Consider the following 123844-nt stretch of genomic DNA (forward strand, 5'->3'; position numbering starts at 1 on the left):
CTCCTGCGAGCTGTGAGGATGCTGTGAGCAACTGCGTTGAGAGTTCGGAGAGAACGGACTCAGTTTTGGGGCAGTTTCGCAGGAAAACGGGGCGAGCGCGCGGCGACGCCTTCCCCCTCCCCACCGCACCGCCAGCTCGGGGTAATAACCACACGAAGGCAGGGCTCGAGAGGAGGATATCGCATGTTTTATTATATGACGTGTATCTGAGAACAGCTGCTTTTTCCTGCAGGGCGCATCGGCGGGCACGGGGAGGCCGCGAGCACCCCGGCCCCGCGCCGGCGCTGCCGGAGCCGCGGCCCCGCGCCCAGCCCGAGGCGGCTGGCGGCAGCCCCCGAATCCGCGCGCCTGCCAGGTTGTCGAAACATTAATCAACGGATACAGCAATCTGGAAATGGTTGGGACAACATGTATTTGCGGAAAATATGTGTTCACACAACAAGCACACAAGATGGGAACAATTATATGAAGATGTTTTAATAATTAACCAGTATCAAACAGTTTGCTCTCCTTACAGTTCTAGACAATAAAAGTGTTTGCAGTCGTATTTTTCTTTTGTACAAAATTCCAGTCGATTGTTCCACAATATTTACATTGTAATTCCCTTTTCACAAAATATCTCCTTTTTCCCCCTTTTTTTTTTCATTTTTTTTCTTTTTTTTTTTCTTTTTAAATCCAGCTTTGCTACATAAATGCTTTAGATCTCATGGATATCCCTTGATTTATTTTTAAAAAGTCTAATAAAAAAAAAAAAAACCACCAACAAAGACATTAAATATCATTTTATATATAAAAATGCTTAGTAAAAATATAGTTTTGTTGCCCAATTAAAATATATTGCTGAGAATACAGTAAAAACTGTCCTAAAGACCACCACTACTGGGCACCGAGTCTTCCACGGCCCCTGCAAAGGCTTCCTAAAGTCTTCCCCCCCCCCCCCGCGCGGGTTCGCCTGCCCTGGGGTTAGATACTGGGGCAGGCGTCTCTGGTCGTCCTGTTAGTAGTTGTTTCAGGCAGGATTCACTGTAGTTCGCCTAAAAACGCCCCCGAGCTGGTCGGGAGCTGCAGCTGAGCCCCGCCGAGAGGGCAGGGAGTGCGGCAGGCAGGCTAGTGCGTGCGTTAACCTTGCTTTGGAAAGGCGTCTATCTGTGTTATATAGGCATACGGTATATCAGTGAGTTCAGCATGATCGGTTTTTCTTAAAAAAAAAAAAAAAAAGCGATGCATTTAATGAGATACTCTAAATATTATGGAGCTCGTGGTTAAAGGAGGATGGCTTTTTGGTTTTGAAGGAGAGCGGGCGCTGCCGGGGCTCTCGCGGTGAGCACATTGCACGGTGGGGCGAACCTAACCGGTGATGCAGGGGCTGTAGTAAACGGCGCTGCTGGCGTCGGACAGGGCGGATATCAAGCTGCTCTCCTCGCAGGAGATGCTTCTAGGAGTCACTTTGGACAGGGAGACATGGTAAGGGAGTCCCGAGGCGTCGGGACGAGTCCTGCTCATGTTCAAATACTGGTCAAACTCGTTGCGGTCAACGTCCGTCCACAGCTCGCTTTGGTTCAAGTGATCCACGCTCTCCATGTGGTGGGCTTCGGGCGGGGGCGAGAGCTGGCCCAGGTGGGCGGAAAGCCCGTTCTGAGTCCCCGAGCACATCTGGTTGTAGTATATGCTGGAGGGATGGGGAGTCCTCATGGCGTCGGCCAAGTGCGCCGGGGTCTGCGCATAGGGCACGGCCACGTCCCGCCCGATGCACTTCTCCTGGGGAAACTCCATCTGGTGATGGTGGTGGTAGCCGCGAAAGGGCATCATGTTGCAGTCATCCTGCATGTGCGGAGGGAAAAACGCCGGCTCGGTCTGTTCCAAGACATCCAAGGGAGACATCTCAGGAGTTGGCAAGCCATAGTTTTCAATATCCGACCCCATGGAGTGGAGTTCTCTGAAGTGGTTAAGTGGGGGAGGCTGGGGGTGGCCCGGCTGGCTGCCGCCGTGGTGACTCATGCTGAAGTTGTCACTGCAAGGCTGGGAAAGGTTATGGAGGAGGATATTGGGTTCCATCCTCTTGATTTTCTTGGCTTGCTTCTTTCTCCTCGGGCGGTACTTGTAGTTGGGGTGATCCTGGAGGTGCTGGATTCGCAGCCGCTCGGCCTCTTCCACGAAGGGACGCTTGTCGCTGGCGCTCAGCGCCTTCCACGACTGGCCTGGAAGGGGAAACGAAGCTCTGTGACGGCGGCCGGAGGGGGCACACGGGGAGGGGGCACACGGGGTGTGGGGGGGTCCCTTGACCAACTCCGTGCCTGAGCTGGGTCCCAATGCTGGCATGACAAGGGGACGGGGAGCGGGACCCCGAGCAGGGCTGTCCCTGCTTGCCCAGCGCTTTGGTGCAGGGGGGAACAGGGGTGCAAAGCCCCGGGGAGGTGGGGGACCAGGTTCTGCCTCCTGCTGCCCCTGGGGTGTCCAATTCCCCACAGCCCTGCACCTCTGCAGCCCAAATTCCTGTCCCCAAACCCGCACCCTGCAGCCCCGTATCCTGAACCCCTCATCCCTGCATCCCGCAGCCCCGTGTCCCTGCATCCTGCTGCCCCATCTGGCCATATCCTGCTTCCCGTAGCCCCGCATCCTGCGACTCCATCTACCCATATCCTGCTTCCCGTGTTCCCACATCCCGCATCCTATGCTTGTGTATCCCGCATCCTGCAGCCCTGTATTCCCGTATCCTGCATCTCCCCAGCTGCGTATTCCCACATCCCACAGCCTTCCCTGCATCCTCGCATCCCACAGCCCCGTTTCCCTGCCTCTGGTGTACACGCAGCTTTGTATCCCCACATCCCACATCCCACAGCCTCGTTTTCCCACATCCTATAACGCCATATCCCACAGACTTGTAGCGCTGCACCTTTGGTCCCACAGCCCGACATCCCTGCAGCCAGCATCCTTTGGTCCCATACCCTTAGGGTCTGCGTGTCACAAACCTCACAGCCCACATCCCGCAGCCCTGCATCCAGCAGCACCCTGTCCCTGCAGCCCTATACCCTCAGCCGGCATCCCGCAGTCCTGTCCCCTTCCAGCCTCTCCGCCACAGCCCCCTGTCCTTCCCCCTCATCCCACTGCCTCGTCTCCTCGCAGCCTGCATTCCACAGCCCCGTACTCTTGCAGCCTACACCCCAACACCCCGTACCCTACAGCCTGCGTCCCCAGCCCCGTATTCCTGCATCCCGCTGCCCCATACCCCTGCCTCACACAGTCAGCTCCGTGTCCCTGTATCCTGCAGCCCCGCACTCTTGCAGCTCATGTCCCCAGCCCTATAGCTGCGTACCCCGCATCCCCAAACCCATATCCCTGCATCCTGCAGCCCTATACATTTGCAGCTCGGGTTCTTAGCCCTTTACCTCGGCAAACTACATCCCCAGTCCCGTATCTGTGCAACCCACTGCCCCATACCCCTGTAGCCTGTCCTCAGCCCTGTATCTGCGCATCCCAGCCCCATACCCTTGTAATGCACATTCCCAGCCCTGTATCCCTGCATCCTGCAGCCCTATACCCTTTCAGCCCATATCCTCAGTCCCATACCCCAGCAACCTCCATCCCCAGCCCTGTATCTGTGCATCCCACTGCCCCACACCTCTGGAGCCTGTGTCCCCAGCCCTGCACCCCTTCATTCCCAGCCCCATACCCATGTAGTCCACACACCCAGCCCTATATGTGCGTGTCCCGCACCCCTGCATCCTACATCCCCATACCCCATACCTCCGCAGCCCACATCCTCAGCCCCGTACCCTGGTGTCCTACGACCCCAGCCCTGTACCTGAGCATCCCGCAGCCCCACATCCTACATCCCCATACCCCGTACCTCTGCAGCCTACATCCTCAGCCCCACACCCTGGCATCCTACAGCCCCAGCCCTGTATCTGAGCATCCTGCAGCCCCACACCCTACATCTCCATACCTTTGCAGCCCACATCCCCAGCCCCGTACCCTGGCATCCCACACCCCCAGCCCTGTATCCGTGAGTCCCACAGCCTCAAATTCTACATCCCCGTACCCCGTACCTCCGCAGCCCACACCCCCAGCCCCGTACCCTGGCATCCCACACCCCCAGCCCTGTACCCGCGCATCCCGCTGCCCCGTACCACAGCGACCCACACCCCCGACCCCATCCCCCTCCAACCCCATCCCCGTCGTCTCACATCCCCCATCCCCGTACCCCCGCTCCCGACGCCCCAGCCCGCTCACCCAGCATCTTGCTGAGCACGGCGTTGTGCAGGTCGGGGTTCTGCTGCGCCAGCCGCTTGCGCTCATCCTTCGCCCAGACCATGAAGGCGTTCATGGGCCGGCGGATGCGGGAATCCTCGCCGGCCTTGCCCTCGGTGCGGCCCGCCGGGGGGCTGTATCCATAGCCCGGCTCGGGACTGGGCGTCCGGCTGGGGGCCGCGCCGGGGGCCGCACCGGGAGCCGTAGCACCGGGGCCGGGGCCGAAGGCGAAGCCTGGCTCGGGGCTGGGCGTGCGGCTGGAGGGTGAGGCAGCTCCCGGGGGGCGCGCGAAGGCGAGCCCGGGCTCAGCGGCCGGCACGGCGGCGGTGACCCATGAACAGTCGCCCCGGGGTTGCGATATCTCCTCTCGGCAGTAGTTTGACTCAGATATATTCATTCCAGCTGGACAGCACTTTGTGTCCGACCCGACCGGGTGCCGGAGAGAGAATCGAGTCCCGCCGCGTCCCACCGGGTCCAGCAGCCGCCGAGCGAGGAGCGCCGCCGCTCGCTTCCCTCGCCTGCGCTCGGGCGCCTTCGGGGGGGATTTGGGGTCGGCTTGTTTTGTTTTGGTTTCTTTGCTTTGCTTTTTTTTTTTCTTTCTTTCTTTCTTTTTTTTTTTTTTTTCCCCCTTTCCCCCCCAAAAAAACTTTTGGGATGATGCTGGGCTGGAAGGGGCAAAATATAGCCGGGCTGGACCAATCAGCGGGGCGGAGGGGAGGAGGAGGAGGAGGAGGAGGAGGAGGAGAGGGAGAGGGAGAAGAGGAGGAGGAGGCGATGAGGGGGAGGAGGAGGAGGAGAAGGAGGAGGAGGAGGAGGAGGAAGGGGGGCGTCCCCAGACACAGGCAGGAAGAAGCCGCCTGGGGAGGGCTGGGTTGGGACCGGTGTGGATGCCACTACCCGGTTCCCTTCCTTCCAAGGAGGAGAGTTATTCATTTTTTGTCTCCCTCCTTTTCCTCCTTTTTCTTTCTTTTCTTTTTTTTTTTTTCCTTCTCTTTTTTCCTTTTTTTTCGAGCCCCTTTTCTGGCTACTTGAAGTCTGCCAGAGCCTCCCGCAGCCCCGGGGCAGTGTTTAGATTTGCTGCGTGTTTGCAGGGGGACAGGGATGCCTGGGGCTTCGCGTTTATTTTTCTTATGACTTCTTTCGCGTGTGTGTTTTGGCCAGCCTTCGCCACTCGGGGTCAGGAGCAGCCCTGGGCTGGAGGCAGGGGCGAGCCCTCTTCCCCCGGCAATACCCTGGTGGGGCTTTCTGGGCGGCTGGAGAAATTTCTCCTCGCCTTTCAGTGCCCTTCACGTGAAAAGAAAGGCGCCTCTGTCATCCTAGGCACTTTTGAGGAACGGTGGTTCACCGGCAGGATGACGGCAGCCGGGCGAGCAGCCGAAACCTGCCCCGGGCTGCGCTGCCGGAGGCTGGCACGGCCACGCTGCGGCCGCACGCGCCGTGCCCGTGGCACGCTGCCTCCCGGCTGCTTGTCCCCCCCCCCGCCGGCCCACGGATATTTGCCGGAGATGTGCCAAGAGCCAGGCTAGGTGGTCCGAAGGTTCCTCCTGCCCTTGGCACGGGGGAGTTATGAGCTCTGCGGGAGCAGCTTGCGAGCACGGGGATCTCTCCGTGCTCCCCGACACCCCCAGGCTCCGTGTGAAAAGTGCCCACGGCCACGGGTACCCGGCTCCAAGCCCCCTCCGAGGGGACGTGGCCGAGCCCCCCAGCCCCAAATGTGCACTGTGGGGTTAGGGAGACGTGGGGCACCGGCTTGCGCAAGAGCCCAGCTGCCAGGCTCCCAGCAGCGGCGGGGTGTTGCATGCCATGGTTTCTGTGCGTCTGGAAGTGATTTGAAAAAGCCAATCTGCCGTTAACCCTAAACAAAACAAAGGCCTTAAAAGAAAAAAAAATGTAAAAAAAAAAAAAAAAATCTTGTCTCACTTATTCTTCAGTCGCTAGCCAGGAGTGACAGAGGTTTCAGGCTAGATTTCCTTCACATTCCTGGAAGCTCTTATTAATATTTTGCAAGAGCAGATCAGCACCAGCGCGCAGGAGAGCCGGGCGGCCGCACGGAGCCTCCTCTCTGCTCTTCCCCGTCCTGCTCCGGAGCAGCGCCGTGCTGGAGGAGCAGCCAGGTACTGCCAAACCCCCGAGGCTTTTGCCCTTTGCCCCTGCCCTAGGAGCAGCAAAGGGGGTGCTGGGGGAGCCAGGGACCCCCAGTTCATACCCCATGGATGCCAGTGGGGTGAAGGGCAGGGTGTGTGCTGGGGTGTGCCAGGACCCCCCGCTTCGGGCCCTTCTCCTGGGTTTGGCTGAGCACGTGGAGCTTCCCCACTGCAACCATGCTGGGGACCCAGCGGCGCCCCGGAGTTGCCCCGGTGCTGGGGCTGGACCTGGTGCCACCGATGGCATTTGGGACCTGGTGCCACCCATGGAATTTGGGACCTTGCGGGTGGTAGCAGGAGCAGCTCGGCTGTCCCCTGCCTCCTGAATTGATGCTGAGCCCCCCGGGGGGAGATGGACGCAGAGCCTGGCACCGGCACAGCTGCAAAGCGTGGGCACCTCCGTGTATGAAAGCGGTGGGCTCGCGATGCAAGCGAAGACCCCCCCCGTCCCACCCTCTTGGACCTCTGCTGCCATGAAGGGCAAAACCTCCCCAGTGTCCTCGGGAAGCAGCTGGAGCCAGGGGCAGTGCCCGGAGGGGAACGGTGGGGACCCCAAGGCTCTCTGAGCATCACCCGTGAAGGGCTGGGAACAGGGCAGTGCTGAGCAGGGTGCCGGGGTGCTGCCCCAGCTGCGTTTTGGGACCCCGGTGCAGGAAAGCCACCCTGTGCCCACGGAGCAGAGCCTGTGAGCCCGGAGGCAGGCTGGTGGTTGCGAGCCCACTGCCGTGCTCAGGGCTCGGTGCTCCTGGAAACGGTGGCACCAAGGAAACGTGGCTCAGAGATGTTCTGAAATCCCTCCCCCGCTGTTCCTCCGCGCTGATGGCACGGCGAGCGCCACGCGTGGCTGATGGAGGAGGAGGAGCGCGAGCTGCGAAGCGGGAGAGAAGGGACAGAGAGCTGCGAGGGGGGATACAGCAGTGGGCAGAGCACCCAAAATCACCTGAACTGGCCCAAAAAGGGGACAGAGGAGCTTGGGGCTGTCCATGAGGGTCTGACGGCACCCGCTGGCCTGGCAATGGGGGCAGTGTCACTGCTCCAAACCAGTGCCCACGGCCAGCATCTGCCCAGTGGAACCCGGTACGGGGGCAAAGCTCCCATCCCCAGCCCAGGAGCCCCACAGGGAGTTTTGGGGGGCACAGGGCCCTGCCATCCCTCCAGGCCCAGCCCCTCACCATCGTGGCAGCACGGGGAGGCAGCATTGGATGTCCCCGGGCAGCGATAAGATCGATAAGATCGGCGCACCCAGCTGGGTGACCTCTCCCCGCGCCCCCCTCACCACCCCTGGCGTCGGACGAGCCGGACCCCAGCCTGGCGCCCAGGCTGGGGGTTGCTTTTTTTTTTTTTTTTCCTTTTTTTTCCCCCACTTTTATTGGGCTGGCGGCTCACGGCCCCCACCCCGGCCCCCGGTTTCCCTTCCTAGCGTCCCGCGCCGTGCAGCCCCAGCACCACACCTCGCAGAGGAAGCGTGGCGGGGCCGGCAGCCTCCGCTCCCCCCCCGGCACAAAGGCATTTTCCCTCCCCGCCCCCCAGCCTGCGCCTCCTGCTGCTGCTTATTCCTCCTCGCCAGGTCTGCCGCCGAGCTCCCACCCGCCTAAAAATAGACGTGGCACCACCGGGTCCATGCACAGGGGTCTCGGGGGGCTTTGGGAGGGTGTAAGCAGGTAGAAATGAGCATTGCTGGATGAGCCCAGCGTTATTTCTGCTCCTTATGGCCACGGGTGCGTGCAGGAGTCCGGCACACCGGTGCTGTGCAAGCAAATGCAAAGGATTGGTCCCCAAAACTTGCACCCAGGTTATGGAGGAGGCAGGTGGATGCTGGCAGGGCCTCCCCCAGCGCAGCCAGAGCAAGGCACTGAACCGTGACCGGCAAATTGATTTTTGTTCTCATTTTGTGGACGGGGCTCAGAGCAAAAGGGCAGGATCGGGGCTGTCCCTGCCTGGGCACCGTGGGCAGGCAGCAGTCCCTTATGAGGATGAATTAATTACTGGTGTGCAATTAGCAGCGTGGGGTTGGTGACGTGCGGTGTCCCCGTGAGTTTAGCTGCATGACTTGGATATTTCACGGGAAGATATTGGTTATCAATTATAGCTCTTAATTAGCGTCAGGCCACACCTCGGTGCCGTGGGAGCCGAGGCGCGCCGTGCACGGAGCTGTGCCACCAGGCAGGGATGAAGATGCCCAAGGGCTACGGGGACACCACGGGAGCAGGGCCGCTCCGTGCCACCCCCGGCATCCCCAGAGCTGCCCCCCGGTGCCGGCGGGTCCCGCGGGCTCCCCCGGGGCCGTGGATGTTGCAGCCGGTCTGGAACAAAGGCGCTTCCTGCGGGGCAAAGGACGCGCGGCCGGGGCTGCGTGAGAGCCCTGGCGGGACGCTGGAGTCGGCTGCTGGGAAACGCTTCGGGTTTCGGCGGAGACTCCCTTTCTCGAGGGCCCAGCTCAGCGCCCCGTTTCCTCACAGATGAACGCTCCCCTGGGTCATGCAGCGCCCGGCCGAGCCCCCAGCCCTGCACTGGGGCTGCAAGCACCAAGTCCCCGCAGCCGCTTGGCCCCGTGAGCACCGTCGTGCGTCCTGACCCCGCCGTGTCCGTGCAGGGGGGATGTCTCCCCGTGCCGAGAAACCCCAGAGAAGTCCCCAAGGTGAAGGGCCGGACCCTTTCCCACCCCCAAAGGGGAGATGGATGGGGACACGACGGCCCCAGGAAGGTCTCCCCATGGGGAAAGCTGCCGTTTTGGCCTGCTGTTTTCGGCTCATTTGCTCTTTTTCTTCGCTTCCAGGTCAATCCGACCAGAGAAGAGCACGGATGGTGCTGGGGAGATGCGCCCTGGGCCACAGCGGGTTTCTGCCCCAGGACTGGGTGCTTGCTGCCACCCCGCGTTGTCTCTGCTGCCACCCACGTGTGCGGGTCCCCAAACCCTCGGCAGGAGCTTTCCCACTCGGCCGAGGCACCGACAACGGAGCTCAGTTGGAAAAATGGAGTAGGCTCAGCCGGGCTGGGACTTTCCTTCTGCTCCCTCGCTCCCTGCCACCAGGGCAGTCTGTCCCCACCGCCGCAGCCCTGACGGGGGTCCAGGCTTTGCAGGGGGGGCCACCAGCTCCCCGTCGGGCAGGACCCCATATCCTGGCCCCGTTGGCATGAGGGAACGGAGCCGGGAGCGAGCACGGGCTGTGCCGGCCGAGCCGGCATCCGGGCACCGCGTCCAAGGAAGCAGAGAAAGTCGTCTTTCTCCTTCAGCTCTTTCCAATAAACAGAGGTCAGCCTTGTTTACACAGGGTTACGGCTGGAACGACAGCAGCAATGCCCATTGTCTGGGGAGCAAAACCCGTGGCTAACCCAAAAAAGCTGTCGCTCTGCACGGGCGCGGTCACGGCAGCATCCCGGCCGGCGGCCTTTGGTCCTGCATCCCTGGCTCCTGGTCTTCGCTCCGGCACAGCCCCTTCTTGCTCGTAGGGATGTCCCCGAGGGGATGAGAGAGCCACCGGGTCCTGTGTGCACCTCTCGGTGTGCACACCTGAGGGATGTGCCCGTGCAGCGTGCACCTGGGGGTGTGCGGGGTGGGAGATGGTCCTGGGGGGGGGCAGCAGAGCAGAGGAGACCCCATCAGGGCACCCCTACCAGGGCAGACCCGCTCCCGGGGGCAGCAACGGATGCAGCAGGCACACGGGGTGGCTGGGGGCGTCCCTGTCCGGGGACCACCTCCTGGAGGGGCTCCCTCCCGTCACGCCGAGCCACAGCCACGTCTGTACTCCCAGACCCGCTCCCCAGGACATCAAAATGCGGCTCCCATGCTCCGAGACGAGGGAAAAGGCTGCAAAAAATCCCCCCCTGCGTGTTCAGGGCCGGGCGAGGAGCGCTGGGCACACGTGGGCTTCCCCGGCAGCCGACCGTGACGGCGGCCTCGGTGCTGGGTTCCCATCCCGGAGAGCGAGCAGGCTTTTAGGAAGGAAAGTCTTACACTCCTACCAACTATTCCAAGACTCCCATAAACACATTTTTGGTTCAGCATTAATGAATTACCTCAATGCGGAGCTGCTCATGCCAAATACATGAACGCAGAGTGTGGAAAAGCCGCCGAGAAGCAGATTTGGCTGCCATTCAGCTGCTCCGATCGGCACAATTTATTTTCTTGATTATAGCGAGCAAAAAGCGTTCTGCCTGTGGCACCGCGTCCTCCCAGGAACGGGCAGCTGGCCGACAGTTGGGCTTTGCGAAGCCCGGGCGTGTGGGGGTTATTCTCTGCTTCCATCACCCAAGTTGGCAGAAAGCACAGCGCACGGGCGGCTCGGCAGGAGGCGCGTCCAAGAACCTGGATCCCGCTCTCTCAGAGAGCCTGGGCTCGCTGCTCTGGGCCGGCCGGCCTGTTCTTGGGTGCCGGAGGAAAGGAAAAGAGGGGAAAATTGTAATCAGGAGGACTTCTGAGCCTGCTTTTTGGGGGAGTGGGTCAGGTCTGGGCTAGAAGCGCAGCCCCCCCCGTAGCAGGAACCCTCTGGGGCTCTGTGGTGCCTGATCTCCTCTCCAGGTGTTTGCTCATTCCTTGCTCCTCGAGCATCACCTGAGCGAAAGCATCACGGATAAATGGGCTTGTGCCACATTGTGGCTCAGGGTGCCACATTCAATCAGGGGAAAGGAGGGGAATTAAGCAAGAAAACAGCGGTCACACCTTCAGTTCTTTGCCCTCAGGAGCTGGTTAGCGAGGGCTAAGCCCATCACTGCCCCTCTGCACCCTAAAACCAGGCTCCAGCAGCAGGTGAGCAGCTGGGGGGGGAGCAGGGCGCACCCTGATCCCACAGCTCCACCGGGACCAGCTGCCGGGGGCTCCCACCGAGCCCCCCCCCAGCCGACAGCCCCGTCCCCCCGAGCCAGCAGAGCCCGCATCTGGGAAAGGTTTGCCGCTGTGCAGGGCTGCGGCGGCTCCCGACATGGTTTAACTTAGCGCAGGCATTACCTCACCCGCCCGGCGCAGATGGCTGCTGGCTGCGCCGCGCTCCTCTCCCCTCTCCCCGCTCCGTCTGCAGCCCCTGGACCCAGCACTTTCCGCTCGGATTTTTCCATCCCCTGCCCGATTTGCTCGCGGGAGGCCGGGGCAGCGTGCGCCTGGGTTCTGAGCAACCGCACCAGCCGGGCTGGGGACGGGGCAGCGCTTCGCAGCAGCTTTGCAGCCAGCCCTGCCGGCGCTCGTAGCCACCTCCTTGCCCACCACGGCCTCGTGGCCACCTCTCCGCTTTGCCAAGGCTTTCGGTGCCCAGCAGGAGGAATGAGGATGCTGCTGAGGGCACCCTCGCCTTCACGCAGCGCTAAAGCCGAGAGTGAGCTGCAGGCTGGTGGGGAAGGGGCCGTGGTTCGGGGGGGGTGGCTGCGGCTGCAGCTCCGTGCCTCGGTTTCCCCCAGGTGCTTGCCTCTCCCCTCCTGGGGTGGCACGGTCATCCCGGTAAAGGGGAGGGTGTGTCATGGCAATTTTGACAGAATGCTTCTGTCCTGAGAAATAATAATAATATATTTTTTTAAAAAAGGGACTGAGAGCTTTCTCTCCCTGCACGCTCTGAGCAGAGGAGCAACTTTTCCTTTTTGGTGCTGCACCAGGGACGCAAAAGGAAGGGAAATAAGCACATGAACGCACCGCGCCGGCAGCTCAAAATCCCAAGAACCTCCTTTACACCCCATAAATTGGCCTAAAAATGAGATTTCAAAGCTTGCCACAGAGAGGGCCTTTTTCTTCCTTGTCTGATTTGAGAGCCTCGTGCTGCAGCTCGGGGGAAAGTGGCAGCGGGGATGGCCGTGGTGGTGGAACCGGGGCTCGGTGATGCTGTGAACTGCCGTGGCCACGGGGTTTTGGGTGCAGGGCTGCGGGGTGGGAGGAGGAGGACGGCGCGGCCCCCGGGATCAGCAGGATGAAGGCTGTACGGGCGATGGTGGCTGGACGAAGCGGGGCTCCCCGCGGGGCACGGGGCCGGAGCGAGGCGCGGGGGAGCGCACGGCTTTGTTCCCGCGCCAGCCGGCAGCGCGCCCGAGGGCCGCCGGGTCCGAGCGCTTCTCCTCTGCTCGCCCCTGCTGTGTCGGGAGCTGGGCCAGCGCGGGGAGGTGGGGCAGGTCCCTGAGGACAGCACGGCGGGGGACAGCCACGCATCGAGCCCTCCGCTTGCCTGGGAAAGTCGCTCTATCTTGGCATCTCCCTCCAGGGCTCCTCCGTCGCCCTGCCCGACGCCCTTTCCCAGGCCACCCGACCCCGGCGCCTGTGTCCCTGCCCCGCTCGTCCCCAAACCCTCGTCCCCTGCCCGGCCACCTCGCCCCTGCCTGCAAGCACCGGGGACGGATCAGCAAGCGTCCGAGCCAGGGCAGCCTTCGAGGCGTGCTCGGGCTGGAGAAATAAGGGTAAAGGCTCTTATCTGATGGAGCCTCAGCCTTGCCAAAGCCTGTTGCTATCAGCTCAGGACACATGTGCTATTGGCAAAGCTTCGGGGACACAATAATACAAACAGTTTTCATTGTCGAGTCAACAATGATGGGAGAAGGAGCCTGGTGCTATTACCGGTATAAAAGGCACGCCGTATGAAAGCTCAGGACGAGAGGATGCAGTCGGGATCAACAGCAGGGCTGAGCAGATTATATTTTTATTCAGGGAGGAGAAACCTTCCATCCCACGTGGGCTGGAGCCAGGAGGATGGAGCCGGGGGGCGGGGGGGTCAGGCTGCAAGGAAAACCCCTCCGAGCAGCCCTGGCAGCAGCCGCAGCGAAGTGCTGACCGCAGCGGGTTTGGACAAGGGCAGGAGGTGGCTCCGCGCAGCACGTCAGCTCTGCTGGATCGGGAGAAATTACCCAGGAAAAAGTCCGGCTGGGGCTGGGGGGGACATGGGGGACGTGGGGGAGAGACCCCCACAGTGACAGGCAGCAGCCGGAGGCTGCGCTCTGTGTCCTGGGCTCTGCGTCCCGCTCCTCCGCCCCACGGCCTGTGCCAGCTGCCGTTGCCTTTGCAGCGCCGCGCAGAAAGGCACAAAATAAAAGTAGGCTTGGCTGGGGATCCAAGGCAGCGTGAAATTCAAGCCCCGTGTCTCCCGGGTGCCTCCACCCCATGGCACCCCGTCCCCAGGGCAGGGGGCTGCCCCCTCCTGCTATATGGCCCCCATGGGGTCAGGAGCCCATCCTGTGCTCCTGCTGACGTCGGGGGTCCCCTTCGGGGTGCAGCGTGCTGGTGGTGACGGGGCCAGCCCCACCCCGCACCCGCTGTCCTCAGGGATGTTGCAGCCCACACGGATGCTTTGGGGTCTGGCTTTGGTAGGTTTTGCCTGCCACTGGTTTGGAAATGCTCTCTCCGTGTGCCCCTCCTGTTTGGGGACGAGGAGGAGAAGGGTTTTACCCTCATAAACTCAGCGTGAGGACAGGCAGCCCTTCAGGCGGCCCTCTCTGGGCGCTAGCAGAGGTGCCAAACGGGTCACGGTCCCCGCCAGGACAAAAAAAATCTCACCCCAGGTTGCAGACTGGGGCAGGGGGACGGGGAACCTTGCTGTCCCATCAGCTCGGTCACCACCTTGGCATCTAAAAAGCGTCACGGTGCCACCCCGCACCCTCGGAGGCGGACGGCGCGGTGTCGGGGCGCACCGCCTCGGCCGTGCCCATGCCGCCGAGGAGGATCAGGCAGCTCTGCCACCCGCCACGCCACGGAGACAGGGGGACGGCGGGCGTGAAACCCCCCCTTCCACGGGGCTGCGGGGGGCTGGAAAGCGGGGCAGGAGGTCAGGAGCTTATCGCTGCCATCAGGGGCCAAGCAGCGGGGCCGGGGCCGCCGTTCCCACCGGGAGCAATGATGTCAGGCGGCGGCCGCGCCGCGAGGCAGGAAGCTCCCCGCAGCCAGCGAGTCTGTCCTCCTCGGCCTCCCCATGTGGTTTAGCGAACAATGCTCCCGGCCGGCCTGGCCCTCCCGCGCCAGCCGGGTGCCGGAGCCCATCGGGGTGGGATGGGGCTGGCGCTGGGCCTTCCGCACGGGGTCTGCTGCGAGGTCGGGGGGAGGTGGGGAGGAGCCCCCCAGGGGGGCTGCAGATGGCACCGCTGCGGTGCTGCGCCCATGGGGCTGCTGCGATGCAGTGGGGCAGAGGGCACGTGTGTGGGGAAGAAAGGCTGGAGAGCCCCAAAGCGGCTGGCGAGCACCAAACAGGCTGGCGAGCCCCCCCAAAAAAGCCCTTGGAGAAAGGAGAGCCGTGCCGGCTGCTGGCCTGGTCCTCTTGCCTTCCCAGCGCAAACACCCGCCCTGAGCACCCAGCCTCGCCTGCCGCCTGCCTTTCGCATCGGGGCGAGGCAGCAGCGATTACCCAAACGTGTGGAGGAAAAGCTCCGGCAGTCCGAGACGCTTCGGGATGCCACGAGGCACAGCCGGAGGCAGAACTGCTGGTGCTGCCGGGGGTCTGCTGGGGTATGGGGGGGCGAGAGCCCCGTCTCTGCCCCCCCAGCTGGGGCTGGGCTTTGCCTCCCGGCCCCTCGCAGCCCCCCCAGCACCCTGCAGATGCTCGGGGCTGGCAGGGTGAGGGCGACCGCTGCGCTCTCCTGGAGGGCTGGCGGTGCCGGGGCACGGCGCCCGTCGGGAGAGGGACTTCCTGAGCACGGCGGCTGAAGGATGGCCCCGAGGGCTCGGCCTCTCCCTCCGCTCCTCTGCCCTGCCCTGCACGCCCTTGTTTTCGCAGCGGGCGGCGCGAGGTGCCCCCCGCGCCAGGGAGGGAACGGGCTGCGCTTGCCAGCGGCTGGCAGCGACGCTCGTGCTGGTGCCGACAGGCCGGCTGGCATGCTTTCCCCCCAGGGAGGCTCTAGCAGGAGGCTGTGCATTTCTGGGAATTGTGTCGGGCGGGGAAGGAGGTTATTGTTCGAGCTGCAAGTGTGCGGCGCGCTGATGAGATCAGGGCTCGCTGCTTGCTCGGCGGCGGGGCAGCTGAGCCGTCTGCCGCGCCGCCGACGGGGCGATAAGCAGGAGATGGGCTTATCTGCGGTGCCATCGCTGCGGGGAGAGCTGGAGAGCAGGGGACGTGGAGAAATCCTGGTGACCCGGCTCTGCTCGGCCTCGTGGTGCGGTTAAAATGAGGCAGGAGGGGAGCTGGGGTGGTGTCAGAGAGAGGGAGAAAGTGGCGAGGCGTTGAGGATGCTGCCTTCGCCCCAGGGCTCTGCTGCGCCCTGGCCACGGTCTTCCCATGGGGCCACAAAGGTTTTTCTTCCCGCTAACCCCCAGTTCACCCACCAGCCCCATAAATGCAGCCCCAGCCCAGCCCTGCTGAATTTCAGATCACCGTTGGGGGGGAACCTGCCGCGCCAAAAGGGGCTTTTGCTCCTGCTGTGGCTGGAGGAGGCCAAACGCTGCCGGGGTTGCATCTTTGCCTCCCGGCCGTGCTCTTCGCTGCTGGGAGGTTTGTGGCCGTGCAGCCCTGCACAGGCACCGTCCCTGTGTCCCCATGGTGGTGGTCCCCAGCCCATGGTTGAAACCCTGAGGACGTTATGCTTTGGCAGGGCAGCTCAGGAGAAGACATTTCTGAGCTATTTCTGCTATTTCCCTCTGTGTTGCCGTGGACCTCTTTGCTGAGCCTCTCCTCCACCGAGCTGTCCTCCCTCTCTGCCAGCCCATCCCTGTCTCCAGCCCCTCGGTGGTCCCAGTCCCAGCCCTGGCTGCCCTGCTATGTGCTTGCAGGTCCCGTCCACCCCAAATTCTGTGGAGGCAACACCGGAGCCCCGTTTGCAAACCACAGTGACCAAGGGGCTGTGGGGTCAAAGCCCTCTGTGCTGTGGGTGAGCTGAGGGATGCCACCGTTAACCATCAGCTTGGTGAACTTCTCTGCTACTAAGCCAACCATCCTCCTCCTCCTCCTCCTCCTCCTCGGGAGAAGGCCTTCCTCCACGCACCACGGCTTTTGGTGCAGAGCAAGCCACGAGAGCCCGAGGAGGGCAGACCTGCTGCCGTGGAGGGGCACCGCCATCCGGAGAGCTTCCCCACCGCCCTGGTCTGGAGATCACGCTGGCGAGCAGGGACAATATAGGAAATGCTACATGGGAAAGCCCTGTGTGAGAGCCCAGGAGCCCCTGCCTTCCCACAGCAGACTTATCAAGGCACCAGTTCAGAGTGGTGCTTTCCATGGGCCAAAAGGGAAGTGCATACACACCAGACTCCTCGGGGTCAAGGATGCTGGGCAAGCAGCGAGCCGAGAGGCTGCAGGGGGCAGGGGAGGGAGCCGGGGCGTGGGGAGCGAGCCACAAATAGCGAAATGAATGGCTTCGACTTCCTATGTTTTATGGAGGCGACTACAAGCAGACAGAGAGACGGGGAGAGAAGGGAGCCCCGAGCGCTTGCACACGCTCGCACGCACACACGCAGCCGGCCCGGACCCCCGGTGCCATTGGTGGCAGCCTGCACCCACCTGGTGGGCACGGCTCTGGGCCTGCTGCTTGTCCCCTGGGAACACCTCCCGTAGCATGAGAGGCTGCTGCTCAGCACTTCTTCCTTCCCCCCCCGTCATTATTCTTTTGAGCAGCAGCCAGGATAATGAAAATGGCTAGAAGGAGGAGATTTAGGGAACATCCAAAGTGTCTCTCGGAAGAGCATCTGCAAAGCTGGAGGTCCCAGCTCCACCCTGGCAACGAGCAGGGCCCGGGGGAGCCGTCAGCTCCTCCGTGTCTTCCCTTCCACGCTCCCCGTTTCGCAGCGGGGCAGAGGCTGGGCTGCCACGCGGGGTGGTCCTGGCCACGCATCCCCTCCTCGGCTGCTGCCCGACACAGCCAAATCCTGCAGCCCTCCCTTGTGCACACCGGGAGGTGCCGATGGCAGGGCCGCCGGGCACCGGCTGCTCACCGGCAGCCCTGGGACAGAGGCGGGTGGAAGAGGAGGGCACGGAGCCCCTGGTGGGGCTGCTCTGCTGGAGAGGCACGGACGGAGCCTCCGATTTCTGGTGCATTAGGGGGACCTGTGCCACCAGCCGAGGTGTGGAGAAGTCCCTTGGCTCCCCAGAGGAGAAATCAGAAGATTCTGCATGTCAGAAATGCAAGTTACCATTTGGGCCAGTTTCTCCAGTTTTCTTAAGTGTTTGGATGGAGAATTTTGGTCTCAAGGTCAAACGTCCCTAATGTCAGAGCTAGAAGCTACACATTTGCAGCAAGGAGGGGGACAAAAGGCAGGATCCCTGCCTCTAGTTTGGGGCTGGCACAATCTCACGTCTAAGGGACTGGTTCCTCCATCTCTCTCCTCTTCCTCTCCCAAACGTGAGCTGCCCTGGGCTCGGGGAGGAATCACAGAGCCACTCTCTGCAGGGCACATTCCCAAAATCAGTGCTGTGTTGGTAAAGCCTCTAGCAGCTGTTCCCGTCTCCCCGCTGGTGCTCGCAGTGCTGGGTGAGGGATTGGGATCTAACAGCTCCTTGCTGGGTGGTCGTGACCCCAAGGCTGAGATCCCGCAGAGCCGGGCACACCTGAAGGAAGGGGTGTTTGGGGACAGGGCTTCCCTGCGGGTTTTGTAGGGGTAGGTGGGCAAGGCTGGGCCCAGGAGGGGCTCGTCTCCACCTTCTCCAAAAACGCATCAGACTGAGCCTCTGTGGGCTCTAACCAGATGGGGACACCGTGGTCAGGAGCAATAGAAAAGGTGATTTTTGGCAGCTGATCTCCAAATGAGCGACGGTGACTTGAATCTAGAAGCAAGGAAAGCTCATCTGCCTTCAGCTGACCCACCCGCCAGGTCCGAAATCTGCTGAGAGTCACTCGGGAAATGCTGTAACCCGGTGGCAAAACCAGGTGAGGTATTGCAGGGTTTGCTTTTTGCAACAAATTCTTCCTCCGGGAGCCTGCAAGCGAGGCTCCACATGCGGAGACTCTCGGGGGACTCCCAGGCGTGCAGGGGTCAGCTCGAGCCCCCTCCCAGCCTCTCCCCCGAGCCCGGCTCCAGCGACAGGCTCGCCCCTGCTCTGTTTTTAGCGCATTGAAGTAGCTGCTTTCACAAGAGGTAAAGGAAAGTTCACGGATCCGTTGACAGATCAGCCCAAGCGGGAATTTCTCTGGGAATTCCTGCAATAGCAGGTCGGCTCCCGCGGAGGTGGAGTTTCCTCTGGATCTACCTCCACCCAGGCTCGGGGAGCGCTCCGGCCACCGGCTCGCGCTCGGAGGGCTGGGCTGAGCGACGCCACGCTGCTTCCCAGCCAAGGTCAGCCAGAAACCCTCCCCGCACCGCTAACGCCTGTCCTGTTAACCCTTGGGGAGAGCAGAGAGGAGGGTGGAAGGGTCAGGGCTCGGCTGCGGAGCCGGTCCGTGCCCTCCACGCGTGCGTTTTGCTCTCCCGCTCGGCGGGCGGCAGACGGGGCCGCCCGCGTGTGAGCATTTCGTGCAGGCGCATCCCTCCGGGCCCCGCCGCCATCAGGCAGCCGTGGAGGCTGGGTGAGGACGGCCACCGCGGTGGGAGGCCGGTGGGAGGCCGGTGTTTGCAGGCAGCGGGCTCCAGCGGGGTGACGGGCTTCTCGCTCCGAGGCGGGGAGCGACGGGGTGATGGCGCTCGGCGTGACTGAGCGCTCTGGAATCCGAGACACGTCCCGGGCCATACTTGTGGTCGGGAACCATGTTCGCCTTGCAGTGATACAAACCACATTTACAGTGGCAGCAGTGCCTCTCGAGCGCTCCGCTGACGCCAAGGACCGGCGTGACCCGACCTCACACAGGGGACAGGCAGCCGCCCGCTCCCAGGGACCTCCAGAGGGTCCCCTCGCCTCCTCCTCCCTAGCAGAGTTGGGCCTCTCCAAAATGGCACCCCCTCGCTCCCTGGCCAGACCCTGCCAAGGGATGGAGGCTTTCCAGATGCTGCAAAGGCTCCAGACTGTGGGTTGGAGCGCGTCTGCAAACATGGGGCCAAGCCAAGAAGTTTCAAGGTAGCGCCAAGCGTCACGCCAGGGAGAGGGCCTGTAGCTCAGGTTTGGTCCGGGGCCACCGCTGCTGGTTTGCGGACGAATCTAAACGTTCGTCTCGCACATCTGGGGAGCAGCTCTTGCTCGAGGGGCTCCCAGACGTTTTTCCAACTCAGTGGGAACTGCCACAAAGAACAGCAAAGCCAGTGGCTTTGGGTACCGAAAAGGCAGTTTTGGGGCACAGCCACCCAGCAGTTTTAGCACCAGCCTGTTCAGTGCTCCCCACCTTTGTGTGCTGACCTAAACTCCGTGACTTGCAGGGCTCAGGGAAGTGGTTGAGTCACCATCCCTGGAGCTTCTTTAAAAGACGTTTAGATGTAGAGCTTAGTGATATGGTTTAGCGGAGGACTTGTTAGGTCAGAGGTTGGACTCGGTGATCTTGGAGGTCTCTTCCGACCTAGATGATTCTGTGGCTCTGTGGCTGGGGCTGAGCTCAGGGAGCCCTGGTTCCCAGCAGCTAATCCTGCAGTTTATGACCCTGTGGAACAAATATCTGTTCCTTCAGTCGATCCCAGCCAGCAGCTATTTACCAGCACAGGCAGCGGCAGGCAGGAACCGGCACCCAGCGCTCGCTGGGGCTCTTTGCATTGCTTCTCCTTTTTCCTTTCCCCTTGACCCCTCTCCAAACCCCCCTGCCCAGCTGTGCAGGAGGCAGGGAACTTCTCCTCCTGCCGGGAGCCGGCTGGGGACAGGGACAATGTTCTGCCGGTCCCAGGAGCCGGCTCCGCGCCGCTCCCCCCGGGGCCACCCGGGCGCTGCGCAGCGTGCGAGTGCCACCTACAGGGGGGCTCCGGAGCCCGGCCTCGTCCCCCCCCGGGCCGTGCTGTGCCCTGAAGCCCCGAAATGTCTGTTTTTAAACGTGGGATGGTGTTTACGCGGCCCTGAGGGAGGGCAGCAGCGGGGTTTCAGCTGCGGGCGTTACTGGCGTGGTGATGGAGGGGGCGATGGAGGTGTAGGAGGTGTAGGACGTGGTGGCGGTGGAGGAGCTGTTGCCCACAGCCCCAAGGGACGCCTGAGGGCCGGGCCCACACCCGAGCCAGGCCAAGCGGCCGGCCCAGCCTGCGGCGCCCCCGAGCCAAACGCGCTCGGTCCCCGCCCGCTCGCTCAGCCCCGAAATGGCGGCGGGGGAGACACCGCGAGGCTCCCTCAGCTCCGGGACCTGCCACAGCCCGCGGAGCGGGCGGACTACAACTCCCAGCGCGCCCCGCGCCCACCGCCCTGCGGGGGCATGCTGGGAGCTGTAGTCCCTTCGCACGGCCGCAAGCAGGGAAGAGGCGGGCGGGAGCCGCGAGGACTACAAGTCCCGGCGTACCCCGCGCGCCGCCCGCCCGCTCCGGACTGCGGTACCGGGGCTGAGGTGGGCACCGGGGCGCCGCCGCCGGCTTCCTCCCCCCCTCCCCCGGTCCCCCCGTCCCCGGTCCCGGCCGCCGCGGGGAGCGGAGCGATGGGCGGGGAGGAGGAGATCGTGCGCATCGCCCGGCGGCTGGACAAGATGGTGGCCAAGAAGAGCGCGGTGAGTGGCGGCGGCTGGCCCCAACCCTCAGCCTCGGGGAGGGGGGCGCCTCCTTCCCCCCCCACCCGCCGCCGCCGCGGGTTTTGGGGCGGGGGGCGGCTGTCCTGAGGGGACCCCCCCTCCACCCCGGCCCCGTTGTCTGAGGGCATCCCCCGTCCCCAACGGCCACGCCCCCGCTCGGTTTTGGGGGGGCCCTCCCTTCGCTGCGGGGCCCACGGTGATGATGGTGGGGGCACAGCGACCCCCCCCCCGTTACCCCATTACCCCATTACCGTTGGGGCGCAGACCCCCCCTTACCCCATTGCCATGGGGGCGCAGCCCCCCCCCCCCATTTCCCTGGGGGCACAGACCCGCCCCCACATTACCGTGGGGGTGCAGGACCCCCCCCTGTTACCCCATCACCCTGGGGACGCAGACCCCCCCCCATCACCCTGGGGACGCAGGACCCCCCCTGTTATCCCATTACCATGGGGGCACAAGACCCCTTCCCCCCCCCATTACCATGGGGGCACAAGACCCCTTCCCCCCCATTACCATGGGGGTGCAGGACCCCCCCCCCATTACCATGGGGGTGCAGGACCCCCCCCCAGTTACCCCATTACCATGGGGGTGCAGATCCCCCCATTACCATAGGGGCACAGACACCACCCCCCCCAATTACCCCATTACCCTGGGGGATCAGACCCCCCCATTACCACAGGGGTGCAGACCCCCCCCCGGTTACCCCATTACCATGGGGGTGCAGGACCCCCCCCATTCCCATGGAGTTCCCCCTCCCCAAACTGGCTGCGGGGGGTGCCCCCCTCACCCCCACCTCTGCCACCGTGCTGTTCGCTGCCCGCTGCTGAGGGGGGGCTCCCTGCTCCCCCGTGCGGGGCTGTGGGAGCCCTTCAACCCCACGTTGCACCCCCACGTCTCGCCCACCCCCAGCTCAGCACCCTGGCGAGCATCCCCAGCCCTCCCTCCCCATCGCCTCGAGTAGGGGGGGGACCCTTGCGCATCCCCCCCCTCCCGGGGCTCTTTGAGTCGTTCCCTGCAGGAAATCCCGAGATTTGGGATTAGGGAACGTGGTGTTTGGGTTACAGGGCGCCGGGTGCGGCTGCGCTCAGGTGAGTTTCTGGGTGCAGGGCTGCAGAGCAGGTGAGCGGTGGCACTCGTGTAGCTGTTGTAAGGTCCCAGGGACGCGTGCCGGGGCTCAGACACAGCCCGTGATGTCTGCTCCTGTCGATGGCTTCGCCGAGAAAGAGGCAGCTTCTTAAAACGAGCGGTGTGCGACCTTTCCTCCTGGTTGGCGTTTCGTCTGGTGCTGAGCCACCGCGTGTTCACTGTCCGCCGGCTAATTTGCAAACTCTTCCTGCAGGGCGGTTGCCTGGAGAACCCGTTTGTCGCTCTAGTTTTTGTGCGGACCCCCGTTTGCTGCCGTCGGCCCAAGCGGCTCCATTTCCGATAAGGGGATCGGGAATTGCCAGGTCGTTTTGGGCGTGAAGGGCTGGATTTAATGCAGTCTGCCTCCTTCCTCTCTGGGTACTGTGCGGAGTGAGTTGCTGGCGTGCACACCGACAGCTTTCCCTTTGCTTTGGTGTTCTCAGCTCTGCTCTGTAGGGTGGCTGGCTGGCTTCCTGCAGTGGATTGGGAGCAGCCCTCCTGCACGGGGAAGACAGTCTGGCTGTCAGTGGGGCTCCTTCGTGGCGCTACAATCCCGGGCCCTGTAGGTCTTGTGCTGCAAACGGGCTTGGAGTGGTTGGTGTTTGAAACGAGCTGTTAAACGTGAACGCTGGAAAGCCTTGTTTGATAGAAAGGGAACGAGGGGAAGGAGCCAGCTGGATGGAGACAGGCGTATTCCAGGCTGAACTGCCGCCGAGGGGAGTTTTGGCTGGTGGTTCTCTGCCGTTTGTCTCTGACTACCAATTTTAGGGATCCACAGATCGCCCGGTTGGGTACGTTCTGCATCTGGGTTCCTGGATGCAGAGCTGCTGCGAGGAAGCCTCGTGCGATGAGTTTCGAGTGAGCGGCTCCTTCGCTTTGCTGCTCGAGGGGCTTTGCTCCCGGTATCACCCCTAGTGCTGGGCAGTGATCTATCAATATAACTACTAGGACGTGGTTACGCTGAGTTTCGTGTGGTAGAAAGAAGATTCCTGCAGCTCTGTCGTGACTTTGAGGTTTAGGTGGGTTCTTGCAATTCTGCCCAACTGTTTTTGCAGACTAATATCGTTAATCTAGGCCCGCAAAATAGTTTGTTAGTAGAATTGCTCGTGCAAACCAAGTGTGTGCTGAGGGGACGGCTCTGATTCAGAATGTATTTTTCAGGTGTTAAAGAAAACAAACTCGTCACGTAGAGGTAATGGCCTGATGCTCAGTAGTCTTGAAGGTGTTTTAAGGAAGGTTTTCTGGTTTCGCTTTGATTTCACCTTTCTGAATTTATTCCCATCGTGTTAAATTTCTTAATTAAAACCTGAGGCACTCATTCTCAGTATCTCTCTTCCTCTCCAGGATGGTGCAATGGATTTACTGAAAGAACTGAAAAGTATGCCCATGACTTTGGACTTGCTGCAGGTGAGTTGCACACTTAGGGTACAAAGCTGAAGTCTGCCTCTGGACAAGCACAGCACGCTGTTTACGTGGGCTTCCTAGATTTCCTCTGACTCTTTGCCTCTCTCAAAGCATCAAAATAAGCATTACATCTAGAAAATAGTACTGAACCTGCGCTTTGGACTGGCAATGGGATAGCTTTGGGCCACAACGTGCTGCCTGAGTTTTGTGTGTAGTTGGTCAGACATGCGGGTAGCTGCTCAAATCCTTTCAGGGATCTCCAAAAGGGAAGATGAGATTAAAGTAGCAAACACAAAGGGCAGTCGGGGAAGTTCTTTAAGTCTTTGTGATGGTGATATTCAGGACACTGGGGAGGCGTGAAGAGAATAACAATTCAGAGATTAAGATATGCATCTGGGATTTTTTCACTCTAAACTAGAATGCTACTTCCAGGTGTGTAGAGGAGGCATTTGTGAGTGATGCCTAGCTTGGATGCTTAGCTTGGGATCAATTTTAGCAAGCCAGGGTCAGTCATCTTGTTCTTCCAGAGCTGTAAGTATCTAATCACTCTGGAAGTGCTCGGATGCTACATATCTCAGTCGTTGCTTTGACTATGTTATGGTTATTTCTGATTTCAGTTAGTAACAAATAACGAATCTGTTCTTGAATGATTCATCTGAATGTTCACTTGCAGTCCACCCGCATCGGCATGTCAGTAAATGCACTGAGAAAGCAGAGCACAGATGAAGAAGTGATAGCGCTTGCCAAATCGCTCATCAAGTCTTGGAAAAAACTTCTCGGTAAGAAAATCATCGTGTTCCTGTCAGATTCAACTTGCAGAGGCGCTGTGTTTCTCAGGAGAACTTATGGATCGATTTACATGGAACATTCTAGCAATTCAGCCTTTAAAATTGCACTGTCTTTTCAGTTTCACCTACAGCCATGCATAGCTCTAGATTGCATTCCTGTTGTCAACCCAACGGCTAGCTTTTCCTGGAAAGAGCATTGAAAGCTTAGGGCTACTCTTACCGTGTACCTGATCATACAATAATTAGTAGCATTGGTTGTAGAAACAATATCCGTACTCTGAACCCTCCACCCCCATTTATGTGCTACGTGGTATTAGTGCAGCGTGCACTGTCAACTTCTGCATCAGCTTAGGAAGAGAAAAGCTGGAATGCGTTTTGGGTGATGAGTTGGGGAAGGATTTTAATTTTACAGCTTGCAGACAAATTCACGTTGACTGTTCTCTGCTGAGGAGGCTTTCGTGGTGATTGATAAAACAGAAGCTTGTAATTCTCTCTGAGTAATCCTGTGCTCATATAGCGCCAAATGTCGAAATTAGTGGTAGAGGGCTTACAGTTATTGTCTTAGTGATTACATTTGTGATAAAAGACTGAGGCATCGGCAGCGCTGAGTTTGGAAGGACAGCCATACATGTGTCCTGCTAGCAAAGCAATATTTTCCAGTCTATGCCAGTGGCAAAGTAGCCCCATGTGAAATTCAGACGCTCTTTACGCTGACTTCTTGGGCAGCAGTGCGTAACAGGCACGTGACGAAGTGTTTGAGGCTAAGTGAAGTGTATCTGCACCAGACAAAATGCTCCCCGTTTTAACAGACCAAATGAGTTAGCAGCAGTTTTCCTCTCCCGTCTGGGACTGTCCTTTCCACGCTGGGGCTGACGCGTACTGCCTGGGCTGAGGCAGTTTACCTCTGGGTCGATCTTGTTCTGCGGTGTAGTGAAAGTCCTCTCCGGGGCTGTGCTATCGGCAGCGCCTGAGACATGCAAGAAATTGTATTCCCAGAAGGACTAGCCCTTACTGGCCCTTCAGATGTCGTTGGCTTGAAACGCTGCATTTAGTGATGCTTTACAGAACTCGATCCAATACGTGCTCAGCAGCCAGGGTCTCTGAAAGGAACTTTTGTGATGAGGCACGTCTTGTGAGGAAGCTTATCTCTTAAGGAGGGAAGGTGATTGCTCGCTGCTCTCTGGTTTGATGGGGAACGCTTTTATTTGATTTAGTCTCTACTTAGAGGCAAGTAAAAGGTCTGTCGGAAAGCACGGGAGGCCCTGAAGGCCTGCTCCTGATTCTTTTTGTAGATTAATAATTTACGTCAGGCCAAATCTGTGGTCTTAAGACACCGTTTAGTGCATGCAGGGTTGTGGGATAAAAAACGGTTCTGAACCCTTCAGCATCCGAGCTTGCTTTTTCTTTCTTTTGAATACAGATGCTTCTGAGGAGAAAAGTGAGGAGAAAAAGAAAAGCCTGTCCTTGCCAACTTCTTCCTCAAAGGACACCGGTAATTCAAAAGACCAAAGGTAAAGCTTCCCTTTAGCCAAAGATGATACCGTTACCTAACCTGAATTTTCTGCTGCCATCTTACATTAATTTTTACTTCTAAGTGTCTGAGCTGGGGATTTTGTGTGTTCAAATTCCTGGTGAGAAGCACCAGGAGTCTAGGCTGCTTCAGGGGTGAGCTGCATGGTGTTTTTAATAAACTGAACTGTAATGCAGAAATAAACATCAGAAAAGATGGTGGCTTTGGTGATTTTTTTGCTTTTATTCATGACTTTTTGGTTTTCTATTGTTTTATGTTTATTTTTTATTAATAAAACATTTTTGTTGCATTTTTACATTTTTTTTGCCTGTTTCTAACTTGGAGCTCTTTAGCATGAAGGCTGTTTTTGGCCTTTGCAATATCAAGTGATGGATGGGACTGACTCATACATCGCTATTGTAAAACTTCCATTTCTTTGTCCTCTTCTCAGCAAGTCCCAGCAGAAGTCCTCTTTTCACTCGGGACTGGTGTCCACCCCTCTTGCAGGTCTGCTGCATGCTCGTTCCTTGCCACGCGCTGAGTGTTGCATCCCCTTCCCACTGTCCTGTACATGCTAAGCTCTTGAGTGGAGGCAGTGTGATCAAAGGGGAGAGGGCGAATGCGATTTAAACCTTTGTCCTGGACCTCTTCCAGAGGCAAGAGGCTTCCCTCAGCCTCAGATCCCAGGAGGGTGGGTCCTTCGTAGGTTTGGCACTTAAAGATTTAGCTAGCTTCCTAAGTTTGCCAGAAGATTTAGAGTATTAAGGCTGTAGTTTCTGGTTTGCAGACTTCCATGTCTGCAGCCTGTCCCCTGCTGGTCGCTTTCTTGTCACTCTGTGCTTCGATCCTCCTCTGCTTTTTTGCTCACACCTCCCAAGGCTTGTTGTTTCGGTGTGAGCCTTCTCACCCTTCACAGCTCTGCACGGGGCAGGTGACGGAGAAAGCTACTGATGCTGAGCTATGAAAATTTAATTTACGTGCCTCTTTGGCTACCTCACCTCTGTAAAATGTGGAAAGGGATTTGCGAGGTGTTGCAACGAGCGTTTTAATAAAGGAGACTTCACAGCTGGAAGAACCGAGCCTTGTAATGACGCAGCGCAACGTGAGAGCAGGAGCTGTTCAGTTCTGTGTGCGTAATGCGTCCAGTGGCAGTACTGATATAAGAGCAGCAGGATGGGATTTCTTAGATGCTGTTTCCTCTCCTCCTGTTGAGAGGACGCAAGGCTTGGAGGCCACAAAGCAGCCAGTGATAGCTGAGAAGGGGTTGCTTTGTAAGCTAATTAGCCTGAGCAGTGCCACCAGCTTTGTGATGCAAATCCCTTCTCTTTATGATCCTTACATCCCATAAAATTGCAGACTAGCGCTCCCTTCCCCAGGGTGCAGGCAGGAAAGATCTGTTGTGTGAGTAACCAGGGTGAAAACCGAGTCAGTTGCTGGGGTGAGAGCAGTTGAGCCTGTCCTTACTGGGAAGGGGAGGCAGCTTTCCCTCCAGCTAAGGCCAGAAGCTGGAGTGGAAGCACTTGTGAGCTGCTCCTGCTGGGGAAAGGAAAGGGCAAGCGTTACAAACTTGGCTGGTAGTGCTCGAGCCAGGAAGCAGTAGTGCGCTTCAAAGAGAAAGGGAAGCTCCCGATTTAACCTTCGCAAGATTGACCCCGGGGAGTGCGGAGCTGGGAGGGAAGGAAGGAAGCGTGGTGCATCCCCCGGGTGCAGTGGCAGCAGACGCATCACAGGCAAAATGAGGTGGGTCTGCTGGGAGGCCTGAAGTAATTTTACTCAACGGGATCCTGGCTGTAGGCAGAGAGGCAAAAGCCCCACTCTTTTCTTAGGCAGACAGCCTGGGGGCTGCGGGGTGGAAGCAACAAGCTTTATGGCTTGCGCTGCTACCCTTCCGCTGTGCCTCGAGGGTGTGCTGCAGCTGCTGCAGTTTTTCCCGTGGTGCTTTCTACATATTCATCCTCCAGCATCTTCTGAGTGGCAGAGCATCCCCTTGGTCATGAAGGATAAACAGCAGCAAAGGGAGTAACTTAGTACGGATCCAGCGGAAGGGGCCAGTCCTGGTGCTAGGCTGAGCCAGGCTCTCTTCACAGCCCAAAGTGGTTATTCTCCAGTGCTGCAAAATGAACTGCTAATCTGCCTTGGAAAAAAAATATATATATATTAGCAGCAAAGCTTTTTGGCTTTGCTTTAAAGTGCAGGCTATGATGGGGAGGGGTCTGACCGGCTGCTCGGGGGATGCTTGCTGGTTCAGCTGAGGCTGCCGTCGAGACAGCAACGAAATCAGTTTGCATTCAGATCCTACAGCCGCTGAGTCTGATAGATTTTGGCTGGGCCTTCCCCTTCTGTCGGGGAGGAGAAACTCGAATAGCTCTTGGCCTGAAATTTGTCTTTGCTTTCTGGAGCACAGATGCAGAAATCCCTCTGTAGGGGCTGGCGCTGCTAGACCTGGAGGCTCCGAACCCACCAGTGCGGAGCTGGCACCTGTAAAATTATCTGCTGCACTAGTGTAATGCAAAGCGTAACCCGTGGGGCTCTAGTAGTTTAGACCATTAGCGTAGCCCGTTTTAATGGGCTGTGTCTAATGTCTCTGTGCCTGACAGCAGGAACTTTTCCTTTTCCAACGTTCTCTGAAGGTTTTATTAGGCGGTTTTGGATCCGTGGCCTGAATTCAGCTCTTCGGTGAGATTTTCTTCTAGTGCAGCGCTGAGTTCTGTTTGTATCCATGGCTCTCGCTCTGCCACCATTTTGTTCCAGCATTTTTATTTTTTATTTTTTTTGGTGTGTGTGTAATCTTTTGTTGTCTGGATAGATTTACAAGCTCCCTCTCTTGTCGAACAGGAACAGTGTGAACCACAAGGATTTCCTGAAATAAGTCTTCTAGGTGTGTTTGAGGTCTATTTCCCAGCGATTCTAATAATAAACTAACTTCTGAAACTTAATAAATAACTTTCAGTACAGTTGTTGGCATGTCTCAGGAGTCTTTCATCTAATTCATGAGTGATCGCTTGTCATCTCGGGGCATGTATGGGCATGGAGGCAAATTCCTTTACTCATCAGCTAACAGAAGTGGAATAACCATGCAACTGGTCTAGCTTTTTTTTCCTCCTTCAGGGAATAAACATTTAATATTTAAATCAATATGGAATATTTAAGTCAGTAGCAGTTGCAGATGGAACCTTCCTGAAAGTCAAGTTGTACCTGTGTAAAGAGTGGTTAAAAAACCTGACTTTTAAGTGTCGAAACTTAGTATCCTGGCTTTATTTTCCTGCATGTCAGAGTGCTGGCTGGTTATCGCTGCTTTTTTTTAAGCATTCATTGACCTTCACCCCGTATTACTTCTGACAGTTACAAGAGTTCACACCAGTATTTTACTCTGGGAGACCTTCGTGTCACTGCCTGGAAAATGGGACAAACTTAAAGCTGGAAGAGCTCTCGGGAAAGTTTCTTCTGCCACCCCTTCCTAGGACAACGCGATCTCTGCCCAAGCTGCTCCCAGCAGCACTTTTTCTAAGCTGTTTTTTTGTGGTTTTTTTTTTTTTGACAGTCCCAAAAAATCATCCGGGTAAGGTATTTCCAGAGTTGCCTTTGGCAGGCTCTTCTCATTCATAACTCACCTTTACAGTTTGAAACTTACTCTTGATCAAAACCCATCTTGCTTAAGACCTTTGCTTCTTGTTAAATTTTTACGGATGCAGAGGGTTTTTCCTGCGCTCCTCCTTTGGAACAAGCCTTCAAGCATTTCAGCACTTGTCTCCTCAGAGTCTTCCCTGCTGTAAACCACTCTAATCCTTTCAGCGTTTCCTTTTGTTGGAGGTGTTTTCTAGGCTTTTTGCCTCTTCCCTCGGGAAGTTTCATTTTTCCCAGCTATTTTGTACGAGATCAGCCATCGTTTTCGGATGAGTCTTCCCGAGCTGTGTAGGATTTGCTGCGTTCACCCCCGTGTGCACACCGCCAGCCGTGAGCTGTGCGTAGTTCCCTAGGCACAAAAGTACCTGGCAGCAATTTGTACGATCCAGACGAGATCAGCATCTAATTGATTATTTGCAAGCTAAGTTTACTTTTTTTTTTTTGTAATACGTGCGATGTAAATCCTGTCGAATGTTTTTAGCTTTTTGGACACCCCAGGAAATCTGTTCAATAGCCTCATGCAGTGCTGACCAGTAAAACTGGATGATCAACAAGCCTTCTTCAGCTGCTGGGCAAAGAGAAATGCAGTAAGCCCACAATGTAATCTCCCTTGGAGTCCTTCTATTTCATCTGAGCAAGAAATCAATCTTCCAGCTGTGCCCTGACCTGAGCAATTGGCTGAGGGTGCACTGCTGAATGCTCCTGCAAAGGGCCCGAGGAGGTTTTGAGCTGTGACAATCCGGTAGTGCTAACGATGATCTGAGGGCTTTGAGGCACCCCGGAGCCAGCCTGGATTTGAACTTGGCAGCAGCCGGGGCTCCTGGGCCGAGTCCCTGAAGTTGTCTGGCTCGCTTCGTACACCTGCGGATTCAGAAGGCTTCCAGCTTAGCACTGCTCTGCTGCGGGCTAGCTAATCCCTTCTGGGACAGTGCAGTGGAAGTCCCTGCTCATGAGAGATTTATTTTTGATGGCAAAAACTTGGAGGCGGTGCCCCAGCTTCACAGCAGCTGTAAAGCCACTTGTCTCTCGAGATGCTGCCACTATGGCATGGGTGAAAGAAATACCAGGGCTTCTTTCTTTTTCTCCCTGTTTGTCTCTTGCTGCATTGATGTTACCCAGACGTTGGCAATAAATAATGTGCATTTTATGGCCCGAACACCAAAGTCAGAGTAATCTCAGCTGAAAAATTGGCTGTTCTACTGCCTAGATTTAGGGGTGGGGGGGGAAGGAAAGCTCCATAAAATCATCTGGGAATCATAACAGCCCAGATTTTTTTTTTTATCTGCAGCAATTGCAGGGCTAACTAACCCGATGTGCAGATGTTAGGCTTTTACGGGCAGGATGTTTCAGCATCGTGGGTATTCACCAGGCTGAACTGCTCGGTGAAATTACTCCTCTGGCATGCCAACCTGGGCCTGTGCTGCACCAACCTGCGGCATCACGCGGTGGCTGTGTGCCCTCTGTCTCTCCTGGCAGGTGACCCGAGCGATGCAGTCACAGCAGGCAAGGTTTGCGTTCCCCTGCCTGTGCCTACAAGTGCTTGCAGGCAGAAAATGAAGTTCTTTTTGCAGGGGAAGTAATATTTGTTAGTCCCGTGTTAGCCTGGCACCTGCGTGAGCTGCTTGTGGTTGTGTAGGGGTGCTCCTCTGTGAGATGAGCAGTCAGAGTCTTGCCAGATCACAGGAGAAAGGAAGATCCCCTTATGTGTTTTGCTGCGTTTCTTTCGGTGTATCAGAGCTGAAGAAGCCGTTAGCTTTGTTTCCCTTTGCACAGAAGCCCCTTGTTCTGGAGAGGCTGGGGTAGGCTTCTCCGATTTCTGCCCCGAAGGCAGCGTGCTGCCCTTCTTGGTGCTTAGAGAGAGCCGGGGTGTTTGTTCTCTTCTTCCTGCTGCTGACATTAAAAGCGAAGGATGCGAGATGAGGAACCAATTCTGGTACCTGCTGAGATTAACCTTAGGGTGGCGTCTGCTTGCTTTCTGCTGAAAGCATTTAAGAACGGGGTCCTGCAAAGCAAGAGAGGAATTCGGCACCGTGATCTGGGAGCTGCGGTCCGACTGAGGGCGTGCTGATGCTCTCAGGAGTCCCGAGCCCGTTTGATTTACCGATGGTGTCCGATGGCTTCATAATGTTTTCACTTGATGCCCAGTGGTCTGGCAGACGTGGTCCGCGTTCAATAACAGGAATTGGTCAGCAGGCCTGCTTCGTGGATTAAACCCCCAGTCACAGCCAGCAGATTCCACAGGAGAGCTCGTGTCTGGTTTGATGGCACTGGCTGCTGTCTTGCGCTACGTGCTGGTTTGGGGCACGCATCTGCACTGTTTTTCTCAGACTGGTTTTGGGTTGTAATTAACAGGATGCTTGGCCACATGCCTGCTGGTCCCTTCTCTGCCCTCGGTGACCCGAGCTGAGGCATTCTGACAGGTGAAGTTTCTCTTTCAGCTCCAACAAAAGGCAGGAGCCTCCGAAGACCCCGACCACTCCCAAAATCACCACCTTCCCTCCGGCGCCCGTCACCTGCGATGCTGTCCGCAACAAATGCAGAGAGATGCTGACGACAGCTCTACAGGCTGATGGTGAGTGCTGGGGGGAAACCCCGCGTTGCTTAAAATACTTAAAATATTTCACAGCTCCCGGTGCGTTCTGCCAGAGACCTCTGCATGTAGGTCAGTGCCAAGTTCGGCACTGTTTGGTTTAGCCCCCCGTCACCCTTTTGTTAGGCCGGCTGGCACCACAGCATCTGTAGATACGTGGATACGGACCTGGCTCGTGCCAGAGGCATGGTAATTAAGAACATGGGGTCATGTATGGTCTTCTGTTCCGCAGCCTGCGGTGGGCGGGTCTGGCCAGAAGTTTGATCTCCAGGTGTGCAGGTGTTTGCTTCCCTTTCCAGGTCTCAGTCTTGCCTGATTGCTGTAGAGTGAAGCTGTCATCTCTGCTTACCCCTGGGGCACAAAGCGAAGCCGTAACTCACTGTACGGAATTTGTCGGTAATGGTGCTCGTGCCAGTCGCCTCCTGCACTTAGATTCCCCCTGCCCGCGCAGACTGGAGCTGCTTAAATACTGGGGTCCTCTGTGGATCTGGGATGGAATAGGTTCTGCTTGCACTCGTGCTGTGCCATCTAAAACAGGCAGCTGCAGGTGCTCAGCATCTCTGACGGTCAGATTTTGAACACCTCGAGCTGAACACGTGCTCGAGTCCGAGCTGCAGATCCTTTTGGAAAAGGGGGATCTGCCTGAGCACTGCAGAGTTTTGTTAATTTGAAGCCAGGGAACGTAGACAGCAGATGGAGAAGTTCACAGAGTCGTTCTTCCTAGCCTTCCTCTGCGTGCGTGTTTGTATATGCTGCATTAAGTGCTCTGTGTAACTCCTAGAAAAACCCTTTCCGTAGGAAGCCTGGGAAGTAGTGCCCTCAAGTCTGCTGCTAAGCTCAGCCCGGTTCTGCACTGCTTTCCTGTGCTCGGTGGTGGTTGTTACCATACCCAGTGTCCCAGCTCATAACAGTTTTTGCACTCTGGTGCTGTTTAATTGGCAAGAAGCAGCATGTGAAAGAAAAGGGCAGATGGAACCCTGAGCTGAGAAGAAAAACGAAGGCTTGGTTTCGATGCTGCCTGTCAGGCTCTGTCAGATTTGGTCTGAGCGGAGCTACTTCTCGTTGACACCAATATCTGAGGAGAATCAATTCCTTCCCGGTTGGTTGCAACTATGGCAAAAATACATTGGATATGGGAAAACTCTTTCTGTGGGGCAGGTTCCTGTTAGCTTTGTGTAGTCCTGGTAGAGAGGCGGAGGGCACAAACTGGCTGGATTTGCTTCTTTTCATCACTGCTCTTTTCAAAAGGGTCGGAGGGTACCTAGAGCAAAGGCCACGATGCCATTTGATGGAAAGAGCACGTAAATCAAATTAGCGAGCTATCTAGATTTTTGTCTCAGAAATGCTGAGCCCAGGGGCCCCATGCCTGGTTGGAAAACCTTGACCTTCTGTTCCTCTTGTCTTACAGATGACTACGTTGCCATTGGCGCTGACTGCGAGCACATAGCAGCCCAGATTGAAGAATATATCCTTGCCGTACTGGGCTTCCTCAAGGGCCTGCACGTCTCCAGGCCATGAATTGAACGAGCCGAGAGGAGAAACGGGGCAGGCTGGCTTTGTGTAAAGGTTCTGATGCAGCTCTGCTCGTCGGGGCTGTCAGGTTCCGGCTCTGCTTGGCTGTGTCCTGGGGCACGCAGGAGCCACCAGCAGTGCTGGGAGCTCCGGGCAGAGCCCTTGCTGGTGTGACTGAGACAGAGATTTCCTTCCTGTTCACACCATCGTGGGCTTGTACGTCCCAAGTTCCCCTTCCTGTCAAAATACTATTTCCTGCTCCCAGCTCTGCTTCCAAAGCTGTCCTGAGCCTCGCTCTTGGGAGCAGTGTGCTCATAGGGCGTAAAAGAAAGGGGGAAGACAGAGCAGCAAGTGTGGAGCTGGGTGTAGGTTGTGATAATTGTGGAGCTTGCCTTGGCGTGGTGGCTGTGGGGTGCAGCTTGGCTCTCTCTGGAGCATTTTGTGCCTGCCTTGCTGCGAGGAAGAGCAGGTTGAAGAACCGGAGCCTAACTAAAAATAAAGATTATTTCTAGCACAGTGTAAAAGCCCCTGGTCTCCGGGATCACGTAAGTCTGTTCTCAAATACAGTGTTAATTTCCCAGAGCAGAGACTGTCTTTTGCTTCCAGCACCATCGTCTGTGTCCTGGCAGCAGTAACGCTCCCTGTAGGTGTAGGGTGTGGTTGGAGGCTTCTGGGTTGGCTGGAAAGTCCTTGACTGCCGCGTACGCATATACCAAGACATCAAGAACACCGACATGAAGTACAAAAACCGCGTGAGGAGCCGCATCTCCAATCTGAAGGACTCCAAAAATCCTGAGCTGAAAAAGAACGTGCTGTGCGGGGCGATTACCCCTGAGCAGATTGCAGTGATGACCTCGGAGGTGAGGAAGCCCGAGCAGGGTTGGTTTCGGACGGGGAACGTGTCGTATGAATGAGCTTGAAGCAAGTGGCTGGTCTGCGCGCCAGGACTGCAGATTTCTCAGCAGCTGCTGCCCGAGTGCACGGGGAGGAAACTAGCCGCGGGGATTGCAACGTGGAGAGCAGTCTGTTGGGGTGTCAGCTCGTCACAGGGGTGGGCCAGTAACCAAAACCGAAAGGCTTTCTGTCTTAACACCCATCTGTTAGGCCCTTCTGTCCCCTTGGTTCTTTCCACTGCGGCGGGTGTGGTGGTAAAACTGGACGGATGTGATTTTATTCCTTTTTTGAAAGGAAATGGCCAGTAACGAGCTGAAAGAGATCAGGAAAGCCATGACGAAAGAAGCAATTCGGGAGCATCAGATGGCCAAGACAGGAGGGACGCAGACTGACCTCTTCACCTGTGGGAAGTGCAAGAAGAAGAACTGCACCTACACCCAGGTTAGTCTTCCTGCTCCTACAGCCTCCACAGCACTGATGTCTGCACGGGACAAGATCTGTCACAGTCCTGAGCTCTTACTGCTCCTGGACAGGCCATGCAGCATGGCAGAAATTTTGCTGCTGATAGAGAGAAGCTTTTTGCATGCTTGGGGCCCTCTAAAATACAGTGCTGATGCTTTTGCATACATCTTTCGTTGGAGCTTGTGTAACTTTCTTTGGTCATTCGTGCAAATGCTGCTTTGCATCTGGAAGAGCAGGGATTTGTGCAGCACCAAGGAAGGTTTCAAGAGCATGTCGTGCTGCTTGCTGAGCAGCCTGGGAGAGCTGCACGTTGAAAGCAGGTGCTGGGAATGTGAGGGTTCAGAGAAGGAAGGAGTGGGTAGCGTAGAGGAGAGAGACTGCAGAAACTGAGGCAGGCACGTTGAGGGTATTAAAAGTGCAAATCAGGAACGTAGATAAGCTGCGGCTGGACAGATCCCAACTTATTTAAAATAAAACACGAAACAGGTGAAATATCAATAAGGAACAAATGAATCTGGTGTGAGCAGGCAGCGGCGATTCCTTCCCCTTGCGGGACAGCTGCTGGAAGCCTTGCACACTGCCAGTGCGTTTTAGTTCCCGTGTTCGTGCCAGGCATCTGGAGATAAATGTGCCTTTGCTGTGAGTCAGTGTTGCAGAATGTGCAGATCCCCAAAAATGCACCAGCAACCACGCGATTGCTACTGCATTTGCCGAGTGGGTGCGCCCAAAATGCGCGTGCAAGCGCCGAGTGAAACCCCTTGGTGTGCTTGGATGCGATGTGCAAACACAGAGGAGAGCCAGGCGGCTGACCGGGGGTTTTCCTTCGTCTTGCATCCCGGAACGCGTCCCAGTAAGTCCCTGCCTGAGCTGTGCTGCTCGCCTCGGCAGCACGTGGGCCCCGAGCTTTGCTTGTAGTGGGCTGGAGTCCGACTGCTCAGAGCCGGGGCAGGTCCCGACAGCATCTTCTCAGCAGAAATATCGGAAGAAAAAAATGCCTTTTTTGTATTAGTTTTCCCGAGAAGAAACAATCACCGGTACTGACATGTTCTACATTTCAAGTAGGTGAACTGGCATTTGTGAAAGCGTTCAGAGCCAGGCAGTAACATCGGGTGAGAATTACAGAATTTAGCTATCCAGCGTGCTTGCAAAACATGTTTAGTTTGCATCATGCAAATGCTATGGCTCTTGCACACTGGGTAATTACACATGTAGATCACCATAATTACACTCGGCATAGTTCTGCTGTCTGATTCGCGCAGGGAGTGCCAGTATTTTGAGTCCAGACCTGGTGTCTTGTGGTACTCAAATGCCATGAAAATCTGATTTTTAGCAAACCATGTGTTTCTGGCGAGAGCCAGCCAGAGGCAGCCGTCACATCTGGGTTAAATATCGGAGTTCCTTAATGGCTCAAACACAAACCAGACGAGAAATGTGCAGAACCTGGTAACCCAGAGTACGTTTCTGGGAGGCCAGGACAGAGGACTGGGTCTGTAAACGGGAATGGCTTGAGTGCTTTTTTATGTGTTCCTGTGGAGCGTGTGCTTGATGGGCTGAGGGCTTTGCAGTCTCCCAGCCAGCTGCGTCCATCCCCGCTCGGGGCGCAGCACGGGGAGGGTCCGGCTGTGGGGACGTGCACCGCCAGAGCCACCCACAAAGAGCGGGCAGCACAGGGCTCAGGAGGGAAGTTGCTGCCCCAGACGAGTTGCTCAGATAGCGTAGGGCTAGAGATCAGAGCCCGAGCTGCCCCGTTGTGCGATTCTTTGAGGAGATGTCGGGCTCTGGCAGCAGTGAGGTCCTTGAGGATGCTCCAGGCCAGGGCAGCAGTTTCTCTGCTGTAGGTGTGTGTGCCGGTGCCCTTCACGGGCGCGTTTTTGTGCCTGGTGGGGCAGCCCTCCGGTTCCTACCAGTGGCCTTTCAGCACCAGATGTTCAAACGGCTCTGGTCTGTACCCGCTGTACCCTGGGCACGCTGGCAGGCAGCTGTCGATGACACTGGCTTAATAGGTTGTAATTTATACAGGCATTTCCAATAGAATGGGAAGCTTGGCTTAGCTGCAGGATTGGGAATTCTCCGAAGAGTCGGAGACCATGTGTGTATATGTGTAAATTTGTGTGTGAAACAATAACCAGATTCATTTTGCAGGGAGGCTCCTCGTGCTCTCCCAGGCCTTGGTGTCCAGATGATTTCTGACAATGTGACCAGATGGCCAGCATAAATCCTCGGTGGCTAGAGGGACGAGGAGCCGCTTTGTGAGCCCCGCACTGAGGCCACATGCGGTGCTCAGCTCTCGTTTCCCTTGTGTCCTCCCCAGGTGCAGACCCGCAGCTCCGACGAGCCCATGACCACCTTCGTCGTGTGCAACGAGTGTGGGAATCGCTGGAAGGTAGCACACCAAGGATATTACTGGCACTGAGGGGTGTTAGGGTAGCTGTACCCACGATGCTGCAGATGCTTAGCTGCTGTCCTCAGAGGTGCTTGCCAAACGCTGACTGGCTCTAGCGAGTGATCTTTCCTCCCAGCACAGAGGCAAGAGCTCCTGGGTTCATCCCATCTCTGCAGACCAGCTGGGGCCATGTCTCACTTCCACATTCCCCATCTCCTTCCTCACATCCCCGCTGCTGCCATGACCAACTTCACAGTGCTTTTCTCGCTCCCTCTGCCACCCAAGAGATGGTGGTGATGACATCGTGTAGGATTTAAAAAAAAAAAAAAAATGCTCTTTTATACTGTGTGCAGAGCTTGGATGTGAGCAGAAATCTCCCCGTTGATGGTGAGCGGAGTTGGCACCACTACAAAGTGCCAGAGCCACAGCTGAGAGATTCGAATGGGAGCTCTGTTTAGCCCCTGCTGCAGGGGCTGAGCCCTGCCTCCGCACAATCCCCAAGCCCTTGCCAGCTTCCGAAACAAGAACTGTCAGCCGGATTCCTATCTTCTAGGCAGCAAGCGCATGACCTGCAACTCCCCTTGGTAGTGAGGCTTTCTAATCAGGGTTTAAACTCCCTTCTCTTGCAGTTCTGCTGATATGTGCCATGGCCCGAGAGCGGCAGCCAAACGCAGATCAGAGTGCAACCTCCATACGCCAGCTCCCACGGCAATTGTGTATTGTGTCCCGAGTGAGTTTGCATTGTCACGCGCTGAGAGCAGCTGCGGGGAGGCCTGCCTCTCCGCTCGGGCCTTGCTGGAAAGCCGCTGTTGTGGGCTGACGGCGTGGCAGGAGAGCTCACTAAACACACTTAGCTGTTATTTTCTCATCTTAAGCGAGTATGGTCACTTTTTCTTCAAAACTAATATTAAACATTTGTCAGTTTCTGACTTTTTATTTCAACCGTGTGTGTGCAGCGCTTTGCATTCGCGACGCGGGGCCGCGTGGAAGCTTGGCAGGGAGTCAGCGTCCGGACGGCTGGGAACTGCTCGTTGCCTGGAGCACCAGAAAGCAAGAAGCTGCTCGTGGGTGTACCCTCGCTGCACCAAAGGTAGCTTTTGGTCAGCCCATAAAACCCTTGAGCCAAATCCTGGGGCACTGGGTGGCAGTACTGGCCTTCCTCACCTGGCTGAGGAGATCGTTGATGGAACAGAGCTTTTGGGGCAGCGATGAGGTGCAGCTCTCCAGCTCCGCTGGACATCTGTAGCACTCGTGTGATTATGCACGGCGATGCAGACCTTGTGATCTCGTGCCTTTAAACGCCAACGGCATGGGATTGCTGCACAGAGGAGCTCGAGAACACCGCTCTCCGCATCGCAGCAGCCTGAAAGCATGGACACCAGCCACCAGGAGGAACACGTTGTTGGTTTGGAGGAGCAGGAAAGGGAGGAAGGTGTGTCCGGCCCAGCAAAGGTTCGCATTTCCTAGAGCTCCATCCCTCTGTGGAAGGGAGACTCTCGTAGCCAAGAGCTCCCTTGGCACCCAGCTGGGCAGGAGGGGCCCAGCAGCTCGTTGCTGTTCCTGCTGACTGAGCTGCACCCCTGCTCCCGATCGCTGTCATGCGGGGAACCTGGGAGCAATCAGTTTTACACAGGGAGAAGCCTTCGGTAAAGGAGGTGGAGGGAATCCACAGGCCAGGGGGAGCGTTGTGACCTGGCAGGGACCTGCAGGATCGGGCTGTTGGTGGGGGGCAACCACAACCTGCTGGGGAAACTCTTCCCTCACAACAGCTTTTGGACTGAGACTTAATTCCTCTTCCCTTCTCTTCTTTCCTGGGTTTCCTCGCCTTTGGCTGGGGTGGTGCAGCATTCAGGGGACCCCCACAAGATCTCTGAGCACGAGGCTGCTGCGGAGCTCTCCTCTGCGCTTCAGCTCTTTGTGCTCATGAGCAGTACAGGAGCATTTGCAGTAACATCTCCTACAGCATCGCTCCCCCGTTCCGGAGTGAAAAACAAGTATTTCCACTGGCTTTTCAGCATGCCAGACAGCAGACATTCACCAGAGACCTTGGAGATGCTTAGAGGGGAGTAAGCAGCCACATGAAAGCAATGGAAAACGTGCTCGCAGGCCCTTTGAGGGCTGTGTTCCTCTCGAGGCAGTGATCCCAACAGGATCCTTTGCTCAGGGCTTTCACTTTACGGGGTGCAGCCAAGTCTCCCAAGAAGGAAAAGATTCAAAGACGCTGACAACTTGTTAAGCCTCACGAGTCTTGCGGCGGATGGGATTATTCGAGCCAGGCTTGTGAGGGAACAGTGTCCTCCCAGTAATGCTTAAAAAAAGCTTCAGGATCTAAACCCAAAGCTGGCCAAGGCACTCTGGCTCGTGCACTGTGAACAGGAGCCAGCTAATTACCAGTTGCTGTTGCTTTTCTTCTTGTATTACTGTAAGGAGGGGAGTTAAGCTCGGGTGCAGTTTGCTGACAGTCCCGAATTGCACGTGGAGATGCAGAAACAGGAGCTCCTCAAAAGCTGGGGAACAGAACCTGGTCCCGTGGCATCTTCCTGTGCCTTTTGCTCTACCTTCTGGGACAGGAACAGCTACGCACCGATGGCAGTCCGGGAGGGGGAAGACGTTGGGTAAAGAGGTGTCTCAGCGGGAAAGATTCCCTTACAGGAAACTGGAAAGCAGCAGGATTGTGAGCAGGAGACGAATTGGGGTCTGCTGGGCTGAGGCCTGCGGTGAGCGGAGAGGGTCCGACCCCCTGCCGTGCTCTTGAACGGCTTCAGGGATGCTCAGCCTCCAAACCCTGCACCGAGCAGATTCTGAGAACGTTCTGCAAGTAAGGAAATGAGGCAAACCCAGACTCAGAGGTAAAATCTCTCCAGTGCAGGGTCCGAGCTCTGCCCTGCTCCACTCGCTTGGCCGAGCCCCTCGTTTGGCATCGCTCGTTGGCGCTGCCCCGCTTGCACGAGCAGGGAGAGCGCCCCAGGCAGCGAGGCTGTCGCTTTGCTGCTTTTGTACCCACCACAAACATTACCTTGGGTTTTAAACGGCCGCTGGGAGCAGGATTTGAGCTGCCGCCCGCTGCGGGAGCCCGGCTGCTGGGGCTCGCAGCCTGCCATCGCCTCACATGTTGGGAAGGACCGAATTAATAAAAAGACCGACATTCCTGAGCAAACGAACTATCCCTGGTCTCTCTCAAAAATCCGTTTGCTTGAACTGCGTTTCCAGCTTGGCAAACAGAACCGAGTTTACTGACATGAATTTCCACACAGTCGCACCACTAGGAAGGAAGGAAACAAACAAAAAGAAAAGCTGGGAATTTTTTTTGTTTGCTTAAAAAATATCTTCAATAAAAAGAACCAGTGCCTTTTTTTTTTTTTTTTTTTTTTGAAAGGGGTGAAGAGAGAAAAGTGAGGGGATGAACGTGGAGGAGCCCCGGGGCTCTTCTTGGCCAGGAGGAGCCAGGGCTGTCGCGGTGTGACTCCCCGAGGGGCGCGCGGGTCCGTGGCCTGCCGGGGCTGCGGTGCTGGCTTCGGTTCAGCGTGGAGGGCAGAAACGTCGCGGTGCCGGGAGCCGGGGCTCCAGTAAACAACTCCTCAAGCCGTACAGAAATACACGGATCTTATATATCTCCCCCGTGACATTTCCCGTCGCACGTGGAGCCCTGCCTGGCCGCTGCTGCGTGCCCGGCGCCAAGCTCCCCCCGCGGGACGAGGGCAGACCCCCGTTTGTTGTGCTGGGGGAGGCGCAGGATGGGCAGAGCCTTCGTTTTTGGGGTCCTGGTGCCTGCGGGTTTCTGCAGGAGGGCAAATTCACCCGCAGCCCGCACGGATCTTGGCCCTGGGCTCGCCGAAGCGAGGACGCGGGGGTGCTCAGGGCTCGGGGTGATGTGGGTGAGCCCCGGTGCTGGGGTGTTGGGTGGGGACGGGCTGGCAGAGGGGGCAGCTCCGGGACACCCCCTCCTCGCGCTTCGAGTGCATCCTTGGGGCCAAATCCCTACTGCTGGGGCCCTTCTGGAGGCTGAGCCCCTCGGGCTGCCTCCCTCTGCCCCCCTGGAGTTGCTGTCCCCCAGCAGGACGTGGGACGTGGTCCTCTCCTGTCCCCATTCCAGCCCTGGGATGTCCCCCAGACCTTTTGGGGACACAAACGGGCTGCAGGACTGCCCCCCCCCACGTCGGCCACTTCAAACAGACGGAGCGACGTAAACCTGACAAGTTTTTATATGTACACAGACGTTTGTCAAACCCCCCTCCCGCCCCTCGAGACGACCCCCCCCCCCCCCCGTAAAAGCCAACGAAAAAAGCATTTAAAATAAAAAGATTTAAAAAAAAAACAAAAACAACCAACGATTGACCTTCCCCCCCCCCCAACCCCCCCCCCCCACACCCCCCCAAGAAAAAAACCAAAAACAGTCCCCAAATGAGTCTCAGGTGGGAAACGGGGATGTGCTGTGTCCCCAGGTGCGGTGGAGAGGGGATAAAGTGACCTCTTCAAAACGGGGTGCGGGGGGGGGAGCTGGGGAGGGGGGGGGCAGCGGCGAGCCCCGGACGCTCCCCAGCTCGCTCCGGCCGGCGGCGGGGACGGCGCAGGGTTCAGTAGTACGGAGCCACCCCGGGCTGCGGTGCCACCAGCCCCGGGGACAATCCTGGAGGGTGGCCCTTGTTGGGGGGGGGGCCAGCGCTGCCCCCGGCGGCCCAGAAACCGGCCTGAGGGTTCGTAGGTAAAAAGCTAAAAACTCGGGGGGCTGGGGAGGGGGCTGGCGGGGGGGAGAGGACGGGCCGTGTGTCCCCCTCCCCGGGTGCCGCGTCCCCGCTGGGCGTCCCCGTGGCCGGCGGGTGCCCTTAGGACTCCGAGGAGGAGCGGGAGACGCTCTGGAGCAGCGATTTGTATATGGCAGAGTTCAGGAAGCGAGGGTAGGAGTCTCTGTGCATGAGCGTGTAGATCTGGAGCTGCGCGTCGTCGAAGGTGTGCGAGGACGGCTCCTGCATCTTGCGGTTGATGACCTCCCGCACCCGCGAGTCCAGGCTCACCTGGGCGGCACGGAGAGAAATCGGGGTTGGGGTGGGGGGAGCCCAGCGCCGAGCCCCCCGGCCCCGACACCCACCCCCGGGCCAAAAGCCTGGCGGGACAGCGCCAAATGCTGGCCCCGTGGCTCCGAGGGAGGAATTGGGGACCACCCCGGTGCCACGCACCAAAGGGGCACCGCGGCGCGCCGGCAGGGCTGCTCCATCCCCGGCAAGGTGCTGGGGAAAGGGGGGAAAGGGTTTCAAATGGGCTCGCACGGGGCTGGTTTTTTTTTGGGGGGGGTGCTGGCTGTCGCCCTGTCCCCTCGCTGGGCGCGGGGCTGCGGCTCGGGGTGTCCCCACCCGGGGATGCTGCAGCATCTCCTCGGCCCGCTGGTGCCCTCGTGAGGTTTCGGCCCCGCAGCACAGCCCTGCTGAGCCACGGTCCAGCGCTGCGAGGAGCTTGGGGATGGGGATGGGGATTGGGGATGGGGATGGGGACACTGCTGTGCACCAGCAAGGGGCAAAGCCCTTACCCTGTGCTGTCCCGGGGGGGGTTGGCACGATCCCTCCGCACCCCCCGCCCTCCTCCAGCTGAGCCAGGGTCCCCAGCGTGTCCCCGACGCCCCAAACAGCCGCGTGGGTGCCCTTTCCCTAACGAACCACCCCAAAAGCCTCGCTTTTAAGCCCGCGCGACCCCCTGCCCGAGCTCAGGAGGGGCCGGGCCCCCTACCTCCTTGGGCGAGAGGATGGAGATGTAGTCCTCGTAGATCATCCTGGCCTTCTCGTCGATGGTGTGTTTGTTGCACTCGGTTTTGAGCTCCTCGCACGCCAGCCAGAAGAGCATGTTCTCCTCGCTGTACTCAGTCCGCAAGAACTCCCGGAAGACGTTGCGGCCCGCCGGGCTCTTCATCAGCTTGTCGAAGGACTGTGCCCAGCCCCGCACCTCCTCGGGCGTGGGTTTGGCGCTGCGGGGTCGCCGGGGGGTGGGAAAGGCAAGGGGAAAGGGTTACCGCAGGACCGGGACACGGGATGGGACAGGAGGGCTGTGGATTCCCCACTGCATCCCCACCCGCGACTCCGTGCACATCCCCTAGAACAGGGATGGTCCCAGGACCCCCCCCGAGCCATCCCAAACACACCCCCTGAGCTCCTGCTCGTTGCGGAGCTCCCGGAGGTCCCCAGAAGCACTCACGGGGTTTGTCCTGCCCCTGTTCGGCCAGGCCGGGCCCTGGGCTTGGTTGAAGCCGAATTTCCCCAAATGAGACCCGTTTTGCTGCCGGCCTTGCGCAAAGACAGGAGGGAGCACAGCCCCTGCCCGTGCCGAGCTGCGCCGCAGGCAGGGCGATGCGGCAGGGCTGCTCCCCGTAAACACTCCTCGCTACAGCAAGGCAGGGGCAATAATTGCTGCCGGCTAATTAATACACCCGACCCCTGGCAACGCCGCGCCTGGCGCTGCACAGGGCACCCATGGGTGGGCTGTGTGCGGGGGGGTCCGTCCCGTGCCCGAGGGAGCAGACGCTCGGTGCTGGCACCCCGGTCCCGCTCCCCGTGGGTGCCGCAGGAGGCTCGGCGCGTGGTTCCCCGTGCCGTGTCATGCCAAACTGTGCGGTGCCGTGCCAAGCCGTGCCGTGCCGTGCCCCCGGCGCTGCCCCTGCACTCACCACGCTTCACAGTTTGGGATGGTCTCCAGTTTGGTCTCCCGAGACGCCCTCCATGCTCGCTCCCGGTCCTCGTTCCTAACGGGGAGACGGAAAGGTAGAAACGGGCGGCAGGGGCCGGGGCTGCTGCCCCCACCCCGTCCCCGATAACTCCTGGCTGACAAATTTCCTCCGTGGGCACCCACATCCCGCACCCGCGGCTCTCCCCCGGGTGCAGTAGCACCCTGCCCGCGCCCAGCACCCCGTCTCCCTTCTTGTGCAACTTCGCCCCGGTCGTGCAATGGTGTTTCCTGCGCTCGGGGCGCCGCTGAACCGGGGCCAGCACCGGGGCCGGGCAGCAGCACCCGCAGAGGTCGGCAGCCAGGCGCAGCCGGCGAGCACCACGCCACCCGTCGCCAATAAATGGCTGCAGGATGCTGCGGGCCGGGCGCTGGGCCGGGTTATCACCCTCTCCAGCTGCCAGCGGGTCCCGGCTCGTGCAGGAAGCGTGCGGCTGGGATAAATTTGGGAAGGCAAAGGGCTGAACCCTGCGCCCTTGGTGCACCGGGGATGCCCCAACCCGGAGCCGGAGCGCACGACGGAGACACCGGGGCACCGGCGTCCCCAGCTCCCCCCCCGATCCTCGCCCCCACGGTGCAAGAGGAAAGCGGCCTCCAGCCAACTTCCCCCCGGGGCCCGCGAATTTCGGAGCCCGGCGCCAACCACAGCGCTTCCTGCTTGCGACACTGCCCCTCGGCGCTCGCACACCATCAGCCCTGCAAACTTCTTCCCCCCGGCAGCGGGCGGGTGGGCGAAGCCGCCGCGCGGTGGCTGCGGCTGCGGCCACCTCCCTGCCCACGCTGTCCCCAAAGGGTTTGTCACCCGGCCCTGCCGAGCCCGGGGATGGCTCGCGCCGGTCCTCGCTCGCTTTCTGCGAGGCTTTTCTGTCCCGCCTCTGCTCGTGAGCTCTTGCAGGCACCGAGGAGGGAGGCAGGGAGGTGGCACGCTGCCCGTGCCCGAGTGTCACCGAGCCTGGGGCTGGCTGCGAGGGGAGCTGCTCTGGGGCCTCGCTGCGTTTTGGAGCGAAAATCGGAGGAAACGAAGCCGGTGAGGAGACGGGGCCCCAAGGACACAGCAGAGGCTTGCGGGGCCACGGTGTGGCGGTGCTGCGGAGGCGCCGGGGGTTTGCAGAGGACTGCCGCACCGGCGCTGGGGTGTGCCGTGGGGCTGCACGGCGCTCAGCTCCGGATCGGGATGCTCTCGGTGGCCGCAAAGCCTGAAGCTGCTGCGAAATCACCAGGGATCTCAGTGGGCTGACGCGGAGGACGGAGAAGAGCAGACGGGCTCCCCAAAATCCGGTCATCCGGCGACAAAAGGGAGCCGGGAATCCTCGGAGAGTTGGGGAGGCGCAGCCAAAGGCGAGCAGCTGGCGGTGGCCTGGCTTCGGGCAGCACCGGGGCCCGGCTCTGCACAGCACCACGCACTGAGGTCCCTCTGCCCGCCCGTGAGACCTGCCCAGAGCGGCCGGGTGCCCTGGGGGGGGGGGGGCCAGGTTTGGGATGAAGCAGGAGGGCAGCGGGGGCCCAGCTCCTCGCTCTGCTGCCGCCCGCTTCCCATGCGCAGCCCGGCTGGGGCCTTCCAGCCCCAGCGGCGCCCTTAACGCAGCGCGGGACGAGGGTTCCCGATGCTGCTTTCTGCTCTAGATATTTTAAAAGCCTTGGCTGAAGGGAACGAGCCGTGGTGCGCCGAGGCTTGGCTCCGCAGCGCGAGCTCCCCGGGCTCTGCACAGAGGCGAGCAACGTGTGCTCCCCGCAACAGCCCCGCTGATTTCCCGGTCCCCTCCGGGTACAAACACCGCCTCCAAACCCCGTGCACACCCTTTCTGGTCGCAGCACCCGCTCGGCTTTCAGCTGCCGGCCGAACACGAGCACATAAACATCCCGGAGGTGAGAGGGGCTGGCTCCATCCCGGCCGCGCTCCCGCACCCGCTGCCCACGGGGCTGCGACCAAAAGGCTGCTGAACACCCCGGGGTGGGGGCTGCTACGGGAACCTGTCCCCCCTGGGGTCCTGTCCCCCATATCCCGCGCACCTCCTCGGGCAGGGGCCGCATCCAAGCCCTTGGTGCTGCGCAAACCACGGAGGACCGGGAGCGACCCCCTCGCGCCTCCCGTGCGCGCGGCCAGGACGCCGCCGGCGCGTTTCGGACCACGCGGGGACTGGGGGTGGCACGGCGGGCGGGGGGGGGACACACACGTACCACGAGCAACTGCAGCAGCAGCACCAGCAGAAGCAGCAGGCGTTGGGGCGGTGGTTGCTGGCGGGTTGCACCGTTGTCGGAGAAGTCTCATGCCGGGACATCGGAAGGGGTGTCTCTGCGGACGCGGGTCCTGCGTACTGGAAGGCAGAGGAGGGCACGGGGCGGGTGAGCGAGCTGCGGGCAGGACACCGGCACCAGCATCCCCCACCCCAAAAAGCAGTTTTTGGGTCCGCGCTGGGGGCAACGACACCTCGGAGCTCAAACGCACCCGAGGGGCAGCCCCAGGGCAGCTCCCCGCTGCAGGCAGGAGGCCCCAAAACCCTCTGCGCGTGGGCAAACCGCTGTCCCCATCGCTCCGGCCGAGCACTGCGATGCCTCGGGCTCTTCCCCCCGCTACGAACATGGAGGTGAACGCAGGACCCCAGCACCGTGACTTATTTTGGGCTCCCCCGTTGCCATCCCAGCTGTCAGCCAGCCCCGAGCCTTCGCCCCCGCCGCCGCCCCGGTCTCCGTCTCACCTGCGTCCCAGCCTCATACACGGTGGACGTGGGGGGGTCGTGCTGCGGGGGCCCTTCTGCTGCTCGCCGCTCCTCCCAGGCTGCGGGTCCTGACCCGTGGCGCCGACGCGGCCCCGCTAGCGTCCCTGCAGCCTCCTGGATGGAGCCTGCGGGAAGCGAGAGGGGGGGCACCGCGTTACCCCCGCGGCGAGCGCCGATCCCGCCGGGGAGCAGCTCGGGCAGGGCCGCTCCATGCCGGGAAGGGCCCGCCGCAGGCTGCGGGCTGGGGCACGGCAGGCAGGCAGGCAGAAACGGTGCGAGAAAAGGAAGTGAAAAGGAAAGGAGGAGGGGAAAGCAAGGCAGCGGGCGCTCCGGCTGCCCCACGCCGCGCTGCGACCCCTCCCGTGCGCTGCTGGCAGGGTGACGGCTGCGCCCTGCCGGGCACCCACGGGTGTGGGGCTCCTGGGGGGCTGCTCTGGGCTGGCCCCGGGTTTGATGCCCCCGAATCTTGGCTCTGCCCTGCTGCGTTTGGCTACACAAAGGGGGTCGGGGGTGCCGAGCCCTGCACGCAGCAGCGGGGCCAGGCGGGGAGCGGGGCTGAGCCTCGCGTGCCCCTGGCCGTGCCCCATGCCATGGCTGTGCCACGGCCGGAGCCCGGCGGCGCATTTTGGGGATGGGGAAGTCGGAGCCGCTCCGCGGCATCATGTGAGTGGAAGGAACCGGGGGGGGGGGAAGTTCTCCGAGCTCCCGGCACTAAACCAGACCCGACGGGTGCCAAGCGGTGGCCGAGCCCCGAGCTCTCCATTGCGGCTCACCCCGCTCGCCTGCCCCATGACCCCCGGCAGCCCTGGCCTGAAGCAGCCCCGACCCCACCGCCCCTTGTCCCATCACCCAGGGTCAACATCCTGCCTCAGCCCCAGGTCCGGGGTGCAGGACAGGGCCGTCCCCAGGTTTTGGGGACAGGCCGAGCGGGGGGATGCTGGTGGCGGGCGCTCGGAGCCGTGCACCGAGGCTGCAAGGGCCGGGGGCTGCGGTCGCCCCCTCCCCGGGCACGGCCACCCCATGGCAGAGCCTTCAGCGAGCTCCTGGCCCCGGCCCTTGAAACCCTCCCGCTGGCTCCCCTCGCTCCCACAGGAACTAAAAAGGAGCGAGGCTGTGTTTCTCTCCCAATTGTCCCTATTTATAGACCCGAGTGCTGGCAGGACGGCTGTGACCTTGTCACCCGGCTCGGCAGCGGGCTCTGCGCCCTCAGACAGCCGCTGCTGTCAGGTGCATTTAAAAATCCTCGTTTGTTTTTTTTTTTTCTTTTTTCCCCTTTGCTTTGCTTCTCCCAGACCGACGCCCCCTTCGCTCCCACCAGCCGCTCTCCCCCCTGCCCGCAGGCAGCAAAAATCCCACAGCAAGCCGGCAGGGACTGGGGCGCGAATTACAGCAACGGGGCGAAGGTGGGGGAAAGCTGGGTGCTAGGAACACCCTGCCGCAGGCGGCCCCGGGGGCGAAGAGCAGGAGGCCGTGGGGTGGCCGAGGGTTGGGGACAGGGGGACGGGGCCGCAGGGATGGGGCCACCGGGGCCGGCGGATCAGGAAGCGGGGCCGCGCGGTGCGAGAGCCTACGGGCGCCGGAGGGGAGGCGCGGGTGCGCACGAGGCTGCGAAAAGAGGAAGGCGGACGAAAAAGGGGACGTTTCCCAAGCAGAGGCGAGAGACGCCCCGACAGCCACCCTCGTCCCCACCCAGGCAGCTCCCTGAGCTCCCCGGGGGCTTCGCCGGTGCTGCCCCTTGCCCGGGGAGGCAGCCGCGGCACCCGGCCTCGGGGTCCCTGCGTGCTAGGTGTCTCCAAACCACGGCATCTTGTGCCCCCATGACGTCCTCGCTGAGCCCAGTGCCGCCCCGCGGCTCTCCCCATCCCAACGCAGAGCGCGACGAGGACGGGGCCGTGCCGCCCCGGTGCCTTTCACCGCTCCGAGCCCCCGTTCGGCTGCGCGCGACGGAAGCTACCCAAAATTGCTCTGGAAGGGAAACGTCCCCTTCCCCAGACCGGCTGCCTCCTTACCGGAGCCGCCATGGTGTCAGCTCGGCCCCCAGGCACCATGTGCACGGCCGGCCCTGGGCAAAGGCACCAAAATCGCCCCGCGACGGCTGCAAGAGGCCCCGCGCGCCCCGACACCGCGCAGCAAGGCCACGGCGAGCGCTGACCCAAGCGGTGGGGGTGATGCCCCCGCACGCACCCCGTGCTCCCCGAGCTGGGCACGGTGCCTGGAGCCACCCTGGCAGCGCCGTGGCATCCTCCTCCTCCTCCTCCTCCTCCTCCTCCTCCTCCTCCTCCTATCTCCGGCCACAAATCGGGGCACAACCGAGCGCCGCGCCCCGCGCCCGCCCCGGCCCCGCCTCGCCGAGCCCCCCTGCACCCACCCGGCCCCCGTGGGGACGTCCCAGGGGCAGCCCCAGCGTCCCCGAGGGGCCACCACCGCAGCGCATCCGTCCGCGTACCTGCGCTCCGGCCATCGCCACGCCGCCGCCGGCACCCGGCTGGGCTCGGCCCGGCAGTCTCAGCGGGAGCGCGGCATCGCCCGGCTCGGCGGGCAGGGAGACGGGAGAGAAGAGAAGAAAGTAAGAGAAAAGAAAAGAAGCCGAACACATCCTCTCACAGGAAAGGGAGTGGTAAGGGAAGTGGCAAACTCAAACGAAGAGTTCAGACCTTTTTTGGGAAAGCCCCGCCAAGGCCCGGCTGCTCTCCCCGCCGCTGCTCCGTGCTGGCCAAGAGCCGCGGGCGCCCGCTCGGGTGGCACGGGAGGGCAGCGCCACGGGCACCGGGCAGCCCGGGGGCACGGGGAGCCTCGGTGGCGGCGGCGGCGGGGCCGTGCTTTCTTCCTGCTTCCTCCCCTCGGCTGCCTCCTGCCGATGCCGTAAGCGTGAGAGCAGAGTGGGGACAGGGCTGTCCCGGCGGTGCCGCGCGCCCACCGCGGTGCCGGGCGTTTTGGGCATGGTGGGGACGGTCAGGGCGCGCCGGCGGTGGAGCAGCCCCGCAGCCGAGGAAGCGGCCCCCGCGAGGAGCCGAGCGAGCCTAAGCGATGCAAGGATCCGTCCCGAGCACTTCGAAGAGCCCATGGTTTCCACCGCGCCCGCGCCCCAGGATTTTTCGGGTCTCCGGAGCCTCCCAGGGCTCTGCCCGCGGGGCGAGGAATTCGGCGGCGGGCGAGCGGGGCCGGTGAAGCCGGGCGGGCTGAGTCAGAGCCTCGCACGGTGCCTTCTAGCAGCATCTGCGCGAAACAGGGATGCGCCAGCCTGCTTGACATGCAGAGTAGAGCTGAACTCCCTCGGCCAAGAGTGACTCACAAACAAAGTTGTTTGGGTTTTTTTTTTTTTCCTCTTTAGAAAAAAAAAAAAACACGAGAGAGAAAAATCAGACGCGCGACCTCAGCTTCCTTGATTGAATTTGCCCTCGGCAGCGCTGCGGGCGGAGGGGGCTCCACCCCCGGCTCTGGGTGCAGACACCGGGCACGGCCCCGCTCCTGCCACGAGAAGAGCCAAGGGGCCGTGGCGATGGCAGCGTGCCCTGCTCGGCCACCCCAGGGCAGCTCCGAGCCCCGGCCGCAGCACGCGCCCGTTATCAGCCCGGCCCAGCGCCCTGCCCGCTGCCTCTCCTTCCCCGGGGGGACGCCGGCTGTTATCTCCTCCCGACGCCGCGCACCCCAGCGCCCAAAACCAAAGCGGCCGCATCGGCACCATCCCAGGGCCGAGCCACGCACCGCAGCGGGGTGGGAAGCCCCCCGCAAAGTCCCCCCAGCGTTTCAGCAGCTTTTTTTCCTGCACCTTGGCCCCGCGGTGGGGTACGGCACCGGGTGGGGATGCTGCGGGGCCGGGACTCCCGCCAGGCACCTGCATTTCCCAGTGCGCCCAGACAGTGCCTGGGGAGCCGGAGCTGGGGCTTCGCCGCCGGGCCTCATCCTGCACCGCCTGCGGGGACCGGAGCAGCTGAGCAGCGCCGCGCTCCTGGAGGCTGTCGGGGCTCCTTGGATGGGGACGTTTTGTTTCTCCGGGCGCAGAGCGCCTCGCACCCGAAGCTCGTTTATTTTCCATGGGGTTTCCCTTTCCAGCTCCCAGACCCGCGTGGGAGCCCCCAGCACCCCCAGCTCGCTGGGCACCGCCTGGCACCAAAACCAGTTTTGTTTTCCACCACGGCCGTTAGTTTTCTGCCGAAGGAGGGAGCATCCCTTTGTATTTTAGGGGTCAAAGAGGTAAGGCCAAGCTGGACCCGCAGCCCTATGAGCTCTGCTGCCCCAGAGGGGCTGCAAAACACCCCGAGGTCGTGCCCCCCACTGCCACCCGTGGAACCGTCCCCACGGGATGGTGCGGGGACACCGCGGGGCTCGTCCTCACCATGCCTCCCGCAGCCCTCCCAGCTTCTGGCGTGCGCAACCTCAGCACCTCCGACCTCTGCCAAACCTGCCAAATCCATCTGGAATCGGCCACCGGGCCCAGAGAGCCGTGGGCCAGCCCCGTGGGCAGCCCCAGCGGGTGGCGGCGGGGCCGGGACCCCCAGGACCCCCTCTCCCAGGGCTGCCCCATGGGCACACGGCGCCGCCGAGCCCCACAGCTGCCTCCCGCCCCCGCAGCCTGCCCCAGCCACCTGCCGGTGCACAGGAAGTTTTAGGAGCTATTCTTAGCCACTGTTTTTTTGTGTTTTCTTTTTTTTTTTTTTTCTCCCCTTCAACAATTAGACAAGGACTAAAAAGGCTGGGCTCCAGCCCCCGCACCGGCCTGGTGTCCTACGGGCACAGGGCAAGGCTGACCCCGGATGCTACCGGGAGGTGCCAGCGCTGCCCACGACCGCAGCCGGGCACCGGCCGGATCCGGGGACCCGTGGCCCCATGGGGACGGGGGTGGAGGTGACGCTCCCACATCTGCGCCTCCCCACCGCCCTGCCCAGCGCCGGCACCGCCAGCACCCGCAGAGGCACCCGCGCACGTGGCGGAGGCGGCGGCAGCGAGCGGATGCCTCCGGGGGAGCCCGGCTGTGATTTTTCTGCCACCCGCTACGGCGGGGGAGAGGCAGGGCCTGCCGACAGGAAGGAGGAGATGCTGCACGCGGCGCTCGGTTTGTCCCAGCACCTCCCTCGGCTTTAGCACTGGGTATTTCTGCAGCGAGCGTCCTCCGAGCCAAAACCCGTCGCTGTTCTCCCCAAAACGCCCCAGCGAACGCGCCCCGAGCGGACGCGCAGCCGGCAGCCTCCCCTTCGGCCCCGGCTCCTGCACAGAAACGTGGCTAATTATTTCACGGCGTTAAAAATAGCACCCGCGACAATCAGCCGGGGGATTTAATAAGGCAAGCCCTGACAATTATGTTTCTATTAGGAGAGGTACCGTGGCGTTGTTAAGGCAGGCTCCCGTTAAGCACTCGGTAATGATCCACGCGAAAGGAGAAAGATCCCGGTAATCAATACCCGGCGAGGGCTAAAACGCACGGACCGAGCCCGGAGGCTGGCAGGAGAGAGGGAACGAGGGAAGGGAGGGAAGAAGCGTCGGCGCGGCCGCAGCTCCAGCCCCGGGTTGCAGCGGGAGGCGGCAGGACTGGTCGGGCACCTCGAGCAGGCAGAGCCGGGCGGGCAGCGCCCGGTGCCGAGCATCCCCGGCCCCAGCGCCTGCACCGTGCACCGAGACGCCAGCATCGGCGGGAGCCGGCCGTGGGTAACCCCCCTGTGTGAGAGGAGAGCACGGCGAGGATCTGCTCCCGCCGGGCTTTGTCCTGCAGGAGCCCAGGTGGGGTGCCGGGGAGCGGGGGGACACCGCCCGACCCCGTCCACACGCAGCCGGGAGCGCGTGGCACGGCTCCGCCGGGATTCGGGGTCATTTGGGGGCTTGGGGAGCGCAAGTGAAGAAGGGGAAGAAGAGGAGGAATCGACCTTCCCGAGGAAATGAGGAACCAGGAGGATAAACCCCGCAGCGAGGTGAAAGGATGGGGAAAACCCCTGCGTGCCGGGGAGCGCTGGATCAAAGGGCTCGCTTACCGCGGCTCCGAGCGCTTGCCGACGGGCGATGTTCCCCCCAGCCCCGGGATGAGACCGAACCCCCGTTGGGAAGCTGCTGGCTGGTTTTGGGGACCCGCACCCGGTGCTTTGGGATCCTGAGCTGGCACGGGCGGGAGGTGGCTCCGGACACACCGAGGACGCGTCCGGCCCCGCTCTCCTTGATGTGGTCAGGGCAGGGCTGTGCTCAGCAGCCGCTCGCCTGGCGCAGGGACCGGCCGGGGCCACGCCACCCCCACGGCCGGGGGCTCAGGGAAACACCTCCCAAATGCCGCACACGGGAGGTGTCGGCTCCGCTTGGCTGCTAGAGCCCAGCAGGCCCCTGCCCTGCGGACGCCTGCCAGCCCCTCTGCTGCCCCCATCCGCGGGGCACCCCCCAAGGAGAGCGTCCTGCGGGCTGACAGCCCGGGCAGGGGAGATTTGGTGACCTGACTCCTTGTCCCAGCTCTGGAGCACCCCGGGGGACGCAGGTGACCCCCGCACTGCCAGCACAGCGGTGATGCTCTGCCCTGCCCTGGCCCTGCTGAGCACCGGGGAGCTCTGCGAGCGGCTCGCATCCTCCGAGGGCAGCCCCGGGGGTTATTTAAAAACCCAAACCAAAGGGGAAGAAAGGCCGCGGGGTTCGGCTCGGCCACCCCCGGGGAGGAGCTGGCAGCGGCAGAGGAAGGAAGCGCTGTCACCCTGCACGGCCCCTGCGCCACGGGGACAGCCCACGGCCGCTGCTTTCTGCGCAGGCACCTCCGGCACCGGCGCAGCCGCTGGATGCATCCTGCTCCGGCTGGGGCAGCCCGGGCACGGCGGGGTGCTCACTGCAGCTCCCCGGGCCGTGGCATCGCAGGGGTGGCCCTCGCCGGGGACCTCAGCGAGTCCCCTGGTGTGACAGGCCACGCCGGTCCCCTTTTGGAGCCCTGGAGGCGAGGGAGGCCCAGGGGATGCTGCAGGGCTCGGCTGTGCCCGTTGGAGGGCACGGGAGCTCGCCTGCCACCGCTGTCACGGCAATGCCCAGCACCAAATCCCCTCTGCCAGCTCCCTCCTCGTGGAGAAAGCCGCGCCGGGCTCACGAGCGGTGTCTTTCCTCATTTCTTCTTTGTTTTCCAAGGCTGGCACGAAGCTCTCCCTTCCTTTTCCGGGGTTGCTGCCCGCTAATGCCAATATGCGGCTGTTTGCTCTTCTCCTGCCCTTTGCACTGACACGCTGCTCGGGCATTCCTCCTCCTGCTCGAGGAAACTCCCCAAGCCCCCATCGGCTTCACGTCTGCAGGAGGGGGAGCAATGGGAAAAAACTCACACCCTCAGCCCCAAACAGCTTTGCCGGCTCCCCGAGTCCCCTCTGTATAGGGCCAGTGGCAAATTCGGCTCCAGGAGGGCTCCCGGCCCCCGGCGCCCATCCCGCCGGCCGCAGCCTCCCCTGCCTTGTGCCCGGGCGAGTGCTGACAAGCGAGGCAGGAGCGTGGAAAAGCTCCGTCCCCAAAGCGAGCGGATCCTCGCAGTCTGAGCAAGGAGCCCTCAGAAGGTCAGCCGAGAGCAGGCGAGGCTGTTTCCAAGGGTGGTTAGAGAACTGGAAGGGCGGCTTGTTCTGAAACGCTCCCATGCGTTTCCCCGCCGCCAGGAAACCCCCTTTTTTCCATGCCCGAGATGAATATTCAAGCTGAACCCCAAAGGACTTTGTAGTTCTCCTTGCTGGTGCTGCTCCGCCCTCCCCGGGGTTGTAGCCCTGCTTCCACAGACGGCCGGGGGCAGGAGGCCGTGCAGGACCAGGACCCGGGGGGGGGGAGGCAGAGCGACCCCTGCTTCGATGCTGAGCTCCGTGGCCCTGTGCACCCGACGGAGCCGACGGCGTGGCCCGGGGGCTCTCCCCTCCCCGCGTGCCTCTGCATTCACCTGGATCCAGCAGGAGCCCAGCTTTTGGTTTTCTCTTCGGTTTTACCCCAAAGCCACCAGCTGCTGGGTCCCCGGGGTGCCACGCGGCACCTGGGTGGCTGCACAGGGGGACGCATCCAGGGCACGGGCACGCTCGTCCCCAGCACGCACGCACGGCTGGATTGGAGGCACCTGATCCCTCCAGGAGGTTGGGGCTGTCCCGAAAAGGCTCACGGGCTGTCGGCCACAAACCACTCCACGGCTCCGCACGGCTCAGCACCACCACGGCAAGCGGGATTTGAGGCTTTCTGAGGGTCAAGCTCCCCGTGGAGCACCCCCGGCCAGCACGGAGAGCGGCCCCGGCCCCGTGGGCTGCCACGAACAGGCTCACTGCAACAGCTAAAAAGCACGGGTGTCCCCAGCGCTGGCCGGGCCCGGCTTGCGGTGAGGGATAACGGAAGAAAACAGGGAAATTAAAACTGCTCGGGTGCCCCCTGATGATAGGGAGGGGAGCAGGAGGGACTGCAGCACGGGGTGGCACGTGGGGAAGTAGACGGGGGAAATAAATGGACTGGGCAAGCCCAGCTGTGATGGAAATGAGCTGGAAGAGGCTCACGGAGCGCTCAGCGGCTGGGGCACAGGGCGAGACGCTTGTGGGGCTGACGCCTGCACGCTGAGCTTTCTGGAGCAGGGACGGCGACGTCCCCACGGAGCTGCCAGGTCGGGGCTGTGACGGGGCTGCCGGAGGGCTCAGCACCTTCCCCTCTTGCACCACACAAGGTGTTGGTCGCCGTTCCCCCGTCTTTTCCTCCCCACGCGGCTGAAAATCGTTGTTGGAACAAGTTGGAGGGCAAAAAAATAACCGGTGGCGACATCCAATCTCATTTCTTCCCCCAAATTAAGAAGCAGCGATTAAATAACGTCCATAAACAACTGGCTTTAGGTCCTCCCCCCCCCCTCTGACCAGCTTCTGTAATGGAAACGCGCAGAGATGTGCAGAGACGAACGAGGAACTGAGTAATAGGAAGTCTCGGCGAGGCCGCGGGCACGGGGTAACCCGGAAGCGTCTGCGATCCCAGGCGAAGCCCGAAGCGCTGCGCCCCGCGGCGATGCCGCCTCCGGCACGGCCCGTCCGTGGTGGCTGCTCTGTTTTTGGGGTGCTGACTCCTGGCCGGGGTGGGGTTCGGTGCAAGAAACCAGCCCGAGGAGCAGCAGGCGCTGGCGGGGAAGGCGCGGCGCAGGGTCCCCTCCGGGATGGCCGAGGAACGGAGCCCGAAGCGCGCGCGGCGATCCCACCTCCTCTGGAGCTGCCTTTCCAAAGTCGTTTTTTTATCCAGAGGATAAAAGCTTGGAGGAAAGGAGGAAAAGCCACGGCAGCCGCTGCCCTGTTCCCTGCAGAGGTCGAGGAGCTTCTGGCCTGGATGGGTCAAAAGCACCGGCGAGTGCCAGGGGCACGGCGCTGCTCCGCCACTCCGTGCCCGGGGGGTCGCCGGAGTGCAGAGGGAAGCGCCGTGAGCGTGGAGCTCCCCGTGCCCTTTGCATGGGCCCAGTTGAAACTCAAGGTGCTGTAGCCCGAGTCGAGCCTAAGAGTGAGATTAGAACCAAAGAGAAGCAAAGACAGGAGAGGATGCACTTTGGGAGGTGGCAGAGACGTGCTACTCCTGTACCGTGGGCAGCTCAGCATTAACTACCCCGCCGAGGTATTTTTCTCCCTTGCTCTCTCTGGGTTTGAGTAGCATTATCAGATTATCTCCCTTCGGTTCCTTTTTTTTTTGTTGTTGTTGTTTAACAACAATATCAAAACGGGCACCCAGACCCTGATTGAAATATATTCGAGTCACTAAATCCCTTCTTCTCCACTATAATCTTATGAGGTGGAGTTTGTTTAATTGCCGAAGAACACGACTGTATTTTGATTAGCGGCTTGAGTCATTTGTGGGGAAGGGCTGACGCGGAGGAGCTAAAATCCTTGTAGGGAAATCTGATGTGGCGCTCTCCCCCGGGAGACATTCTGAAATATGTGCCCACTGGGGCGACCCGTGTTCCCAACGAGCACGATATCCACCAGGGCAGCAAACACCACGGGCTCGGCGCATCCGGCGCGCCACGGGACGAGCGTCTCTATCGACCGGGACGGTGGCGACGCATCCGGAGGGGAACGAACTCCCCTCGCAGCAGCGGGGGAAATCCCTCCCACTCACTTAACACTTTTTTTTTTGGTTGTTGTTGTTGTTTAGTTTCTTAAAGAAGGCCACGGATCCGTGCCAGAGCAGCCTCATGGCAGCGGCGGGGAGAGAGAGGGAGCTCCCCAGGGTTGGGGTGGGGGGGGGAACCTCTCCGCGCCCCGCCGTGTGCCGCCGGCCGCCCGCGGCGCAGCTCCGCCGGCCGAGCCTGGCCCTCTCCATCCCTCGGCCACGGGGACGCGGCGCCAAGCGGCGGCACCACCCCGCTGCCACGGCGCCCACGTGATGGGCTCGTGTTGGGCGACGGGCAGATGTCGCATCCCCATGGTGGGGGGGGACACGGCCCCGGGCACCGTCGAGCCAGGTCCCCCTGCCCAGAGCTCCTCCGGCGGTGCTGGGGGACCCTTTGGGGACCGGAGCCCGCGGGCGCCCTGACCTCAGCCAACCTCCCCGAGAGCCGCGTGGCCCCAGCCGGCGAGGTCGGGGCTCCCCGGTGCTGCTGCTCGTCGCGGTGGGGCACGGCACCCCCTCGGCGTCAGGGACCACGCAGGGACCCAGGCGTCCTGCCCAGGATGCTCCAGCGCTGCCCCGGCGCACACCTGTGGGTGCAGCGAGGCCGGGGAGGCCTCCAAGGTTTTGGGGGGGGGGGAACCCAAGGCAAGCAGCCCCCCCCCCCTCCAAAGCTGGGCAAGCCCTGGTGCAGCCGGCTCCCTCCTTCCTCCTTCCTCCTCCATCCTCCTCTTCCTCGCAGGGGCCCTGCCCTCCCCCAGGGGCGATGCGGCGGGGAAGCCCCCCCCCCCCCCCCCTTTTTTTTGCTCGGTTCGCCGGGTCCCCGCGGAGCACCCCGCTACGGGCAGCAGCCCCCTCGGCCCCGGGGGTGGTGGGGGGGGGTTTGGTGACAGCCGGACAGCAGGACAGACGGCCACAGGGCCAGCAGGACGCACGGCCAGCAGCCCGAGCTCTCCATCAGCCCCCCCCCCAGCGCCCCGCCGTGCATGTGGCCGGGGCTGGGGGGGAGGAGGAGGAGGAGAGGGAGGAAGAGGAGGGGAAGGGAGGATGCACGTTCAGGGGGGAGCGCGCACGGAGGGGCGGCGTGGAGAAGGGAGGAGGGGATGGGGGGGGGGGTCACCAATTTTTGGAGCGGGGTGGGGGGGGGGTCCACGGCAATACACGAGGGAGGGGAGGGCGGCGGGCCCGTGCGTCTGTGTCCGTGCCCCCACCCCCCCCCCCAATTTTTTTTTTCCCAAAAAAAAAAAAAAAAAAAAAAAAAAAAACAAAAAACCAAGCCCAGCCCGGGGTTGGGAGGGGAGGGGGGGTTTAGGGGGGGGGGGGTACTCACGGGCCGGGCATCCGCGCTGCCGCCGCCCAGCAGCGCCGTCCGCTGCCGCCGCTGCCCCGCTGCCCCCCGGCCGCCGCCGCCGCTGCGCTGCCGCCGCCGGGCTCGGCACCGGAGGGTGTTGGGGGGGGTGGGGGGGGGGGGAGGTGGGGTTGGGGGGGGGGGGGGAGAGAGAGAGAGGGAGAGGGAGAGGCAACGGGAGCGGAGCGGAGCCGAGCCGAGCCGAGGCACTGCGCACGCGTTTCCCGGCCCCTGCGCTTGACTTCCTAAAGCAATTGCAGCCCCGGCACTTCCTCGCGTCAAAACACAGCGGAGCGGACACGAGGGGACGGAGCCGGCGGCGCTCGGGGCTGGGTTCTGCTCCCGAACGGTGCCTTGGGGTGCCAGCACCGGTACCTCCCAGTACGCAGCGGTGGGCAGCAGCGGCGGTGAGCAGCCGTGCTGGGGTCCCGCACGAGCAGCCGGGCTGGGGTCCCGCACCGGTACCGTGCAGCCGGTACCCTGCGCCCGCACCCAGCAGCACACGCCCAGTGCTGGTGTCCTGTGGCAGCACACGGGGCTGGGACCCTGCACCGGTATCCCGAGCACGATGCCCTCACCAGCACCCGGCACGTTTGCACCGGCACCCAGCACCATGATCCCAAAACCCTACCCGGCACTGCGATCCCAAAACCGGCACCCTACCCATCACCGTGATCCCCAAAACTGGCACCCTACCCGGCACTATAATCCCAAAACTAGCACCCTACCCGGCACTATAATCCCAAAACTGGCACCCTACCCAGCACCATGATTCCCAAACTGGCACCCTACCCAGCACCATCATCCCCAAACTGGCACCCTGCACCAGCAATCAATAACAGCACCCTGCACCAGCACCCGCCACGTGCACCCAGCACCCAGTGCTCTGCACCAGCACCGAGTGTCTCGCACGCTGCACCCATCGTTGCCCCAGCACCCTGCAAGCTGCAGCAGCACCCAGTATAGGTGCCGTGCACCCAGTATTGGTGCCCTGCACCAGCACCCTGCAGGCTGGACCCAGCATCATCCCCCGCACCAGCACCCAGCCGGCCCCGCGCTGTGCCTCCCCATGGGGGCACAAGGAGGGAGATGTCCCCTCCGCACTCTCCTGCTGAGGCTTCCCCCAAATGCATGGGGAAGGGAAGGTGCTGGAGGTCCCCCTGCCTCTGTGGGGTCCTGGCCTGTCCCCATAGCATGGGGCTGCTGAGAGCGGAGCTGCCCCAGAGGCTGCTTCCCTGACTGAGTCCCTGCCAAGGAGCGGCTTTCCCTAAATCAGTGGTTTCTCTGCCTTTTTTTTTTTCTATATTTTTTTTTAAGGGGGATTATGCATCGCTAAAAATAAAGTGTGATAAAACTTTGGGAGAGAAAAGAGGCATAAAAATTTCATGATCGTGCCAGCCAGGGAAATTATCCCACTTTATTATTTAAAACCTCATTAAAACCCATTTCCCTGGGAGAGACAATGATCAAACCACCGTCTATTTCAATCCCTGAGACGTGCACTCTGCTACGTGGGGAAAGCGTTTAAAATAGGCCTTTACATGTGACTGCTGAGCTGAAAACCCCAATCCCGACCCCTTCCCGTGCAAGCAGCATCTCGGAGCCGAGACCCCTGCCCCTGTGCAGGCGGGTCACACAGTCCCGCTGCGCCTCCTGCCATTTCGGCATACTCTTTGGATTTTCCTGTTTTCACCCCTGCAGCACACTCGCTACAAAGAGTTTGCTCAGGGCAGACCTGGGCAAGGGCCCTTCCAGTTGTAACTTTCCCAAATCTTCGTTCTGAGCAGCTCCAGCGCCGGGTGGCTGCTCCCTCGTGCTGCGCGGGGCTGCCAGCTCCCAGCTTTGCTTTAGCGGTTCATTTAGCTGGGAGCTTGCAAGCGCCTGTAAAGCCTCCCACGTCTCCAGGAACTGCTTTATAGTGTGTGTTTGGGATTTGTAGAAATCCCCGTGCATATTTGGGCTGGCGAGTCGTTGTGATTCTTGGGCCAGACGTCCCTTCAGATGGTGACAAAGCCAGGAGCGTTTGATGTGAAGGAGGTCGCCTTTTGAAAGAGAAAGCGTGAATGGGGAGAAGGTGTGCGGAGCTCCCAAATCACCAGCAAAGTAGCCTGGTCAATGAACAGCCCTGTGCTCACAGTGCCAGGGCCTGGCCCAGACACCTCCTCCTTAAACACACACAGGGAAGGGGAAACGCATCTTTGCCAGCAATTGCCAAAGCTCCAACAAACAACCGGGATCCCCATTTGGATTCAGCTCCGAGTTTCTTCCCCCAGCACCAGCCGGGGCTGTGGAGCGGGGATGGGAGCAGGGGAAGGCAGAAGCGGGGACGGGAGTAGGGGAAGGCCACCACCGTCCCGGGGAAGGCTGCCCAGAGAGGCTGTGGATGCCCCATCCCTGGAGGCATTCAAGACCAGGCTGGACGAGGCCCTGAGCAACCTGATGTAGCGGGTGGCATCCCTGCTACGGCAGGGGGGTTGGAACTGGGAGACCTTCACGCTCCCCTCCGACCCAAGCCAGCTCGTGATAAGCTACGACAAGGCCTCGCTCCAGCCCTTCCCGTGCCAGGTGCCTGCCGCTGGCAGGGCCGCTGCTGGCGGCCGCAGCCCCGAGTGCGGCCCCGGGGGACTCCGGTGCATCCCCCGGCCGTGCCCCAGCCCCGGGCAGTGCCCCCCAAACCCCGCAGCTTTTTCCCTGTTCCCCCCCGCCTCCGGGGCTCCCCGGGAGCGGCCCGGCCGCTGCAGTAGCGGGGCCCGCCCGCAGGTGCCGCCCGACTCCGCCGGGAGCGGCTCCGCGGGGCGGCGCGGCCCGGGCCTGGGGCCTCGGCGGCGGCTGGGCCCGGAGCGGGGCCCCGAGGGCGGCCGGCCTGGGGCTGAGGTGTCCCGGCCTGGGGCTGAGGTGTCCCGGCCTGGGGCTGAGCTGCCTCGACCCCGGGGCTGAGCTGTTTCGACCCCGGGGCTGAGCTGCCCCGGCCCCGGGGTGCTCGGGCAGCCGCCTCACGGTCCCCTTCTCCCAGCCATGGGAGGCCCTTGGGTGCTGGCGGAGGGAAGAGAGCGTGTCCCCAAAGCGCAGAGCGGGGTCTTTTGGTGGGACTCCCTCTGGTTTTTGGCATTGCCGGTGGGATTCCTGCCGGGCAGTGCGGGGTGAACGTTGGGTGATCGCTGCCCAGGGAGCAGGGGCAGTGGGGACTGCAAGCGGGGCACAAAGCAAGCACCGGCAAAGTCCGTTTTCCACCCCAAAAAGCCGAGCTCTGGTACCTCCAGGCAGGGTGCTAGGGATCTCTTTTGATGAGTATCTGAGAGGAGTCAGCCGGTGTCAGGACTGAGATACAGCAAGGCTCCCCGGTGGGTTTGCAAAGCACCATTTGATGGAGCAATCCCGTCAACGGTTGCTCAATACCCATCTCCAAAGCACTCCGCAATACCAGCCTCGCTGGAGCTGCGGGGTGGGCTGATTCCTCCCGTGGTGTTTGCAGCTTCTGCACGCCCCGAGAGGCTGGCAGGCAACGGGACGGGACGTACGGAGGCTGCTCGGCGAGGCTTTGTGTCGGAAAGGCCTCCTTCTCCCACCCCACCTGGGCGTTGCAGGCGGCAGAGGGAAGTTTGAGTGGAGGGACCAAAAAAGGCAGCTGGGACCGGAGCTCCGAGGGATCAATAGAGTTGATCAAGCTGTTACTGCAGCCCGAGGTGGTGCTGTGGGCAGGAGGAGGCAGAGCTGCCCTGAGAGCACCCCTGCCCTGGGGCAGAAACCTTCCCTGGATGTCTTGGTTCCCCAGCTGTCTTTGCAGAACACCCGGCTCAGGCCGTGCAGTGTCATCACAGTTAATTTATTCCCTTCTCAGAAATACCCTGGGCACCCTTCACAGCCGTTGTGCTCTTTTAAGGCCCCAGAGCTTGAAGATAAAGCAGCAACGTGAAGTTCTGGGCTGGGGCTCTCTGCACGTTGTAGAGCAAAGTTTCAAAGGGGCTTTTGCACCACCAAGAGCAACACAACTATCAATTCTATCATATTTAGGGGAAAAAAAAAGGGGCTGATTAGTTTGATTTCTTAACGTAACAGAGCTTATGCAATCGCATTGTATATCAGTGCATTCGTATTCTTCCAAATTCCTCTCTTTAAAAAACTTGTTAACCCTTTGGCCAGTTTGAGCCCAAACCAGCAGCGGCACAGAGCTCAACTCCTCCATTTACAATCAGCCGGGTAAAGAGTGACCCTGCCAGGGCTGCAGCTGTGAGAAAGACCAACACACGCTGTCAGCCCCTATTAGACACCAGAGAATCCGCGCGGCTCTGACATTTGATTGATGCCCGAGCCGTGGGAAAAGCTTCAGTCGGAGCTTGTGCCCTCTCAGGCACCCAGGTCGGTCCCCCAAGAGACGCCAGCCCGCTGGAAGCCAGACTCTGCGAGTTCTGCTGCTCGCAGGGCTGTTTGTTTGCTTTTTAGCGCCGAGCTTCAGGAGGAGGGGGGGAAACAAGCTTGGCAGAAGCCACGGCCAGGGGGATCGCGCTGCTGCTCAGCGATGGGACCAAAGCAGCGCCGGGGCTGCAGCCCCAAAGGCTTTGGCATTGCAGAGATGTCCTCCTCGGAGGAATCGCTGCGAATTGTCAGCATTGCTAACAGGGGGCACGAATACTTCTTAAGGGCCCTGAGCAGCCTCACCTGGGGCCTCCATCCACGCCCCTTGCTCACAGGCCAGGAACTCTATTTAAGCTCAGCCCAGAGGACTCAGCTCTTGTTTGGGCCATGCTGCAGCAGTGCTGGAGTCCAGCTCAGCAGGGCCCATGGGTGAGCAGGACCCAGATCCGGAGGGTGGCTTCATGACCACAGCCCTGCCTTGCCTCTGTGGAGCTGCTTAGCAGTCACCGGGACCTGATCCTGACCTGGGGACTGATTTCTTGGCTTGACTTCTGCTGGTCTGCCTCATTGTGGATCTGTCTGCTGACCGGGACTTGTGGATGGATGTGGCTGTGAGCTCTGGAGCTGCCTTGCTTGGCTCTGGGGCTGGACCCTGGCTGGTGAGGCCCCTGCTGCTCCCTGACATGGTCAAAGCTGGAAGAAACACTTCTGTATTGTGACTGGCTAACCCCACCGTAGTCTTGTTTATAATATGAAATCATGGAAGGTATGGAAACCAGGCATGAGCCTTTTTACAGAGCAGTGCTTGCTTAGTTGTTGACTTTACTGCTTGTTGTAGTATTGGTGAATAATGTTGCATATTAGCATTACAATTTCCACCTGTGCCAGCCGATGATAGACTTTCTTTCAAGCTCTCATCACTCTCTTGAGAGAGAGCTGCATGGTTGTAATGCAGAGTGCCAGAAAGAAGTGGGAAGTGGCAAGAGCAGGGACGAAGCTGAGGCAGATGCATTCTTGTGCTGCTTCTTTTGGCTGGAATCAAAGCAGGCAGAAGGCACCTGGGTGGCTGTGCCCTTTTCTTGACTACAAGGCAGAAAAGTTGGACCACATCAGGCCTGTTCCAACCTGTCCACTGTGATAGTTCAAAAGCTTTTAATATGTGGGAGGAATTGAAAGCCACCGTGGAAATCTTTCATCTGTGTCCAGGAGCGTGGTTTGGTCTGGTCTCTGTGGAAGTCCACAGATGGATGGAGCAACTCCCGCAGGTGTGTTGGAGAGCTGGTGGGAGTTCTCTGCTCTTTGGTTGGAGGGGGAGATGATGGAGATCAGCGATGGGAAGGGTGTCCTTGGGGTGAAGGCCAAGTGCCTACAATGACAATGAAATATTTAGCACGAGATGGAAAGGTAAAGATATTCCTGGCTGTGTAATCTAGTCCACTAAAAGTACTCTGATTTTTATTCTACTTGTGTGAAAAGCACCTCTCCCCGTTGCTTCCTCACCTCTGAGTTATTTGGTAGATGCATTTCATTAGAACTCTACCCTGCTGCATAACAAGCTAATGAGTCTTTGTGCTTTCCATTTCCTCCATCTGAACTGGAAAGTGTCTTTCTCATACAAACCGGGTCTTGAGCAGTAATAACAAAACCACAGCTTCTGTTGCAGTTCTTTATTTGTAGGTTGGATTCCCACGTGGACACATCTAAACAAGTGTGCGTGAGCTGCTGGCTACAAGGCAGCAGACGAAGCAGATGACGGCCGATGACTCGAAGTATCATTCTGATATTTCTGTTTTGACATAGCAAGGTCCGGGGCTCATTGTCAGGAGGAGCACTCATGACCTTGAGGTTTCTCACATGTGCCAAGCTGACAACTCTTACATGCAGAGCAGCTGTTCCTGTACGTGATTTTTGGCTCTGCGCTGTACAATCCCTATTTCTAACTGATCAGGTGATACCGAAATGGGGAAGCTTTAAGTATGGCCTGACCTATGCATGTGCAATTCCAGAGCAAACAAGTCACAGGACTTGCTTTAAGGCATTGTGGGCTAGCTCGTGTGGCCAGCCTACCTGTTCCTCTAGCTCAGGTGCTCGGGTCCCAAGTTGTATGCCAGTGGTAGCCACCTCTGTCCAGGACAGTGAAGGCAACAAGTAGAGTATGGATGTTTTTTCCCCCTCCTCTTTCTGTAGTGCATGTGGGACAGTGGATAGGTACTGCTTGATGTCCCTGCACTCTAAAGATGTTTGTCAATACAGAAGTGACACAAAAGCAGAGGCCCCGTGTGAAATGCTTGCACCTTAGAAATGTGAAATGCTCGCACAAGTTCTGCTTGTGGCAGAGCTCCCATCAGCTTCTCCTGCTGGAAGTGGGTGCTGCAGGGCTGAGGCCACCTGGGCTGAGCCCGGTGTGAGCAGAGAGCTTTGTTTTCCAGGAGCTGTGCTGGGGCAGAGGTAAAAGCGTCTCTAGAAGGAATTCACCAAGGCATCCTCTGTTGGATGTGCTCCGGGATAAGACAGGGTGAGTTGTTTGCTCCTGCCCCGTTTCTCAGCGGTGCAGATGTAGCAGCTCTTCCTCTGCCCTGGTGAAGGCAGGGGCAGTTTCCTGTTTTTATGCGGCTGTAATTGCTGCAATTAATCCGGGATGCCTTCGTTCTGCTGCTGCTCCCCGCTGCGTGGAGGGGCTAGCGGTGCACGTGGGTGCTTGGCTTGCTGCAGTGTTGCCCACGTGCCCTGGAGCCACCCCTCCAGCCGAGCAGGAGGCTGCGAAGCCCTGCTACGAGGCTTAGAGAAATGGGTTTTGCTTTTTCAGGGCCCCCAGCTGGGTGTTCGCAGGTGCTTGGAGCAGCAGCACAGCTCCATCCTGCTCCAGCCATGGCACTGCCTGTCCAAGGCTGTATCTGGCACTAACATCCCAGGAATCTGCTCTGGGCAGGCAGGAATCAAGTGGAGAGATGTTTACAACTGCTGGCGGAGGGGGCAGGGAGTGTGGGCAGGGGAGCAGACACAGCCCTCCCAATCTAGCTGTCGCTGTCAAGGATCTGGTCTTGAATCAGGAGAAATGGAGAGCAAGCCGCAATTTGGCTTTGCTCGGTGCTTCGGCCACAATTAATAAGGAGGGAATTGGGCAGAGATAATGTATAATTAAGTTGGCTGATAGCAGAGCTCTGTCCAGAGCAGGAATGTGTTGTACGCTGTCATGCTATAATTAGCAACGTTTTGTTATAGCGCTTTTCCTTTCTTTGACGGATCCCAAAAAGCTTCACAAAATGCACTCGGTTAAATCTGTCGGCTTCCCCCAGGGGGAGAGGCACCGTGCCCTGACCCTGTGTGGAAGGGATGGCCTGGGGCTGATGGAGGGAGCAGGATGAGGCTTTTCCTCCAGAGACACCCAGCTGGGAGCAGCCGGGCCCTTCTACCTGGGGTGCCCTGTGCAGTGGGTGATTTTTTTCTTCTTTGAGAAGGCTGGAGCAGGGAGAGGTGAAGTGGCTTTCCAAGGTCACCAAGTGAGTCATGGGTAAAGCTGGGAATAGAAGCCAGAAGCCAGGCTCCCAGCTGCTCTACCTATGGTTATTTCTATTTATGCTCTTCACTTCTCCTGTCCGTGGTTTACTGAGCGCATTCCAAGAGTGACTTGGCTGCCAAACTTCCTCTCCTTCAAAACCAGAAATGGACAGATAAGATAGTGGAAGAAATCAGTTTAACTGCTGGTATGTGCACAAACATACCTGAATCCTGTCCAAGTTATCAGCTTTTTTTTTAAAGCTCTTTTGGGGCAGGAGAAATGCCTCCGGTCTCAAAATGCCTATGGCAGTTTGCTGGCAGGATATCAGATGATTTATTTCCTTTGCCTGTGGTCAAAAGAAGAAAAATTAAAAACAAAAAAAGAGAGCAAAAAATAAAGGCAGCAATCGCGTTAGACATAGCAAAACCCAGTCAAGTGACTCCAGTGTAAATTCCATGAGGGCAATGGGAGAATCGTGGCTCTGGGAATCAGAGCTTTAGGCTGTAAAACAAAAAAAATGAAACACCAAATAAATGCTGTGTTGCCCCCCAAGTAAATTTTCCCGGAATGCCTTATCTACCTCTCAGTGAAGCCCTTCAGAGTTTCTTCTGTTGACTTCAGTTGTAAATTTGGGTTGGACCCAGGTCGGAGTATCTGAGAAGCTCTAACCCGTGGGGTAGGGATTTGGCTTCTCGTTATTCCTGGGGCGAACAGAAGGGCTGCTGTGCCAACTGGTGCTCAGAGAAAGGCGTTGAAAGGTTGCTCCAGGTAGCAGAACTGACACGAAGTCATTGCTCCATCTGGCAGAACCACAGCAGTGGTGTGGCTGAGGGGGCCAGGCTTTGTTACAGGTGATGCCTAAATTCCCTCCAGCTGCCCTTTGTTGTGGATCAGCGATGGACTGATACCCTTGTACGCTTGCTTCCCAGCACAGCGTCCCGTCATTTCCTCATACCGTTTGTCTCTCATTTCTCCTTTTTTTATTTTATCTCACCTTTTGTTTTACTGCTTGCAGTGTTTTTATCGTGGTCTTGTTTTACGGGCCTCTGACTTGTGAGGTGATTTGCTGTGTAGGGCATGCAGAAGCTGGTGAAGATACCCCAGGGGAGCACGGGTGCCCTGGTCTCTGGGCTGTCGTAGAAAGCTGGGAGCTGTTCTTTCTGTGATCTGCCTTGTGCAAGCGGGGAGCTGCCTGATTTTTTGACCAGGAGAGACTCATCGCTTTGTGGTTTTCTGCGTTTCTGTTCTCCTCCGCTTTGCTGGACTCTTCCCCACCTGCTCTGGGATCTTTGCGGAGGGATCAGGCCAGGAATAATGTTGGTCTGGTTCCCAGTAGCTTGTGTACAGAGGCTATCAGTTTCTCTGAGGCGGCTATTGCAGTGTCCCCAGGCACAAAAGCTGACCTCCCCTCTTCGCCTTCGCGGTGATTCCCTGAGCTTAGAGCTGCCGAGCTCTCCCTGCTGCTGCCAGGCCTGGCTCTGCCCGCGGCAGCCCCAGGTCCCTCCGTGGAAATTAACGTTTACTTTTCAGAACTAAGATAAACAAAACCCAGATAAATCCCCCAACAAAATAAGATCAATAAAAGCACAGCCAAGTGTTTTGTTTTTGTTTAGGAGATGCGTCTTTGTGCATACCCAGCTGTGTGTTGCCAAGTTTTGGGGATCGGCGGAGGCTGACATTGTTTACCGCAAATTAAAGACCCTCTGGAGACACCCGGTCTTGCTTTCCAGTATAGCCTGGGGCTGGGGGAGGGAGGCAGTTGGACAGTAGCATAGAAGAAACCCTGTTCCAGTGTTGCTAACTATAGCATTAATTTCAGTCATAAATAACTTCAGTACCATGGTTACAGCACTAGGCCAAGTATGATATCATTTAGTTTGGGATTAGGGAAAAATATCTTCCTTGAGGCTGTGGCTTCTAAAATAAGCAACTTTTCCAGAGTGGGTTTTCTTCCAGAGAGAAACTCCAGGCTGTAGTTGTGAGAAGGATTACTTTGGTAAAACTGGCTGGATGAGAAGCGTCAGCAGGTAAAGCAGCACAGAGGGTGAATTCTGCAAAGTTTCTCAGTGAGTGACAGCCTGGTGCTCTCGTTTTCCTCAGAAAACGGCACCCTCTGTGAATGAAACCAAGCGTAGTCTTTTCCAGCCCAAGTCCAGCACCGTGGAGCCATGCAGAAGCGCAGGTCCTTTCAGAAATCAGCCGCTGCTAATGACCATTAGAAAGATGGATTGAGAGATCAGCAGTGACAGTTCCCATGGCTGCATGGGCAGCGGTATAGTAACTGCGCAAGCAAATGACAGTGTGCATCCATCCAGTCGAACAAACAACTGTGATATTTGTATTAGAAAATTTGCACGCAATTGTATGCACCCACAATTCTGCAGGATGCTGGGAGCAACAGTAGAAGGCTGTTGTGTTGAGAGATGGATCCTAAATACTTGTTATTTATATTTATGGTGCTATAATGGACTGCAATAATAACCTCAAATGGGACAAGGGGCTTATGTGGAGGCATAATAAGAGAAAAAAAATATGGAGAAACTCTCAACGCTGTGAAAATGGCCATAGGTTGCTGGCAGAGGAAATCTGGCCCTAGGGCTCCTGGTTATAAAATACTTGTCCATACAACCGAAAACACTGATCCCATACAAAATCATTCAAAAAAGTTATGGCGTTAAATCTGTATTGGCAGGCTTTGTGCCAGATTAGATATTGTCTTTCTTCCTGCTGCCGACATAAAGCCAGCATAACACCATGTTATGTACTCTGGCTAATTCAACAGAAATGTAATTGTGTGCCCAGGATCTGGATCGAATTTGTCATGCTAAATGATCCAGTAGTGCTCAAACCTGGTATAAATGACCATAGAACTGTGGTCCAAGCTTCCAGTCCAAATTTCACATCTAACGTAAGGCAAGAGAAGTTTGCCACATGCAGATGTCTGTGATAGTTTTTGGAATGCTTTCCTCCAGCTTAATGCCATTTCACAGCACAGATCAGAGGGTGCCCTGTGAAAAACAGAGGAGAAACTTGAATGCATGGAGGGAAAAAAAAAAGTACTTTTTATTTCTTCTCTTCCTGGTTCTAATCATAGAGAAAACAGCTGAAAAGTGACATTTCAGGACAGGCTGAACAAGGCTGATACACTGCATTCATTAGCCCTGCCTCACACTGCTCTGGCCTGATCCCTGCTGAGAGATCTGCTGGTGGTTAACGTACCCTTGGCTCCTGATAGAGCAGTCTCAGGTTTTGAAATGATTGCAGGTTTCTGCAGTCCTGATCAGCCTGAAGACCCTGGCCTCTTTCTTTTGCTCTTTGTCTATGCTAGGCTTGGCTTCCTCGAAGTAGCTGTTATCCATCATGAAGGCATACGAGGCCAGTGAGGTTTTCATTTTCTTATCAATGGGCTGGCTCGGGGAATACCAGGCACTTTGTCCTCTCTTGGGCTGCATTAAATGGAGGGATGCTTCTGGTCTGAGGAATAATCTTTGGTGTGTATGAATCTTTCTGTCTTGAAGTCATCTTTCTTTCAGCTGTGAATTGCAAAGCAACCTACAGGGGGAAAAGAGGAAGAATGCAGGAGAATTATGTTTGTTCCTTATATACATGGGGTTCCTTGTGTTAGCTGGTATACTTTACATGAAAAAACATAGCGGCCATCTGGACAAGGGAGTGGTTAGAGCAGCTCTCACTGACATTAGTACTCATTTATGGCACCACAGATTTCTTCAGTGTGGTTCAGAAGATACACAGCTTGCTTACAGCTTTGATGCTGACCTGTCCTTTAACCCTAGCAAGCTCAAATCCTTGTTAGTTCTCATAATGCACCCATTTTCTCCACCTTGATTCCAGGGCATCTGTGCATTGCCTTATCATACAGGATCCTGAACTATACTTGGATTTCTAAGTACTACCACAGCATAGCGCATCCCTCTAACTGTAAAATGACCCCTGTTTTGGTATTTAATCATGGTTATTTATCATGTTTTTTTACAGCTTCACTGTTTTCTTCAAATCTTCAGCTGTCAGGGAAAAGATTCAGGTCTGGGCCGTTGGAGAGCTTTTGCAGGTCTATGAGCTGCAATGTGCCAAACGGTCGGGTCTATATTTGGGATGGGGCCTGGCTAGTCCAAGGAGCCCTCTCTCCTGTAAAGAGAAACTATCTGTCAGAGTGTGTATGCATCTCTGCCTGGAAGCTCCTGGAAGCTGTTCTCAAGTATAGTTTAGAAATATGCAGACAATTGCATATCACTGCTGTTGCACGAAGTCTGCCAACTGTGGGGTCAGGTTGTCCCCTTTGTTTTCCAGTAATTACTATTTTTAGTTCAGTTTTCATTCGAGTGTAGTGTTTTTAGATGAGCCCAAAGGTCTCCTGGCTGCGCTCTGTACAGCTTCTTAGAAGACAGATGGGGCATTACAGACACCGTGCTTAGTCCCTGCCGCTTCACAAGGTTCAACGTCCAATTCAGCTGATTAAAGAATGATATTTTCAAGTCCTTAGAAAAGATGTCTCTGGATGGAAGCAGAACAGCTGCTGAAGAAACACAACAGGGAATCGTTTTTACCTGCACAGTAAAACAGGAAGACTGTAAATATCTGGGGATCGCGGGGAGAAGTCTGTCACGGCCGGTGGTTTTTTTTAGTAGCTCAGGCCGTGTCAGCCTGTCAAGTGTGTTTTGAGAGACTCTCAGCCCTCCTCAGCTCCGAGGCAGCCTGCGAACAAACCGAAATGAAAGGCAGGAGCAAGATGGCCGGGCACAGGCCAGAGAAAGCCAGGGTGGCTCCAACGAAGAGCTGGAGCACCCCCAGCTCGCGTCAGCAGGGGAGCGGGGCCCGGCGGCCTTCCTGGAACCGCTCTTGGGGCTCAGTCCGAGCGCTGAGGCCTGCAGCAGCCGCCCCAGCTGCAGCGGGAGCTGAGGGCATGAGGCAAGGCCGTGAAAGGCTCCTGTGGCCTTGCCAAGTATAAAAAGCGCAAAGATGCTCGGTACTGCCTTGCATCTGCTATGCTGGTTACTTTTGTCTGAAAGCGATGAAGAAGGTACAAGCCTCTGGACACCAAACAGTCAGGTGACTGGGAAATCTCAACGCCTCTGTTGTGCAGAAAGCATCAGACATATTCTAACCTTCCACGTACGCTAACCAACTGATCCTTATGAGGCCTGGGAAGGTCCCAAGTAGCACAGCCTTCATTTTCCTGAGGCCACGAGAGGGTAATTAGCTGACTAAGGACTGCAGACATCAGCTCCCCTGTTAAAATTGGGACTTGAGAGCTCCAACACCCAACACTTGCTGCTGCTGACAGTACCTGTAGCATGCACGGCGGCTGGGGAGCGCTGGCCAGAATCCCGATTTTGAAAAGCCGCAGCTCTCAAATAGAGGACGGCCACACAAACAAGGGGCTCTCACGGTTGGGATGTCGTCACGACAGAGAAGCCCAGGCAGGCGGGGTTAGGTCAACAACTTCTGAAAACAGCCTGCATAAAACGGAAACTACTGTTGAATTTAGCTTGTTGCTACCGAAACAGGTTCCTTGGAGTCATACCAGTGTTCTGTAATGAAACCCGAAGTCTAGCTCCTGGTTTCAGCCCTCAGTGTAAAACATAGCTGGCTGCAGAATCAACACGAGGTGGTTAATGGCTGCAGGTGAAAATTACACTAAAGGTGGATTACACACAGATATTATGGGTGAAATGCTGCAAACTGCTTGCCGGAGCTGAAAGGCCTGGGGAGAATGAGTTCAAGCCCATGGACAAGCTACGGGAGTCGAGATCATTTTCACCAAGCTGTGTGAACCAAACCTGTCAAGTTTCACACGAAGGGCAGCCCAAGGCATGCTGGTTTAGTTCTCAGAAACTGGAATTTGCTCATAAGTATGTGACAGCCTGTGGTAACCAGCAACTATTCTTATCACAGGAAACGCTGTTGGTCAGGAGCGACAAACGCGTTTGGTCCCCACAACGCTAACAAGTCTTAGGCTTCGTGAGTGCTACACAGATCCTTGGGTTTAGTTCATTGAGTGTTCTTAGAAACAAAAGAGATCAAGTAAAGTGGCTCGAGTTTAAGCAGACAAGCCAACAAGACATGGAAAAAAACATGCTCAGAGCAGAGGGATACGGTGGAGTATTATCAACCTGCCTTTGCCTCAGCTGGGTTCTCCCTAGATTAATTTGTACCCAGATGAAGATGACTAGCAGGAAGGTAAATTGATTTAATTTACATGTTAATACAAAAGAAGAAAGTTTAGGGTGTTAGGAGGGTTTATAACACACGATGGAAGGTGGGTGGCAGTTTAAGTGAGACTAGAAAAATCTAATTGAGTATAAAGGAGGTTAAATTTCTGCGAAAGCTCAGTTTCGGGAGCTGCCAGAAGATGCCAACTTACCTCAATTTAGAATCCATCAGAGTAGTATTAGAGTTTGGCCTTAAGCACTGAGTAAGCAGCTTTAGTGTCTGTGGGAGGGAGTGATATCCTAACAATAGTAGGAATGGTGCACGGTGCATGCAAATTACTCTGAATACATTTGCTCTTCACAGTGGATTTTGGATGGGGATGGAAGGGAAATTAATTTCTTTACGAAACAAAGCCCAAGACATTTGTAGCTATTAAGATCACTAAGTGATTTAAGTGAAAAATTAGCTCTTGTGCATGCAGTAAAAACTTTGCTGTGCTGTATCTCAGTAAATACATTTTGTAACAGAAATAGTAAGTTTTGAGGTCTCTATGTTAATCTTAACTGTATTAAAAAAAAGTCTGGAAAAGGATTTTGGCTGTAGAGAGATAATGTGAATTTAAAAAAAAAAAAGAAAAAAGAAAACCAACGTGTTAGGAAATTGTTTTAAAAAGGGATTTTGTAAGTAGAATTGAAAAAAGAGCTGCTAAAGACAGAAAATGGCTTTCTGTAAGCGAGGAATCCTTTCATTTGTACTGCTCTTACAAAACAAGGCAGGAAATCACACAGGATGCTGCTGACGAAAAGGAGGAAGTGGTTTTAAGGATGACATTGGACTCTGCAAGCGGGATGTCAGGCATATCACAGCATGCGTCTTTCTACCGGCTGGTACACCGCGACTGCTTCTGCTTTCTCCGCTCCTGCTGCCAGAGGAGCTGGGCATGTCACGATCAACTGCTGGGCTAGCTCTGCTCGAAGCGTCTCAGGCTTGTGTCTGAACACACCCAAACCGTACTCTCTGGCTTCAGGGTGTTCTTACAAAACCTGCCCAGGAACCGAAACTTGTGAAGCCGCCCGGAGCTGCCTGGTGGAGCCCCACGTCCACGGGGCCCTGTTTGCCTCCCTTCGTCCCCGTCGTGCGGGAAGCAGGCAACGCGTGAGCAGGCCTTGTTATAGAAACAGGGCAAAGTACTCGGCTGCTGCAGAACCCAGGGCTGCCTTGTAGCGGTTACAGTCAACAAGATAATCCATGTTTACTGAGGTCCTTGGCGTGTCGTTTTCCTCTCGCCGTTGATGTGGTGTACGGGTTCAAAGGCTGCAGCGCGACACCTCCTTGCCTCGCCAGGAACAGCGCGAGGCAGTTTCGAAGAAGGCCGCCTGCCTGCGCACAGCCTCGCGTGATGGCTGCGATAGCGCCTGCATCCCCTGTAGCTGCGGATGAAAACAGTTTCAGTTCTAGCTAGTCATTTGCTACGGTTTTGAATGTGCTCGAAAATAACTGCACGCACAAGTAATGCATGCGGTTGCGCCTACAGGTTTTGTGTGTGTGTTTGTATATATATAAATATGTTTAGCATATTTTCAGTGGAGGTGCCTGTCTATTTCTGCATGGATTCAGTGTACATGGATCTTTTACTACGCAGGAAATGGAGTTCTGATTACTTTCAGCTAGTCTATATGGCTTTTAAGTGGGTAATGTTCAGGTCAATAGCTTAAAAAATCTTAATTTTCTGTCGGTGCCCTTAAACAAATCCAAACTCAGAGTAAAATAGCCGTTCATAAGGCTCGCTCAGAAATGGTTCGTTAAAATACAATATTGGTTATAGCAACGTGAGCCTGTAACAAGACACAGGCTTTCATCTCCGTGCTATTTGTTCCCAGCAAACACCGATTCAGGAGACTGCCTCCACAGCCCTTAATCTAATCAGAGGCAGTGCAGATCTGCCTGTCTGTTCGTGTGTCTTAACTCTCCAAAAGCAGCACCAGTGCTGTCAGCTCCTGCTTTAAGACTGTATTTTCCTGCTAAGTGTCCCCAGATTGCCAGAGGGATGTTGTCTGAGTCAAAGAGGGGGAAGCCCCACTCTGGTGCGTGGCTCAAAAAGGCTCTTGCTTTATTGTCACCTGCCCTGCCTGTCCTCATGCATGGGAAATGTGCTGCATGCCTTTGTCTTCCATGTGAAACGTGGCTTCATTTCCTGACCTCTGTTGTGAAGAAATAGCCTAAGAAATTTGAGACAAAAAGCTCTTGCATCATTAAGAAAATATGATGGAAAAGACATATCGGATTAAATATAGTCACCTTTTAAATTTTCAATTTGTAGAACAACTCAATTTCAACTCTGCTGAAAAGAAAAAAAGTATCCTTGCCCAATAAACAAGGACCACCTGCAGTTTGGCCTTGTAGTTTCAAGGTTCCTCTCTGCTGATGGAAGTGGCCTCGGTGTGGGTTAAAGCCCTATAAACGGTCGCGCATTGAGGTTTAGAGCTTATCCCGTTTCTCAGGAGGAGCTCAGCCCTGGTGTTAGTGTGGTCCAAGGTAAAACAGCATTGGTTTCCATGATGGTAGAAATGAGAGAATTTCTAGGGAATTACAGGGATGAGAATATCACCATCCCTGGAGCAGGAAGATCCCTGGCTAAGGCTATTCCGACTGATGCCTTTCCTGAGCAAGATCCATCCCCTGCTACTGCCTGGGCAGAAGGGTCCAGAGCAAGGCTCATTTCAGTGCACTGTGCTCCCAGATGAAAAACTGCTTCGTTAATTGAAGGAAAGGCTGATTTCCCAAAGCACGGTGTCACCCTGCGAGGCCCGGCATATTGCCTGGGTGGGTGGCAGCCCTGCACGGACCGTGATTTTCAGGAGAGCTCAGCTGCCATCTGCGTGCTGGCTTCAGCTTTGGAAACAGCTCAGCTCTTCAGAGATCGAACTGTCGAAAATCTGGTCAGTTGTGTAACAAAAGAAGCTCCCACACGCTAAATCGTAGTCATTCAATCTCTAAGAAAAGCCACTTAGCAGATATGGACGAGGGCTGAAGCTGATAAGGAAAGACCTCATTAAATTGATAGAATTAGAGATCTCTTTATCCTTCTCCCCAGCCTGTCATTTGCCACGGCTGTTTCTGTAACTCGGAACGGCAGGTTTTGGGGGCAGAGATTGTGTCTTCCTACATCTTCTGCTTCAGGTTCTTTAAGCGTTACGTAATTACCAGGAAAACAAAGGGAATAGGGTGTGAGAAGAGAGCTGCAGAGACAGAGTTTTTGTGATGTTGCCCTCGACAGCAAAAAGCCCCTTCTAGCTCAAGAAACTTTTGGAGTAAGTGCGTCTAAATAAAACATGATAAAACTCAACAATTCTCAAAAAAAAAAAAAAAAAAAAAAGGCAAACAAAAAACCCACCACACCAGCACATTGCTGAGCCGGCCTGCTGGGCCTGCCCATGGGCTCGGGCGGTGCCAGCTCTGGATCAGAGGTGCCCCAATACCACGCATTCAGGTTCAAACACCGGGAGTCTGATTTTCGTTGGACACAGAAGATGTTTTATTATTATTACTATTATTATTACCATTTCCCCAGGAGGCCCGAGGAGACAGCACAGACGGAGGAATGCAGCCTGGCAAGAAGTCTGCAGGGAATTGCCTTTTGCATCCTGACACCCCCAAGCTCAGTGTCCTGCAGATGCCACCCCAGGGACCTCTCCCTGCCGCCAGAGCTGGGCTGAGGCACTGCAGCGTGGCCTCGCAGGCCCTTCCCTGCCCTCGTGGGGACGATGAGAGACAAAAATGAAGCTCGTGGAGCACCGGGGCTGGGGCACAGGACCTGTGCCACCCATCGCAGCACCCACAGCCCATCCCCTGCCGGGATCCCCTCCTGGCCACTTCGTCACCCTCTCAGCTCTGGTTTTGGCCTGCACCAGGCGGCACAGCCCGCTGCGGCTCCCCTCGCCCTGCCCTTCCCACACTCAGATTTGGGGTTTCCTTTGAGGTCGAGGCACGGCAGCGGCGCTAGCGCCTTCCTGACCAGCCTGCCGCTGGCCATGGAGGTGTCAGCAGCCCTGGTGAGCAGCCTGGCAGCCCGGGGCCCCAACGAGGCCGATTTTCAGCCAGCATTTTCTCTGCTCCCTTCCTCGTTCCCCCCCGTGTTCCATTGCTTCTTCATCATCATCATCATCATCATCATCAGTGGGGCTGCACAAGCAAGCCCCAGGGCTTCAGGGACGGCAGCACGATGTGCCAGGCGGGCTCCCAGCCCCTGGCTGAGGCTGCTGCCCCGCTGCCGGCCCCCATTTCGAGCTGGGGATGCCCAGACCCCCCCTGCTCCCCGCGGCCGCCATTCCCCGTCCCCCTTCCCCTTCCCTCAGGCCCGTTCCCGCCGCCCGCGTACGGCCGTCGCCATGGCGACGGCGCTGCCAGGCAACGCGGCCACGTGACAGCGGCCCGAGCCCGGGGAGAGGGCACGGCGCCGAGCGGCGCGGGGGCGGGGCTAAAGGGGGAGGGGGCGTGGCGGACCGGGGAGGGGGGCGTGGCTTGAGAAAAGGGGCGTGGCTCTACGTTGCTAAGGGGCGGTTGCTAGGGGCACGGGGGGAAAATGGCGGCCGCCAGTGGTGGTAGAGGGTGGGCCCTGGCCCTGGCCCTGGCCCTGGCCTTGGCCTTGGCCGGCCCTGTCCCTGTCCCTGTCCTGCTCTGTCCCCAGGACCCCAGCCCAGGCCCTGTGCTCCCCCAGAGCCCTGCCGTCACCCCAATAACAGCAACGAACACCCCAATAACAGTAACAAACAGAATCACACAATCACCTGCCTGCCCCTCAGCACTAAACAGGCCCCAGCGTGGCGGCCCTGCTCCCCACGGGCCTCTCGGCACTTCGCAGCAGTAATAATTCATAAGCGTCAGCGTTCTCGCAGGCGAACGCGTTTGAATTTTTCTCATCTTTTCCCCTCAGCGCCAGCAGAGATAGGAGCTGCTCCGCATGATTTAATTTACTGCGTGCTGGAGTTTTTTTAGAGAGTTTTCCATAAGTGACTTCTGCACGTAGGGCTGGGCTTATTTCGTGGTCTTGGCCCCGCGCTGTGCCCAGCCCTGGGGTCCCTGCGTGAGCAGGCTCCAGAGCAGGGGGGCTGTGGCAAGCAGGCACCCTTTGTGCCCTTTTGGGCAGTTCACAGCCATCTTGTGCTTGTTTATTTTTTCTTTGAATGTTATGGTTGCAAGCAAAGGGCTCGTCTAGAAGAATTAAGCTTTTTATGCTAGTTAACATTTTTTTTTGGTGTAGAGTGAAATCTCTGTAAACAGGTACTGAACACTGCTTCATATGCATTTTTTTTTTTTTTTTAAAGGCAAATACATTCAGTAACTCCATTTTTATTTCCCAGCATCTTTCATTTCTTTTGGCTGGCCATCATCAGCCAAGTAGGTGTAATAAAACCTTGGAAGAAAGCAAATGTACAACAACCTGTTTCACTTGAGCAGATGTAAAATTGCACTCATTAAGCAAGTACATTTAGGCATAAAATGCAGCTCTAAAAATCTCTATAAGAGCCTCCACTAGGGAAAAAGATTGCTTTGACCTTCAGGGATTGACGTAAAGTGCAATGTTTATTAATAGTTTTAGCAAGAAAGTGTCTATATGGGGGGATGTCTTGCCTTTTATTTGGCTGATTTTAAGAGCGTTCTTACCATTTCCTAACTTTCCTACTGAATAGGGTTGATGAAAAACTCCCCTACTTTTAGGTTAATGACTTGGCTGCTGGCTTATACTCATGTCCGTCAAAAGATTTCTCTGCTGCTCTGATGATGAAAGTAGCACTGTAAATGCTGCAAGACCCTGGGCTTAATCCCATTCATGGCATTTCCAGAAAGGGGAGGCGGCACCGAGGGCTTTATAGCTGTTCCATGTGTGAGAAACGGTCTCTGAAGCGGAAGGGATTTTCTTGCGCCGGGCTTCACCCAAGTTATCAAAGAAAACAGGACCCCCCAGGAAAACAGGATGCTGCGGGGTCATCTTTAGGGTAGCATAATGCTGTGAGCCTAGGGCTGAATGAGCCCCCGGGCAGGTTTTGACCCTCGGGTCCTGTGCCGTCTCCCAGATATCTGTTAATCCTCCGGCAGGTTTTCTAACGCTCCCCATGCGCGCAGCTTCGAGCACCGCTGCCTGCAGCGGCCGTGAGCCGGCCGGGCCACGTCGGGGCCTGTTTCATGGCTGTCTGTCAGGCGCATGAAGCAAGGAAACACAAATGCAGACAGAAGGCGGGGAACACCCCATTAAAATTCTGCTCGGGAGCAGGTTTCCTGGTGCTGGGCTCCGAAGGCGCGCTGCTGAAGCATCTCCTTGCCTCTCTTCAGGTGATGCTTCCTGTCCTTTTCTACAGTCAAGACTGCCAAGATCTGCTTTCATGTTTTTGCTCACAATTTGTCACGGGTGTAATTGCTGATGCTGAGGGTTGAGCCGGTACTCCGTTGAAAACCACAGCTCAAAACCATCAGCAGCAAGACACGCCTGCCTTGCTGCTGTGGACGTGACTTTCAAGTCTAAGAGCGTCTCCATCTGAAGCACGGATTACTTGAGTTTTACCGAGCCCCACGTTTCTTTTTTTTGTTGACAAGACTCAGAATAGCCAGGCCGTGAGGAAGAAAGCTGGCAGGATAAGGCCAGTCTCAGGTCCTAGGCTCAGACCAAGCCGAGGCAGGGCCTGGGAAGGGTTGCGGTGTGGCGGTTCGGGGCAGGAGCTGCTTCTCCCCTTCCCCAGCAGCCTTTCCCGCAGCCCAAGTGAGCCTGCCAGCAGAGGGAGCGCAGCACACGGCCTCACTACAACAGGAGCTCTCTGAAACAACCCAAACAAACCCAAACAATTAGCAAGATGATTATGGTCTTTAGCGGAATAAACAGAATAGTCAGAAGTCACAAGCCTTTCCCTGGCAACGAGATCCAGCTGCAGGCTGGATGGGGAGCGAGCGCTGCAGCTGGCAGCGATCGCGTTCCTCCGGCGGGGATGTCCCCATGGCCAGGGTGTCCCCATGGCCAGGGTGTCCCCATGGCCAGGGTGTCCCCATGGGCCACCCAGGGCAGTCCTGGTGGCAGCGGTGGACCCTGTCCCTTTTTTCACCCTCCTTGGTAGGTCCATCTCTGTATTTCCCCATCAGAGCGCGGGAGTTTTAGGCTGGAGCTTCCTCTCCCACGGTGCAGCACGAGGAGGAGGGTGCGCGAGCGATGGGCAGGGTGCTGCTCCCAGAGCCGCTGTGGTGTCGTGCTTGCTCATGCTCGGGCCGTTTTTGGTTTTGGGCCAGAAGTAGGGGAATTTGGGGCTTGTCTGCAAAGCCGTGCAGTTCCTGTGGTCAGCGGGCTGTGCTCAGCATGGGAAGGTGGAAGCTGAACTGTCTGTCTCAAAGAGGATGATAAATAAAGGTTAACGAGAACTGAACTCCCCCGGACCTTCTGTAGTCTGTGGGTTCTGCTACGAGTGGGCTTTTCCGAGGGCTTGGGCTGGCGATGCGCTTGGGGAACCTGTATTGTCCGCAGTGTCCTGCTCATGTCTGGGTGCAGGGGGGCAAAATCTTGCCTTGGAGAGCTGAAGACCCCTCTGTCCCAGCCCCGACTGCACCCCGACAGCGCTGGGCATCTCAGCAGGCTGCCGCGGGTCTGGGTAGGAGAAGCAGGGCACATGGGATGCATTTCTTGGTGGGCAGCAGCAGCTCGCCCTGCTGCAAATATTTAGCTCTCGGTTTCCTTGGAGGCAATTCGGCACAGACGTGATGTAGCTGGGGTCTGAGTCTGGCACCGAACCCCTTCTGTAACAGGTTGGTCATTAGGAGGAGCTCAGCGTTCGCAGGGTATTTCCACGAGAGCTCAGCAGCCCTTAAAATACAGCGGGCAGCTTTCATTGTGGATTACAAATGTAGTATCCGGCCAAGCTTTGTTAGTTTAGTTTTTAACAGGGATTTAAGCATTTTAAATCCTTTCAAAGCTGTAAGTAAGACTCATAATTTAAACTCTTGCAGGCAGATGTCATGGGAAAAATATGAAGAGCATTTAAAAGGCTGCCTGCCTGCCTGTCCGTCTATCTATCACCTTCTAATCTGCCTGACGCGTGCAATCGGCTTTCTCTTTCAAAACACCGCAAGGCCAGGTCTGCAGAGGCGCATGCGGCGTGACCGGAGCCCCCCCGGGACCACCCTGTTGTAAGGGGGCCACCTCGAGCCCATCCCAGAGCAGATCCCAGCAAATCGCACGGAGGAACACGCTGAAATGAGTGGCAGAAGGGATGGCCTTTAACTCGCCACCAATTTCTCCCCTATTTTGTCTGGGGATAAGCCTGACGTTTGCAGAAACTCGAGCATCCTTTGGAAACAGGCGGCACAGGATGATATTTTGCTTTTTTAGGTGACCCACTAGTATTTTCCCTTCACCCCCCCCTCCCGTTGTAGGGAATTAAATGATGCTCAGCCAAATAAACCTCTTACTTGGTCAAACATTTCCAGCTGTCCTTCGCTGGCCGGGGAGCGGTTGCCTTGTATGGGAGCCACGGCTTCCATAGAAACCCGCTGCCGCCCTTGCAGATGTTTGTGGGGAGCAGGAGGGATGGGGCTGGCACACACGCGTCTAATTCGGGCACTGCAGGGGAGGTCAAAGGCGACGAACGACGCGGGAATGGCACATCTGACTTCCAAGGCTGGATCTAAACGAGTGAAAAAAATGCGGTCGGATTGCTCGTCTGAAGGAGTCTGGGAAAATTGTATTTAAGGGTTTTTTTATAGATAAATTAATGGGACCTAACTCTGTCCGGAGAAAACCATGCTGGGGCTGACTGCTGAAATGCCCTTCGTGTCAGCAGCGGTTTGCACGAGAACCTGAGTTTATTTGGTGCGTTTAATGAGGGACTGGGGAATGTGAACGAGAAAATTTGTTCCAGAAATTGCCGAGGCCCCGTCTGTGCGAGCTGCTGGGGCCTGAGGAGCATTTCCAGTGCCGAGTCTGGTGTCTGCTTGCAACAAAAGATGGAAATGCCCTTTGATTTTAGCTTATCAGTGACTATGTGACTGTGGCGCGGGAATAAAGTTGCAGAAGGTTAGGTGTAGGAACATGGAATGGTTGGGGTTGGAAGGGACCTAAAATGTCACCTAATCCCAACGCCCTGCTGTAGGTACTGCTCTAAGGTGGCACAGGAGGGCTTAGCACGGACCGACATCTGGACGTCAAGCGCAGGAGAGTTCAAATTAGAAACAAGGCAAGCATTTTGGGCAGAGATTTACCCACCGCAGCACTCTGCCGAGGGGAGCGGGGCTTTTTTCCCCTCTCCGTAGCTCGGAGCTGAGGCTGAACCCTTCTGGAGGGGCTTTTATCCATCACACGTGCCTGGGCTCAGCGCAAAAATAACCCTGAAGGGGGAAACCTGCTGAGAAAATGTGGTGTCTTTTGGCCTCTGGGTCTCAGAAAGGTTGGGAAGGGCGAGCCGCTCTGTAAATTCGCCTCGTGAGACCATCAGAGGAGAGAAGAGCGATCGCCGGCTGGGCTTTGCTCTGCCTCGCTGCCGGGCTCCTGCCGCTTGGGCTGAGCGGTCCTCGGGGCGTCGGGAGGGTTAACGGGGCTGCAGAGCGCCGGGTGAGTGCCTTGGTGAGGAGGGAGGGCATCATTTACTGCTGCAGAGATTGGAAACTCCCCGATGTGATTATAACGTGTAGTGATGGAGGCTATTTTTGTTGTATGTTGTGAATATTTCCTTGTATGGAATAACAAGGAGCTCGCTTGTGACTTGGAGCTCTGTTGAAAGCTCCGGCGATGAGGTTCCCAATGTCTTTGGCATTCCCAAGGCAGTGATATATGCAGCAGTGCTAATTAGCCTTGGGAGCAAGGCAATAGTGAGATGATAAAGAGTAACTGAAAGACGCGAGGGTTCCTGCCATCCCTGCTTGCAAGGGGAGGGAGCAGAGTGTCGCAGTCTGCTCGGCCTCCGAGGACCTGGTGTCTTCTGCCCGGAGGAGAAATCCCCGCTGAAGCGGGAGGAAACTCCTCTTTCTTGCTAGCAACCCAGCCTGCTGCTCAGCAAATCCCCTTGCCGTTGGAGCTGCAGATCTGTAGCTGCTAACGAGTTGAAATGGCATTAAAGAGGAAGTCAACCTTTTGCACAGTTTCCTCTTGGAAAGTGAGTGTTACTTCTAATTATAGCGATTGCAGTTTTTCAAATGCTCTCCCAGGGACCTGAACGCAGGGGGTGGGGAGCCGCGGCTGGAAATGCAGGCGTGTTTCTCCCCTCTCCATTGATTCATGTTATTTATCTGAAACGGGAGCGGAGAGAAACCGTCTCCTACGATACCAGCTTGGCTCTTCTCCTCGCCCCAGCCCCGGTGTTGAGCGTGGCTTTGTCCCCGCTACGCATCGGCCTCGATTGCAGAAATGCCTCTCCCAAGCTGTGGTTGCCTTTCAGAGAAGCTCAGCCGGCCTCCTTTCCTCCTCTTCCTCCGGTGCTCCGGTGCTCTGGCTTCCTTTTGAGGTGATGGGTTAGAACTGCGTTACCAGCGATTTTGTCCCAAGGCCAGACCCTCCGAAGAGCCGTGGTCCGTGGACGAGTTGAGCCTGCCACCTTCTGGTCAGATTTTCCAGCACTGAGCAAGGCTCGGGGCGCGATGCTGGGGGCAAAAGGCTCGGGGTGCGATGCCCGGGGTGCTGTGTGCACCCTCTGTCCTCCCCCAGCCTCCTGCCTGCGGGAGGGGAGGAGATGGCTGCAGGTCCTGGAGATCGGGGAGGAGGCACCGGAGTGTCTTGGGGCCTCCGTCGGCTCTGCTCCACGAGGGGTTCCTGTTCCTGGACACCCGGGGATGGAGGCTCCTCTTTGGCTCTGGGAGACCTCCCTGAGGTCTCTCTCGCCCCCCACCCCGACCCCAGGGTGGAGACGCCGAGCACTTCGCTGTCCCGGGGGTCCTTGCGGGGGGGTGCGAGTGTGGGGACCCCCGTTTTGCAGAGGGAGGACTGAAGCTCTGCTCTCTCCTCTTGGGAATGCATGAGGCTCACAGGGACCCAGATCCGAGTGCCTGATGGAGGAGAGACGGGCATCTCCTGGGGATGGGCCAAACCTCCACCGGCAGGCTGGTGGCTCGGAGCCTTGCCTTCACGCCCCCCATTTTTGCCACCCGCTCTCCCCTGGTTGCAGCAGGGCTGTCGGAGGCTCGCTTGCTGCGGGAGCTCGGAGCCGTGTCCCTCCTGCGCTGTCCCTGGGTAATCTCATTGCAGCTCCGCTCAAATACCATCGCTATGGTGATGACTCAGAGGCACGCATCCCTACTCCGCGCTCTCCTCTCCCTGTCCAAATTCGTATCTCCGAGGAGCTCTGACATCTCCCGAATGTCTCACCACCCGCTCAAGCACGGCGTGGCAATATCGGGGCTTTTAACCTCTCCGTCTCAGCCCGGCGTTTCCCTGAGCTCGGCAGCACCAGGACGCGGCTCCTCTGCCGGCATCCCAGTGCTGTCCTCGTCTCCTGCCTCCTCCTGTGCCTTCACGTCCCAGCCACCTCCAGGGCTCGTGTAACCACCACCACCGCTGCCTCCCCTGCTCCCCACGGGTGCCCGGTGGCTGCAGCCCTGCTAGCTCTCAGGTCTTGGTGCCACCCGGCTGTTTCTTGCCGTTTTTTTGCTCATTTTATCTCTCAGTTGTACCCTTTCGGGGCCGGAGGTGGCTTTCTTTATCCCTCGTCTCAGCAGCCCTAGAAGAACAGAGCTTCCTCGGACATCTTCAGAAACCACCTGGGCAACCTGCTCTGGGTGGGCTTGGGCCAGAAGGACCCAGAGCTCCCTTCCCAACCTCAGCCACACTGGGATTCTGCGGTCAGGCTGCTGGCATTAAAGCCAAGGTCCTAGGAACTATCCCAGTGGGAAACCATCTCGCTTTCAAGCAGGGGGGATGCTGGAGGCTGGAGGGGGCAGAGCCTTTCCCCGGTCCTGCCTGGGGCTTGGCTCCGAGGCTGCCCGGCGGTACCCCAGAAAGCTTAAATAAGCCTCTAAATGGGGCCTGGCAGTGGGAGACCGCTTCTGCAAGGCAAGCAGGGGGTGAAGCCTTTCCTGGGAACTCAACGAGGCTGGGGAGGAGGCTTCTGCCCCGGGGTCCGTGCCGTCAGCGGGGGAAGGCTCTGGCTTGCTCTGCTGATGGGCATTAACAGGGTGCTGGGGGCCCAGAGCTGGCTGGAGCCCCGTGTGTGCGTGCAGGACAGAGCCGTGGCGTCCCAGAAAGGTGTCGGCAGGGCCCCTCTTTGCCCTTGCCCTGCTGGCTGAATGCTTTCATTTAGGCAACGGCAGAGCTGCGATGGGCATGCCGAGATCCGCGGTGCCTCTGTTCAAAAGCGAAGCTCTCTTCCCGTTCACTGCTTGATGCTGGGCTCCAGCCTCGGCTCCGCTCACGCGGAAGGATAAAAGCTGCTCCTTTTTCTCCTCCGGCGGGTGTGTGTCAGTGGCGTTAGGTAGAGATGTGAGGAGCTTATTGCCGAAGCAGCTCACGCCGGGCGCGCGGTGCCGTGTGCCTCCGTGCAGCTCCTGCGAGCTGCCCGTCCCAGCAGCAATCCGGGATGGCCTCGGCGTGGCAGGCACGGCTGCACCTCCCGCTGCGAGCCTTTCGGTTCCCTTCTGCTGAAGGCTCTGTGCGGGAAGGTCTCATTAATTTCTCTGGGATTTAGGGATGGCAGCAGTAGCACACCCTCACTGCTGCCTAGCCGTGCTCTTCCTTCATTCTCCAGGTCCCCCCAGCCGGGATTTCTCCGCTTTTGCTCTGTCCTGGGTGGGTTTTAGCTACGGCACAGCAAAAGCAGCGCCGGGTGTTTGTCTTTCCTGGGAGCCCACCCGATGGACGTGGTCTGCCCTGGGCTAAAAAATCTCCGCCAGGCCCTGGGCAGCTCGCTTTGCCGCGCAGCTGCTGGGAGACACAAATCGGTGATGCAATCCCAATTTTGGAGAACCTGGCTTTGGGCTACGTGACACCTCCCCAGAAATCAGTAAAAGTGTTGGCCGGGGAATCCCCGCACATCCCTGGGTGCTGCGGGCAGGCTCGTCTCGGCCGGGTGCCGGTGATGCTCAGCCACGTGTGGATGGGATGTCCGGAGCTTTCTGATGTGCTGCGCTCTCACCAGGCTGAGCGATGCTCTGAATCAACAAGGTCCCCTGGTTGTGCCTCGAAACATTTACCTCTTCTCCTCCGAAGAGCCCCCAGCCACCCTTTTGCTCTCCCAGGTGAAGCAGAATTGGGCTAATGGGCTCTCATTTCTGTCCCAGCCTGTCAAGGCTCTTCCCTTGCTGGAGAAAACAGTAGGGAAGTTTCTGCTAATGTTCCCCAACTTCCTAATGCACAATTTGCTGCAGGATTTTACTTCGCATTAGCACCTCATCCGCAGATGTGAGCACTGAGCAGGAAATATTCATCAGCCACAAGAGCCGGCTCTGATGCTCGGGGCATTAGAGGGAGACAAAGATGACCCGGCTCTTCAGAAACATAACAAATTTAATAATAATGAAAAAGCAGGATTCCTTGTCGAGCGTTACATTATCTTCTGGGAAAGGGCACAGCGCTCTGCAGGCAGGGGCTCTCTCATGCTTTATGTGCAGGAGAAGCAACGTGAGGGCAGGGAGCAGCTTGCTGGGACCCCTTGCCGGGCGATTTGCAGTGGCTGGAGCCTGCTCCCGTGGGACGACAGCCAAGGCTGGACGTGGAGAGCTGCAGGAAGGTTTCCCAAAGCCAGAGCAGGCGTGATGGAGGGCTGGGATGCCGGAGGTGCTGAGCACGGGACCTCAGCTCTGCCGTGCTGGGGGGCCGGGGCTCAGCCCTGCCAAAAACTGAAGCCGTTTGCCCTGAAATAAATCCTTAAGGGAATCTGCCTTCTGATGCAACGCTCCGTGGGAGGTTGCTTTTTGCCATCGCTCTGCTCCTTTCAGCTCGGAAAAGAAACAGAGGCGAAAAAGCCGTAGGCAGCAAAAAACACCGGGGGAGCTGCTCGAGGAGTTTAGGGTCTGCCATCGGTCCCTGGGGAGCACTGGGCAGGGCACGGTGCTGGCTCAGGGAAGGGCTCGGGGGGGCTGCCTCGGGTTTTGGCGAGGAGCTGCGTTAGCAATAACAAACGTCTGAGCTCCGACTCTCAACTGACAGTCTCTCTAAATGGAAGGGAATGTTTGGGACGGGAACCGGCAGCGAGTGGCCAAGAGGAGCCGCAGCTACTGCTGCGAGCGGAGGGGAGCGCAGGGGGGGCTGCGGGGGCCGGGAGGTCTCAGCCGAAGGAGCAGCGTCCCCGAAGGAAGATGGGGAGGGTGGGGAGAGGATGAGGATGAAGAGGAGCTGCTGCGCCTTCGCTGCTTCGGTGCTGGGTCCAGCTCTGCCCCACTTCGCCAACGCAGCGCAGGTCCCGTGGGTGCTGGAGTCGGTGTCGGAGAGGTTTTTTTTTTGTGCTCGTCATCTTGGGAATAGCAGAGCAGAGATGAGCAAAGAGCAGGCTTCCTCCTTCAGAGGCTGAACTGAAAATATTCAGGGAAAAATCCATTTGGGGTCGAGCTGAGAGCTGTCTGCTGGGCTTTGGGCTTTGCAGGCGCCTGAAGAAAAGTTCAGGAGAAGAAGAAGGAGAAAGAAAAATTTCACAACTCACAGCAGCCCCCGGCTCTCCAAAGGATGCCTCTTGTCCCACTCGTGGGGCGATAGGGGCCCTTTGCCTCCCTCTTTTCCATTAAATAGTCAAATATTTTTTTAAACGAGAAAGAACATTTCAGAATAAATGTGCTTCAAGGCCATGTCTGGCTGTCCATGAAGTAGGAGGTTAATTCTAGTGCCCCTGGGCCAAACCTTCCATCGCCGCCTGGGACAGATCCACCTCTGCTCAGTGCCTCCGGGGTGCCAGGAGGATTTTGCCGTTTCTGAAGGGAAACCGGAGGCTCTGGAAGAGCCTGAGCTGGCCGGGGGGCACCAGCCCAGCTTCTCTGCAGTGCCTCTGGGAGTCTGCAGGAGGCACCGGGCTCCCGCCGCAGAAACCTGCCGTGGACCGCCGGGGCCCAGCCTTGGCTCTTTGGAGGGATGGAAGCGTGGGAAGAGCTGCCCTTGGTGCGCCGAGGAAGCTGTTGGAGCCAGACAAACGCCTCCAGGAGCTGCAGAGCTGCCTCATCCCTGCCACCAGCCCCATGGACCTGCCCTCTGCCCCATCACACAGGCTCCTGCCCCCCTGCAACACCCTCCCTGCCCCTGCCTTGAGCCTGCGGGTGCGAGGCACCGTGGAGAAGCCCTGGCAGCACCAAATGCCGTCTCCACGTGAGATTTGGTTTGCTGGGGAGCGAGGAGGGGAGATGCTCGGCAGACACTCGCTGAGTGGGTGCCTGCCCCCGGGGGGCACGGTGACCTGCAGCCCCCGGAGCACTGAGGGCACGGGCAGGGCAGGCTCACCCCATCCCACCCTCGTTCCCAAATGTAATTTCCCGCAGCAAAGCAATCCGTTGCTTCGATGGAAATAAACACATAGCTGGCATTCCTCTCATCCGAGACCTGATTTATCCCGGGAAGCGCTGCGAGTGGGTCCCTGGGACCCCTGCCTTGCCTTGGGACGCACAAACAGACCCAGCCAGACACCAGCAGGGGCCAGGTGCTGCCTCCTGAACGTGCCTCCTTTCACCCAGAGATGGGTTCCTAATGAGACGAGCTCAGCGAGGCAGGCAGCGGAGCACACGGGAGATAAGAGACTGAGCGAAAGAACTGGCCATGTATAGGAATTTTAATTAAACCTGACAAAGCCTGGGAGGAAAATTGAGAGGCTGAGCCCAGCTGGCAGGAAGATGCCGGGCAAGCGAAGCCCGGTGAGCGCCGTCGCCCCGCCGCGGTTCAGGAGCACTTGGGCATCTCTGGGTGCTGGGTCCTGCTGCTGTGCCAGGCTGCGAGGGGCACCGCACCGAGCTGTGACCATCCTGCACCTTGCACAGGTTCCTTGCACCCCGCTAGGGCTGGCCTCACAGCACAAACCTGCCCTCTCCATGCCAGCCCTCCCGGGGCGCAGGGCACAGGAGCCAGCGCTAGCTCCCCTTGGGGCTACGAATGTGAACCGATGAGGCAAATCGGGGACACGTTTCGGTTTAGCTAAAAAAAGCCTTCAGAGAGATGCTGAATAAGTATTAAAAAGCCGTTTAATTATTATTATTTTTTTTTCTTTTACAAACACGGGGAAAATTTGAAGCAGCTGGCAGGGCCGGTGGTTCCGAGCCAACTGCGGCAGCCCCGGGGATTCCCCTCGTGTGCTGCCGGGGGGTGAGTGGCAGCGAGGGGCAGGGATGTGCCGGGTGCCCTGGGCTGTGTCCTGCCGGGGATGGACACGGCACTGCTGCCGGGAGGCTTTGCTTCCCCCTGCCCGGTGCTGAAACCCTCCACGCTCTGCACCGAGCATCGCGAGGGGTGATTTAACCGCCTGGCGTGAGGATGCGTCCCTGGCCAGCCGGGGAGCTGGGTGAGCAGAGCCGAAGGAAGCAGGAGAGGTGCTGGAAAGATGCGTTTTACCGTGCAGATGCTGCTCACCTTGCACGGGTCCTGCTGGTTTTTGGCTCTGCCTTTTGCCAGCCCAGCAGACCCAAACCTTCCATCTCCCTTACTCCGCTTTGACGTGCTGGCCCAGGAGCCTGCGGTGTTTCCCAGCCCCTCGTGTGCTGCTTCGTGCCTCCGTTCCTGGCTGTTTACGCCAGGAATCACTCCCACGTCTGCCCTGACCGGCAGCCGGGTGCCCGCCTGCCCCAGACCTGCCTCTGCGCCCGGTCCCCGCCACCTCCGGATGCTCCTTGGGCAGCGACTCCGGGCGAGACGTGTCCCCCTTGTCCTCCGATACATTTGTTTCCTGAGTGCAAGTTCCATCCAGAGTAATTGCTTCTTGGCTGCAGCTATCGTATTGCACAAAATAATCAAGTTCCATTAATTAGGCGCAGAATGAGAGCAGCGGAGACGCGTGTTTAATCACAGCGATACCCGGTCTAAGATGCCACGTCTTGCTGCTGCTAGCGCTGCCCTCGGGAGAGGTCGAGCTTTCTCTGCGTGAGCTTTGGGGGCTCCCCGGTGCCCCCCAAGGCTCCCCCTGCCCTGCCCAGAGCCTTGCGAACTTCCAGAGCCCATCCTCGTGTGCCTGGAGCTCTGGAAATCGTTGTGCCCGAAAGTTTTGAGCGAGCCTTTGCTCTCCCCACCCTGCGAGCATCTCAGCTCCGTGGCGTCCTCGGAAAGTGCCGGCTGTCACCGTGGCACCCCGGCTGCTCCGCCAGGCACCGCTTGTTTCCAATTAACGCCGCGCTCGCGGCTCTGCCTCGGTTTCTGCTGCCTCCAGCAGCCTCGGGGCTGCTCAGCGCCTGTGTGGCCGGTCCCACTCTGTGCCTTTGGGACAGATGTCATGAAAGTCCTGCTGGGGTGCAGCTGGCAGCCTCCGGACCGCGTTCCTGCTCCTCTCGCCGGGAGCACTGGAGAGCCCGCGTGGCTGGGCGGAGGAGACTGGTTTTGGGGCCGGGAGGGCAATGGGGTAGGGCTGGGTAAGGGGAAGAGCTGCAGCAGGGATGAGCACCCCCTGCAAAGCTCTGCAAGACCTCAGTTTCTCATCGCTGGAAACCACAAGCGTGGGTGGAGGATGTGCCAGCAGCTCTGGACACACACAGAGGGCAGGGGGGGAGCACAGGCACCAGAGCACCCAGAGGAGGCTGCACCAACATCAGCCACAACCTGGCAAATTCCTACTAGGATGAACCGAGGTCTAGGGCACGGTGTGGCGCTGGGGAGTCCCAGCACACCTCAGGGATCCGCAGGGGTTTTCGGGAGAGCTGGGAAACTCCCGAGGAGCCTTGATCAGTGAGGGCCACGCGGGCTGCTCGCCGGTCCTGCAGCGCGCTGGGACCACCGTGCCCGGTTCCCAGCCCCGCATCCGCACATCCCTAACCCCTGCGTGCCCCAAGGAGAGCAGACACAGTAAGCAAAGGATTTATTGGAGTGCTTTGGCTCAAAGTCCGGCATCAAAACTCCGTCTGCAGGGTTGCCAGGCCCTCAGGAGGGCAGGGGAAGCCTGCGCCGTCAAGAGCATCCCTGCCTCCGCGGCGCTGCAGGCACGGGTGGACACGGGGCTGTAATTACATTTCAGATCGTTTGGCTCCTGCTGTGAAATTAATGCTCCTGAAAACGAGGGCTAGTTCTGCTGGAGAGGAGCTGAGGCTCAGCCTGGGCTGAGGTTTTCCTTGGTTTGGGGGCAGCAGCACGGTGGGTCTGGCAGAGCCGAGTTAATGTAAGAGATGTATCTCGTATAAAAGAGAGAGATCTTTTATAAAAGAGCAGAGCTGCTCTGGCGCTACCCTGCTTGCTTGCTGTGCTCACCCTGCGGGGGCACAGGGCTGCCTTGCCCAGGGGATGGGTGCAGCTGTGCCCAGGTGGAGAAGGGGCCACGAGGACGGGCAGGGGGCTGCGCTCTCCGGATTTGGCTCGGGAGCTGCCCCGGAGAATTAACCAGGGTCGGTCCTCAGCCGCTGACAAATCTGCTGCCAGGCACAGCTCGAAGCCCAGAAGGAGAAGTGATCTCACTCTCATGATTTCACCTCTTTTTTCACCAGCGACGGACTGGGAGCACCCGTGCTGAACTTTCTGGTGTTGGTCTGAGGAGCCGCAGGAGCAATGGTTTCAGGATGCTCTCCTCCCCCTCTCTCTTAGAAAAACAAAACAAAACCAAAAAATCCCACCAAAACCAAACAAAAAAAAACCAACACAGCAGAAGCTTTGCTTGCAATGTGCTGGGTCAGCACTCCGGCTGCCGTTGGCTTTTTCACTCCCTGCTCCCCCCGCGCAGCCCTGCCCTCGGCAGCAGTGCGTGAGCTCAGGCTCTGACACCCCGGTGTCAGCCCCAGGCGCGCACCGAGCCCCGCGGTGATTGATGGTGCTCTGAAAGGGGCTGCAGATGCTGCGGTTGCACCGAAGCAGCGGGGGGCTGGTTTCTGCGGCCCACGGAGATGCCATCAGCCCTGGGCTTCGCCTCGGATGAAGCCCCCCCCCCCCCCCCAAGGCCTCCCCTTTGCGTTGCACAACCAGTTGAGGCCACCCCGGATTTGGCCGCTCCTTCGCACAAGCGCTGAGTGGAAGCAAACATTTGGGGCGAGCCCCCGCTGGGATGCTGCTCGGTGAAAAATGGGGCAGGAAAGCCCCGGGGGTGGTGAAACACATGGTGTCTGGCCTCACGCGGGGAGGTGGGCTCGGCTGAGCCCCGTGGGGGGCTCTTCTGGCCAAACTGATGGAGCCACCCAAAAACCCGAGCCGCAGAGATGCCTCCTGCCCTCTGCGGGGCCGGATCCGTCGTCATTCTCCTTCTCCGTATTTAGCCCTTTTTAGTTCTTCAAGGGATGTGGTCGAGATACAGATTTCCAGCCTGGAGCCTCTTATTTATATGCAGATGGCTTGGGCAGGAGTTTCCCAGGGGGATAGGAGCCCATCCGCCCCCTCCTAAGCACACGAATACACGGAAAAAAAAAAAAAAAGCTGTTGCGGTTTCTGAGCGTAAAGCAGCCCTGCTCAAACGTGTGGAGACATCAGACGGATGGAGTCGTCCCTGCTGTCTGCTGCTAGAAGCTTTCTTTTCCAATTTGCGGTACCTGGACAGAGCAATCCGCCGGTATTTGGCGAGATGATGCCCATCCATCAGCTGCCGCCGCCCTCCGTCCCGGGGAATCAATCCTGCCTAATGTATAAATATCAGCCCCGGAGTCTCAGCTGTAGAGGGGAAAGCGGAGCTGTCAGATAAGCTGCAATTAGCGCATTTATCTACTTTATTTTCCTGTCGGTTCCCAAACTCCTTTTGCCTGCCTGCTCCTAATACACATTATTAAATCTGCGCTAAATGTTGATTAAAGAAGCTGAAATCCCAGGTGTTTGTTACCCAACACTGCTGTGAGACGTGCTCTCAAACCGCCTTATGCAAATTTTAGGGTTTTTTTGTCTCTTTTCCTCGGGTTTTCCACCCTTTTAAAGTAGATTTGAGCTGGAGAAATGCCTCTTGTGGGTCGGTGTTTTGGGAGGGCTGGAGGTCCCTGCCTCAGCCCTCCTAGCTCGGAGGGGCAGCAACCACGAGCTCCAGCAGCTCTTTAAGCAAAATGCTGCAAAAGGAACAGATATATTATTATTAGTCTTGCAAGAGAAAACACGGCAATCAATCCCAGCCCTAGACTAAGTCCTTTCCTTTGTAGTTTGGATGTTCAGAAGTAATTTGGGGAGTAATCACTGCAAATGGAAGCATGGAAGTAAATGCCTGCAATAAAACATTGCGGGGGTGACTGTTATCCTAACGATCTTTCCAACAAACACTACTGAAATATGTTTCCTCCTCTAAAAATTGCAACAGAGCTTGAGTGTTCCCGGCGCTAAGATGTGAATGGGGTAAAAATTAGCCAGGGTGGTTCTGAGATGGTTTTTCTTTATTCTTGCAAGGCTGAGGTGGGTTCCCCCCTTCCTCCTACCCAGGACTATGGGGTTGTGCTCTGCTTCCCAGTCCTCTCATGCTCTATTTCACGCTGTGACTCCCCCTTCCATTAAACCAATATAAATAATTGCTGTATTCTTTCTCGGAGCAAACACAAACTTTGCAAACTGGCAAGAGCATCACAGCAAAGAGCTGCTGGCCCGATTCCAGTGGCCTTTTCTCTTCCTTCCAGATGGGTTCGTCTCTTATTCTTTGTGAATAATTTATCCGGGCACGCCTGGAAATGTTCTCCGGAGGAATTACGACCGCCTTAAGATCTCCATGGCAGAGCTGCCTGGTGATGGCAGCGAGCAATTCCTCCTGCCCCCAGCCGAGCAGATCCTCGTGGTTCCCGCGGGCGTTTCGGGAGGGGGCTGGCAAGGTGGGGAGGGACACGGTTGAGTTCAGCCTTCGCACATCTGGAGCTAACTCAGCCAGACTGCTGCAGATCAGCAGGGTAAGGAGTATCGGGCTTCTTTTGAGGGATGGGGGCTTTTTAGGTGCCGCTGTTTGCACGCGGAGCCCGCGGTGGCCAAGTCTTGCCAGCCGAGGGCTTCCCGTTATCCGGCATTTGCAAAGCCAAGTGGAGCGGATGGAGGAGCGGTGCCAAGCAGCGCTCCTGTAATCACGTCTCCCCATCTGGCCGAACCTGTCAGAAGGGATTGGAGGCCAGAAGGAAAAACTCGCTGCGCTCGTCATCAAAGCAGCCGAAATCCCAGGGCGCGGCGAGCTACGGGGAACGCGGCGGGGGAAGAGCTGGGGGAGGCTTCAGCTGCTCGCTGCGCCCGGTGCTCCCACGGGGAATGCGGCCAAGCTTCGTCCTCCGTCGGAGGCACGGCAAAACAGCGAACGCCTCCCGGTTAAATGCTGCTTAGAGCAAAGGCACGGTGCTTGTTCAGCCCTCGCCAGTCAATAGGGAGCAGCTGGGAGCGTGGTGGCAGGAACGAGCCGCTCCGCGGGAGCGGGAGCTGGCGGTTTAGTTGGTGGCTCGTGGCAGCTCCGGTCGCTCAGGGATGCTCTTTTCCTTGCGTGCCTCTGTCAGATGCAAAATTATTAAGGCAGGTGATTAAACACGATGCTTTTCTATTGATACTTCTCTGCTTTTCAGAGCCAGGGCTGACGTTGTCTCGTTTGGGAGCCTGAGGGATGCTCTCCCTCCTGTTCGGCACAGGGTAGCCAAGGACAGAAGGGGAAAGCTAAAAGCCAGCAGGTTGTTCTCCAAGTGCACCAGAAAAATGGGGGAAAAAAGCACGTATCTTTTTGTTTTTAAAGCAATTTTTACTAGGTGTTTGGTTTGCAGCCAACAGCCTAATGCATCACCGCGTTTAGCTCTGTCTGTTCTGCAGTGCAGTTGCCCAAGAAATCAATGGCCTGACATACTTTGCTGTGCTAGAAAATACACTTTTGCTTGAGTGGGTGTGAAAACTGAGAGCCTGCCAAAACCTGCACAGCTCTGAGGAAAGTCTCTCCTACCGAGTCCAGCATCAAAGGAAGGCAAAGGACAAAGGATTTGCCCTGCTACCCGGGTTCTGCTCGCGGGGGCTGTGGGGTTTTCAATGCCTGCCGGAGGACAGTTGAGCAGAACGAAATCTCTTCTCTTCTCTGGCTAAAAATAACCCTGTTCTAGCGCGTGGCCACCTAAATGTGCAGTGCAGGTTGATTTTCTGGCGTTCTCCATTCATTGCAATCATCCATAAAGCCCTGCCGCAGCACCGGGCGGTGCAGCAGTGTCCGTGTGGACACGCTTTGGTCTGGCCGTGGAGCAGAGGTCGCTGTGCTCCATTACAGGCTCCTCCAGGCGAGAGGTGCCCGACCCTTTCCTGCTTCTTTGGTAAACCCCAGCCTCGCTGGGGAAGCCGAAATTTAAATATAACTCCTGACTTCATAGCAGGATCCCTCGGCTGGCCGATTGTTTCGTACTTGGAGAACAGCCACTGTAAAAAAATAACAGAACAAAAGTCACAAAAACAGCCTCCGAATCAGCCTCCTTCCTGGCCCTGTTTTGACATCGGAGGCGATTTCCAGGAACGGCCAGGCCGGCGCCGCTGCCTGCAGGGACGGGGACGCGATGGAGCGGGGGCTCCCCCCGTGCCAGTGTCACCTCCAGGAGCCACCAGTGCCACCAGCCACCCGGACACACCGTGCTCCTGTTATTTTCCCCGTGTGCGAGGCTCTTTGGACCCCTCGTGGGTCCCGGTGGCATGCAGGATTGGTGCCACCAGGCTGCCTCCTGCAAGGCTTCGTGGCTCATAGCCCACGTCCAGATGGGCTGATCAGTTCCTCCAGACTAATTCCAATGCTACTGAGGTGGTACCTTTCATGTCTCTTGAATGCCTTGGAAAAGGAAAGGGATAAGAAAAAAACCAAAGGACTTTGTCTCTTCTGCCAGTCCTGCCCACGTCCTGGCCTGGGTTTTGCTCTGCCTTCACCTGAAAGCAGCTGGGGCTAAAGCACCCAGACCCCCGCTGCCTCTGCTCTCGGCACTGTGGCCCTCTGAGCTGAGATTTCCAAAGCTGCAGAAGGTTTCAGGGAGCTGTTTTGTTTTTTTTTTTTTTGCTGGCTCCCCGGGCAGTCCCGAAATCACAGCCTGCTCCCTGCAGCTCTGTCCTCTCAAGGGGTTTGGAGGATGCTTGCCGACACCCAGGGGAGCAGAGAGGTCACCCAGGAGAGCTGCCGGTACTTCCCACTCCCGGAACACCACCGGTTTGTGAAGGGCACAGCCTTTCCAGGACAAATCCTGCTCCCAGCGGTGCAGAACCGGCGTGCGCTCGGGTTCTGCTGCTCGCCTGCAGCAGCAGCCCCGGGGAGCTCAGTCCTGAGCTGTGCAGCCTGCAGCCAGAGCCCGGGCTGCTCCGTGCAAGGGGCAGGGGTTGCGCAGCAGCCCTGGGCCGTAGCACTGGGACATTCGCTGCTCCTCTTCCCTCTGCAAGTGCAGAATCAGACCGGTCGGTGCCGTTTATAGCAGCTCTTGGCTGCCCAGGCAGCAGCTGGGTGCAAACCGTGCTCCCTCTCGTCTGCCCAGGTGACCATGACCTGGAGGAGCCAAGATCCTGCTCCTGCCACCCTGTGACACGCTGGGTGTGCAGCTGGGAGTTTTCTAAAGCCTTCTGCAGTAGCTGAGCTAATGCAAAATGGTATTTTTATTCACCCTCTGCGTGCCTCCCCTTGCCCTTGTCCCTCTGGTTTCCTCCCCGTGCTCTGCAGCCTCCCTGCCCCGCTGCGCTCCCGCTCGCGCTTCGAGGAAGAAAACCGTGCGAGAAACATCAGCCTCGAAAAGCTTCGCCCGAGCAGCGAGTGGTTCAGCGAGCCCGGCTCATTACAACGCGTCCTCACCAATTTCTGCTGCCCCCTTATCAGGCCATCAGCCCGAACTGATCACCCTGCAGCTGCCGGCGGGCACCACCTCGTCGCGGCGGCCGAGGCTCGGCGAGCTGCAGCCTGACTCACGCTGTGGGGGAGAAAGTCATTATTCCAGCCGTGGCAAATCGCACCAGCCCTAACCTTTTTCCCCGTGTGACAGTAATGACGCTCTTTAAAAAATATATTTTAATTGGTCGTGGAGAACGAGCTGGGCTTATCGGGGAGCGGGCAGTGGAGGGGTGAGGGCAGGAACGGGAGGAGAGGTGGCACCGGGGTCCCATGGAGAGGGCACAGGGGGCCAGATCCTGCGGACAGGGCAGGGCAGGGGCAGTGATGGGGCTCCCTGTGGGTCCCCTCAAGGATTTCTTCTCTCTTTCGTTGCCTGAGCAAGGGCTGCACCCACGCAGGGCTTGTGAGCAGAGCAGGGCTCATGTACACGAGGGCTCTCCTTCCTCCGCCTCCTCCTCCTCCTCCTCCCTCTGCCTGCAGCTCCCTCTCCGTGCCCTGCCTGCACCGCGCCGCTCTGCGGGGCCGTTTCGCCCTGCTCGGGAAGGAATGATCGCCCTTTCCTCAGAAGTGTTTTGCTCGGAGCTGCTCAAGCACGTTTGATGAGAAGCGAGCTGGATCCAAAACGAGGGTGACCTTCTCGGTGAGGCTTTGTGAGTCCTCGGAGCCTGCAAGAGAGACGTGGGGGGGTTTGCACGGGAGGCTGTTCTGTGCCACTGCAGCATTTCAAGTGCTTCTGCTCGCGGAGCGGGGAGATGCCTCTGCTCTTGTCTCTCGCTGGGAAGAAAATGCAACAATGCTCTCTAGAGGCAGAAGAAGTCAAGAAGTGGCTCGCTCTCCCCGGCTCCGTGCTTCGCCGTGACCTCGCTGCTCTTTGCAGCTGTTTAGTTCCCACATCAGCAGCAGTCTCCGGGCGTTTCGGCCTCCCGTGTTGTAGCGTGGGTTGTTTGCTTCCCCCAGCCCGGGACAACCTGATGTAATTATTGCGGGTGCTCGGAGGAGGGCTGGGAGCAGCCCAGGTCAGGATGCAGCCCCAGGTGGCCAAGCGGGGCAGTGGGGAAGGGGACAAGGGCAGGACGTGGGCAGGATGGGGCTGTACCATGGTCCAGCATCACCACGGGGCAGGGACAGCCCCCAGGGCTTGTTGTGGGATCGTGGAAGGTCCTCTAAGGGCTGATCAACCCCGAGGGCAGCTGTGGGGAAGGTGGAGCCGCAGGAGCCCAATCATGCAGCAACCGCCCCCTAATAAAATCCAGAGGGGGAAGAGGAGCTGGTTTTGGAGGGTGCAGGTCTCTTGGGGGCAGAGCTTTGGCACTGGCTCATCTTTGATTTTTTTTTCTATTTTTGTATTTATTTATTTATTTGTTTTTGTGAGGAGGAGGCTGGAGCTGTGAAGATGAGAGGGCTTTCCTGGGATGCTGAGCTGAACCAAGGTCAGAGAGTTACTGCAGGAGCTCCTGGGATGATTTAGTAACCTGGCGGTCGGCTCCTGAGGGGGTGGCTTGCACCTTGCCCATGGAGTCATGGTCAGTGGGGTCCTTTACTTCTGTTTGTCGTGATTTCTGGGCTCTTGGGTGTATAAGGCTGGTGTTCTGCTGTCTTTGGAAAGTGCCCATTGCCTGTTACCCCATGTAGGCTCTGCCAGGACCAGCAGCAAGCAGGTCCAGTTCCCACACCTCGTACGCAGAGCTGGGAAGAAACACGATGTCTGCACTGCTTCTGTCCGTTAAAAAAAAAAATCAAAATAAAATAACTCATTTTACTGTCCTGGCCAGTTTCCAGCTCACTTAATTACTTTCTGCCAATCTGCTCTGCAATCCCATATGTTGTTGTTTATATATTTTATTAGCTCATATTGCATATCTTTCAGTAACAATGGCCCTATGAATAGCCTAGCCTGCTGAATTAATTGTGCTGATGAAAGGCTCAGGTTAACGTATAAAACGTACTTGGATCCCCTGAATAAAGGAAGCAAAGCAAATCCTATTACTGAGCTGAACTGGGTGACTCCAGTGTCCCCAAGTGACCAGGAGGAGAGGCAAAGAATCCACTGGGAGTTGCTTGAAAAGCATGGAGAATACCGAGGCTGAGAGTGATTGTCACACACGTTGAGTGCTTGTGTCACCTGCTGAAGCTGCCTGGAGGCTGGTGCATGTCCTGAGGGTGCCCTGGGCTCCCTGGAGGCTTTGGGTGGGCTTGGAGAGGAGCGCGGCCACTGTGGCTCCTGGGGCTGGGCAGAGCCCTGGGTTAAATCTCTGCACTGAATCACGGCCCAGGTCATGCACAGAGAAGCTGAGAAGTGGAAGATCTTAGGGTAGAGCCTTGCACACTTTTCCATCTTTCCTGGTGCGTGGGTGAGGATAATCCATCACGGGTATCTTAGGGCATATCTGTATGGCACTGGGGGCACCCCAGCCCCAATGCAGTTGGGTCTTGCTGAGGACGAATAATTTTGGTGGCTGTAAGTAGCTGCTCTTGGCAGGCTGAAAGCTGGACAAAGCAGGGCAGGTGAGTTTGCAGAACTTCTGTTTTCACACCATTTTTCTCAACCCATTTAATGCTCCTGGTAAATGCAATCACCAGGGTCGAGGAATCGCTGGGCTATGGGCTGGGTGTGCGCAGCTGCATCTTCTCGTTGCTTGGTGCTTATAGGATTAACAGTATACAATGCCACTAGATAACAGGTGATATATTGGTTTAATTTCCTATTATTCCCCAAAATCAGGAACTCTGCAGTTGCAGCTCTGTATCGCAGGAGCGATGCAAAGCCCGTGACATCTCATGGCAGCTTGCCCTGAGTCTGGAGGGTCACTGGGCATGGGAGGAGGGGGCCTTGTCCAGTGTGATGGGATGATTTGGGGGTGCAGGATGCCAATATTTTTTATGTGGGGTGACAAGTAGCCGGAGCCTAATTGGATTTCCTACTGCAAGTCCAGATGTAGCTGACGGCAATTGTGAATAGTGCTGGGTCGGGGCTCTGTCAGCAAAAACACATGTACGCTGTCACCGCAGGCACCTGGACTTCTCTAGTGCTTTTTTTTTAATGCCTGCTAACTTTTCTGTTGAAAAGCAAGCTCCAGATTTCGTATCTCCTGTTATCCAGGAGACCCGATGCACCCAGCCCTGTCTTGCTGCGTGCAGGCGCCGAGGCGAGGAGGGATGCGCGGGGCTTCGGGTGCGGGCTGCAGGTATGCACGGAAGGGCAGCTGGTGTTAAATCGGGCTAGATGAAAGCGTTGCTGTTCAGAAACCCTCGATCTGTTTAATTTCATGGGTTTCTGTGCTCTGCTGAGCTCGGTTGATGTGACACGGGTGAGGAAACTCAGCGGCTTTCGAGCGAGGAGGGATCGGTGCCGATCGAATCCGGCCTCCCACGAGCCGTGGCCCCAAGCCCGTGTTTCTCTTCGAGCTCTTGCATACGTTGCATTTTAATTTCAAGGCCGAGTGATGCACAGTAGCAACCCCCCCCCTAAACGTCCTTGTCAGGTATGGAAATTACCCTTGCAATTAAAACCACACCGTTTCCAGCTCTGCTTTTACTTTGCTGCAGCTTCCAGCGCTGGAAGCTCACGGTGGCTTTTGCTGCATCTGTTATCAGGAGTGTCCCAGAATCGCCCAGGGCTTTTTGGGGAGACTATGGGGTGCTCTGGGCATCAGTTGGTGAAGCTGGACATTGCAAACATCCTGGATTTGTGCCAAGACCCAGCCATTCCTTGCAGTCTTAAGTCTGCTTTGCTTTTCCCTCTGTATTCTCCCCACCTCACTAGGGCTGTTACACAGCTGTTTAACTGATGTCTTGTCCTGCCTCCGGGAATCAATAGCACCTGCAGCATTCCTGTGATGTGCTGAGGCTGCTGCAGTGCCTCAGCCTCACGGGGGGCCCTTTCCTCTGCCCCGTTTTCCCCCGGGGCTGGTGAGCACCGCGAGGATGCTTCGGACCCTCCGGGATGGGGGCTGCAGAGACGGGAGGTGATGCTCTGTGTTCTCCCAGCTGCTGGCTAACAAGCACGGTGGCAGATGTGAGGAGCAGAGACTTGACCCTGGGGAGCGCACAGTGCCCAGATTTTGGGGAAATCCGATCCCCCCCCCATGGGAGCAGAGTGCTGTCCTTCCTGTAAGCCTGGAGTCATGCAGGGATGGTGCTGATGATTTCATCCGCAGCAGCTGCTGTCTGCAGGTGTCCTGGATGCTTCAGACCCTGCTAAGGGCTCCCCCAGGGGCTGTGCGCCCCCCAGCCCCGTGCTGAATCAACGTTTGCCAGCCTGGAGCCAATGCTGCAGGCTGGGCAGGGCTGAGGGACAGAGGTGGCCCTGCAGACACATCCCCTCTGCTCTTCCCTTCAATCACCCTCGTGCCTAATTTGGCATTCGTTTTTATTTAACCCGAACTCTCCCTGATGTGCACGTGAGGTGGTTGGGCTATGGAGACGATTTCGGTGCTCATCTGGTGAGAAAATGGTGTGTGCGGAGGGACTTGGTCCTTGTGGTGGGGTTTCCCACCAGGCGGGGGGTGCCATCCCCTATCTGCTGCCCGTAGCTTGCTCGGCTGCTGGAATCTGATTAGCACAAGTGTTCCTGCCTCTCCTCGGGGATTTGCTGCGCTCTTAATGTGATGCCCGCTAATGACAGGGGAAGAAGCTAAACTGAGTTATTTTCCCATCGACTGAAGGGCAGCTTGCGTTGCTCTCAAAGCAGCCAGCAGGGGAGGAAGCCTCCTCCAAGGAGGGTGCTGCGTTGCGCCCATTAATTGACTGCTAAGAGCAGGAGAAATGGGGAGAAGGGAGCGGGGCTGGCACATTAACACCCCAGGGGAAGATATCTCTTGTCTGTCTGTCTGTCTGTCTGCTGTTGGTCCTGAGCCTGAAGCTCCCAGGTGGGTGAGGACGTGCAGCTCGGAGCAAGCTGCTCTGCCCCTTTGGGGGTCCCTGGGGACCCACTGATCTCCCACCTCTCCTGTTAGCCCCCTCCACCTTTGCAATGCAACTTGCGAGGGGGAAGCGTGTCCCCAGGGATTTGTTTTGTGCAATTCCCCAGGTACGGAGCCCGTTCACACCCCCATCTGTGTCGCTGCGGGGCTCGGGACCTCTCACTGCTGAGCCCTCGCCTTGCCCGGTTGCTTGCAGGGGTTTTCGCAAGGGCTGGAGCGATTTCGGGGCACGTCTCTGCAGCAAAACGTGAAGCAAACCCCGAGCCGCCTCCTGGGCTCGCAGCGTGCGTCATCGGCTGCGTCTCTGCAAAATGCCTGCAAATGGGGCTGGGGAATGCAAGTCAGATCTCCCCTCTGTCGTAAGCAGCGCTCGCTCTGCATGCAGAGTGCAGATGTCTAGACAAGGGGAAACGCAGCGGAGGCACTGAGGTGATGCAGAAAAGACTCCTTGAGCAAAGTGCTAGTGCCTGCCCTTGTGCTCCATGGGGATTAGGCTAAAGGAGATTTTTTTTTTCTTGTTGTTTTTATTCTTGTGTGAGTGGTTCTGCTCCAGGATTTACTGTACCCATAGTCCCTTTGACTGTTTCCACAGGGCTTATTTAATATCTGCATATCCTCTGGCAGTTCTTCTTTGGCCTGCCTGTACAGCTGTTCCTTTCCACGCTGCAATTTGATATTAAATTTTACTGTGAGCCCTCGAGTGCTTTTGTGGAATGATCCCACCATATGATCTGTTCACTATGATAATCATAACCCTGTGCTAATTACTTGCATCGGAGATAGCTGTGCTAGGCTCTAAAGCAATTCTCCTTCTCTTTATTCCTCTCTCTCCCCCAGTTCCTCCTCCCTTCTGCACAGCATCCCTAATCTGTTTTCCGATCATGAACGCCACCAAAGATTTGCTCCTCATTAGAATATCCTGAGTAAATTGTTTGGGAAAGCAATCCCGTACGCTCTGTACCATAATGATCGATGATTAAAACTTGTGGGGGTCCCTCGCTGGGACCGAGTGCTCTGCTGCAGATTTTTGGGAGGGCATTTTTCCACAAGCGATGCTCCACAGAAGGAGGTGATTTAATTCTGCCGAAGTCATATTTGTTTTCTGCAAGTCTCCCAGAACAGTTAATGAGGCTGGTTATCCCACAGAGCTGGGGCTGTAACAGCACCAATGCATCACCTTGCCTCGAGAGCTCCCCGTGTGCGGCAGGGTAGGGCGTGGGGAATTTGCAGCCCTCAAAACGTCCCTGACAATCCAAGACAGTTTGCTGCAAAACTGTCATTTTGTAAGCAAATGGAAAAGGCTGAAGGATGAAGCCTAGGAAAATGGTGGAGTGTCTTGTTGGCACGTTCCTCTGCTTCCATCCGGTCGAAGGATTTTTTTTTTCCTCTGTGTCTCAGCTCTGAAGATGCTTGTCCACCAAGTGCCTGGGATCCCATACCGGGGTCAGCTGAATATTCCGTGTTCCTGCATGGAAGAGGTGAAAGATGTATAACATTTACACCCAAGTCTTCCCCGGGGCTCCATTCATACTCAAATTTTCTTCTCCCTGTTTCCGTGTGCTGATTTGTGAGCTGTAAGTTAATCGGGATGTTAATTTTAACCTTTTCTTGAAGGATTATCCTCCACCCTTGCTTCACTGGCAGGGCTGCTGGCACCCCACGGGCCATGTTTTTCTATGACATGTTTTTCTCCCTTCAGATTTTCCCGTGTCGTGCAAGTCTTTGCCGTTCTGCAGTGCTGCTTTCTAAAGGTGCAAATGGAAAGCCCGGTTCTCATTTCAGTTGCTTCTGCACGCTGGAATTAACAATTCCTGTTCCGTTATCCCAAAGCGGGATAATGCACGTGGGCAGCTGCTGACTGCTGGCGGAGCATCTCTCCTGCAGCACCGTGTCTCTGCAGCAGAGAAGGGTGGGGGATTTGTCGGGTAATGGGTTCATATGTGGGAAGGATGCAGGTAGTGATTTACCCCTGGGAAATCTTGTCTCGCTCACCGCTGGTACCGGTTTCTGGGTGAAAGGGCAGGAGGGATGGGTTGCACCTCCCAGGGCTTTGTTAGGATTTTGGGAAGTCAATGGGATGAGTGGTAAAAGGAAGCAGCGCCTCGCCAGGAACCGAGGCGGTGCCTGCGCTGCTTTCCAGGCACAGCTGCTGTGACTCATGGGATTAGATCACAGATTTGCCTAAGTGACAGCTTTTGTAGTTCTTATTCTTCTAATTTAAATGATTCATTTGTTTCCCACAGGGTTTTTTGGGAGGCTGCTGATTCTCAGAGGTTTGTCAGCGTTGCTGTGGTGTCCTTCCCCTAAAGTTCTTGAGCAGCTGGGTGGGACCCGTAGTGAGCCCAGGGCTGCCCTGGCAAGGTGACCCTCAGAGCACGAAGTCCTCCTGGAGCCCCTTACGGTGGGGACAGGACCCCAAAAACCCGCACACACGGGCTGGCTTTGCTTAAAGAAACGTCTGAGCAAGAGCTGCGGCTGCCTCGTATCCCTGGAGTTATTTTTCCCTGTGTGGGCTGTTTATATCTAGTAAGACAGAGGAGATGTCAGGCTGCTGGAGCCACAGGTGGCTTCTCCTCCATGTGGAGCCCTGCCGCCACGAAGGAGCGCTGCAGCATGGCAACAATGCGGTCCGAAATAGTAACAGGAGTACAGTTGTTGTTTGCACAGACGAATGCAGAAAATGACGGGAAATGGCAAGGAGCCCATTAGTCTGGAAAAGAGACTTTGCTTTCTCAGCACCCGCTTATGTCCTCTGACACATGAGGCTGAGCTTCAAAGGCAGCGGGGCTGGGAAAAGCAGGTTGTCTACCGCGGAAAGGAGAAACGTCTCTAGTGATGCATGCCTGCTCTCTTTTTGCTGCAGGAAGGCTGGGTTTGCCTGTGGGCTGCGGGGAAGGCAGTGTGCGAACACCCCCTCGTGTCTCCGGCCATCCGCACGTGGTGCTGAGCAGGCGACCCCTGCCCCTGTGCAGCTTCAACCTGGCTGCTCCTCGTTGCCGCTTAAATGCTGCTGAAATGAGTAAAACCCATCTGTCTGCCAGTTTTGCTGGTGGAAACTGTTCGAGAGCGATGCTAAAGGAAAAATGCTTTCAAACAGGAACGGGTGCTTTCCCTTTTTTTCCTTCAGCTATTGCTGTCTTATTAAGTACCAGTTACTAATTAGCCTTCATGTCTCATTAAAATCATAGTGGTTTCTTTACCTACTGAAAATTGTAAATAGCCTTTATTCTGGTCTTTAATGCATGTTGATTGAAGTATTTATTGAATGCCACTTATGCAGCTCTGTGGCTGCATTCATTTGCTTCTTAAGACATTTACTAAACCATTGCTTAGAATTACTCCAACCCATCTGGCCTATTAAGTGTTTGTGCAGAGTGTACCCGATTTTCCCATCCACTTCCTCAATTAATATTAAATATTCAAGGGAATTGAATTTTTTCCTCCCTGCCATCTGATCTTCCTGCCATCCATCACGGTGTATCTGGGTAGAACATCATCTAGCAGCGGAGCCCAGGGGCTGGACGTGGGACCTGGAGGTGGAAGCGAAGCACCCGCTTCTAGGGATCTAGTAATGGGTAAATTCAAATTCAAGGATATCAAAGTCAAATTTTTCCACCCTATTTTGACACAGAGAAAGGAGTCCTGGAAGCAGGGATTTAAAAGCCACCCCGCATCCCTGGGGAGGCGTGAGCACGCAGCGGATTAGAAGCGAGCTCTGCCGGCAGCTCTGGGGAGAAGCCCTTGTGCTAAACCTGTTGGCATTAGGCACGGCAGCTATGCGATTTCACTCCTGTAGTCAGCCTCACAAACAAAAAAATGAGAACAGAACGTGTCACTCGCCTGGTGATTATCCAAAGCGGGATAAACTCCGTGCCAGCAGCGGGATCAGGGCTAGGAGCGAATGTAAGCGGCAGTAAAATGTCTGTGGGGTGTTGAGGGCAGAAAGCAGCGGCTGGCTCTGAACGAGACCTCCTGCAAAAGAGGGGGATCTGGCTTTAGAGCTCTTCTTGTCAGGTAGGGAAGGGCACCTCCTGGCCTGAACCAGCCATAAATCTGTCTGCTGGGGACAGAAATAAGATACCGAAGAGGAGGATTTACAACAGCTCTTGCTTCAGAACCTTGTCCTCGGTTTTTCAAGCAGCCTTTATTGCGACGTCGTGGCTGACTTGTAAAGCTGATAAGAGAGCCTCGCTGTATATATTACCCTTTCCACAAGAAGAAAAGAAGCTTTCTGCTTCAGGAAGTAGAAAGCACGCCGTCTTCTCTCCCCGTGGTGGGGACGTGCGGTGCCACGCGTGCAGACTTGCAGTGACATGGGGCTGTGCCCCAGGGGATGGGGCTGCTGCTGGTGCCAGGGGTTTGGTGCTGCTGGGAGCTCTGGGGGATGCTGAAGGTGCAGAGGCTGTGCTGCAAGGGGGGATTCTCCCTAAAAGAGCCCACCGATAGCTGTCGGGGATCAGCAGATGTGACCGTGGTCTGTGCCTGCTGCGGTGCAGCTGGGTTGCTCTTTGCTCCTCCTACAGGTGCTGGGAGCTCGTTCCCGTGCTGGGAGTGTTTTGGTGGCCAGCTTTGCACAACCTCTGATCGAGGAGGATTTCTGGAGATTTCGCTGGAGATTCCTCCTAACCGAGAGCTTGCCTGTATGAAGGCGCTGCAGGTGGGCTGAGCTGGCGGAGCGGCGCTGGGTGATGGTGCTGGGCTGCCAAAACCAGCGCTTCGGTGCGGTGCCAGTGGGCAGGATCGCCCCGTTGCCATCACCAGCAGCAAAGAGCCCACAGCGTGTATACTGAAATGCCTTTGTGCCAACTGAAAGGGGGAGGGCTCCCCGTAACAGCCTGCCTTTGGCGGATGGACCCATCAGGAAGAGGTGCAGCCTGAGTGCTTGGATGGGGAAAGAGTTTCCTCTTATCCTTCTCCAGCCACGTGCCTTTAAGCCTGAACTCCAGAGCTCCTGAGCAACCAGTTTGTATTTTTTTGTATTTTTTTTTTTCATAGCTTGCCCTAATAGAGCCCAGAGAAGTGTTTTCTTGGCTCCGCTGGTATATTTACAGCCGGACGAAGGCAGAGGGGAAGGAGATGGGCAAAGAGATGTGCCTGCGGGCCCCAGTGAGTGCTGCCCTTCGCTGCCTGCTGCAGGTGAGCACCTCCTTGTGCTGCTCTGCTGGTGTCTGCAGCCTCTCCTGGGGCTGAAGGTGGGACACAGCGACGGTCCTCCTGCTTCTGCATGGCTCTAACAAATCCTGCCACCTTTGTCTTCCTATTCCTGTGTGAATATAGGCTTTCCTGAGGTTGGTTGCTGCATCTACAGGAATGCTATGGGAAACAGCAAGGCAGGGCAATAGGAAAATAGGTTATTTGCAGGATGACCCCGGGCTGGAGAGCTGGGGGGAGCTGTGCTGTGTGGTGAGGGGGGGACTTTTCACCAAGCAAATGGTGGCTGCTGGGAGCCCCCACGAACCCCCAGCCCGCTGCGGGAGGCTGCCAGCCTTCGCTTCTGCCGTTCGTCTTGGTGGTGGATGCTTTTCTTAGCTTCTAGCGGAGTCGTCTCGGTGCTATTTCTGGAGATCATTAGGAGCTCTTGGAGCTTGGCTTTGTCTCTCAGACAGCTTGATTGAGGGAAACCAAAGGGAGACGGGGCGTTACGGAGCCGTGCATGGGTGCACGCACACACTTATCAGCGTAAACACAGTGTATAAAATTCAAGTTGATCCAAACAAGGCCATAGAAATGCAAAACAGCCTTGTCCTGCCTCATTATCATGCTTCAAAACCTGCCTGTGCCGTTATCAGCGGGAGCAGCCTCTCCCCTGGTACGTGCGCCTGGCTGCGGCCCCTGCCTTCGGCGGCAGCTGGGTCCCCAGGGGCTCCACGGCTGGTCTGGGGGCAAATCTTAGATTCTGGCCAAGATTTTACTTTGCATTAGTGATGGAGTCGGGATGAGGTCAGGGCCGTGTCACCGTGCATGGAGGGGAAATTTGTCTCCTGGCTTGCAGACTGCCTGGTGCAAACCACGCTCCCTCCGCGAGGTCTGTTTTGCCGGCATTCATAAACGAAGCAATGCAGAGCTACGGTGCCATTGCAGGGTCTGATGGAGATTCTGCTTTTTCTCCCAGAAATAGCGAAGACAGAGTTTAGCAATAACAATGCCTGCTGGAACCAGAGTGACTGACAACAGCCTCTCCTGGTGAGAGACACGAGCGCGGCGTTTCAGACAAGAGGCGGCATTTCCATTCCTCCCAGAACCGCAACCTGTATTTTGCAAGTTAAATTGCTCCGATCTGATTGAAATCCACCCGGCTATGAGCTTTCTATTTAGTGACACACTGCTCCAAATTACACACCTGATACATTTGAAATTTCTAAATTACTCACGTATTAGAAGTTAATACCTGAGAAGGGCAAACACTCAGCGTGCTGACGGATCGAGAGTTCGCTGCCGCCCCCTTCGATAATTAAGAACTTTGTGTATTAGCGGTAAAGGGGAGGGCAGCAAAGTGTTGAGCGACGCTTTACCCTCCGTGGCAGTTTGAGGTTGCAAAGACCAAGGAGAGTGGGGAAGGAAAACTGCTTTTCAGATCATCTGGGCTTTTGTAACGTGGGGGATGCGTGGCGGAGAGCCCCCATCCATCTGCGCTGGGGAGAGCCTGGGGGTCTCTTCCCATCCTCCTCGTGCAATGCGGCATCCCAAGCTCGCCAAGGCGACAGAAGGCAAGATTAATCAGGAGGAAGGCTTGTTGGACCTGTGCTGGAAAGCAGACAGGAGGCTCAGTATGCATCCTGCAAACTGAATCATAACCACTTGCTCTGTATTCTTCTCTCCCATGATATTCACCAGCTGGGGTAGATCTACCCCAAGGCAGGGCACGCAGCTCCTCCTTGTGTCCCCCTGCAGGATCCTACGTCTAAGCAGATGCAGATCCCTGCTTCCCACCTGTTTGCTTTCAAGCTCTTGGGTTTCTGGTGCCACCAGTGCTCCAGCAGGTACAACCAGGGGTGCCTGTGGAGCTGTGGTGAGCTGGGCACAAGCAGGTCTTGAAGGCTCTGTGCACTCTGCTTCTGTCCCTGGGCTTCCAGGCACTGCCTGGGGCCCCTCGTGTGTCCCCCCTGCTCCTCCTGGCTGCTCTGCATCACCTATGGAGGGGGAAATGCCCACTGATAGGTAGCAATAAATGTGTCTCCGCTCCTGCTTGTACAAGCTGCGGCGCAATAATTTGTATGACAAGGGGAGCGGTGATCATGCCAGGACACAGGGATACAGCAGCCCAGGCTGCCCGCGGGGTTTCAGGTGGAAGGGAAGCTGTTTCCTCCCATATTGCTCCCATCTGGAAGCCTGCAGGCAGGGATGCTGCCAGCTCTCACCCTCAGCGTGTGCAGCTGCCCCGGTTCCCATCTGCGCTGGGTGCAGCGGGCTTGATCCTGACGAGCTTTGTCACTTCCCCCAGCGGTTAAAATCTACCTTTCGGTGAGAAATGCCACGAGGATCTGGAGATGTTTTTCTTCTCTTCTAATCAATGGTGAGGTTTTTCACCCGAATGTGTGAGCTGTGAGAAATGACAAGGGGTGCCCAGAAGATCTCAGCCGGCCTCGCCCGCTGCATTGAGCTCAGCAGCAAATTGCACCAGGATCGACCTGCAGGGACAAAAAACCGTGCCATTGGAGTGGAGCTGCAGGAACGTGCACGGCAGGAGGTGGTGAACCAGCCTGGGAAGCTGTGTGGTTGAAGGCAGGGGATGTGCTGAGCTTTCCACGTGGACCCGTCTGCTCCGGTGGGCTCAGCTGCTGCCACTGGGACGAGAGGCAGCGTTTTGTCCTTCCCTGTATCTTACATGAAATGCTCACGACAAGCGTGGAGCGTTTGGCAGCCCTCTGGAGGGGAGCTGCCATTGAGAAAAGCCAGTTTTGAATGAGAGGCGCACATGACAGCTGTCTGTCTCTGCTTTTTATGCTGCTGTTCGTCAACTTAATGGCAATAAATGAACTCCCAGGTGTTTTTAACGGCGTCTCTGGGATGTATTTCTGCTTGGGAGCTATTTGGGGAGCTGGGTTTATCTTCTCTTTCTGTTTTTCTCTTGGCGTTCAGATTTAAAATAGCCTCTGTTTGCCCTGCAGCTCCGAGGATGGATGGGTTAGATGGGCAGTCCGGTCCCCGGGCTTCACCGTGCAATTGCTATAGCTCAGCCATAAAGGGGGAAAAAAAAAAATCCATCTAGCAAACGCACCAGCCGTGGCTCTGCCACATATAAAACCCTCACCAGACGTCACTATACATAAGCCCTGCCCTAGTTTAACCAGGCAGCAGTTTGCCTGTAGCACCCATCCCACTTGGGCTCGAGCTGTATCTCATGGTGGTGCAGAAATTTGGGCTGGTTACACCTGTGGAAGCCCTGCACGGGGCTGGGCCCACCCAGATCAGAGGGTTTTGGGGAGAATCCCTTCAAGGGCTGCCCCGGGCTGTTTGCTGCAGTGTGGTGAGCACGGCCGTGCCCTGTGATGCCTCCCGGGAGGAGCAGCCAGCAGCGAAAACAGAGCCGAGGCGGCTGAGTCACGCCTGGTGCTGTTACTTGCCATGTGTTGTGAGCACCGAGAAATGCTTTGCCTGCGGTATCATTTTCTTTAAATATATCATTAGGGAAAATGACAGCCCAAATTGTGGGAGGATGCTAATGGCTCTGGAGTGGCAGACGGATTGCAGAAAATAGTTTTCCTGCAAACACATCGCAGGTGGGAGCCGGTGGAGGAGGCGAGGAGATGCAGCGGGCACGTGGGGGGAGCAGGGGGGCGCGGGGCAGGGCTGCCTCCAGCCCCCAGCACTGCCCTGCTGCCTTCCATGGCCTTGGAAATCCTGACCCTAAAAGAGAGACCCTGTGGTCCCCAGGGCCACCGAGATGAAGCTCCCGGTGCTCGGGCCCTTTCCAGCCCCTGCACGAGCTGTGCTGCCTCCCTGTATTTATGGTGAGGAGGAACAGCAGGGAACAAGGTGTGTTTTGAGCACTGCATCTCATGTAGTTTGTGGTTTTATCACTCCTCTGTTCTCAAAATCTTATATTTCTGCTGCACCTATATAAGAAATAATAAAAAAGAATGACCTTTCATTTCCACCAAGCAGCCTGCGGCTCCCAGGGATGCTACGCAAACACCGTGTTTCCTGCTGGATAAAGGTCTCCTGCCTTGTACTTCAGAGAAAACCATGCTTAAACCTTCTCGGACTTGAATTTTTTTTATTGAAATTCTTCTCCCAGAACAATTAGCAAGGAGGGTTGCTCTCACACGGGGACGGGTAATTGCCCCAGCGCCCCTGCTGCCCGGATCAGAGGCTGAGCGCCCACGTGGAGCCCTGCGGTGCCCTTTGCACCAAAAGCAGGGTGCAGAGGGGAGCTCCCCTTGGAGGGAAGAGCTCTGCAGAAACGGTGCTTCTGGCACCCAGGGCTGCTTTCAGTGATTTTGTGGGCACTTTCCATGCTGCCTTTCCTCTGTTTTCCTGGCGTGATGACGAAGTGAGCAGCAGAAGTCTTCCCCTGCGCTGCGTGCAGGGGACGCCGACTGTCAGACAGCCACCCCTGCTGCCAGCACCGCTGGGCACGGGGCTGGGCTGGCTTTGGCTCTCTCAGGGGTTGTTTTCTCCATCTGGAGGAGCCTGCAAGTCTTCTGTAAGCATTAGGAATGGAGCCGTGGCGAGCAGCTCGTGCGTCCCCCTGCCAAGCCGTGCTGCGGGTACACCCGCACTGCTCGCGGCTCAGCAGGGCTTGGAAACTTGCTGCAGACGGGCACAAAAATCCCTCCAGAGGAGAAAAATATCCTAGTTTCTCCAGAATAGACCAACGCAGGAAAACGGCTATGAAATCCTAAAATTTATGCCAGGGAGGTGGGAATCACCACCCCGCCTCTGGCTGCCCTGGGGACACGGGGACGCGCTGCTGGGACCGAGAAAAGACACAGGGAGCTGGCGGCTGGGTGCAGCTGCCCAAACTGGGGCCCCGGCCTGTCTGACCACCCTGTTATCTCCTACAAATTAATTCCTGTGGCTAGAGGAGCGCAGCCTGTGCTGCGACCGGGGAGCAGATGGCAGCTGCGGGGGAAGGCCGGTCTGAAATTCGGGGAGGTCTGGGCGGAGAGCTCCGAGGCTGGAGCGTGGGCTGAGAGCTAGGAGGGACGGGATGGAGAGCAGCGCACCTACCAAGGAGGCGTGTAAGGGACTGACGTTTGGGTTGTCAGCTTATTTCTTTGCGTATTCGTGTTTCTGAGGGCGTGATGTTGTTCCTGGAACCAGGCTGGGGCACAGGGCAGATTTATGTCCCTGCCGAAGGAGGACGTGGCTGTGCCTCCTCCAGACGTGCCTGGATATTGGATGTAGGGCACTGGGGATGCCCTAACCCCTGCCAGCCCCATGCCCGCCGTGAGCTGGCTCTGTGTCCTGCCCACGGGGGCTTCTTGCGAGGCGGGGGGGGGCCCGGTGGCAGCACGGCAGATGGAGAGGCGAGGGATTTATTTACTACGAGCGAGCTGGGAACATCCCCAAACGCTCCCCTCTGCCAGCAGCAGCAGTTGGGAAGGGAAAGCACTTAAAAGCGGTGGAATCTGTTGACTGGCATTAATATTTTATCTCCTCCGTTGGAGCTGCGTGTAAATGTTGTTCCTAGCTCTCTGTGCTCCCAGCCCCAGGCAGGGAGGTGCTGGTGTGGTGAGCCAGATCCCGTTCCTTACCTGGGGCCTGGAGGGGACACCGTGGCCATTCCTCAGCTTTTTTTCCTTCAGACTTAATGAAATGAATTTGCTTTAAACTGGGTTTTCTTCTGAAAACGGTAGGAATGTGAGTGAAATGACACTGAGTCCTCCTGGCTCGCATGGAAGGGATGAATTCATCACAAGGAAAGTGTTTTCTTGCCAAGAGCTGATAAATAGCCCGTAGTGCGAATAGCTTCACGCATCCAAGTAAATCACGGCCCTCCAAAAGGTTATTTTAACGTGGATCTGTAAATTAAATAACATTTCTCCAAAGCGACAAGAATTGGGGGAAAAAAACAAACAAACAAACCGACCCAAGAGCACGAATCTCCTGTTCCTGTTTAGACAGCAAGGAAGTTGCTGGGTATTTCTTGAGCAAAGTTTTTTGACCTGAAATAGCTGAAATAGGGAAAAAAAGAGCCAGTTGTGTGGACCTGGCTGGCAAATTCCCATGGAGAGAGGATGAGTCTGTCCCACCTGTACGAGCTCCTTGTTGCTTTTCTGAGCTGGGGACTATGCGAATAAGTGGGAAAAGCTGATGCTAGGGAGGAGATGGCTTAGGTGGCCTGGGGACGCTTTCCATCCCTGGAGCCCCGGCTCATGCACAGGTACGGTGTGAGTCCGGGGTGAGAAACGGGTCTGGAAAAGAGATCTTTGCCTGAGCTACTCGTACGTATGTTGGCTTACGACTCTAATTCCACCTTAATTCTCTTTTGGCAATTCCTCATGCTTGGCGTTTGATGTAGCAGGCGTGAGATGCTCTCTGATGCAATTACAGCTCCCAAGCAGGAGCGGGCTGGCACACCTGATTTAAATTCCAGGCCTATTGTGAGACAGATGAAAGCAGTCGCTCGGAGAGCTGCCGGCTCCCAAGTTTTGTCTCTGCTATCAGCGCAGGATCTCAGATTTGCCCCTTGGCTGGGCAGTAGTGCCACACTCCCGGCCTCCCAGCTCAAGGCTGCTTTTATTTATTTATTTATTTTTTTCCTTCTTTTCAATCTTTCTGCTGCTTAACTGCAACTGAAAAGCATCAAGCACCCTCTGAGCGAGGGACAGCTGGGCGCAACGGTGTTCTTTTGCTTGTCGGGCACATGTTCGTTTGCACTTGGGCCGGCTAATGAAGCTCTGGGGAGGGCGCTTTGGGAGCTCCCTGAGGGCAGGAGAAAGCCAGAGGGATGTAAGGCTGGGCAGCTCTGCTCTGGAGGTGAAAGGAGAATCTTTAATTGGAGACGTTCGGTGGGCAATTACCTCCATGTCCAGGTGCTCATCCTGGAGGAGATAATTTGTAATTGTTCCTGTTTGGTCCTTTGGCAGGACAAATATGTCCTTCTGGAGCCTCCAGCATCTCGGTGGCTGCTGTTTTCTCATCACAGCACGTCTCCTTTCGTTAAATACATAGCTGGGGCGTAGCAACACGGCTGTCAGTGATGCTAGAGAGGGAAGAGGCAGAGAGCAATAGAAAAATCCTCTTTTAGTTGGGATGTAGAAGTTCTGTCCCGAGGTCTGCAGCCTGGCCGGCATTAACCATCCCTCCCATTAGTACCTGACATACACATGGGGTCCTTCTGCCAAACACCCGCGTGGTGCAGGGACACAATGTGAAAGAATTACTGTTTATAGCGCTGCGCGGATCTGCGAGATATAAATGAGGACGTCACAAAATGCATAGCACAGAGGCACCAAAAACAAGCTGCCGCTCAGGAGGTTTTTTTTTGCCCGTCTCACCTATTTTTCTAACTTCTTGGACTTCACAAGTGTTTAAGGCAGCATCCGAGTGCATTTTGGTGCAAGCAGCAGGTCTGTGGGCACCCTGGACAGGCACAAGGATCACCCACGGCTCTCTGCAGCCCAGCGAAGCACACGCACCCTGACCAGGGGGAGGCACTTGCTGGTTTTCTTGGACGGTTCTTGTTTCCTGTCCCCCTGGAAAACAAACCAGCGAATCCATGAAATGACTCACCAAAGCGAGGGCAGGTCGAATTACACGGTACGGCTCGCCTTGCCGAGATGCTTTGAATTAACAGAATTAGCTAATTGGGCCAGCTCCCCGCTGCCCTGCAATTACCAGCTCCGAGGCTGGGGGGGTGGGAGCAGCCGGCAGGATTTGTCCCGCTCCCAACCCGCAGGAGCCTCGGGAGAGAGGATGAGGGATGCTCAGCAGATGCCAGAGGCCGTGCAGGGCACGATGCGTCCTTGTTTCAAAAAAAGCCCCAAAAATGCCCCTCCTGGCAGCGTGCAGCAAGCAGTCCTGGTTTGGTACAGATGCTGTACGGCTCTTTTCCAAGTGCTCTTCGCTGAAGGAAGCGGTTCCCTCCCTCTCTGGGGTAAGACTGAGACACACCGGCAAGCTGCTGCAAAAACAAGTGATGTGCCGTGGCAAATCGGTTCCCCCGCGCCTTTTTTTTTCCACCTACAGCAGCTCTGCAAGCCCGCCTGGCCTGGTGGGAGAGACAAACACCAGCCAGACGGTCCTGTGTGGGGAGAGGGCAGTGCTGGAGCAGCACGGAACAAAAATAACCCTTTTTTTCCCCCCACAATATATTTTATTTCCCTGTTTGCAAAAGCAGGCGAAGGGCTGACAAAGCGGGCAGCACGGAAAGCAGGATTAGGGCAGGCTGGGGAGCTCCTCTGCTCAGCACCGCCAGCAGCCGGGCCCAGGGGAGCTATTCCTGACAGGTTTCTGGGCTTTCATTCAATTTGCAAATTAATTTCACTGTTCTCGGTTGCGTGAAGTGACTCTGGCATGTACCTGTGACTGAGACTGGGGAAACATCCAGGTTTTGAGGGAGTTGCAATGAAATTGCGAAATCCCTTAAGCTTATTAGTAAGTAACGGTGTCAGCTTTCGCTGCAGAGGGCTGGAGGAGCAAAAGCACTTTAATTTTCCTAAAAGGTCCATGTAACACAACGCCTTGCTTGCTTAGTCCAGTACAAATGATAGATGACTCCTTTCCAAGGAAAGCTTGAAGTTATTTTCCAACAAACTGACTTTTTTCTTCATTGTTCCTTCTCATATCTCTGGACCCAGGCTAAGGGATTTTAAGCTAAAAATATTTGGAGCACTAAAAGTTGCGCGAAGCAGCCCCAAGGTGTGAGGTGCAGAGAGTCACATCTGCAGGATTTTTGCGGTAATCGGGGGAGAAATCAGCTGCAATAAACTTTATTTGTGCACTGCTGCACGGCCTTCCCACGGAGACCATGCCATGAATCAAAAGAGCAACGAAAATGTCGGCGTCCCCTTCAGGTCCTGCGAAACGGGAGCAAAGCCGTGGGGTCCCGCCGGGCCAGGCTGCCAAGAGCTGTGCCCACCTTGGTGTTTCTGCCTGAGCTGGGACATTTTGGGGCCGGGGACGGAGATTTGGTGGCCAAAAGCAGCCGTGTCCTGGTGCTGTGTCACCAGTTTGGAGCGATTTCACTTTTTGCTTGGAAACACCCCAGCCTGCCAGCTTTCCCTGCGGCCGAAGGGAGCCAGCACAGGGACAGCTGCGAGTTTTGCTGATCTGGGACAGATCCAGCCTTCCCCTTGGCAAAGCCTCAGGAGGTGGAGTCGGCTGCTTGGTTTCTGGGAGGAACCGAAAGCCCCAGTGGAAATCGCGGCACGGGAGGAATTCACCCTCCCGTGTGCTTTCACCTGAGCTTCATGCGTCAGGGACCGGTCTTTGAAACCACGATAACAACCACCGAGAGCAAATGCAGGTAGTTGAGCAGCGTTAGGATCGGCGACTACCAGCAATAGCCTCATTTTTCTGGTTTATTAGAAGGACAGGCAGGGTGTAATTGGGAGCGCGGCTCATACCTCTTTCCCCGCGGTGCCTTTCACCGGGGGAATTATTAAGCAATCCAAGCAGCCCATGCACAAGCCATTTGTTTTGCTCTGTTTTTTTTCTCCCACTCTTTTTATTTTGTTTATTTATTTTCTTTTACATGAGCCTTTGGGTACATAATGCTAAAAATGTTATTAAGAAGCCATTGACCATACATGCCCTGCAGATTTTTCTGATAAAAGCAGCTGCCGATCGCTTTGCAGAAAGGGAGAGCGAGTACAAGGGCAGCTGAAAATATATTCCCGGCAAGAGTGAGTGGAGTTGCTAAAGGAAAGGCCTTTGGTCCGGCAGCGTCATCCGTTGTCTCTGGCACGACTGCTGGAGACCTGCAGGGACACCGGGTGCCCGCGGGGGTCTCTGGCTTGCAGGCGGCTCCTGTCTGCGGGCGGTGGACGTGGATGAGAAGAGTGTGGCCTCGAAGCTTTCTGAGCAACTCACGTGGGGAGGGATAACGGCTGGAGGGGGGGCAAAAAGATGTCTCGCCTGGATCTCTTTTTGTCATCTTAAAAGGGAAGAGGGCGTGATGTGGTGACCGCGGAGCTGTCCATGTGGCAGAGACGTCCCCTTCCCACCTCCTTGCTGGGACTTACGTAGCTTGGCTTTCCTCCTTCATCGCCTTCAACCCAAATTTTGTGACGCAGCTGGTCCTTGCTGATGGACGACCAAGTAAACAACTGCTGGATCCTGTCCTGCCCTGGCACGAGGACTGCTGAAATGCCCCCGAAAACAGGAGGCAGGCTCGCAGCCGGCTTGGGCGCCAACAGACGCACAGACGAGCACTGGGAGCACATTTTCGGATCAGATGCAGAGGCCCAGAGCTGGCTGCTCAGCCCGCAGATTTAAAGCAAGCTGCTGCCAGCTGTAGTTCAAGGGCATCGCTGTTTGCACGTTTTAATAGAGAGAAATCCTGCTGGATCCCTGCGTCGGGTTTCTGCAGATGGAGCAGTCCGTGCGGCCGTGTGGGCTGAGCTGCGTTACCCGATCATCACAAAAATGTAACGAGAGCCGGGTTAAAAAGCTCTGTCACCCTTCCAAGGGGCTGCTGGATGCTCTGCACCAAAGCCTGGGGTTGTTATTTTCCCTCTGGCTGCAAATCGCTCTGAGCAACAGCTTGTGAACACCGCTCCAGCAGGCGAAGCGCAGCCCCGGGGCGGCGATATTCCCCCGGCGCCTCGGCTGGTGGGGGGGCTCACCTCTCCCCACTGGTGCTGGAGGATGGTGCTGGTGTTAGAGGGTGGAGGTTGTGGGATTTTTGGGAAGAAGACGTGCAGATGTTGCTTGGCTGAGCTCCCAGGGCAAAGCGGTGCCAGCCCCGGCTCCGGAGTTGTCCTCCACGTGCCTCGTGCTGCAGTGGGAGGGAGATCGTTAGCTCTGATTAGGACATTTGCTATTCCAATGAGGCTTTTCATTTCCATCCTGGCTTCTCTTCTGCATATTTGATGCTGTTCTCAACCGAGAGAGCGCAAATGTTAAGATGTTGGAATAATATTGCCCCGAGGTTCGTACATTAATGACAAGAATTATCACCATCTGAGTAGTTCAGGACTTAACAAAAGGTACAAAACAATTAAGCTGTGATTAACAGTCAAGTGTTGCCGTAATTACAGAGCTGGGTTTTGTGGCACTGTTTGTTGCCTTTTCGAAAATAGAAGAAATCCAGTTGCAGGGACTGGTTTACTTAAAAAATCTACCGGTGATGGGGAGGCAGAGAGGGCACCCAGGCAGAGCTCAGCCCTGTGATATGATGGGGAAACCGGGGCTTGGAGTGGATCTCCAGCCTCAGAAATGTACATTTATGTGATGATTTGATGCCAGGGACTGCTAAATAGGAACAAAAGCTTTAAAGGATGCTTTTTCTGGCGCCCAGCACGGCAGAGCCCTGTAAGCTCGCTGCTGCCCAGCCCTTCCTGGCGCAGGAGCAGCCCCTCGATGCTCCCAGCGTGGGAGCAGGAGCGGGTTTTGCACGGGGAAACAGCTCTCTGAGCAGAAGGGGACGTAACTTCGGTTTTTACATACAAAGACTTCCGAAAGCAATTTTCAGAATTAAATAAGAGTGAGGCAATTAGATTAGAGCAGCAGGGAGGAGAGATTAAAAGGTTTAGACAAAAGGCATCCGTTGCTGCGAAGAGGGAGGCAGCAGCCACGGAGGCCGGAGCTGGGGGCTCGTTCCTGCCCACGAGGCTGGGGGCAGCGGAGACCTGTGGTCATCCCGGTGTCAGTCTGTAAAGATCTGTCGAATGTACGGAAGGGGAAGCTGGGATAAATCACGAAGAGTTTAATTATGGGTAGTGCCATAAATATTGCCACTTGCCTCCTGGGGGGTTAAATCGGGTCTGTTTTCCCTCCTGCCAGCAGCAGCAGAAGAGGCACAGCCGTTTCCTAAAGCTGTGTCGTGTTTGGGGCAGGCAAGTCCCAGGGGAAGCTGGAGGCTCGGTGGGGCCGCGCCGCTCCTGGGGTCCCTGGCAGGTTGTTTATCAGCAACGAGGAATCAGAAGTGATTCGTTTTTACTAAAGGATGTTCATTCAGATTCTAAAGGGGATTAATTAGCTGAAATGGCCTTACTATATGCAAGCTGATAATGGCCTTCTGGGTGCAGTGCTTCAGGCTGCAGATGGCTTTGGGAGCAGGAAGGAGCCCGAAATAGCAGCACGTTGGTACCCATGGCTATTTGGCTCCTCCTTGATATATTTTTTTTTCTAGGGTTAAGTCTGTTCAGCCTTGCCTTTCCCAGCTCCCACGAGCTACTCTTTGGTCCCCTTCCAAAACCTCGACATACTCCTGCCTAGCCCTTTTCACACCATATTTCCCCCCGGTGTTACCGTGGGGCTGCGGAGCCTTTCTTGCAGGAGACAGCACCACCAGTTAGGGACCAGCTCCCATTTGTTCAGGACAGTGCTAGACAAGGACAGAGAAATACATAAAATCAGAAAATACATAGGCAGCGTGGCCACAAATCACTCTGCTCCTCTTGGCAGAGGAGTTAACTATTGAAGAAAATTGGGCAATTGGTGTTGCTGCCAGATGTACAATGCTTTCGGACGGACAAGGTGGCAGAGCTAATTTTCGATCCCGCTGGGATGGAGAAAGCTGTAAATTACGAGGGATGGAAAATGCCACAATAGAGAGATGAATAGAGGGGAAAAAATTGGTTTCTTCCCTTGAAAGATTTCTAGTGATATAAAAGAGACCTTTTAGCTTGGAGCTAAAAAAGGACCAACCACCTTACTTGTATTCCATGACTGCTCACTTGCTGTTGGCACAAATAAAGCAGGCACCCCTTATCGCTGATGTACACCTGAGAAAGAGAAAAACCTATGCCTTTATTTCCCCCCTCCCAGTTCCTTTTAGGTGTAGCAAGCTCCACTGCCTCCCCCACAGCATCAGCTCATGCATCGGCCAAAGCTCTTTGACAAAGTCATTTGCAAAAAAAAAACCTCAAGAAAGAGCAAAGTGGGCATAAAATGGGGCTGCCACGGGACAACAAAGCAGAGGGGACCTGTTCGCCTGTGGAGCTGGGATCTACCAAGTTATCTCAGCTCTGTTTGTTATGTCTGGGTCATTTGCAGTGTTTCTCTCCCTCATGTCCATGGGGGCTGTCGGTGGGGGGCCAGCACCCCAGGGGCTGGTGGTGCCTGCCTGGCAGCAGGACCTGGATGGAGGTGGCACTTATGGGGACGATGCGTCCTGTGGGGATCTTGTCCCCCAGGAGCATCAGGAATGAATAGCTGGGTGAATGGAAAACTCTTGAAATAATCACAAAAATACAAGCTAAACCCAGCAATCAGGCATCTCCCAGCATGGGAACAGCCTGGGAAGCGGCTCTGATTTACACCAGAGGCTCCAGCCAGCGGCGTTTCTAACTGAGCCCCCAGCACTTAGTTTCCTTCTTTCTCCTGCAGTGACTTGAGCTGTTTACAGAGAAGAGAAATGTAATTTAAAAAGAATATTACCAAATGGATGTGCTTTAAGGCAGGTGGTCAGAAACCTGCGCTGAGCAGAGAGGCAGCTCTGAAGTGGCCGATCTCGGAGAGCCTGGAGCATCTCCCCCAGGCAATGCCTGCCTGCTGCTGCGGGCTGTCAGGACACGGCTGCTCTTACTGCCAGGGGGACTAAAAGGGTTTTATTTATCTTTGCTTTTTCCAAAGGACGACAGAAAAAGTACCAGGCAACAAAGCTTTTACTTCTTAGCCCGTTGTGTAATGCAGAGACCATTTGTGATTAATAAAAGGTGACCTCAGCTTGGGGAAGCTGGAATTAAGGCCACACGAAAAATTGATTTTTTTCCTGCCTTTATGGGTGGCTCCAGAAGGACCGAGTGCTAATTTCATTTGGGGTTCATTTACAAAGGTAGGTTTTCTGAAGTGTAGGCTGCTTTTTCCTTACGTAACGTGAAAGAATAACCTTAACAAGGAGATGGCTTCAAAAGGCCGGCATCTTCTGTGCATTATGAACCCTAAAGAGGCAGAAAATACTGACTTTGCTGGGTGATTTTGGTGGTGTATTTGGGACACAGGGCTGGGGGGTTGCAAGACGCTGCTCTCCTTTCCTTTGAGAGTGCCTTGGCAGCAGCATGACCACAGGGTTCCTGCCATCAGCTCCTTGCTGAAGGTAAAAGCCAGAAGACAGAGTGTGGTTTGGGTTTGATCTGTATTTATGTTAGGTCCTAAAATTCCTTCAGGCCATGATGATCCTTCCTGCTGGACTTCTGGGTACAAAGTTTTAACTGTTAGTGTCAGCTTTTAGCATCTCATACTGGAGTCCATGCTGTAGGATTAAAAACTGTACTGGAAACAATTTTGTTGCGAGCAAGTTATTAAAGATTGAGTGATGGCAGAAGATCCCATAAAAGCAGTGTAAATAGTTTAATACAAACGTAAATATTGAAGTGTCAAGCAGAAGTATATGAGAAAGACAGTCCCTGAATGGTATGAGGAGTAATAAATATTATATTTCAATACATTCATTTAAAAGGATTCTGCTGAATTTAATTCAGAACTCGTGGTTAGGTATATAGGGAAATAACAGCTACAAGTCATCCAAAAAAAAAAAAAAGTTGTTTTTTCACTTTTTGCCTCTGAATTTTCAAAAGTAGCCGAGGAGGTCTGGATGTGGAACAAAAGGGAACACGGCATGTGGCGGCTGAAGACGTGATCCTGATCCCCACAACACCTTGCACACGGTCAGGGCCGTGTGCTGGATGAGCTCCAGCCCCAAGCACCCGAGTTTTACCACTGCTGTGCGTTAAACCGATTCCGGTTGTTTCGGGTCTTGTAGTTGTGCCCAGTAAATAACTGCTCACTGAGCTGCGCAGTTTTCTACTCCTTTGTCTGGACATTGAGGGTCAAGGATGTTGAAGTGAGAGAAGCTCTCGGGAAGCATGGAGAGATGGGAGCGGAGGCATTTCGTTGCACGCAAGCCCTGCAGCAGGGAAGAGCTCTCGCTGCCCAAACCAAAGCTCCCTGAGCTCTGAAGCTGGGAACTTCAAAACCAGCGAATTGCAGAGTCCCCGAGCTCCTCTAGAAGGGCCATTTCTAACGGCAGTTTTAAAAACAAATCTAATGGAAGTCGGAGAAATAAAACACCCAAAGACAGGCAATGGCTCTGTGCATTAAAACAGCTTTCCTCTGGGTGTTTTCTGGCTTGGTCCCACTGCTCCTGCACAGCTCAGCCCACCCAGGTACCGCACACACTCTGCTGAGCTGCTTTCTTTACTGGTGGAGGCTTTACCTTCCCATTTGGAGAGCTAAAGTGTTATTTGCTTCATGTTTAGCAATCCGAAATTTTTCTTGTCTCCTGCACAGAGCAACAAACATTTACTCATTCCCGGGCTTTGACCTAATTCCTGGCCATAAATATTCAGATTTCTGCAAGGGAGCAGAGAAGAAATGACAAAGCAGAAGCCGTGATCAAATGACACAGATGTGAAGCAGCCTTTAATTGATTTGCTTTTGTCAGACATAATTAAGTCCTGCATTTCATTGCAGCTCTTGGCTCGCATTCAGATCTCAAGAAGTCTTTGGTGATAAGGAGCATTTTGGCTTCAAATAAGACTGATGGGCCCTTGCCACAGCTTGCACAGGAGGCATGGCATTTTCTGTTGTATTGGCTGAAAGTAAAGCCGTGATGCACAGCCAAAACCCAGCTTTTTGATTGCAATAAAGTGCCAAAATGTCACTCCTCCTTCTGTGCTTCTTGCTTGCATATTCCTTCCCCTTCTGTGTGCATCAGTCGCTTCGTGGTTTGTCAGCCCTGGGTGGACTCAGCTGCCCGCCCTCTCTGGCAAAGCTTGAGCACTTGCTTAAGCACATGCTGAAATCTCACTTTTTTTCTTTTTTTTTTTCTTTCTTTTTTTTTTTTTTTTCCTGCATAGAAATGTGCTTCAGCACGTATCTAAGTGCTTCATTCAACTCAACTTCGTTGAGGCTCATGGACCATGTCCTGCGCCCACAAAGCCCATGCCAGCAGACCTGTTCTGTTTTGCTGAGAACAGAATGAAGAATTTGGAATCCTTTATCTGCTCCTCGTCTTCCAGAACCAAGCAGTTCTTTTTCCCTGACATTTGAAAGAAAATACAATTTTAAAAAAGCAATTTTGCAGTATAATGAAGAAGCTGCGTGAATGGTTTGGGTGGGAAAACCCAAACCAGTCCATATTACATTCTATTAGCTCCATTAGGTGTGAGGCAAGGTCCTGCCTTGAGCCCAGCTGTGAAGGCTGCTGTAAGGTTTTCATAACTCCTGGCAAAGGAAAAAAAAAAAAACAACTTTAAAACCTTCCTTTGCCTAGCTCTCTTTCTTTCTGTTGTATTATTTAATCTCACCTTCGCTCAGCAGAGTTCTTATGTGCTGAAAGGAAATGAAATCTCTGCCGTGTTATTATTGCTCTCTGCTTAGATAAATAACATTGTGCTGAATTCAAAAGCACACAGGCTTTTGCCTTCCAAACGCGTGGCTCTAATAGTGGGAAGTGCTCTCAGGCGTCGCAGAAAAATCTTCACATCTCCACTTTGGAACTGAATCCTTTACAAGCAGACAAAGCTATGGGGTGTTTAGGGTGCGAAGGACTTCTGGACTTGTCACCGACCTGAAATACCACGCAGAATTTTGGTTCAATGGGGCTATAGCAGGGATACTTTGTCCTGCTTTTTGCCTGTTGGGCTGAAAAAGCAGCAGGCACTGAAAAATTCCTCGTTCAGATTTAATTTCTATCTGGGGAGAAATTATAAATGGCTTAAGACAGGCAGATTGGTGCAGAAACCCACGGAGATCCAACTCCTGTGAATAAATGCTCGCTCAGAAACGTGATGGAAATGCTGGGAAGAATTTGGAAAACCAATTTGGGAACCACTTGCTTGGGAAGGCTCTGCCGATCTGGCTGCTGATCTGCAGAAAGAAATAAACCATCATTGCAGGGGTGCTGAGGGTGAATTTTTCTGGAAGTCCTATGCATCCAGTAATGAAAACACCATCAGGATTTCTCACAACAATAGCTAATAATTTTCTAACACAAAAGGTATTTTGACCAAAACAAGCCCCAAGCCTGTTCTGGTCCTCGGTGTTGGACAGGAATTTTGTGGTTGCCTAGGAACTGCTGATCAGAGCCTGATTACATCCAATACAGGCTGACAAAGGGCAGCTTCGTGTGCATTTTCATCGATATCGTCATTGTTACAGCCATATGGTCCTACGGCTGCTTCCAAAGGGCCAGCTCTGCAGGGCTGGGGAAACTCTGCTTGGAGCCTCCTGGGAGGAAAGGTCTGGGCAGGAAGGGTGGGCAAATGTCGTGAATTTTTAGGCAGAAATCATCATGCGTGCAAGCCCTTGGACTTCATCACAAAGAAGTCTTTGCCTAGAGATTTCCCAGATTCAGGAGCCAAGTCAGAGCAGGTATTAAAAAGATAAGAGAAAAGCAGTGGCCTGGAAAAGGGACTAGAGAGCAAGTGATGTGTATCAGAAATTACGAAGCTTAGCCAGCTGAAGGACAGTTATTAGAAGAACATGGAAACTGTGGCTATCAAGGGTAAGGACAAAAACTTTAAATACCCTTGAAGATAAAAAAAAAAGACACCAGCTGGTGGGTTTATCACTCGATGACACAGTTCAATCAGTGCAATAATATTCGGTCAGTATTTCTTTGTGGCATTTGCAAAGACAGAACAAAGTGCTTTATACCTCTAATGGGCAGTAAAATCTTTCCCATTCTATCCTTAATCAGCAGAGTAGTAAATTATATCTGTGTTGTCAGGGGGTACACTTAGAAATCAGTGTCTATATAACTTGTATTTGAGACTCTCGGAAGAGCTGGCTTAGAAGATTGAGGTCTGCAGATGTTCATTTTTAATCAACAACAGAAAAGCTGGGAAAAGGCTAGTTTATATTTAAAAAAGGCTGTTATTATGTCCCAGATAACTACAGGCTAGTAATCACGGACAAAATGATAGAACAGGTGAAAGGGAATTCAATTGATGAAGAATTCAAGGCTAGGAATAAAACTAATGGGTCTGTGAGACATGGGTCTTTAGAAGAAGTCTGAACTCGTTAGCTTAGTCACGGTTATGAGGCAGGCCTGAAACACCTGAGGGTTTGTTATTCCCACTGGGGGTGGCCCAGAGAAGCTCCTGCCACC

At 56.7% G+C, this 123844-nt stretch overlaps 3 protein-coding genes and 2 long non-coding RNA genes across 16 annotated transcripts; 2 read left to right on the plus strand and 3 right to left on the minus strand.

Annotated features, from left to right (window-relative positions):
- Positions 1–165: 165 nt before the first annotated feature.
- SOX18 (SRY-box transcription factor 18) lies at positions 166–4947 on the minus strand. The gene is made up of 2 exons (XM_080557557.1): positions 4231–4947; positions 166–2198 (listed from the first exon to the last, which is right to left on the minus strand). Exons 1-2 carry the CDS (start codon positions 4643–4645, stop codon positions 1348–1350), a joined length of 1266 nt encoding a protein of 421 aa, XP_080413683.1. The 5' UTR covers positions 4646–4947; the 3' UTR covers positions 166–1347.
- A 15640-nt stretch (positions 4948–20587) lies between these two features.
- TCEA2 (transcription elongation factor A2) lies at positions 20588–38062 on the plus strand. 2 transcript variants are annotated; one of them, XM_080557685.1, is made up of 10 exons: positions 20592–20807; positions 23298–23360; positions 24031–24136; positions 25566–25656; positions 31718–31851; positions 33278–33334; positions 34087–34241; positions 34570–34716; positions 37049–37120; positions 37750–38062. In XM_080557685.1, exons 1-10 carry the CDS (start codon positions 20739–20741, stop codon positions 37756–37758), a joined length of 903 nt encoding a protein of 300 aa, XP_080413811.1. In that variant the 5' UTR covers positions 20592–20738; the 3' UTR covers positions 37759–38062. The 2 variants fall into 2 exon arrangements, with proteins under 2 accessions (XP_080413810.1, XP_080413811.1); XM_080557684.1 differs by having other exon boundaries at positions 20588–20807; positions 37049–38062.
- Positions 38063–41305: 3243 nt separating this feature from the next.
- RGS19 (regulator of G protein signaling 19) lies at positions 41306–58060 on the minus strand. Of its 5 annotated transcripts, none has more exons than XM_080557687.1 (6): positions 57905–58060; positions 46522–46667; positions 46004–46140; positions 43770–43844; positions 42839–43073; positions 41306–42132 (listed from the first exon to the last, which is right to left on the minus strand). In XM_080557687.1, exons 3-6 carry the CDS (start codon positions 46102–46104, stop codon positions 41944–41946), a joined length of 600 nt encoding a protein of 199 aa, XP_080413813.1. In that variant the 5' UTR covers positions 46105–46140; positions 46522–46667; positions 57905–58060; the 3' UTR covers positions 41306–41943. The 5 variants fall into 5 exon arrangements, with proteins under 5 accessions (XP_080413813.1, XP_080413812.1, XP_080413814.1 ...); XM_080557686.1 differs by lacking the exon at positions 57905–58060 and adding an exon at positions 50879–57293; XM_080557688.1 differs by lacking the exon at positions 57905–58060 and adding an exon at positions 49197–49438.
- A 2765-nt stretch (positions 58061–60825) lies between these two features.
- On the plus strand, positions 60826–108246 carry LOC308178696. Of its 7 annotated transcripts, none has more exons than XR_013939912.1 (6): positions 60826–64790; positions 66849–97275; positions 102374–102425; positions 102918–105331; positions 105670–105810; positions 106787–108246. It is a non-coding gene; the product is annotated as an uncharacterized lncRNA (long non-coding RNA). The 7 variants fall into 7 exon arrangements; XR_013939914.1 differs by having other exon boundaries at positions 66849–97182; XR_013939916.1 differs by lacking the exon at positions 102374–102425 and having other exon boundaries at positions 66849–71972; positions 72718–97182.
- Positions 106904–121673, minus strand: LOC308178697. Its single transcript, XR_013939919.1, has 2 exons — positions 113121–121673; positions 106904–113027 (listed from the first exon to the last, which is right to left on the minus strand). It is a non-coding gene; the product is annotated as an uncharacterized lncRNA (long non-coding RNA).
- Positions 121674–123844: the final 2171 nt, after the last annotated feature.

The sequence above is a fragment of the Anser brachyrhynchus genome (genome assembly GCF_964034855.1).
Source record: "Anser brachyrhynchus genome assembly, chromosome: 16".
NCBI classification, from domain to species: Eukaryota; Metazoa; Chordata; class Aves; order Anseriformes; family Anatidae; genus Anser; species Anser brachyrhynchus.

Bases quoted from the DNA above. Each gene is read 5' to 3' on its own strand.
- SOX18 (XM_080557557.1), bottom strand. From the start codon at position 4,645: ATGAATATATCTGAGTCAAACTACTGCCGAGAGGAGATATCGCAACCC. The intron at 2,199-4,230 runs GTGAGCGGGCTG...TTCCCCTTCCAG, and splicing joins CGTGCTCAGCAAGATGCTGG to GCCAGTCGTGGAAGGCGCTG.
- TCEA2 (XM_080557684.1), top strand. From the start codon at position 20,739: ATGGGCGGGGAGGAGGAGATCGTGCGCATCGCCCGGCGGCTGGACAAG. The intron at 25,657-31,717 runs GTAAAGCTTCCC...TTTCTCTTTCAG, and splicing joins GGTAATTCAAAAGACCAAAG to CTCCAACAAAAGGCAGGAGC. The intron at 34,242-34,569 runs GTGAGGAAGCCC...CTTTTTTGAAAG, and splicing joins TTGCAGTGATGACCTCGGAG to GAAATGGCCAGTAACGAGCT.
- RGS19 (XM_080557686.1), bottom strand. From the start codon at position 50,957: ATGGATTTGGCAGGTTTGGCAGAGGTCGGAGGTGCTGAGGTTGCGCAC. The intron at 43,845-46,003 runs GTACGTGTGTGT...TCTCCCCGTTAG, and splicing joins TGCTGCTGCAGTTGCTCGTG to GAACGAGGACCGGGAGCGAG. The intron at 43,074-43,769 runs GTGAGTGCAGGG...GCGACCCCGCAG, and splicing joins ATCCCAAACTGTGAAGCGTG to CGCCAAACCCACGCCCGAGG.